This window comes from Sminthopsis crassicaudata, chromosome 3 (assembly GCF_048593235.1).
Source record: "Sminthopsis crassicaudata isolate SCR6 chromosome 3, ASM4859323v1, whole genome shotgun sequence".
In the NCBI taxonomy this organism is placed as follows: Eukaryota; Metazoa; Chordata; class Mammalia; order Dasyuromorphia; family Dasyuridae; genus Sminthopsis; species Sminthopsis crassicaudata.
The window spans coordinates 242314461-242432132 of record NC_133619.1 but is presented as its reverse complement, the minus strand read 5'-3'; the positions used below and the strand labels follow the sequence as shown (position 1 = coordinate 242432132).

Genomic DNA, 117672 nt, shown 5'->3' with positions numbered 1-117672 from the left:
AATTACAATTGTAATCATACTTACTCAAATAGAAAAAGAAGCTACTAATCCAAACATAAAGATCCTTTTAGAAAACAATAGTATCTATTTTTAATCCTATTTTTATTTCTTTTATTCAATATTTTTCAATCACATTTTAATCTGGTTCAGGGTAACACAGAGAAGAGTTGCCAGCTGCATCATCATGTACTTGTTTCTTCCAATGGTGGAATAGAATGTAAGCTCCCTGAAGACAGGAAATGTTTTCCATTTTGTCTTTGTATCTGTAACATTAGTAGCACCATACTTTGTATAGAAGTCAAGTTTAAGAAATGCTTGCTGAATTGTATTCAATTTCTCAGAGAAGATAAAGGATGATCAGAGGAACCAGAATAGAACAAATAGAAAATTAAAAGTCACCGACCATTGTTGGGGTATGCCAAAAAATGTTCCGTCCTGGGACATGTATCATGATGTTGCCTTTGAAAGAATTCAGACTCAAACTATTTCCAAATCAACCATTGCCATTTATTTGGGCATTTACTTGGGATAAGGGATGATGCTCACTGTGGGCCTTCTTTTTTTTTTTTTTTTTTAAATTTTATAATTATAAAAAATTTTTTCACAGTATATATGCATGAGTAATTTTTTTAATAACATTATCCCTTGTATTCATTTTTCCAAATTATCCCCTCCCTCCCTCTACTCCCTCCCCTAGATGACAGGCAATCCCATACATTTTACATGTGTTACAGTATAACCTAGATACAATATATGTGTGTAAATCCAATTTTCTTGTTGCACGTTAAGTATTAGATTCCGAAGGTATAAGTAACCTGGGTAGATAGACAGTAGTGCTAACAGTTTACATTCACTTCCCAGTGTGCCTTCTCTGGGTGTAGTTGTTTCTGTCCATCATTGATCAACTGGAAGTGAGTTGGATCTTCTTTATGTTGAAGATTTCCACTTCCATCAGAATACATCCTCATACAGTATTGTTGTTGAAGTGTATAGTGATCTTCTGGTTCTGCTCATTTCACTCAGCATCAGTGGATGTAAGTCTCTCCAAGCCTCTCTGTATTCGTCCTGCTGGTCATTTCTTACAGAGCAATAATATTCCATAACCTTCATATACCATAATTTACCCAAACATTCTCCAATTGATGGACATCCATTCATCTTCCAGTTTCTAGCCACTAGAAAAAGAGCTGCCACAAACATTTTGGCACATACAGGTCCCTTTCTCATCTTTTGTATTTCTTTGGGATATAAGCCCAATAATAGCAATGCTGGATCAAAGGGTATGCACAGTTTCATAACTTTTTGGGCATAGTTCCAAATTGCTCTCCAGAATGGTTGGATTCTTTCACAACTCCACCAACAATGCATCAGTGTCCCAGTTTTCCCACATCCCCTCCAACATTCATCATTATTTGTTCCTGTCATCTTAGCCAATCTGACAGGTGTGTAGTGGTATCTCAGAGTTGTCTTAATTTGCATTTCTCTGATCAGTAGTGATTTGGAACACTCATATTAGTGGATATAATTTCAATTTCATCATCTGAGAATTGTCTGTTCATATCCTTTGACCATTTATCAATTGAAGAATGGTTTGATTTCTTATAAATTAGGGTCAGTTCTCTATATATTTTGGAAATGAGACCTTTATCAGAACCTTTAATTATAAAAATATTTTCCCAATTTGTTACTTCCCTTCTAATCTTGTTTGCATTAGTATTGCTTGTGCAGAAACTTTTTAGTTTGATGTAATCAAAATCTTCTATTTTGTGATCAATAATGATCTCTAGTTCCTCTGGTCATAAATTCCTTCCTCCTCCACAGGTCTGAGAGGTAGACTATTCTCTGTTCCTCTACTCTATTTATGATCTCATTCTTTATGCCTAAATCATGGACCCATTTTGATCTTATCTTGGTATATGGTGTTAAGTGTGGATCCATATGTAATTTCTGGTGGGCCTTCTTAAAGGAGACAGGTAACCCAGAAGATTGAGGCTAGTGATTATAAAGAGAAGGGAAAGTAAGAAAAAAACAAAAAAAAAAAAAAGGAGAAATGTGAAAAATATTGAAACATATACTTCAAAGAAGCATTTTAGGAGAACCAAGCTTCCAAGTTAAAAAAAAAAAAAAGATAAATATTTAAAATAATTTATTCTCTCAAATCAAGATAAACTAGTTGTTAACAAAATGTGAAAACTATCAAGATATTACATTAGCTAAACCACTAAATGTTGTAGAAAGATGTAAAATGTACTGAAATATAATGCTATGGACTATAAACTCTCTAAATTTTTTTTTTTAAAAGGAGTTAATCATGGATTAAAAAAAAATAAAGGAAACAACTAAGGTCAGAGATAGGATAATCCTAAAGCTAAACTAAAGGTAGGAATCTTTCATAGATATAATCCAAGTTAAAGATTTCTACTTAATTACTAGTAAATAACAGAAGAATACTAGTAAAAGACAGAAGTAAGGAAACTTGTGTTCCTTGCCAATAAACCAAAAAAGAATTAAAGAATGACATAAAAAAAGACTAACCTAACAAATGCACTCTAAATAAATAGACTTAATTCTTAAAAAAAAAAAAAAAAGAAAGAAAAGAAAAAAGAAAAGAAAAGAAAAGAAAAAGAAAAAGAAAAAAGAAAGAAAAAGAAAAAAGAAAAGAAAAGCGATTAAACCATGGATTAAAAACATATACTCCAATAGTCTGAGTTTTTGTCTTTGCTTAATTTTTTTTGTTTTTTATAAGAGAAAATTTGCCATGCTATTGTTAAATCACAAAAAGTCAGAGTGGTACTGATAATACTTTACAATCTCTAATTCAAAGCAGAAAACATTACAAGAAATAATGAAGCATATTATGTTCAGCTGAAACATTTTATTCGCTGTGAGAATATAATCACTTAAAATAAATGTACGCTAAATAACTCTGAAGAGAATTTCTAAAAAGAAAAGCTTGTAATCTTTCAAGAAGGAATAGCTAAAGAAAATCAGTGATAGTGGGGAATGTTTATACCATGTTATCAGGAAATGAAAAATGCAAGCTAACATAAATAATAAAGAAATTAAAGAATCAAAGAAATCCCTAAATAAACTAAGTCTATTACATGTATAGAGAGAAGTCAATGGGAAAAGCAAAGAACACATATCCTTTCTGAACACACATGGAATATACATAGTAATACTTAGGTAAATATAGAAAATCAAATCATTATGTTATTATATTCATAAATCCCAATGCAAAAATATCTCGTAGTAAATAATGTTCAGGTAAGTAGAAAAAGTAGGTCTATGTAGTAAATAAAAAAATGATTTGTAAAATTATCCAAATGAAAGTAAAAATTATTTTTCAATTTTTTTTATTATAAACTTAATCCACAAATAGGAGCATTTCAATATATGTGAATAGAAACATTGTTATAATAAACCACAAACTTTTTAACTATATTAAATTTAACATTAACAAAATTGTTCAATTGTGTCTTCATCTGAATATCTTTTTTTCTGTGTATTTTATGTTTTATTGATGTTCCTTTCTTTCCTTTCTTTTTTCCATTTCTATCACTGACCACTAATTAACAATTCCCTTAATAGAAGACATTCTTTGCAACAAATAATAATAGTCATACAAAACATATCAACATACTAAATTATGTCTGAAAATGGATATTTTGTTCTGCACTTTTATTTTGTCATCTTTCTTCCAAGGGGTGAGAGTATGTTTTATCATTAGTCATCTTAAGTTATAACTGATCAAAGTATTGATAACTGTTACAGTCATTATGCAAATTGTTCTCTTGGTTCTACAAGTTTTACTTGCCAACAGTTCGAATGATTTTCTTAAGATTTCTCTGAATATATAATATTAATTCTTCCTTATAGCACAATAATATTCCATTTACATTTATATACCACAGTTTGTTTAAATCCTTCTGCAATAGGGTAGTACTCACCTTGTTTTCAATTCTTTCAAATTCTTAAAAATTTTTAATAGAAGATTTTGACAAAAATATGCAAAGATATGTACATATATCAAAATCTACAGAGAAATATAAATAAAAACAACCACAAGTTTCTACTTCATACCTAGGAGATTTGACAAAGATGATTATAGCTGAAAACTACAGTTTTTGGAAGGACTGTGATATATATATATATAGTTTCTTTTTTATTATTATAGGTTTTTATTTATAAAACATATGTACGGGTAATTTTTCAACATTGACCCTTGCAAAAACTTCTGTTCCAACTTTTCCCCTCCTTCCCTTCACCCCATCCCCTAGATGGTAGGCAATCCTATAGATGTTAAATATGTTAAAGTATATGTTAAATACAATATATGTATACATATTTTTATAGTTCTCTTGCTACATAAGAAAAATCAGATTTAGAAAGAAGGTAAAAATAACCTGGGGAGAAAAACAAAAATGCAAGCAAACAATAACAGAAAGAATGGAAATGCTAAGTTGTGGTCCACACTCATTTCCCAGAGTTCTTTTGCTGGGTGTAGCTGGTTCTGTTCATTACTGATCAATTGGAACTGATTTGGATCTTCTCATTGTGGAAGAGAGCTACTTCCATCAGAACTGATCTTCATATAGTATTGTTGTTGAAGTGTATAATGATCTCCTGGTTTTGCTCATTTCACTTAGCATCAGTTCATGTAACTCTCTCCAAGCCCCTCTATATTCATCTTGCTGGTCATTTCTTACAGAACAATAATATTCCATAACATTCATATACCACAGTTTATTCAGCCATTCTCCAATTGATGGGCATCCATTCAATTTCAGTTTTTAGCCACTATGAAAAGGGCTGACACAAACATTTTGGCACATACAGGTCCCTTTTCCTTCTTTAATATCTCTTTAGGATATAAGTCCAGTAGTAACACTGCTGGATCCAAGGGTATGCACAGTTTGACAACTTTTTGAGTATAGTTCCAAATTGCTCTCCAGAATAATTGGATCCATTCACAACTCCACCAACAATGCATCAGTAGGACTCTGGTATATTAATGTAGTGCTGTTGGAGCTGTGAATTCTTCCAAACACAATAGGACTTAATAAAATACCTATTAATTCTTTGGTTGATATTTATGATCTTAAGATTGCATTTCCTTTTAAACTCTTGCTGCTGTTTGACCTACTTAGATCTCACTTAACCTTTATGCTTCTCAGCATGGACATTGAATATCTCATTGAAAGATGCTGTACCTATTGGCTGAACTAGCATGAGGAGCCTAGAAAATCATTAATCTACTCTGCCTCTTCCTCTTTCCATTCTGCAGTTCCTATACCTGATGATAGAGTGCTAAAAATTCAACTGGATGGAGTACTTTGCCAGCATTCTAGTAAGACTTATTGGTTAAGAAGGGAACCTTAATAAGAATATACAAGAATTAAAGATTTTTATTATATCATTTTATCATAACTTTATTATAAAAGACAGCTTCAGGAGCAGGAATTCAATGGGAAATAGGTAGTATAATATTGATTAGATAGAATCTATTAAATCTTAGGTAATTTCAATTTACCTTTTATAAAACTAATGTATTAAAAAAGTCTGACATTATATGCAATAATTCATACTTTTTTCCCCTTCTCAGTCACACCCCAATGAGATTAATGACAAAAAGAAAGACACACTATACATCAAAATACTTACAGCAGCACTTTTTGTAGTAGCAAAGAACTGGAAACAAATTTTTGTTGTTTAGTTACTTTTCAGTTGTCTAAATCTCATGACCCCCATCTAGGCTTTTCTTGGCAAAGATACTACAGTGGCTTGCATTTCCTTCTCCAGATCATTTTACAGATGAGGAAACTAAAGCAAACAGGGTGAAGTTATTTGTTCAGGGTCACACAGCTAATAAATTTCTAAAGCCAGATTTGAACTCAAGAAGATGAGTCTTCTTGACTCCAGGCCTGCCACTCTACTGAGCAACCTAACAGTCCAGGAAACAAATTAGATACCCATTGATTGGGAATCAATAAACAAATTGTGTTACATGAGTATAATGGAATATCATTGTGCTAAAAAAACAGTGAATATGATGACTGTAGGGAATCACAAAAAAACATATGAACGGGTGCAAAGTGAAGTGAATTGAACCAGGAAAAACAATATACACAATTACTACAACAGATCAATGGAAAGATCAAAGATTACTGAATGTAATAGAATGATAATTGCCAAAGCTGACCCCAAAGCAAATATATGAGAAGGTACCTCCTGTAACTTCTTTGAGGATGAAAGGGAAAGAGAGTACAAATTATTGAATATAATGTCAAATTTTTTGATATGTTAGTTTTGTAAAACTTTTTTCTCTTTCATTCTTAAACTTTTATTATAAAGATAATTCCTTGAGAAGGGATAAAAAGAGGAATACAATGGGAAAATGGGTAATATAGAAACAAAAAAATATCAATAAAAATTTAACTAAAATGGTGCAATGGAAATAACAGTGGACTTAGGGTTAAAAGAACTAGATTAAAAACTTGATTCCTTCACTTACTAGATATGCGATTATATATAAAAGTGATGTTTTCTATTCTCACATCATTTAATGAATACTAGAAAGCCCAGATTCCTCAACTGAATCAGTCAATGAAAGGTACAAGTCCTTAATCTATTTGGGGGGGAGTGAAATATTAAAAAATAATTTGTTTAATATTTTTATTCTCCTGCAGTTATATTTAAAATGATTTTTAAATATTTTTTTAAAATTTGAGTTCTAGATTCTCTCTTTTATCCCCACTTCCTGGCCCCATTAAGAAAGCACATGTGAAGCTATGCAAAACATTTCCATGAAAGTCATGTTATAAAAAAAAAAACATAGATCTCTTTCCCTAAAAAAAAAAATTAATCAAATAAATAAATAAATAACCTTAAGAAAAATAAAGTAAAAAAACAAACAAGCAAACAAAGAGAGAGTATACTTCACTCTATATTCAGGCACAATCAGTTCTTTCTCTGGATATGGATAGGAATTTTCAACATGAGTCCTTCAGAGTAGTTGTGGATCATTGTATTGTTGAGAATTGCAGAGTGAAATCTTTCAGTTTTTAAACTAAAAACAGACAATAATATACAGAAAGCATCTGGTAATTGCCTTGAAAAAATTAGATTAATCTCTAGGCTTTTATAAGATGCAACAAGACAATTTGGAATCATATTCTAGCATCAGGCTAGACTACAATAAAGTATGAAGGATCCTGTAGTGAAGGACTCCTGAGAAGAAACAAAAGGAGGAAATAATTCAATTCTCTCTACCTCTTCTTCACTGACTAGCTGACAATTTCGAAAGGAAATGAATTAACTATATTTCTGTCAACTTACTCTCCTTTTTGGAAGACTGGAGGATGGAGTACCAAACTTTTCCAAAAACTGGACTTTCAGGTCACTCCACTTTGTATCTGCTGCCCTACCCAATTTCAATTCCACATGCCCCCAGGTACCTTTTTGGTGTCCTATTTCCCCTTCTCCTCCCTCTCCCGGCTTTCCTGACTAATTTTCTGTGTCATCTTTCCCTTCCTCTTCAGACTGTAAGTTCCTTGAGGTCAGGTACTGTCTTTCTTTTTATTAATCTCCAACACTTAACATATTGCTTGAGATATGGAAAGTGCTTAATAAATGTTTGTGAAATTAGATTGGAAAAAGTACTTATTAAACACCTACTTTGTATCAGTTACTGTTTTTACAAAGCACTTTTACAAATATGATTTCATGTAATTCTCACAACAACCTACCCTGTGAGGTAGGTGCTATTATTATCTATCTCCATTTTACAGCTGCGGCAGACAGAGGTTAAATGTGCAAGGTTACAGAACTAATAAGTGTCTAAGGATGGATTTGAAGTCTTCCTACCTCCCGGAATTTGTGCCCACCAATCACCTGGATATTGAGGCAACTGATGAAGTGTGAATACTAAGGTGGATGAAGTCTTACAGGATGATGAATACCCTGTTGATGAGCATTCTGAAGCCACGATGAAGTCCATTTATTTATTTATTTTAAATCTGTTAAAATGTGTGTTAAATCCAATATGTATAAACATATTCATATAATTCTCTTGCTACACAAGAAAAATCAGATCAAAAAAAAAAAAAAAAAGCAAATGAGTAAGAAAACCAAATGCAAATGAACAACAACCAAAAGAGTGGGAATGTTATGTTGTGATCCATGCTCACTTCCCACAGTTTCCTCTCTGGGTGTAGAGAGGTACAAGATCATTGTAACTGACATCAATCATCTCACTGTTGGAAAGAGCCATGTCCATCAGAATTGATCATTGTATAATATTGATGTTGTGTACAATGATTTCCTGGTTCTGCTTATTCACTTAGCATCAGTTCATGTAAGTCTCTCCAATCCTCTCTAAAATCATCCTCCTGATCATTTCTTACAGAACAATAATATTCTATAACATTCATATACCATAACTTATTCAGCCATTCTTCAATTGATGGGCATCCACTCAGTTTCCAGTTTCTTACCACTATGAAAAGGGCTACCACAAACATTTTTGCACATACAGGTCCCTTTCCCTCCTTTAAGATCTCTTTAGGATATAAGCCCATGTAGCCCAGTAGTAACACTGCTGGGTCAAAGGGTATGCACAGTTTGATAACTTTTTGATCATAGTTCCAAATTATTCTCCAGAATGGCTGGATCCGTTCACAATTCCACCAACAATGTATCAGTGTCCCAGTTTTCCCACATCTTCTCCAACATTTGTCCTTATCTTTTCCTCATCTCAGCCAATCTGAGAGATGTGTAGTAGTATCTCAGAATTGTCTTTATTTGCATATCTCTGATTAATAGTGATTTAGAGTACTTTTTCATATGATTAGAAATAGTTTTAATTTCTGATGAGGTTCATTGTAAAGGGACATGTGTAGCAGCAGCTCTTTGCAAATTCTCATTGCAAGTGAGAATTAGGGAAGCACTCTATTTATGCAAATGTCACTTAACCTCTTTGGCTTTCATTTTCTTTATTAATACTACAGTACTTTGAGGAACTATGATTTTAGTGGTATAGGTAGTTTCCTGTTTCAGTTGATTTATTTGATTGCCAACTCTTGGTAATTTTTTTTTTTTTTTTTTTTTTTTTTTTTTTTTTTTTTTGCATCATCTCTCAAATTGCCTCCTTTTCTCTCCTGCCGTTAGGGTTTACACTGTAATCACACTACTTCAGACCCTCCTCACTTCTCAATCGGATTGTCCCAGGCTTCTAAATGGTCTCTCTACTTCCTGTTCTCTGCCTTCTCCAAGACGATCACATCACACTTCCTCCCAACACCATCCAAAAATCTTCTGTGGTTTCTCTTTGTTCTTCAAACACAACATAAATTCCACAGCCTGGTATCTAAAGTCCTCCACAATCTAGATCCAACATAATGTTCTAATTTTACATATAATATCAATTTCCTTCTTTAGGCCTTCTATCTTATGGCCACATCAGATTGCTTGTCAATAATTTATTCATTTAATTTTATTTTTTATTATTATTTTATTCAGTTACATACATCTGTGTATGTAAATTAAAAACATTTTTTGCTATATATGTGCATTCACTTTTTACATATTTCCATATGTATCTTGTTGGGAGAGAAAAAATCACAACAAAAGGGGAAAACCATGAGAAAAAAAAAGGTGAAAATGTTTCGATCTGCATTTAGTTTCCATAGTTCTCCCTCTGGATGTAGATGGCATTTTCCATCCATAGTTTATTAGGATTGCCTAGCATCACTGAATTGCTGAGAAGAGCCATATCTATCATAGTTGATCATTATGCAATCTTGCTACTGCTGTGTACAATGTTTTCCTGGCTCTGCTTGCTTCATTCAGCATCAGTTCTTGTAAATCTTTCGAAGGCCCTTCTTAAATCAGCTTGTTCATCATTTTTTATAGAACAATAATATTCTATTACTTTCACATACCATAACTTACTCAGCCATTCCCCAATTGATGGGCATTCAGTCATTTTCCAACAAAAAAAGCTGCTATAAATATTTTTGCATATGTGAGCCCTTTTCCTTCTTTTATGATTTCTTTGGGATATAGACCCAGTAATGGCACTGCTAGATCAAAGTTTTATAGCCTTTTGAGCATAGTTCCAGTTACTCTCCCAAATGATTGGATCTGTTCACAGATTCTCAGTGCAATAGTGTCCCAGTTTTCCCACATCTCCTCCAATATTTATTCTTTTCCAGTCATCTTACCCAATCTGATACATGTGAGGTGGTATCTCAGAGTTCTTTTAATTTTCATTTCTCTAATCAAAAGTGACTTAGAGTCTATATGACTATAAATTTCTTAGGCAAACTACCTTATTTCACAGATGAGAAAACTGAAGAACCTATATATTAAGCAATTTGCCAAAGTCAAATTGGAAATATGAGATAGGAGTGAGATCCTCTTTTTCCAAATTTAGTACTTTTTCCTGACCCTGATTCATCCAGAAATGATTAAATAATGATCAAAATACTGAGAAGGCAGAGAAGTGTATTTTCTATTTTTAAAAAGATTTCCATATGATTCAAAGCAATTCCAATTGACTTGTGATGGAAAGAACCATCTGCATCCAGAGAGAGAACTATAGAGACTAAATGTAGATCAAATAGTATTTTCATTTTGTTGTTGTTTGCTTTTTTTTTTTTCTTTCACCTTTTGATCTGTTTTTTCTTGTGTAGCATGATGAACATGGAAATATGTTTAGAAGAACTGCACATGTTTAACTTAAATTGGGCCACTTGCTGTCTATGGGAGGGAGTGGGGGAGGAAGAGAGAAAAATTTGGAACACAAGATTTTGCAAAGGTGAATGTTGAAAACTATCTTTGCATGTGTTTGGAAAAATAAAAGGCTATTTAAAAAGAAAGATTTCCACGGTAAAATTATTGCATTAGAATAAAATTTTGGAACTTAAATAATGAGTTTTCATTATCCAGAAAATCTGATCACTACTTTATTTAAGTTACATTACATTCACTTAGGGCAGTTAGGTAGCACTGCAGTTGGAGCACCACACTGGAATCAGGTAGACTTCTCTTCCTGAGTTCAAATCAGACACTAGCTGGGTGAGCCTGGGCAAGTTATTTAACCCTGTTTACCTCACTTTCCTCATCTGTAAAATAAGCTAGAGAAGGAAATGGCAAAACACTCTAATATTTTTGCCAAGAAAACCTTAAATGGCACAAGAGTCAAGAGAATGAAACTGAATAACTTTTACTCATTTATGATATATCAATTAAGCACCATCCTATACAGGGTACTATGTTTCTGGGGAAAACACAAAGTATTCAATCTCTGTCTTCATGGAGCTTACAGTATTAATTCTATAATACAAATTTTAATAATAAATCCTTGTGGATTGAAGTAAAGGAGTGAGTTTGTGCCATTTAAAACCATGGCTGAGAATGAAAATGAGTAGGGAAAAACTAATGGATATGACCATACATCATACATCTGAGGCTATCAGGGGTGTCATTCTCACATGTAATGGCATGCTCTTTTATGCCTTAGCACTGGGGTGTAGGGTGGAGAAATGGAGAGGGTACTTCTCAAGCAATTTCACCAATATAGAAAGGAATTATGGAAAAAGGAAGAATGAACTTTTTGTAGTCACAGTTGAATTTGAGATAAAAAAGCACTACTTTGAGGAAGTGTGGAACCCTATCATCATCCATACTAATTATAGGAACTCTGTCACCTTCAGAGTGACCAACAACTCAGTCAATGCTAAATCCACTCAGCACTGGATTTTTTTTTTTTTTTTTTTAAGTAGGTTCATCTTCACGTGGCTATGGAAAATTTATGATTATAAAGCTTTACAGAGATGGGAGAGGCTGACCCCAGGAACCAGGGCTAAACTTATCTCTAGCAGATTACTGTGTATGATGAGCCAAATCTCTTTCTGTCTTTAGGGTTCCCCAGATTCTTTGAAGATAAGCAAGCACTATCTCATAGAGTTAAGTTCTGATAACAAAGTGGGCAGGCACATAACAAATATTTATTGAATGAATGAATGATCTAATCTCTAATCAGATATATTAGCCTTACAAATAAAGAATCTGTTTATAAAGCTTGCAGATTATCCTGAGTTAGGTTGGGTTGTTTAAGAACATAGGGATATAGGATTCTATCCTACATGACCTTTAACAAATTAGAACACAATCCCTTAAAAATATCATGAAGTTCATTTGGGATGAATGAAGGGGTCAATATATTTAAGGAGCAAAAATAAATCCTACATATACATAATAGAGAAAAAAAACTTTCAGGCTATAATGATGAATATGAATAATAAAGAGCTGCCTCTATGGAATCTTTCTATCCCAAATATGATAAACAAAGCTAAGAATCTGAACATGGTGGTGTGAGCCTAAATCCTAGCAGGGGCTCTTATTATCCCCTATTTACAGATAAGGAAATTGAGGCAAACAGAGTGTGATTTGCTCAGGGTCATCCACTAGTAATAAAGATGAATTGATCCAGGGAAGAAATGAAGTGGGTCAAAATTTCCATGGCAATCAGTAATGGGATTTGGGAACCATGAATGATCACTGAACTACTAACCTGGGCAAAATAGGGAGATCTAGCCCTGCTAAACGTAATCTAAGCCTCAAAACCCAATAGTATAGGACTTTCCCTCCTACTGTAGATATTTTATTCCTGGATATAATGTATTTCTCATCTAGGAAATCTCTCATTAGCATATAGCACTTCCTCTTCAACTTTGCTTTTTAGAATCCTCAGTTTCCCTCAAAGTTCAGAAGAGGTTATAAACAGACCATACAGGCGTGAGATTAGAACATGAGAGTCAGAGAAAATAAATCTGAATAAAATACTTAGAAACCACAGCAGTGCCACTAATGACTTCATAGGGAGTGTGAATTTGGCCAAAAGCTTGCACTGCAGCTCAATGGCACAATGTACGGTGCATTGTTAGCACTCAGGATGTAGGCAGCATCTGCTTTTATGTGGAACAGCCCTGAATTGCCTATAGATAAACAACATTTTCCACTGACATTCTAATTACATCAAGATGGGCTAAGATATGGCAGAGGATTTAGGGAGGAGGAGGAGGGGGAAGAACAGGGTTTCCACAATAGTAGTTTGAGGTGAGTTGCTACCATGATCCCTTGTATTTTGATTGCCTTTTGAAGAGGACTTGCCCCCATTGACCTTTTGGGGTTTGGTCAAAGACACAGTCAAATCATGGATCAAATCTGAGATCTCCTTCATTGGTGGATTACTGTGAATCATTCCTAAGACATTAACCTCAAAAAAGGAACATAAGGAGCCACGTAGTACATGTATTCTTCCTCTCAATTCTTATCCCCTGGGGTATCTTATATGTTGAAGCTATACTTAATACAACCCCATTGGCTGGGATTAGTCTTCCAGTATTAGGCAGAGCCAGTGATGATAGAGCCTTTCTGAGACAGCCAGAAGTGGCTTCTCTGCCAAGACATTGTTTTGAAACTCTGCCTGAGAAACCTTGGAAAAGGCTTGAGAGTTTGGAATGCAATGTACACCAGGGCAGGACTGTATTTGTTAGTGCTTCTTTCTATCCCCAGCACAGAATAAATCATTTGAGAGTGAGCTGTGATGAAAGGCGATAAAGTCAGATTTTACCCAATTCAACATATCTGCATCACCATGCCTTCTAAGCTTCCTCCTGGGGTTTGTTTCCATTGGAGATTGCCCAGCAAGAACAGACTATGACTTTGTGCCCTGGGCATCATGACATTGTATTTTTTTCCCCCTCAGATATGCTCATTTCTCAGAAATGAAATATCATTTTGATGAAGGTAGACGCCCCAAACAAGATGGCTTATTTTTCTTTGTTGTATCTCCCCCTGCTACTACAGAGATCTCTACTTATTCAACAAAGAAAACTTCCAGCTCTATCATTAATCAAGGAGCATTTATTAGAAATATTAAATGCCAGCTGCTATGCTAAGTATTAGGGATAAAAGAAAAGATAAAAACACAATCTCTGTTCTCAAGGAACTCATTAAAATGGGGGAAATATGCAAATAACTATATATTTACAAGACATATACTATTGTTGTTAATGATGATCCTTCATTTTCTTTTTTTTATCGAAGCTTTTAATTTTCAAAACATGCAAAGATAATTTTTCACCATTGACCCTTGCAAAAACTTGTGCTCCAATTTTCCCCTCCTTCCCCCTATTTCCTCCCCTAGATGGCAAGTAATCTAATATATGTTAAACATGGTAAAAATATATGTAAATACAATACAGGCATATATTTTAATACAATTATCTTGCTGCACTAGAAAATCAGATGATCCTTCATTTTCAAAGAGGACCAATGATATCATTGTGGGTGAATTGAATTAAAGTGAGGCAAAGTTGGGCAGTGAGGTGGCGCAGTGGATAGAGCACCAGCCCTGAATTCAGGAGGACCTGAGTTCAAATCTCATCTCAGACACTTAACACGTCCTAGCTGTGTGACCCTGGGCAAATCACTTAACCCCAGCCTCAGAAAAAAAATTAAAAATAAAGTGAGGCAAAGTTGCATAGAGTCAGCCTCATTCTCTCTTTCAGAGTCATCAAATTCCAGCAAGACAAAAGCCAAGATGCCTGATTATGACCCAGGGTACAATGGATGACCTTGGTGTCTTTTATCTCTAAGAGCTCTAAGCACTTGCTTCATCTTCCTTCGAGGTCATTAGAACAAATTGTTTTCATACACTCATTCTAACAGGAAAGTCTTCATATGCTTGGGGTAGACCCCTAACCTACCAAGGGATTTGAGGCCTGTTAGTTGTCCTCAACCTGGTCTAATCCATCTGTCCATATGCTATACATCCATATTCTATACAAGACATATATAGAGTATAAGGAAGGTACTCTCACATTATGCCCAATCTAGAAGTGGTTAGAAGACCCAGTAAATAGAATATTGGGCCTGAAGTCAGGAAGACTTGAGTTCAAACCAGTCTCAAAAACTTACTATAGGGTGATCTTGGGCAAGACATAATCTCTATATGTCTTACCTGTAAAATGGGGATAATAATAATACCTGCCTCTCAGGGTTGTTGTAAGTATCAAATGCAATAATATTTGTAAAGTGAATAGCACAGTTACAGGCATACAGTAAGTGTAATAAACACTTATTCACTTTGTTTCTTTCCATTTCTCACAATTCTGACTTCACTAGTCATTGATCACCAGACAAAAATTCATCTTATCACTGTGTATCTGATGAGTTCACAGTATAGAAAATGATTCCTCCAGCAATATTTTTGATGCATTGGTATCATTAGTATGGCCAAGGTTTCTTTTCAACACAAACTTTTGTTATAACTCAACACATTGATTCATCTTGAACATACCCAATTACATGAATTATGATTTTTACCATCAGTTTTCCCCCAGTATTCACTAAACATCTCGTAAACCCTGTAGTCATTGAGTATTTAGGGAACTTGAAGCCTGTCCAGGCTTATTTTCAGTGCACAAGAAGAGAATTCAAACAGTTCAAATGGAAGGCCAACTACTAGCATATCCTCAGGGATTCCATAGGCTAGAAGATCAGGGCTACTTATTCTTCTGAAACTTTGGTATAGAGGTGGTTAGAGCTGAGAAGATAGTGAAAGAAATATATCTTTATATCTCATTATTTCAATTGCCTTCCCCCTTTACCTGCAATTTCATAAAATGAGTTGCAATTGATCAGGGGTTCTCTAATCAACTCTTGGCTACACTTGTAATAGTAGATCCTCCAAATAAAGACCACCACATGTTTCTTGGTTTCCTACTCACATGTCATTCCCTTGGATGTGGTGTTCCTGAGAAATGCTGGTAGTTGATCCCATCCTGAACTTCGTTATGTACTTAAACTTTGCACTCTTTTCCCCAGAACAACATCACCCATCAGACTTAGCAACTGCCCAAATCACTGGAATATGTTGGCATCCCTATCCCACACTCCTAAGATTCTGCAAAGTTGATTCTAAGGTAGTCAAGTTACTATGAATTGACAGACACTAACAAGTGACCTTAACTTCATCCATAAACTTCAGTTTGAGAATGCATTTTTGAGGTTTCATCTAAGACTAGCAGTTAACAGAGTGACCTGGGAAGATACAGGAAACTCACAATTTAATGGATAGAGATGAAAATCTACAAGAAAATATTTAAGGAGTTGAGTTTGCTTTACTTGTAGAAGACAATATGTTCTAGTAAGACAGAATTGATTTAGCCTGGAGGTCAGTAGACATGGTAGAATCATGTCCACTCAGAGAAGGAAACAAGGAGAAATTCCTTTCTTCCTTCCTTCTTTCTCTCCTTCCTTCCTTCCTTCCTTCCTTCCTTCCTTCCTTCCTTCCTTCCTTCCTTCCTTCCTTCCTTCCTTCCTTCCTTCCTCCCTTCCCTTCTTCCTTCCTTCCTTCCTCCCTTCCCTTCTTCCTTCCTTCCTTCCTCCCTTCCCTTCTTCCTTCCTTCCTTCCTCCCTTCCCTTCTTCCTTCCTTCCTTCCTCCCTTCCCTTCTTCCTTCCTTCCTTCCTCCCTTCCCTTCTTCCTTCCTTCCTTCCTTCCTTCCTTCCTTCCTTCCTTCCTTCCTTCCTTCCTTCCTTCCTTCCTTCCTTCCTTCCTTCCTTCCTTCCTTCCTTCCTTCTTTCCTCCCTTCCCTTCTTCCTTCCTCCTTTCCTCCCTCCCTCCCTTTCTTCCTTCTTTCCTTTTTTAAAAAAACATTTTTATTTAAAGTTATGAATTCCAAACTCTATCCCTTTTTCTCTTCTCCCTCTCTGAAGCAGTAACCAATTGGATATAACAATTGAGTAAAACATTTCTATATTAGTCATTTTGTATAAGAAGTCTCAAATAAAAGAAAAAAAAAGAAGAAAGCAAAATATAATATGCTTCAATCTGTATTCAAACAATATCAGTTCTTTCCCTGAAGGTAGACAATGTACTTAATCATTAGTCCTTTGGGATTGTCTTGGATTATTGTATTGCTGAGAATACCTAAGTCATTCATGGTTCTTTATCAAACAATATTGCTGTTACTGTGTCAACATTCTCTTGGATCTATTCGCTTTATTATGCATCATTTCATGTGAGTTTGGATTTTTCTGAAATGATCCTGTTTGTCATTTCTTATAGCACAATAATATTCTATTATAATCATATGCCACAGCTTGTTTTACTACTCCCAAATTGATGGGTATCCCTTTGATTTCCAATTTTTAGCCACCACAAAAAGGAGCTGCTACAAATATTTTTGTACCAATAAGTTCCTTTCCCCTTTTTGGTATGTCTTTGGGATATAGATCTAACAATGGTTTTTCTGGTTTGAAAATTTTGTGCAGTTTTATAACCCTTTGGGCATAGTTTCAATTGCTCTTCAGAATAGTTGATCAATTCACAACTTTAGAGAGGAAAGAATCATCATCTTTCTCTATGGCACAAAATTATTTAAATGGTCTTGCCAGGCTTAATGTCATGGGTAACATTGTAGAGAACTTAGTTTTTCCTCCCTTCAAAATTAGAGCATTTGTAAAGAAAAATATCAAAGAAGTATATGGCTTTTAAAATTCAAATTGTCAGTTTTATTGCCTATTTACGCATATTGTTATTTAAAAAAATTATGACTAGATGAGATCACAGATTCATCAATAAACTGAAGTATTCAAGGAGCTCTAAAAGCTGGAAAAAGGCAAACCACTGAATTCTGAGCTCTTAAGGGATAGGTTGATTTGGCAATTTATGTCCCCTTTATGAGTTGGGAATGGAGTAAAGATTACTGATATCCCTCCTGAAAGAGTGGTTCTGGAAGAAGTCATCAAGTAGAGTCTCAGGATAGCAAGGTTGTTAGTGTAAAGGAGGAAGGGAAGTTCAGAGAATTTTATTGAGTAGAACTGTGTACTGTTGGACTCCTGAAATGACTTTACAGGTCCAGTCCAGCTCTACAGGTCCTATTTTGACCTTAGAACACTTAATAATAACTACTCCTATTTAAGTTTATATAACATTTTATATAACTTGCAGAGAAGTTGGCAATCTGTATTGGTCAAGGGAGTTTCCTCACCTGGAAGTTCTCTTTAAACAATGAAATCATAGACCCAATTCCTATCCCTCTGTAGTGCTTCAAGGCTTATAAAGTATAACCATCTATGAGATAAGTAGAAGAAAAAAAGGAAATAGGCTTAAATTTTGGCAGACCAATTCACTTAGACTAATGGAAGAATCTCAAAAAGATGACTAAACACAAGATTATATAACAAGTTGAAAAATTTTTTCTTTTTTATTATGAATTTCATCATCAACAAACATAAATATATAATATACACAATATGCAAAGAATACACAATATGCAATACAAAAACACAATATACAAAAAATAGAAAAGAGGATAATATATAAAACCATGGGCTTCTGTTAGTTTCTCTTAAAAGAGTAGATTAAAATGAACAAACTAGTAACAAAATTAGTGTTTGTATTCCCTTTTGAATTTCTTTTTTGTTTTCTTCTGTATTTTAAATATTTTAAATTTTCTTTTTGTTATGTTTAATGTTTTACTGTTGCTCTTTTCGGTCTTTAAAAAAATGTCTATGACTACTCACTCACTTTTCTCCCTCACAGAAACTCCTAAAAATATGATCAACAATCAACTGTTGTGAATGATTTAGGTCAGTGATTTTCAGTCTTTTTTTAAAATATAATAATCCTCAGGTGGACCCTAAAAAGAATTATGAAATTAGCAGTTTGTTTTTTTCTGCTGCCTCTCCCTTTTTCCCCCATCCCACCCACATGCCTTTTTGTCTATTTTCTTTTAGCTCTTCTTTCCCTTCATATTATTTAAATCTCTTGCTTCCCCACTATCAAAACCTATTTACAGGATAATCTACCTATTCAAAAACCAAATCAAACTAAACCAAAAAACCCCAAAATCTTCATTCTACCTTGCTACTAATTCTAGCTAATCTCTTTTATGTCATGAGCTATATGCTCTTGATCAATCTCTTCCTGAAATTATAAGAATGTGATCAGAAACGCCGTCCACACCCCCCCACACACAATTTATATATGTTCTATGAGAAAGAATCTGATTTTGTAGATTTTCATGATTATTGCCTCTGTGCGCTTCTCATAAGACTTGGAGCAGCACTAGGACATAGTTTTCAGTCCTCCTCTCATTTGTCTCCTAGACAAATCAATCAGTCTGCTGCTGGGACTTGCTAGCTATTTGTCTGGTAATGCATCTTCTCACTCAATCACTATTATTCTTCCACATGTATTCACTAAAATCATACTCACAATAGACTTCCTTTTTTACTTCCTCATTCATTGTAAAGGAGTGCAGAAATGCCTCAAATAGTTCCTTATTGGCCTTGTGTACATAAAGCAAGACCAGAATTGTGATTAGATAGGGAGGAAAGCCATGGCCTTGGCCCATGATCTTTTCCCTGCCTACTCCTCTACATGGGAGAATAGAAGATCCTTAGGACCTGAAAACTGGGTAACCATGCATTCCAAAGCTAGTAAGCAATTATTATATAAATATTCATACATGATTTGTGGCCTAGCCTCCAGAGATTAAAATTGGGAGATATATAACATTCATCACAAATCTCAGACAGAAGAAATCAGGATCCTGGATCAGGAAAGAGTCCAGAAAAAAAAAAAAAAAAAAAGGCTCAAGCTTGAGGGTATTAACTAGTTGAGAGAATTCTTCCTTTTCTTTGTTCTAAAGATCTTGTTACCCAGAACCAAGAATTTCCTGATGGGAAATAGCAGGCTTCTTTACAGAGACAATGGGAAAAGCATGATTTATCACTAAAAAATAACAATAGTCTTACAATGTCAGAGGTGTGACTTGATACTTGATGTATATGCCCTGGTTACATTCGTTTCCTTTGTATAAACAATTGCCTAAGTGTAAGTTCCCTGGCCACATGTGTACATTTTCCCCAGAAATGTAGCAATTTATGAGAGAATGTCCCTGATTTATGTTTTATTGTTCTGATATTTAAATTATAATGATATTATGGGATGCCTTTGTTTTGAATTAATTGTACTCTCTGACTGACTAGTAGAGATAAGCACATCATTTGGGGCTCACTGCTACAGTTTCAGGGAATGTAGAACCACAGAGTTTCAGGGAATGTAGAACCACAGAGTACCTTGAAATCATGGAGTACTTGGAGTAGTCTTTCCCTGGGGGCTCCCTCACCTTGTTGGGTAGTGCTCTCAGGTTCTAAGCCACATTCTTTTATTTACTTTCATATGTACTAAATTTCCATTGTTCTCTCTGTCTCCAAGACCTCCCATCACCAGTGCTTGCTCTCCTTCTAAGCTCCTCTGCATCCCATTACTAAACTTGACTTCTTTTTTTTTTCTTTTTAATATAGCTTTTTATTTACAAGATGTATGTATGCATGGGTAATTTTTTCAGCATTGACAATTGCAAAACCTTTTGTTCCAATTTTTCCCCTCCTTGCCTCACCCCCTCCCCGAAATGGCAGGTAGACCAATACTGTTAAATATGCTAAACTGACTTCTAACTACTCACTTGAACAACTCTAGCAACAAGGGCATCTTCTGGATGGTCTTAAATAGAGTTGCAGACACCTCTGTTCTTTTGAAGTGTCTGACACAGCAGCCTCTTCTTTCAGTCTAGAAGCACCTCCTGCTTTATCACCATTCACTCTTTAATCTTTTGGAATCTGTTTTCTAACCATATTATTTTACTGAAATTACCAAAAAAGTCATCAATAACCTAATCTCAAAAGCCTTTTCTTTTTTTTTTTTTTTTATTCATTTTTCCAAATTATCCCCTCCCTCCCTCCATTCCCTCCCCCTGATGGCAGGTAATCCCATACATTTTACATGTGTTACAATATAACCTGGATACAATATATGTGTGTAAATACCATTTTCTTGTTGCACGTTAAGTATTAGATTCCGAAGGTATAAGTAACCTGGGTAGATAGACAGTAGTGCTAACAATTTACATTCACTTCCCAGTGTCCCTTCTCTGGGTGTAGTTATTTCTGTTCATCATTGATCACCTGGAAGTGAGTTGGATCTTCTTTATGTTGAAGATTTCCACCTCCATCAGAATACATCCTCATACAGTATCATTGTTGAAGTGTATAATGATCTTCTGGTTCTGCTCATTTCACTCAGCAACAGTTGATTTAAGTCTCTCCAAGCCTCTCTGTATTCCTCCTGCTGGTCATTTCTTACAGAGCAATAATATTCCATAACCTTCATATACCACAATTTACCCAACCATTCTCCAATTGATGGACATCCATTCAACTTCCAGTTTCTAGCCACTACGAAAAGAGCTGCCACAAACATTTTGGCACATACAGGTCCCTTTCCCTTCTTTAGTATTTCTTTGCCATATAAGCCCAATAGCAGCAATGCTGGGTCAAAGGCCTTCTTCAAAAGCCTTTTCTTATTCCTACCATTTCTTGCATCACTCTAGAATTTAACATTATTATTGTTCAGCTGTTTTTCAAACCCTTCATGCCCTATTTGAGGTTTTCTTGGCAAATACCTCCTGCAGATGATTTTACAGATAAGGAATTGAGGCAAATGGGGTTAAGTGACTTGCTCTGAGGTCATATTTGAACTCAGATGAGTCTTCCTGACTCCAGGTCTAGTACTCTATTCACAGGACCATCTAGCTGCTCCATTTAACAGTGATCATATCTTGTTTTTCTTTTGTAGTAAAAGTATCATTTGTTTTATATTGACTGATACGTTTCCCTTTTTTCTTGTCACTTGAGATATAATCAACCTAACCTCCTATTAACCATCCTATTATTGGTTTAATAGAATTTCCACTTTTACCCAGGACATTTTCTGATCCAGAATTGCTGAAATAGAGAAAGTATATGCAGAGAAAAGCTTGTTTATAGCTATTCCATTCCTTTTAATCTTTTAGTATCAGTAAATTTATTTTGATAGCATTTTATGGTCTATAAGTCTTTTATGGTTGCTAATTTCCATCCCAAATCACTATTCTGGCCTGAGCTGAGCCTGGTTTACCACTCTAATTGTTTGACCTCCTTGTGACTCCTCTTACTCTTCCCTTTAAATGTAGGCAGACACCAAAGGTTTTACTCTCAGCACTTTCCCCTTCAATCACCCTTTAACAGTACCTTTAATAATCACTGTTATATAAGTAACTCTTATAAGGATGTAAAACCATTTTGTCATTGTCCAACTGTCCACTTCCAGGCCTCCACTTGCAGCTGCTTACAGGATATCACCTTCCAACAGCTCCCCAAACTCAGCATATCTAAAACCATCCCCTGTCATCTTCTAACAAAGCCAGTTTATTCTGATTTTCCTATTTCTGCTAATGGCATCAGTATTGTGATTTTTATAGGCAAGTTGCATTCATTTGTCTCCTAATCCAGTCAGTCACCAAGTCCTGTTGAGTCCAAAATTCAGATGATTCATCATGTCTTTTGAATATATTTCTTGCATTCATTCTTTCTTTCCATTCTCACTTCCATTAGGTACTTATCACCTAAACTACTATAATTATCTTCTAGCTCAGATGTATTTTGGGAAGATTAATCTGATAGTAATAATCAGGATGGATTGGGAGGCCAGCATTCTGGATAGTGGAGGTCATTGAATTGGGGATTAGGAAGTAGTTGGGAGGACCTGGATTAGAAAGTCTGTCTCTTCCTACCTGAGTGACCTGAGGCAAGTAATTAAAGTCCATAAGTCTCAATTGCCTAATCTATATAATAGAACTATTTGGCCTTTAAGGGTATACCAGCTCTAAATCAATAATCCTAAAGTGCTGATGATCTTTGAGAGAGCAGTTTCAGGAGGGTGGTGTGGTGGTAATCAGATTGTAATTTACACTGTTCAGTATGAGAAATTCTACTATGAAAGGTTGATTGGGTATAAAGACAATAGGGGGCATCAGAATTATTTAGATTGTACTAAATGGATGAATAAAAAATAATTTAAAACTTTGTGCCAGATACTAGCATTATAATCATAGAAAGAAATATTTCCTGACTTCAAGGGACTTGGTTTTTTTTTTTTTTAAGTTAATTTTGTTATTTTTTCAATTAACAATTTTCAATTTTCAATCTTTTTTTTTTTTAATAATTGGTTTCATATTGTCAACTTCATCCTTCTTGAGGATAGGGATTATTTTTGCCTTTCTTTGTATCCCCAGCAATTAGAATAGTGCCTGATACTTAATCAATGCTTGTTGGCTTGGCTAGGATAGGAGCTCACAAATGAGTAGATTAATTTCCTCATGGACTAAGAATATGGGATTTTGAAAGTTTAGGGTGCTTCTACTACCATTTGATAGTAGTTCAAATTCTTCTTTGATAAGTGCTAACTTCTTTTGACAACTTTTGGTGAACAAAAACTATCTTCTGTCTAAAAGTTTCCCATTTTTAAAAGAAGGTAAATTTTTAAACAAAGACAGCTCTAATAATAAAATTACAGGCAATGGCTAGCTATATGGGATAGGTATTTGGATAAGTGGTAATCTCAATTCCAAAAATTATATAGTATTCTACTGGTAAGACTCATTCTATTTTTTTTTTTTTCTTTTTCAGTAGTACTTACAAAATTCCAGGTGATCCTTCCATCAAAAACTATATGATAGGGATTAAAAGCAAATGAGAAGAACATAGGATAGTTTACCTCTCAGATCTATGGAGAAGGAAGGAATTTGTGACCAAAAAAGAACTGGAACTTATTATTGAAACCAAATAGATAATTTTGATCATATTAAGTTAAAAAAAAAAGATTTTGTACAAACAAAACTAATGCAGACAAGACTAGAAGGGAAGCAATAAATTGGGAAAACATTTTAAGGGGTCTGATAAAGGCCTCATTTCTAAAAAATATATAGAAAATTGATTAAAATTTATAAGAATTCAAGCCACTCTCCAGTGCATAAATGGTCAAAAGATATGAACAGACAATTTTAAGATAAAGAAATTGAAACCATTTCTAGTCATATAAAAAGCTGCTCTATTGATCAGAGAAATTCAAATTAAGATAATTCTGAGATACCATTACATACCTCTCATATTGGCTAAGATGACAGGAAAACATAATGATGAATATTGGAGGGGATGTGGGAAAACTGGGACACTGATTCATTGTGGGTGGAATTGTGAACTGCCCCCACTCCCTCCCCTAGGATGGCAAGTAATCCAATATATGTTAAATGTGGTAAAATATATATGTTAAATCCAATATAGGGGAGGGAGTGGGGGCAAGGGGAGAAAATTGGAACACAAGGTTTTGCAAAGGTCAATGATGAAAAATTATCCTTACATATGTTTTGAAAATAGAAAGCTTCAATTAAAAAAAAACAGATATATGATAGGGTTTTTCCTTCAAATCATGAGAATGTAGCATTACATTACCAAACCCAGAAGTTCTGACAAAGTCCCAAGGACCCAAGAGCCAAGATGAAAAGCTTTAGCAGATCCACAGCTGCTGGAAACAAAGAAGGTATTCTTGCATCGAAGCCCCTGACTTGTCCTGATATTTCCATGATTTTGGTAAAGCAGATGGGACTGAAAATAAAGTTGTTTTTTTGTTTTTTTTTAAACACAAAGATAACTGTGTCTCCTCCCTTATATTCTAGGGGATTAATGTTTAAATTATATTCTTTTGGGGTCTTTAAGTATTTAAACCTATTTATGTTTAGAAGCTAAGAATAATCTGACTGTTCTCCAGTTGTTACCTTGCTGTTCTGTTGCAATTAAATTCTTTTCCTATTTTATTTAAAGATTTTGTTTTTTCTGTAATACAGTATATAGTTATATATACAGTATGATGTACAGTATACATCATAATGGGAACTCAGGCTGTAGCTTTGCAAGTATGATTACTCAGCATATTCCATACAGAACCTGAAGATAAAGGGGAGTCCAGGGTTGAGAGTAAACTGCACAGTAATGAAATTAAACAAATATCCAATGAATTAATAGTGCCTTTTCTAGTTGTGTGGCATGTGGAACATAAATTCTTTGGGAAGGGAAATTTTTTGTTTCTTCTGGAACTGAGCTTTTTAAGTTATTGACCTTGTAAATTATTAATAATAATGAATATTAATTACACATTAATTAATTAATTATATTATTATTAATAATATCCTACTCATTTTCTAGCCTTGCATCATTGTGTCAAGCCTTGATATATAACATATAAGATAATTTATTCAATTAAAAATGAATGAAATCATAATTTTATTAAGAAAAGAAACAGGAAATAATTGATATTCATATTTTGATCATGTTCTCCCCTTAAATTACTATGAAGTTTGGTCATGTTATTTCCAGCTGAATACTTTTTCATTTGGGAAGAATTTTTAAATTTAAGAACATTATGAGTTCCATTTTTCTGTATTATAATGTAAGTGAATTAGCTTTTTTCAGGATTATATAGGACAAAGGCAGGATAAATTCATATCAATCAGTTTTGTTATTGTTTACTATATTTTAAGTCTGACACAAACAATAGGGACCTCAATTTTCATGCCATTTCAGATATTATAGAAGAGAACTATTCCAGCTTGAGTCTGTTGCCAGGAGTTATGAGTGGGACAAATTCAGAGTGGGGAAATAGAGGAAGATTTGAAAGAACAGTGAGTTGGGAGGAGAGCATTCTAATCAAACTCTGGAAGAAACTGTTTTTTGTAGAGTAGTGGAGAGTGCTTCAGCTTCTGTCTTGACATCCTCTTTTCCCTTAGCCAGAGGTTTGAAATGTCCACAGAATTTTGGACTTCTTATTTTTCCATCTGGATCCTAGCAGTGTCCTTAGGATAAGTAAGGGTAGTGTCTGCATTGGAAGCAAAAGATAGACTGAATGAATGGCAAAACAGATTCACATTTCTACAAAGAGTACAACAGAAAAACTACACTATACCTAATAACTCAAGCAAAAAGATTTCCAGGAATTATCTCTTTGGAGTTGCCCCTTTGCCACATGTCTTCTCTCATATTGATTGAATCTATTTTCCCCTAGATTATATATGCATTATTAAGAAAATACTAAAGATTTTGGTGGTGATGTTTTGTGTCAACTGTTCTCACTATACCTCCTTGGAAAATACCTCTTTCTAAAAGATAATTAGGTCTGATATTAACTGATAATCATAGAGAGAAAGATACCAATGAGGAGTTGAAAAGTATAGATTAGAAAGAACACTATCCTCTTTCCTGCAACCCTTTAAGACTACTCCTACTATGGAACCATACTTGTTCTATAGACCTAATGTCACAACATGTGAGAGTTGGGATAAAGACCTGCAGAGTCTATATGAACTATAATTACGATAAAAGAGTTGAAAAGAGTTGAACATAGTATTATAAACCAGACCTAAGGCTAATCCAATAGTTCAGGTTAGAGACTGGAATGAAAAGATATATATATATATATATATATATATATATATATATGTATAGATATAGATATAGATAACAATGAACAAAATTAGGCATAATAGAGAAAGTATATTCATTTTGATAGTATTTTATTTTTTATAGTTACATGTAAAGACAAACTTTAACATTCGTTAAAATTTTTTTTTGAATTACAGATTTTCTCCTTTCCTCCATTACTTCCCCCCCTCTCTAAAATGATAAGGAATTTGATATAGATTATATATGTGCAATCATGTAAAACACATTTCCATATTAGCCATGTTGTGAAAGAAGAAACAGAACAAAAGAAAAAAATGAAAAAAATAAAGTGAAAATAGTATGCTTTAATCTGCATTCAGATGCCCTATCAGTTCTTTCTCTAGATATAAATGGAATTTTTCCTTATGAGATTTTGAAGTCATCTTGGATCATTGCATTGCTGGGAATAGCTAAATCATTCATAGTCGATCATTGTATAGTGTTGCTATTACCATGTAATACAATGTTCTCCTGGTTCTTCTCACTTCACATAGCATCAGTTCACGTATGTCATTTCAGATTTTTCTGAGATCCACTTGTTTATCATTTTTTTAATAGAAAAATAGTATTTCATTACATTCATATGCCACAGCTTGTTCAACTATTCCCCAATTCATGTATCCCCTCAATATCCAATTTTTTGTCTTAACAAAAAGAGCTACTATATTTTCATGCAAGTAGATCCTATTTCCTTTTTTTAAAAAAATCCCTTTTGGATACAGACCCTAATAGTAATCAAAGAGCAAACACAGTTTGATTGCTCTTTGGGCATATTTCCAAACTGCTCTCCAGAATGATTAGATCAAATTTACAACTCTACCAACAATGCATCAGTATCCCAATTTTCCCACATCTTCTCCAACTAGCATTTATCATTCAGGAAAAGTATATTCATTAAAGATATGACACCGCTTCATTTTACTATAACTTCCTTGCCCTTATGATGGTTATTCTGGTCTAGCAATCAGAAGCTTGAGAGAGGAGCTGCTGACTCCTAGTGCACTGTTTTTTGTTGGTGTTGTTTGTTTGTTTGTTTGTTTACTTAGGCCACCAGGAAGCTACTCAATAGTCCAAACCTTAGACCAATTAAGTCTCAATGATGAGTTTAAGAGCAACATTAGTCTTGCCTGCATAGGTTAAGTTCTTAGAATATTATTCTTACCACACATGGTGAAAAATGAACAAAATCAGGAAAAAATGAAATCAAATATTATTTAATAGACAAAAATGATTCATTACCAATGTGGAGGTCATATCATAATCATAGTTCTTAGCTAGGAAATACTTGTTCTCTTTTCCAAGAGGAAAAAAAAGCAACCAAAAGCAACACTAATCCAGGATACAAATTAATTTGTAAATCACTACAGATAAAGATGACAGAAGATGTAGATAAATCATATCACCTCATAAAATTGTAAAAATGAAATGCCTATTAAAAGCTTGATATTAAAGACTACCGAGTAAATTATTTCAAGAGCATTTATTGGTGAAGCGGAAAAGAGGGCTACAAATAGACAAAAAAATATAGAACTATCAATATATTTATAATAATCTTATCAGTCCTAAGAACCACATATTTGAACCCTAACAGCTTAGTTTTCATTGTGCTACACATAGAAATTCTGTAGAAATGGTACATAGAAGCACAGTTAAGGAAGAGTGGTTCTACCAAACTGTCTACATATTAGGAATCTGTGTTGGAAGCACATAATCTTTAAAGTATTGAGCTATAATATTATGAACTCTCTCATAGAGGGGAAGATACCCAAAGTGGAAAAGAATATATAGATAATGCTCAAAAATGCAAATCATGAAAACCTCAGTGACTACTGCCTCATGTCTACTTTATTTGTAAAAATTGTTTATATATTTTTATATATCCCTACTTTATAAAATTTTCATGCAGATGATATATACAAGGAAAGCATCATTGACAAAAATATGAGAATGCTGAATTTTGAAAACAGTTCCCTACAGCACACTATATCTGTGCAGAAAATATGCACAGATTTATTACTTGATTATATAAAAATTGATTACATCATTCCAGTATATAAAACTTAAGCAATCTCTTCCAGAAAGTTTTCCATGCATACATTAAGATTATGCCAAATAATTGAAAATACAGAACTAAAACTGTTTGCAATCCTCTTCACATTTATTTCCCTCAAGGCATTTGAATCAAAAAGGAATTGCAAGTTTGCCAGACGCGGTATTAGCATCTAGTGACAGAGACCCAAAATAAGACATGCCCTGCCCTCAAGAAGTTTATGTTCTCTTTGGTTGTTTCAACATATACACATATTAAAGCACTAGGTAGGAGTGACAGCCACTCTTTGGAGCTCTCTATGGTTCCCACGGAGCCAGCAGCCCTTTAATGTTTCCATTCTGTCTCCCTCTACTAGGTAGCACTGACTAGTCAGTGGATACATGAATTTGTGGATTTGCCCAAATACAACTTAACCCTCTACTTACTGATGAACCTAGCTAGTCTCTCTCTCTTTCTCTTTCTCTTTCTCTCTCTCTCTCTCTCTCTCTCTCTCTCTCTCTCTCTCTCTCTCTCTCTCTCTCTCTCTCTCTCTCTCGCAACTGCTATTCATATGTCCTTGGCATAATGAAATCAACTATCTACAAAAGCAAAAAGGCACATTTGTTGTACTTTATACAATGGATTTTACTTTTCACTTCGAATCAACAAGCAAATGAAGTAAACAGTATACAAGAACCAGAACATGATATATAATAAAACATTTGCCATTCACTCAAACTCCAGAAGGCTCTCAGACTTAAAATCAATCTGAACCCAGAAGTTATAGTACACAAACAATTTGAGTTTGCTCATTTCCACTTGGTTGTCCCTGCTGTGATCAAAAGGTTGTAAACAACTAAATTTCCACAGGATGTGTGGTTCATGATTACAGTAGCACCAGTTATCAGGAGCAGAAGCAAAAAACAAACGCTGAAAGAACTCTGAGTGTTAAACTTCATAATCTGGTGCTCATTGGAACTCAGGAGGCTTGGTATGTCTCACAGTTTTTGCTATCTGGTAGATGTTAGTGACCTCTAATCATGTTCAGCATTGGCTAAACCAAGGAGGAAGATAGCCCTTAGCTTGTGCCCATCTGGTTGATCCCTTCCTACCAATCACTGTTTAAAACAAAAGTCAAAAAAGTTTTGTTTAAAGCAAAATGTTTAAAATATTTATGATGATAAATATAGAGCAAGTAAACCCATTTATCAAATAAAAAACAAATAAATAAGAAAAATGTACAGGTGAGATATTCCAGAAAATAAAGAGTGAATGAGCTCTCTTGCTAGCAGTTGAAATAGTTTGGTTTAGTAGAATGAGAGGCCCCATTTTCTTCAAAGGTAAAATTCCTCAAGTCTTTAGGAAAGCAAGCTGGAAATCAGTGATATATTGATAAGCCAACTTGCATGTCTGAAAAAGAGAGTCTTTTCCCCCTCATTGGAGTCAATCCCAAATCTCCATGTTTTTGGAACTGGTCCTGAAAAGAGTCTGGAAGGAACTCCTACTATCTTCCTTCCTCCAAAAAATGATAAATGAAGAATATGTCTTCTCTGTAAAGCTCTCACAGCAATTTCACCCCTTATACATCCTGTAGGAGAGCTTAAATATGTTCTGCACCCTTTAGGGGAGTCTCATACAAAATACTCTAGGTTTGTCTGGAATTTCAGATACCAAATATAAAGTAATTGTTAAAGGTAGGAATAGTGAAAGAAAAAAAACAACAATAACTTGAAGAACCAGGAAAGATTTTATCTGGGAAGTGTCACTTGAATTGAATGTTGAAAGGAGTTATAAGAAGATGAGATGGCAGGAAGAGTATTCCAGGCATTAAGAAGGCAAAAGGCATGAAAAATGGAAGATGAAGTATCATTTACAGTGTACAGTAGTAGGCCAATTTGGTAGAAAAATTAAGGAGGAAAAGAGTATTATATAAAAACCATGGAAAGATATATTGGAATGAGATTGTGAAAGACTTGAAATGCCAAAGAGAGATATCTATATTTGATTCTAAAACCATTAGAGAGTTGTTAAAGTTTCTTGAACAGGTGAAGAACATAATCAGACCTGTATTTTAAGAATATTTGTATTTGTAGCAGCTGTTTAAGGATGGCAAAGAATTGGAAACTGGAGGAATGCCCAACAATTAGAGAATGGCTGAACAAGTTGTTTTATATAATTGTAATGAGATGTGCTATAAGAAATGACAAGCAGGATGCTCTCAGAAGAAAACTAAGAAGACTTATGTGAACTAATACAAAGTGAAATGAGCTCATCAATTGAGGAATGGCGGAACAAATTGTGATATGTGATTTTGGTGAAATGATGAGCAGGATGCTCTCAGAAAAATTTGGCAAAACTTCCAGGAACGGATGCAAAGTGAAAAGTACTATGTACAAAGCAACTGCAATATTATAAGATAATCAGTTACAAATGACTTAGTTATTCTCTGCAATACAATGATTAAGACAATTATGAAGAACTTACAGTGTAAAATGCTATTCATCTCCAGAGAAAAGAACTGATGGAGTCAGAATGCAGATTTAAGGATCCTTTTTATTTGCTTTCCTTATCTTTCTTTTTTTTAGTCTTTGTTTTCTTTCATAACAGGACTAACATGGGAATTAAAAAAAAAGAATATTAATTTGACAGTTGTAAGAAGGAGAGTTTGATTAGGAAAGAAACTAGATGCAGGAAGAGCAAATAGGAGACTAGCCATCATTCAGGTTAAAAGTGTTGAGAACTTGAATTATCCTGTCAATATATGAGTGAAGAGAAGGGAAATGTTTTACAAGTTAATACAGATACTAAATCAACAGGATTTGGCAACTGAATGGATTTGGGGCATGATTAAGACCAAGCAAAAATGACCACTTAGTTGAAGATACGTTGCCTGGAGTGATGTTGGTGCATTTGATAGCAATAGAAAACTTAGGAGGAATAGACAGTAGAAAGAAAGATATTGAATACAATTTTAGACATGTTACATTTGAGATGCTTATGAAATATCTATATGGGGATATTCAGTTGATCTTTAGACATGTCAGACTAGAGCTCAGAAGAGAGATAAGAGCAAGATATGTACATGGAAGTTACAGAGATGAGATCATTAAAAGAGACATTTAGCTATTTGTCCTTCATTTTGAAGAGGATCAACAGTGTCATGGGGTGATATCTTGATTCCTATATGAATTGGATTTGCTAGGCAGAATTGTACAAAGTCATTAGCTTCTCTCTTCCAGAGCCATCAAAGTCCAGTGGTAGGATAAAAGTCAAGACAATTGTCAATAGCCCAGGATGCAATGCATGATCTCAATGCCTTCAATGTCTGACCAAGCTCTAAGTGCTCCACAGCTCCTGCTTCAGTAACTTCCTGGTCACTGGAACAAATTGTTCTCATCTACCCATTCCACTAGGGGAAGTTTTCACATATTTGGAATAGGACAACCCTCTAACTTACCAACAGGTCTGATGCTTCACCCTAGTTAGTCCATATGCTAAAGAAGTTTTATGGGCATGTGGCTGTTGAGCATACTGCGGCTTCTTGAAGCCACAGAGGATCTTTAGACACAGGTCTCCTCTAGGCCCATTCAATATTCATTACATTAATGTATGCTGCTAGGTCTCCAAAAAATGAACTTATCAAACTATGTCTTTTGAATATAAGCAAATTATAACAAAATCAAATCATCAAAATTCCTAAATTAATTTTGGAAGACTTAAAAAACTCTGATGAACAGTAACCAATCATGATTCCAGAGGATTTGTAATGAAACATACTATATACCTTTTCATGGAGAGGTAAGAGATTCAGGGTAAAGAGTGACATTTTTTTTATATGGCCAGGATGAAATTTGTTTTGCTCAACTATGCATATTTCTTATAGGAATTTCATTTTTCTTTGTAAGACCCACTGATAACACTAATACATCTATATCACTAAAGGGAGGAAAGGTTTAATTGAAAAAAATTAATTTAATTTTTAAAAAAAAATTTAAGGAGTTTTAAAAAGTTTAAATTAACAGCAAAATGCTGTTTGTGAATCTTACTAGTCTAGAACATATTCATTATATACCATAGTTTTAATTTCCTTTTGGCCAGCTGAATTGATGAACACATATTTTGTTGCAGTTCTTTGCCACAATGTAATACTATCAATATTTTTCTACATTCTTTGGGGACATAATTTTCATAGCAAATTATTGCTGGGCCAAAAAAGCATATATACTTTGGGGGTGTAGTTCCAGTTTTCTAGAATGACTGGATCATTTCATATAGTCGGCACAGTGGATTGGAATCAGGAAGAGCTGAGTTCAAATTCTATATCAGACATTAGCTTTGTGATGTTGAGCAAATGATTTAATTTTTATTGGCTTTAACTTCCTCATTTATAAAACTGAGATAATAATAACACCTATTTCACAGGGTTGTTGTAGAAATTAAATGGGATAACATGAAGTGTTTTGCAAAGCTTAAAATATTATATAAATGCTTTTTATATACTATATATGCATATACATAAAATTATATAAAAACTATTATTATCTTCTCCAATGAAGCTTTTTAAATAATAGAGGAACATGATCAGGCTTAATCTTTAGGAGCATCAGTTTGATATCTATGTAGGAGATGTTTTTGAGAGAAGAGAAGTTGTACAGAGACTATTTCTATTCTCTAAACAAGGGATCCCAAATTAGATAGTTTGTGCTATACAATGAAAAAGACAGAGATATAAGAAATGCTGGGAAGCTAGCATTGACAAGATTTGATAATTGATTCTCAAAAGAGAATAAGGAAATGAGGATTATTTCCTTATGACAAAGGAAATATGTGTGTGTGTTATATTAGGAGCGAGCAAGAGCTGAAAATGATTTCAAATTTGGTGAACAAAAGAAGATAGTATATTCTAAAGAGGTGGGTTTGGGGAAAAGATAATACACTTAGTTTTGGATATATGACCATAGAATCAAAGCTTTACAGACATAATGGCACTTTGAGCTTATCAAATACAACCTCCTCATTGAACAGATGAAGAAATTAAGACACTGAGAGTGTGAGGTAAAATTCAAACTCAAGTCCTTATAATTCAAACTCCAATGTCCTATGCATTAAGCCCCAGGTTGAATTTGAAATGCTTCTGAGACATTCAGGTAGAGATCAAAGTCCCAATCTTCTATATGCTACAATCCCTATCTCTCTAACTTTGATTAGATGATCACCTGCTTGAGATTCTTGTGACTGGGATCTTTTTTGAATGAGTTTCCCCCCAGGTAATGTTTAGCCAGTTTCTCTACCCCTTGGGTCCTTGGCTCTACAACTCCACCTGGTGGCTAATCTTCCCATAAATCATCAAGTCTTTCAGTTCAAGAAAAGATCCCTCTACAATTCTGAAAGTCAAAAGTTGGTCCTTACTGAAAGTAACTTTAGATAGGTAGAAACTTAATAAATCTTACTTGATTGATTTGTTCTAAAGGACCATTTAGTTTAATTTGATTTTTACAAAAATTCTGACATTTCTTACAAATCTCATAAAAATTCTTACACATTTACTAGCGAAAGGAGATAATAATAATAATAACATTTATACAAGATTTCAAGGTTTGCAGAGTGTTTTACAAATGTTATGTCATTTTATCCTTAAAACAACCTGAGAGGTAGGTGATATTATTATTTAACACACGAGGAAACTGAGGCAGAGGATAAGTGACTTTCCCAGATTCACAAATCAAGTGATGAAGTGATCAAGTGTGAAAGAGCACTTCTCTTGTAATTAGAAAACTTAAATACAATGCCTGGCGCCAGGACTTACTGTGTGACTAATCAACTGTTCTAAACTATTAGTTTCTTCATATGTGAAATGGGGATAATATTTGTATTGCCAATTCTGCGGGCCATTAGAAAGTGTTTTACAAAATTGAATGCATGAAAGAAATGAAACATATTATTACATATTTTATAACTAGTTATTATTTGCAATAAAAGTTAAAATAAGTTACTATGAAACATGGGGAAATTTGAATAAATTGATAAGGTAAACAAGCAGAACCAAGAGAACACTGTACAAAGTAACCCTAGCTGTATAAAGGAAAATATCACTAAAAGATTGATGAACTTTGAATAATGGAAAAATCAATGAAGGTCCCAGAGAAGAGATAGTGAAAGAGATCTTCTCCTTCAGGACAGAGAAGTGGGGAACTATTAGAAAAGAAAGAATATTGTAAAAATGATTAGACATGGTATCTGCAGTAGACTTTTCTCTTAATTCTTTTTCTTGTCATAAGAGAGAGTTGGCCTGGAAAAGATGGATGGGAAAATATTTTATTATTGCCTTTTTCTTGACATAATAGTCATTTTCCAGTTACCTTTTCAACAGCTGATCCTTTCTTAGGACAAAGGAAATATGTGTGTGTATTTTATATGTGTGTGTGTGTGTATGTACATATATATATGCTGTACTATATATACATATATTGTATTATGCTGCCTCATATATGTCTATATACATACATGTTAGCTGAATACTGGAATCAGAGGCCATGAATTCAGATTCTATCTCTGTTACTTGCAACCTATGTGAACTTGACCAATGTACTAAACTTATCCAGATCTTCATCTGGAAAATGAAAGGGAGAATTGGATCAGAAGGTCCATTGGATTTCCAATCCAAATAGGAAGAGGATATTTTTGTGCTTTGGTTCCTGTTGTAATCTTCAGTAAATATCCATTGTAAATCATAATTGATAGTAATTACTTAAATGACAATAGTGTGCTAATCATTGAGCCAATCAATAATATAGGATCAATATTATATGTAATTCCCATTGATATTGGAAAGAATGTACCAGTTTTCAAGTTCAAGCTGAAAAACCTCTAACCCCTCTGTGGGTACCTAGGTCTACAACCTTAAGAAAAGGGTAGCGGCTTTCTATTGACCCAACTTTCAGTTTGTTTGGAAATTGGGATAAAGAGCTTTAGTATATCTGATATGTAATAATATATTATACATTTAATATATGTATTATATAGTGTATTGCCTATAGTTTAAATTATGCAATGCCATATATCACACATATGAAATATATAGCATATGGTAGATAGATAGATAGATAGATAGATAGATAGATAGATAGATAGATAGATGTATACATATACACACAGAAAGAGTGGGAGAAAAAACTATTGAGACTGGTGGTACTATCCATCCATTACAGGTAATTATTTGTGAAGTCCGCATTAGCTCCCTAGAGGCCTCAGGGTCAGCCAGAGTCAGGATAAGCAAAAGTCCTTCGTTTTTAGGGGATAAAACTGCCAGGAGTTTTGCCAAGGATCTTTCTATTCATTCCAGCGATTTAACACCTTGTAAGAATCCTAACAGCATGTCTTTGAATTTTTTCTGGAGCTATGTGCAATTTATAATTCCTTAGTGTTTCTATGGTTTTTTGTAGACATGCTTCTCACATTTGTTCTTCAGGTGCACATCCCAATATATCTTGCATGTAATGTAACAACATAACTTTTGGAAATGCTTTTCTTATTGGAGTAAGAGCAGCAGCAACATACATTTGGCACATAGTAGGGCTGTTTTTCATTCCCTGTGGCAAAACTGTCCATTCATATCTTTTATAAGGCTCAGCTAAGTTAATGCTGGGCACTGAAAAGGCAAATCTTTTCATATCTTCCTTATCTAGAGGGATATAATGTCTATAACTCAAAGAGGCCAAAGAGGCAATTGAGTAGGAGATGGAAGTGCAGGTTGAAGAGATCCCAGTGTTTCCATTTGTTCATTTACTTTTCTTAAATCAGTCAACATCCTCCATTTTCCCTATTTCTTTCTTACAACAAATACTGGAGAATTCCAAGGACTTAGAGAAAGTTGTAAGTGTCTTGATCAAGTTGCTCCTCTACTATATCTAATAAGGCCTGAATTTTATCTCTTCCTAAGGGCCACTGTTCTATCCACACTGGTGTATCAGTTTTCCATTGGATAGGAACAGGTGAGAGTGTTGGTAGGCCTCCAACAGCAGCCCGGCCTAAAAAACCCGAAGTACTCATTTTTAACTCTAATTGTTGTAAAATGTCTCTTCCACACAGATTGATGGGGATTTTTTTCAACTATAAAAGGAGTAAAAACTCCTGTTTCACTTTCAGATATCCATCTCAAAGGGGTAGCACTAACTTCAGCTGCTATTGATCCTCCTACAATAGACATGCAGGTGTCTGCCTTAATCTTTGGCCAGTGACTGGGCCAGTTGTCACTAATGACTGTATGATCTGCAGCAGTGTCTACCAATCCTTCTAATGGTATGCCATTTATATAGATGGTGAGCATAGATTGGTCAGCTGTCATAGCTTCTATCCAGTATATTCCTGGGTTTTGCTGCTTGGAATCAGAATCTGGGTGACTATCACCAGATTGCTTATTAGGAGTACGTAACAATGAGCTTGATGCTACTACTTCTCCTGGTTGATAAGTCACACATTGTCTGCCTGTATTAGTGACTGGGATATTATCCACACATTCCCCAGTTTGCCACATCAATGTATGGATGAACATAGTTTTGTAAGCACTCTCAGGAGGTGAAATGGTCAAGCCTATGTGCCTGGAGGCAAGGGATTCCATAGGCTGGAAAGGAACAGATTTCACCTCTCCAGGAGGTATCTCAGTAGTCCCAGTTGCATACAACTCCTCCCCAATTGTAATCCCTTTCTCCTATCAGATTGCTTCCTGGCTGATTGGTCATGTCTGGGTACTGGACATCTAGGCACTCTTTGGGTGTAGCATTAATTGCCATCATTCCCCAAATATTTTTTGCCTGGGGCCCTGGAGCTGGGCCCCTCACCCTGTTTCCCTGAATCAGTCTACATTCTGATGATTAATGGAAGCCTCTGTTGCATTTTGGACATGGGGTATTGGGTCTTGTTTTCCCACCCCATTTTCTCATTCTGTCTCTATGCCAACATTGAGCTTTCAGATGCCCTATTTTACCACATTGAAAGCATTGACGAGTCTCTCTGGAAGTCCCTTGACAAAAGTGACCCTGTTTTCCCATGTTGGGATCTTGGAAAGTCTGAATCATAACCTGGCTATAAAAGGTATTTATGCCCACTGAGGCACAGCGTCCTCAAGGATGCTAAAGAAGCATCCTTGTGTAGACTTAGTATAATTCTACAAACCTCATTAGCATTTTCTTTAGCAAGTTGCCTTATCATAATTTCTATTACTGCATTTCCACCATTAGTTCATATGACAGCTGTCTGCAAACGTCCACAAAATCAGCAAAGGGCTTGTTTGGCCTTGTGATATTTTTGTGAAGACTTCTCCCTTGTCCTGTTTACCTGGGATAAAACCCCATGCTTTGATAGCAGCAGCAGCAATTTGGTAATATGCTGCTATGGGGTAATTAATTGAAGTGTCTCCATAAGAACTTACACCTGTTAGTCAGTCATAGGTGATTGGAGGATTAACTCCACTATGACTATTTTGTTGGGCTTGTATCCTACAGAGCTCACTATATTCAGAAAGCCACAACAAGTTTTGTCCAGGTTCTAAGCATGTCCTTGCTACAACTTTCTAGTCACTAGGGGTTAAGACTTCATAAGCCAAATTCTCTAATAACATCTTAACATAAGATGATGTAACCCCATAAAGAGTGCAAGCCTTTTTCAGGTCTTTGAGGATTTCTATATCAAAAGGAGTGTAACTTCTACTTCCTGACCTGAAGAGTTAAACTGTTGAATCACAGGATACCTTTCTATTCTCTAATCAGCTGTATTCTGTCCTTCCTCTTTGGCTTTAAGTAGTGCCTTTTGTAATTGAGTCATAGGAGGGAGTGATTGATGGGGGGGAGGTGCTGGTAATACCACTGCCCCTCCCAGTACTCCTTCTCCCTCCATCCTGAAAGGTGAAGTTGATGAGGAAGGATCAAGAAGGGTTGAAGCTGGGCTGTGAGAGTGAGAATCACTAGGCCCTTCAAGTTCACTTAACTCCTCAGGCCCTCTGGTGATATTGCCATTAATCTGTCCTTTGTCTTCCTCTTTTTCCTCACACTTCTTATCTGGCTGTCCTTAACACTTTTCTTTTTTCTAGAACTTGTGGGATTCTTTAAAGCCAATTGTATTATATTGTATATATAGAATGTTTCCTTGGAAATTGAATCAGGACCTTTATCATTGTAGTATTTGCACAGTTGATCTCTTACTAGTTTCCAATTATCTGCCTCTATTTCTTCTTCCTTGAAGAACCAAGGGGACATGCATTCTAATTTATCTACCAGTCCATCAATCTGCTCCCAAGTTACAAGCAAACCTTGTCTCTTGATCAACCTGCTTTCTATAGCACCCCCTTGGGGCAGGAGTGAGGTGGAGCTGATGGTGGGAGAGAATCTTTTCCTGATATCTGCCTCATTTCAGCTAGAAAAGGTTACTAGTTTAGCCCTTAAGAAAGTAAGTTCTCTGTTTGTCTATTAAAATACTCACCCTATTTCCTGGTCATCAGGGACTTCTTCAGTGTATTTAGGGTCCTTGGTTCACACACTGGGCACCAAAATGTGAAGTTCAGGCTAGTTCCCTGGAGGCCTCAGGATCTGCCAGAGTCAGGATAAGCAAAAGTCCTTGGTCTTTAGAGGGAGAAGTGAAGGAGATGGACAAAACTGCCAGGAGTTTTGCCAAGGATCCCTCCTTGATTCTAGAGAATAGAATCTCCACACTTTTCTCCTCTCCTTCCTGCAGTCAAGTTAAATTTTCTCACCTCTCTCACTCCTTACCTACAATTCTCTTAACCCCAAGCATTGAGCCAGCAATAACTGAGAAAAGGGAAATTCCAAACATGCTAATAGAGTTATTGTCCAATAAGTAATTAGCCTTACATGCTTGGTGTCTGATTCAAGCACACCTTTTAAGAGTTTCAGCCCTTTACAATTATTCCTTAATTAAATTATATTTGACACTTTAGGTATAGAAGTAGAGTACTATCATCACACCTTTATGAAGAACGCACTATGTGCAAAGCAATAGGCACTATAGATACAAAGTAGTAGTAGTTGTTTTAAAATCTAGTCCTTGCCCTCAGAGGATTTAAAAATCTAACTGAAGAAACAAATTACTTACAGAAAAAGATAATAATTCTTAGTAACATACAACCCAAGTGAGTCTTGAACACATAAGCCCCATAGAGCTATCCCTATATGTATATTTTTTAAAAGCACACTTCCATAGAATTTCAGAATTTGTTAATCAAGAATCACTTAAAACTCTTCTTTGGATGCTTTATTGTGACATGGATTTGATTCTGATTCTTGAAGTCTATGGCAAAGGATTATGAAGTCCAGAAAGCTGGAGGATCTTCAGTATAGATTATATGATAGATCAGGCATCAGCCATAAGAGCACCACCAGAGATGTTCATCACCAAATTACCCATATAGGAATTAAGTTTGTGACTCTGCAATGCCATCTATTATAATCATAGTTGATAGCTTACATAGAACTTTAAAGTCTGCAACGTATCTTCCATATATTGTTTCTTTTGATCCTCAAAACTATCCTGTGAAGTATATACTAAAATATTTTATTAGCACTATTTTAAAGATGAAAAATAGGCTTGGAATAGTTTGGAGATCAGATTCAAATTCAGAACTTTTCTGACTCTAAACCATTCTTGAGAATATATTCCAAGATCAGGAGTGGAAAGGAATGAAATAGACAAAGTAATATGTTCAAAGATGTTGATAGCAATCCTATTTGTGAAAGTAAAAAGTTGGCAAATAACCTACAATATGAATCAGAAAGACTTGAATTTGAATTCTACCTGAGAATTCAATATATCATGCTGGGCAAGTCATTTAGCCTTTCTCAACCTCGCTTTTCACATCTATAAAGTTTGGATAATAATAGCACATACTTCACAGAGTAATTGAGATAAATGAATAAAATATCTATGCAAAGTGCTTTGTTAATCTTAAGGCATTGCAAAACTGTTTGGGATTATTCCTATACTGCTACAAAGATATATCTCCACCCCACCTTCTTACTTTTGTGGAATGACATGCATCACAGACTCACATCTCAACCTTCCAAATTTAAGTGAGTGTTTTTAAAACCCTGTATATTTTCCTATTGGGAACAGCACCATAAGTTGTTGGGTGAGCTATAAGAAGGGAATAGGAATCAGAAGGACAAAAAAAAAAAAATTGTGTAAGTGTTTTCACAGCAATATTATTTATGACCCTGAAAATCTGGTTGATACCCAAGAATAACAGAATTGCTTAGTAAACTATGCATATTAAACTATGCAATACAGAATGTGAGAAATGAAATTTCTGTGGATTCTGTCCATCCATAGAAATTTCAGTATGAAATAATGTTAGAAAATCAAAATGGAACATAAGTTGAATGTTAGACTCAACAGCTGTGGAAGAGAATTTGGCATATTTGTGAAGTTTTATAGTGCAATGTTTATTTGGCTTTGTTTTCAATAAAAATTGCTTATGTTCCTAATTTTTCAATAAAAGGAACAAGGATGAAGTATGCCTGGAATTCTGTTTAGCATCATGCAACTCCTTGTGTAGTGCTCTTAAAGAAATAACTTAAGCTTCTTGAACTTCAGGTTTTTTCAAATTTCTATAATCACAGTATTGCTCACATTCAAAAGTTGAATTAAATGTGTTGGCCTTTCTCTATGAAAACAAAATATCAAATGTTCAACAATAAGGCATTTTTTCCATAGTAGTGATGGATTTGTCCATTGCATCCATACTCTTCCAGCTGTCCCATTCTCCAAAAGCAAGTCATTAAGAGTTGATTGTTCTAAATTCACTAAAGATATAGTCTGGGACCATGAAACAGGATTACCATCAGAGCTCCCTCTGACTAATCTTGCCCATGGGACATTGGCTTGTTTTTTTCTTTTACTATCTAAAATTTTTATTTGCCATTTTTAAAATGGCAAATCTTTTTATTTCCATATTAGTTATGTTGTGAAAGAAAACATAGACCTCCCTCAAACAACAACAACCAAAAAAAACCCAATCTCAAGGAAAAAATGTGTTTCAATCTGTATTCAGATACTATTAGTTTTTTCTCTGGAGATGGATACCAAATTTTTTTTTTTAATCATAAATCCTTCAGAATTGTCTCGGATAATTGTATTACTGAGAATAGTCACATCATTCACAGATGATCTTATTTTATACACAATACATTTCACTTTACATCAACTTCTGTAAGTCTTACCAGGCTTTTCTGAGAGCATTCTGCTCATCCTTTCTTATAATACAAGAGAATTTCATCATAACACATACCACAATTTGTTCAGTCATTCCCCAATTGCTGAGCAACCCCCCCATGAGGTTTTAAATGTAGAAATTTAACTTCCTACCATCATAGCTGTAATTTAAACAGTTCCAGAAAGAAAAATCAATATTCTGAAACATGGAAGTTGAAAAAAATTCAGGGCAAAGAAAATGTATTTTGAACTCACTGACCTTGCTTACTAATGCCAAGACAATATTGCTGCCATGTTCCCCCCTACTTATTTGGTAACTAAAAATGAATACAGTTATTTTACACTCAGGAAAGAGCCTCATTTTATTAGTTATATGGTTGATCCACCAAACATCATTCCTTCAAAAGATTAGAAAATACCTAAATCTTTTACAAGAATTCTGTTTACATTTTCACTCCCTTTCAACTCTTAAGTGACACAAGCTACTTTTATTTTAAAGAGTTTCCTTGTCTTTATCCTTCCTGATTTCTATGGAAGAGAAGCAGCACAGGCATGCAGATATATAGATTTTAAAATGGTACTGTCAGGATAAATGCACATAACTATGCTTACACATTCATAAAATGTCCCCATGAACCTACAAACTGCACAATGATTTATTCATAGAGATTAGGAAGTGTCTAGGCTTGTGGAATCTATATAAAGAAGTACTTCCCTTTAAGAATATAATTGCATAAATAACTCTTTGGACATGTATACATATATTGTATTTAATTTATACTTTAACTATGTAACATGTATTGGTCAACCTACCATCTGGGGGAGGGGGGTGGGGGGAAGGAGGGGAAAAATTGGAACAAAAGGCTTGGCAATTGTCAGTGCTATAAAATTACTCATGCATATATCTTGTAAATAAAAAGCTATTAAAAAAAAGAATATAATTGCATCAGTTTTATAATCAAGAGTTTGTACTGAATTTAGACCAGGGTTATAAATAATCTGTTGCATATTTGCCTTAAGAAGGACCTTTTCCCCCTAAAGAGGCTAAGAACAAAAATAATGAAAAAACAATGGCCTGGAGGAAAGTTGTCTTTGAATTAGCTGTCAGAGAGGTTTACACAATATTCAGGAACTAGGAGCTCCAGTTTGTCCACTTGATCTGGCAAGGGTATTTTCTTTTTTACTGGCTAATCTGTATGCAGATTGGGTCAGATATATTAGTTATAAAACATATCTAGCACTCTTAGTCAAATAGCTTTTAAAATCAGGAAATTTATTCTTGTCTAAGACCATTTTCTTCAATTGATCATACTACTTATTCAAGATAAATCACCAGACACTTAAAATTAAATTTGCAATATTTCCTCAGATAGGAGGTTTAGACAACTTTTCAAACTTGGGATCTTCAAGTTTGAAGACTGGAAATGTGTTCATAACCACTTTACCCATACATACTCTTCAGTTTGAAAAGTTCCCCTTCAGTGGGTTTGGGATTACACGTCTGTAGTCCCAGATATGAAGTCAACTTGGAATGGAAGATTGTTTTAGTTTAGGGGTTCTGAGCTACAATCGATTATGCCAGTTGGGTGTCTACATTAAAATCAGCATCAAAGCAGCTAGATGGCACAGTGGATAGAGTACCAGCCCTGAAGTCAGGAAGATCTGAGTTCAAATTTGACCTCAGACACTTAATACTCCCTAGGTGTGTGACAAGTCACGTAACCCCAAATGCCTCAGCAAAAAAATGAAAATAATAAAATAAAATAAAATAGCATCAATATGGTGAGATCCTGGGAGCCAGGGGCCACTATATTTTGTTTTGTTTTGTTTTGTTTTTTTAAAGAGATTTTATTTTTATTATTTTTAAATTTTTAAAAAATTTTTATAGTTTTTTATATACAAAACATATGCATGGGTAATTTTTCTTTTTTCTTTTTTTTTTTTTTTTTTTTAGGCTGGGGTTAAGTGACTTGCCCAGGGTCACATAGCTAGGAAGTGTTAAGTGAGACCAGATTTAAACTCGGGTCCTCCTGAATTCAGGGCTGGTGCTCTATTCACTGCGCCACCTAGCTGCCCCGCATGGGTAATTTTTCAACACTGACCCTTGCAAAACCTTCTGTTCCAACTTTTCCTCTCCTTCCCCCCACCCTCTCCCCTATAGGGCAGGTTGTCCCATACATGTTAAATATGTTAAAGTATATGTTAAATACAGTACTTGTATACATATTTATATAGTTATCCTGTTGCATATGAAAGATCGGATTTAAAAAAAAGGTAAAAGCAACCTGAGAAGAAAAAAACAAAAATGCAAGCAAGCAGTTAACAGAGAGAGTGGAAATGTCATATTGTGGTCCATACTCATTACCCAGTGTTCTTTCTCTGGGTGTAGCTGGTTCTGTTCATTATAGATCAATTGGAACTTATTTGGATCCTTTCATAGTTGAAGAGAGCTATGTCCATCAGAATTGATCATCATGTAGTATTGTTGTTGAAGTGTATAACTTCTGCTCCAGGTTCTGCTCCAGGGGCCACTATATTGCCTAAGAAAACACAGTGTAGTCCAGGTCAAAGTTCCCATACTAATTTCCCAGCATAGACAAGATAAGAGAGAGAGAGTAGAGGTGGAGGACATAGGCAAGATAAAAGAGAGAGAAGGAAAGGGGGAGAGAGAGCGAGGGAGAGGGAGAGATAAGGAGAAAGAGAAAAAGTGAGGGAGAGAGAAAAGATGAGGAAAAGAGAGGGGAAAAGTAAGGAGAGAGAGAGGGAGAAAGGGACAAAGAGAGGGAGGGAGAGAAGGAAAGAAAAGGAGAAGTTATCTGTTCAGATTTTGCTGATATTTTGGAAGAATAGCAGTAGGCCCTCCAGCTGTCTCTTAGAATTATATTCTCTGATCTTGTCTAGAGTTTCTGAACAGTATTGAATTCCTAGTTAAATGCAACAGCTGTTATACCAATGTTCATTTGTAATTGGAATGAAATAGCAAATTGAATTACTGAAGGAAACCTGAAAAATCTTTGAAGAATCATAATGATTATACAGATGTATTAACCAGACACAGGAAACATGACTTCATAGGATAACTTCCTTAAGATAACTTTTTATAACCAATTATCTACATGTGAGTAATGCCATGGATATTTGGTGAATCAATTTTATGACTAACAGGAGCATAGAAAAGTATATACATTCTTTTCTGAGTTTAGGATTCTGCTGTAATATCTCATTGCCAAAAAGCAGAAGATAATGATTGATCTCACTTTGTTTTCTTTAAAATTATTGTTCAGAAACCAACCATTCTGGAGAACAATCTGGAATTATGCTCAAAAAGTTATCAAACTGTGCATATCCTTTGATCCAGCAGTACTACTACTGGGCTTATATCCTAAAAAATACTAAAGAAGGGAAAGGGACCTGTATGTGCCAAAATGTTTGTGGCAGCCCTTTTTGTAGTGGCTAGAAACTGGAAAATGAATGGATGCCCATCGATTGGAGAATGGCTGAGTAAATTGTGGCATATGAATGTTATGGAATATTATTGTTGTGTAAGAAATGACCAACAGGATGAACACAGAGAGGTTTGGAGAGACTTACATCAACTGATGCTGAGTGAAACAAGCAGAACCAGAAGATCACTATACACTTCAACAATACTGTATGAGGATGTATTCTGATGGAAGTGGATATCTTCAACATAGAGAAGATCTAATTCAGATCCAGTTGATCAATGATGGACAGAATCAGCTATACCCAGAGAAAGAACACTGGGAAATGAGTGTAAACTGTTTGCATTTTTGTTTTTCTTCCCAGGTTATTTTTATTTCTGAATCCAATTCTTCCTGTGCAACAAGAAATTCGGTTCTGCACACATATATTGTATCTAGGATATACTATAACATATTTAGCATGTATGGGAGTGCCTGCCATCTAGGGGAGGGGGTGGAGGGAAGGAGGGGAAAATTTGGAACAGAAGTGAGTGCAAGGGATAATGTTGTAAAAAATTACCCATGCATATGTACCCCATGAAAAAATGACCATGATACAATTATATATATATGTATGAATGTATATATATATATATATAAATAATGTGTATGTGTTTATATAACATATATGTAATATAATAGATATTACATATATATATATATATATATATATATATAGAGAGAGAGAGAGAGAGAGAGAGAGAGAGAGAGAGAGAGATACTTATATATCTATATCATTATTTTAGTTCTGTAACATGGTAGAGGAGAAAAAGCAGTGGCTTTCAATTAAAATCCTCCTTGTGATGTTTCATAACTGTATGATTTTGTGACCTTAACTTCAGTCTCACTTGGGAGTATTGTTGGTGTGTCTGGGATCTCTGCATAGATTATAAACTACCTGAAAGTAAGATTTTGTCTTGTCTTTATATCCTCACTGCTAAGTATAGTGTCTGGATATATAGAAAGAAATTAATAAATCCTGGTTGACTAATGGCTCTGCTTCAATTTGTGTAAATCATCCCAGATGTCTTTGAATTTTTCAAATGTATTCATTCTTATAGCATAATGATATCTCATTATATTCGTATACCACAATTTTGCCAATCATTCTTTTTGCTAATTTAAGTTTGAATCAGAAATGAACAGAAGTATGGGAAGGAAGGAGACTTTGAGAAATCATCAGAGTAGATCACATTTAAACTTTTACAGTCAGATCAGAATCTGCACTAATCCCTTGACTTTTTGGAGAGCCAATAGAAAGTTTAATAAAAGGAGGGAGACTTTGGGAAAACTTTAACATTTTCTACTGCTCCCCAGAACAAGAAGTAGCTGAATGTCAAGTCTTTCTCCCAATTATCACTATTTTTGATAATGAAATTTCAATGAAAGAAAATAATTTGTTACTCCTAAAAATTTATTACAAGATAAAATCTTTATGTTATTTATGTTGTACATATGGGTCCTTAATATACAAGGTTCTAGGGAAAAATATGAATAATAGCAGCTGGTATTCTTATTATTTTACACAGTAGTTTTTTATTTGATCCTCATAGTTCTTTAATGTAGGTGGCTTAGATATTATCATTCCTAGTTCAGGAATCAACCGAGCCTTAATGAGACCACTGATTTGCCAATGGTCCCACATCTAATAAGCGTCTTCAGGAGAAAGTTTCTAAAGTATTCTCACCTGAAACCAAGTCTAGTGTTTTTCCCACTATATTATACATACTTTTAAGTAAGCAAAATTAGCAAAGTTTCAAATAAGCTAAATTTATGAAGGTTGGACTCTTCCAATCTTTTGAAGGTCCTCAGGACTCTTTTGCTGTCCCCTTAAAATCCAGAGTCCCTAGAACCCTAAATATACCGGATCTCATAAATACCATGAGACCTTGGGTAGTTTCTTTTAACTGTAAAATGATAGAGATGGATTAAATGGCCTTTGAGATCCCCTCTAGCTTTAAATCTAGATCCATAAAAGTGACTAATACTCTGAATGCCTGCTGAGAGCCTCTCTCTCATTAAAGTGTGCCTTTTCAGCATTTCTTTCTCTCCGTGTTTTACTATTTTCAAGCCAACCTAACTAATTCATGATAAGATGTTAATGTTGGAGAATGGCTTGGTACATTAATTTCATCGGGGGACCCACACATTCCCTCCTAGTCTTAGCTTCTACTTTTCTAGACTTTGTCACTTTATCTCAACTGTAGCCTCATCCTGGAACGTCCCTCCTCCATCCCTTTCTCTCATCGGTGGATTTCTTCCAAGGTCTCCATTTCTGGAAGAGGTCCAGGTCACTCAATACCCCTTTTGCTTCTGTTCCTGGCCTCTTCCATTTCCTTTTCAGCTCACTGTTGTGTGCAGTCTTTCCTCTATTAGAATGTGAGTTCCTTAAACTCTGTAGCTAAAGATCAACCTTGGTCAGGACCCATATTCCTAGGCTGGCTCCAATAAGTCTAGCATATCCATTATGGTACTGGAGAATGGATGTATCCAAAATGTCACTGTTTGATTTACTGGCTTAATTACTATATAATGATATTGCCACTTGCTTTTTTAATTTTTGTCCCTGGGGCATCAAGATTTCTAGTGTTGGGCAATTGTATTATCCAATTTTTATATAATATAAATAAAATTGATATCAAGAAAAACAAGATTACAAGTTCCTTGAGGACAGAGACTCTTTTTGCTTGTAATTGTGCTTATTACAGTTCCTGGAACATAGTAAGTGCTTAATAAATGCTTGCCTTGCCATAATGTATTACCTCTCTTTAGCTAACTAACACATGCTAGGATTTTAATGGAACTTTCTGGAAGGAATGGAACCTTAATGGAAGGACTAATGCTGGATATATGAAACATCATAAGATCAATTAAGGAAATATACTTGGGTTGATAGACCTTTTGATGCTTGTGAAGCATAGTCTTGCTGGTGAATATATAATTGCTAGCTCCCCAAGGGGGAATTGAAAACCACATGCTTGACACACTTTTAAGTTTAATCTGGCTTCTTAACATTTTTTCATCACTTTTTAAAGTCTGGACAATCAACAACACAATAAATCAATCAAGCCTTTATTTGATTTGCCTTTCTGAGATGTAAATGCTCAAAATGAAATTTTAACATGTCTCCCTTGAGTCTTTACTGCTGGCTCCAGAAAGTCACAATTATCAAAGATTGTACTCTATTCCATCTATGTATAACTCAAATGAAAGACAGCAGGTTATTGCCTCCACACCTGACATCCTCATCTATCTCCTTTCCCTATTAAGGACCACATACATATGGTATTTAAAGGGTTTACAAAATGCTTTACAAATATTATCTCATTTGATTCCTTGCAACAACAATGGGAGATAGGTACTGTTGTTACCCCAAATTTACAGAAGAGGAAACTGAGGCTGAGAGGAGTTAAGTGCCTTGCCAAGGATCATATAGATAGTGTCTTAGGCAGAATAAAAAAAAAAAAACAGGTCTCCCTTATTCCAAGTCCAATGTTCTAACTACTCAGCCATGTAGAATTTAACCATGAGTATCTTGCCTAGATAAAGAAGTTTTTTCATGGGGTGCTAAAAAGTTATCCAGCCCATCTATGATATAGCTTATATTATAAGGGTGATAGGATTTGGGATCTAATATAATTAAGTAGTACAATTAACTCTAAGAAATGTTGAACATTGTAATCTGTTAAATTTATAATCTAAATGCTACAAATTCTTCCATCTTGGCATGGGAAGGAAACTCTTTTTATTTGTATTAAATGTCTTATTTGTTTTTATTAAATAGGCTTTTGCTGCTCACAGTACACTTATTGGAAATTAATTGAGAAGAAATTCATTTGAAGGGAGAGCTGTGGGCTCAGAGCTAAAAAAAAAAATTAGATCAAATGACTGATTCTTTGATACAATTTCTTAGAGGATAAGGAAAATTTATATCAGGATAACCTATACAATGAATCAGTGGGAAGCAAATAAAAGAAGTTGGACAATCCTACTCACCACACTACAATATCTTTGCTTAAAATGTGGAGAATGGAAAAGAGGAAAGGCTAAAAAATAACCCAACCCATTAGGAGACTCTGGCTAATGTATGGAAAAGAAGTAATGAGTGTTTGAGATGTCATGATAAGAAAAATGCTATTTTAAAAGTAGAATTTCCAGGCCTAGGAGAGTATCCAGAATGAAAATACCACATGCAGAGTGAAGAACAGCTAGATGATGCACTGGGTCTGGAAAAAGGAAAACCTGAGTTCAAATCCTACCTCAGACACTAACTATATGACCATAGGCAAGTTATTTAATCCTGTTTGCCTCAGTTTCCTCATCTGCAAAATGAACTGAAGAAATAAATGGCAAACCACGCCATTATCTTTGCCAAGAAAACCTCAAATAGGGTTATAAAGAGTTGAATATGACTAATAATACTTAATAAAAACAACCAAAGAGTAAATATTCATAGTTCAATAATCAATAGAATTAACATGTAAATAGACTTTTATAGTTTGTAAAACCTTTTCACATATCATTTCATTTGTTTCTTGCAACATTCCTATTGGGGATAATATGGGAAGTGTTTTTGGATGAGGAAAGCAGTTTCCTCTATCATGAAAGTATGGGTCTAGATTTTTTTTAAAAAGCCTTAAAGCACTATATAAATCTGTTGTTATGATTTGTTAAGGGTTATATAGCAGAGAGTTCCTGCCAAACTGAGAGACTGGTGATACCATTAACAGAAATATGGAAATCAGGAAGAGTAACAGATTTTAAAAGAGAGTTTGTTTTTTTTAATCTGGAGTATTTAAATTTTGTGATGCTCATGAGATATCTGGGCAGTTTGGAGTTTAGGTCTGGAACTTGGCAGGAAGAACAGGGTTAGAATGAACAATCTGCATAGAGGCAGGTGCGGTATCGGATCAGATTGCCAGAGGAGAAGATATTAAAAGAAAAGAACAGTGAGCAAAGCTTTGGCAAACATCTACATTTAATTTGTACAAAATGTATCTAAGTAGATAAATTGGGGTTGTATTTGGTAAGGAGGAATCTCTAGAGTTTTCCTGATGAGGAATTACATTTTCCCTTTAGTTTTCCTCTTAAGGATCCTTTTTTATAGATTAAATGAAAAGTTTACTAATTTTTTTTTTTGAGAGATGTGTGTGTATATTTGCTTCTAGTAGGAACCTGGCCTTATAGCCAAGAAAATAATACAATTAACAGAATATGCTGAAATAAAAAATCCAATTTTGTCATATTAATTTTGTTGCATCATTGTCTTTCCATCTTCTTTACATATTGAGTCCCTTGCTACTTTGGTTATCAACTAGCTGCCTGCGTAATTTATCCCTCTGAGTCCTTCAAGAGGCCATAACAGTGCTTCTGAAAACAGTCAACAAAAGGAGGCAAGAAGGAGGGAGAAGACCATGAATATTTTAGTTAAATAGAGCCAGCTTTTGAAGTTCAAACAAGTGGTGGTTGGTGTCAATGTCAGTCTCACCCCAATTTGTACTCCAATCTGCAAGCTGAAAACAAAAAGACTGACTCTGGGATAGAGATCATGGATGTATAGTTTTCTTTTCAATCCTGAGAGAGTCCCTTGATGGCATAATGGAAAGAATCTTTGATTCCCTCTCAGACGGTCTGTGTTAGAACTTTAAGGATGCCTCTGCTGTTTCCTGGGGCAGAATTGCTCTCCCCAGAGCTGGTAGTTAGTTGTTTGCTGATGGCTTCCTCTATGTGGGATTTAGTGCTAGATCCTTAGAGATCATTTTAATCTCTTTTGTGTCATGGATCATTTTGTTATCCACCTTTTCTCAGAATTGTTTTTGAAATGAACAAAATAAAACAAATAGCATTACAATAGAAACCAATTATACAGGGTATCTCAAAAATAGTGCAATTTTAAGCTCTAGTGGCTTAAAACTGCACTAAGACTTTTGAAATAATCTCCATATTGAAATAGTTTATTTATCTATCCATTCATCTATTTATGTACTCAGGTTGAGAACCAAATGTCTCATTTTACAAATGGGAAAACAAGCTCAGAGAATTGAAATTACCTTCTTCAAGGTCACATGGAGAATTAGTAGCAAAGGACAACAATCAAACCTCAGACTCTAGATCCAATGCTGCTTCCCTGGACCACTTATGCTTCTCTCCCAAGAGGTATAGTCTGATTGGTTTTAGGAGATGCTCCTGAGATATCGGCTACTGCAAAGATGAATGTTCCAACCACACAGGTGAGTTTAGGTAACCTGAGAAATAGCTAGCACTTACATTTGCTTAAAGGTTTTAAAAAAACACTGCTGAGGCATCTAATTGGTACAATGGATAGAGCACTCGTCCTGAAATCAGGAGGACCTGAGTGCAAATCTAACCTCAAGACACTTAACACTTACTGGTTGTATAATCTTAGACAAGTTACTTAATTCTTTCTCACACAAAGACAAACACTGCACATCCTTTATTTTATTTAATGCTATTTTTGGTCTCCATTTTGGAAATGTGGAAATCAAGGCTCAGAGAGGTCAAATTACTTGCCCTGCTTGTAGCTATCTCTAGGAAGATCCAAACCCAGCTCTTCCTAATCCCAAGTACAGTATTAATACTGTTATTATACCAGAATGTTTTCTCATAGATAGAAATTAGGGACTTCAGGGGCCTTCAAGTTTTCCCCTTTTCTTTGTATACATTTTTATTTACTCTCTTAGAGAGCAGGGATTTGTGGTTTATTGGTTTGTTTTTTTTTTTTTTTTTAATTTTTTATACTCAGCGCCTGAAAGAGTTGACAGAAGCCTAACTTGGGAGTTAAGGAAATCCTGGCTTCAAACTCCTGGCTGTCCCTGACACATGTTGACTCTATAAACACAGGAGACTTCTCAATGTCCTCCAAATCTGCCAACTCTTTAAAACTAACTTGTAAAAGGATTGCTTATCTTTGTTGTCAAAGGGAGTTTCTGTAATGGTAATTCCTTGGCTAATGAAATCATTGGCCCCTTTAAAAGCCATTAAGCTCACATTGAAGAATATTACTGTGCTATAAGAAATGATGAATATAGAGAAATATGGAAAGATATACATGAACTGGTAAAGAATGAAATAAGCAGTCAAGAGAGCAATATGCACAATTGCTACAAAGTAAATGGAAAGAACAATCACAAAAAAGTCAAAAGTAAATATTGCAAAATTCTAAAGAAAAAGCATATCATGAAAGAAAAGGTTTGAGAAAACACTCCCATCACACCTTTTTGCAGAGGTAGGAGATACATAAATCTTGAACATTGTAAATATTTTCAGACTTTTTCAATGTATTGATTTGTTACACTGATTTTTTCTCTTTTTTTCCTAGTCTTTAAAAATAATATTTGTTACATGGGATGATTTTCTGGAAGGGGAAAGAATACTTGGAAAAATATGGCCCCAAACCCCAAATTTATTAAAAAATATATATTTTTTAAAAAGCACACAATATCTTAACAGATATTTGTTGAATTGAATAGCAAATCTGGAAATAGACACATTCACATGAAGACTGAAGCATATAAGATACTGCGCTTAAGATATAAGCACTACTTTTGGAAAATCAAACCCGTTAAAAAAAAAATAGGAGCACCTATCACAGTCTTTTTTCTTTTTTTCTTTCTTTTTTTTTTTTCCTGAGACAATTGGGGTTAAGTGACTTGCCTAGGGTCACACACCTAGGAAGTGTTAAGTGTCTGAAGTCATATTTGAACTCAGGTCCTCCTGACTTCAAGGCTGGTGCTCTATCTTCTGCCTCATCTAGCTGCTCCAATCTTCCTTATTCTTAATTTGCAAGAAGTTCCTTAATTTCTAACTGTGAGACTACATAGCAAACTAGAGAAAAGTCATATATACATAAACACACACACACACACACACACACACACACACACACACACACAAAACCTTTAGCTAAACAGTGACCAGAACAGTGAAGTAGTTGACAGGAAGCCAGAGTTCTATTTTAGGAGAAGTCACTAGCCCTATCTTTATCAGTTTCCTCATTTGCAGCATATAGTACAAAAGTGACTCCTATGCCTTCAGTTTATGCTAAAAAAAAAAAAACAAACAAACAAACCATGAATCTACAAAGTAAGTTTTAGTACAGATTCAAACTATTCATAAATCTAAGGCTGTCTAATTCTTCAGATGAAGATGACAATTAGATAAATTAAGGTACTTGCCCCTCACATTTCTAGCAAGGATCAGGGCCAGAATCCACATCTCCTGATCATAGGTCCAGGACTCTTTCTGACATATCACATTATTTCTTAGTTACTTTTAAATCACTTTTAAGCAACTAATATGTGTTATACTTAATGACTGCTTCACATAACGAAGGGATATTGAACTAAATGGTTATCTAGATCCCTTTTAACCTTTTTTTTTTTAACTTTTGAAGAATGTGCATAAGGATACTTGTAATACTTAGCTCATAGGACAATTGTGAAGAAAGGACTCTACAAAGTTTAAAATACCATGAAAATGTGAAATGATTTATTATTTTAAAACACAAACTAAACCAAGAGATATTACATGCAGGATTGAAAATTAGGTTATGGGTTATCCATATATCCACATGGTTTTGGCTTAATGAAGCTTACAAAATATTGTGGAAAGATAACTGTAGAATATTGTCCACCTCTCTTCTCTGACTTTGATTTCTGTGTAAAAAGGAGGTGGAAAAGGAGCCATAAGGGGCTCCTCAGAAAGGGGCGACTAGAATTTATCAGTCAACTCCCTAAATATTGCTAGTCTAGGGAAAGTGATTTTTAGGTTCAGGATGATTCCCTTATTAATATCCCTTAACAAAGAAAGGAATATAGCTTCTACATGAAAGCATATACCTCCTTAATATTATTCTCCATGATATTTTTTTTTCTTATAGCTTTTTTATTTATAAAGCATATGTATAGGTAATTTTTTCAACTTTGATCCTTGCAAAACCTTCTGTTCCAGCTTTTTCCTTCCTTCCCCCCACCCTCCCTCTAGATGGCAGATAGTCCAATATATGTTAAATATGTTAAAGTATATGTTACATACAATATATGTATACAGATTTATACAGTTATCTTGCTGCACTAAAAAGAAAAAAAATTGGATCTAGAAAGAAAGTTAAAAAAAAAAAAACCTGAGAGTGGAAACAAAAATGTAAGCAAACAACAGAAAGAGTAGAAATGAGTGGTCCACACTCATTTCCCATAGCTCTCTCTCTGGGTGTAGCTGATTTTCTTCATTACTGAACAGAAACTGGTTTGAGTCATCTCATTGTTGAAGAGAGCCACACCCATCAGAGTTGATCAGCATATATTATTGTTGTTAAGGTGTATAATGATCTCCTGGTTCTGCTCATTTCACTCAGCATCAGTTCATGTAAGTCTCTCCAAGCCTCTGTGAAATTATCCTGCTGGTCATTTCTTATAGAAAAATAATATTCCATAACATTCATGTACCACAATTTGTTCAGCAATTTTCCAACTGATGGGCATCCACTCAGTTTCAGTTTCTTGCTACTACAAAAAGGGCTGCTACAAACATTTTTGCACATGTGGGTCCCTTTTCCTTCTTTAACATTTCTTTGGGATTTATAAGCCCAGTAGCAACGCTGCTGGATCAAAGGGTATGTGAAGTTTGATAACTTTTTGAGCATAGTTCCAATTGCTCTGCAGAATTACTGGAATGATATTATTTTTCTATAATATTCCTCCCCTCCTGAAGTAAAAGCCCTCCATTGTAACAATAGAAATAAGCAAAACAAATCTACAAATTGGCCACATCTGAAAATACATGCCTCATTCTGTACCTCTAGGCTATTACCTCTCTGTTAGAGTAAGAAATAAGATTCATTGGGAATACTGCAAGAATTTGTATGTCATCCTTGCATAAAGGCCATCCTAATATTCTCTGTATTATTCTAACTGTGGTTAGAGCTGGAAGAGACGAGGTAATTTAGTCCAAATCTTCCTTTGATAGATGGGGAAATCAAGATCAAGATTGATGAAGTGCATTGTCCATGATCACAAAGATGTGTAGAAGAACCACTATTAAAAACTAAGTCTTCTGATTCAAGATCCAGAGCCCTTTCCCCTGCACCATGCTTTAAAAAAGGTTTTAAAATCATCAATCAGAAAGGAAAGATGGAAATTAAAGTTGAATCATTTTAGTTATGAACAATCAATCAAGAGACATTGAGTCTACTTTGTGTCAAGTATTATGGTTCTAGAAGTACAAAGACATAAAAAATAGCCCCTGTCTTCAAGGAGTTTACATTATATTAGAGGAGAGATAATGTGAGCAAAATCCTATATACTGTCCCCCATGTAAGTTAGGTTAGTTTCTCCTTTCCTTGAATAGTATTGAAATCAAAGAAATATGTTACACACTCTCTATTTAGTAAAACTGAAAATATTCAGAAATATTTCCTTCTAACCTTTCTCAGAAATCTAAGAAAAGCCCTGGGGAAGGTGAGAGAGGTTGAAGACAGAAAGATTTTTTTTAATGGAAATGGATTGAGAAATTAAAAACAAAAACAAAAACAAAAACAAAAAAACCCTAACTTTTTTTTTTAAACAAAGAATTCCTGTCTTCTTTACTTCACTGCCTTTCTCAACCAAAATGATTTGGTTATTGACCTAAGAGCAATTTCCTCTTTATCTGCTCTTCTAAGATGATTGGATGCACCTTTGAGAAAAAAATTGACTTTTAAATGAAAGTATGAAGTTTTTTATCTCTCCAGGAAAGAGGCAATGGATCAAGAGGAGATAGAATAGTGATTTGATTGCCCTTCAGTTCTGGAATATTAACCTAGGGTGTATTTCAACAACTTTCTCTCATTTAAGATTCATATGTAACATAAATTATTTGGGGGCAGAGTTGTGTTAGAGAGCATGAGGTCTATGCTAATTTGAACATTTCTTTCTCCAAGCCAGAAATGGCTTGGATAAATTTTATGTTAATTAAATAAAGTTGTTGTACCCTTTTTCTGCTGTGGTTTAAGTAAATCTACTTTTGTTAACCACTGAATGACTTATGAATGTTTTATTTCATTCCAGTATCAAACATAAACTACCAGGGGACTGTCCTGATCAAGGCCCAGCACAGAACAAGAGATGACATACAGGTGTATGAGTTTGTGTATAAACCTAGCTTTTCTGACTTGGAAGGAAATAATGCATTGTGTCACAGAGGAAAATCCACAGTATTTGCAGCTGGAGGGTCTGAGGCAGATTCCTGACTTTATCACTTATTATCTATTTGGTCTTGGGCATTTGACCTTATCCTTTTGAGCCCTATTTTCCTTTTCTATAAAATAAGAGTTGGATAGAGAACCTCTTGGGTCTCTTTCCACGTTAATCCTATATACACTCCATGGAAGCATGGTTAGGGGAATGAGGTAGTAAGGGAGCCACCTGCTTACTGGATTTTACAAAGTGGATTTTCCTGACAATCCAACAGACTTATCTGACTGCCCATTAAAGACACAATCTCAACTGTGCAGTGAACAACCAAAAGCACTTTTATGTGCAGAAAATTCATTCTCCAAAAAGCCGGCTCTGAGGGCAGGTAAACATCCATGGCTCCCAAAGGAACCTGTGTGGCCTGACAATCAATCAAGTCCTATGACTGCTCAGCTTTGCTCCTAAGAGATCAGAGAAATGTACTTTCTTCCTCTATGTTAACTGTATAAAGCTTCCTTCTGGTCTTGTAGCTGTCTATTCTCCACCTGTAGTCCTAAAATAAAGAGAAAGTGTTATTTTTTGGTGAAATTCAAAATAAATCTCTCAACACGGAAAACATTAATATCATTTTTAGATCTATGCTAGGAAAAAAACATGGTGCTTTACATTTTCTAGAGAGTGTTGTCATTACAATGAAATGATAACATCTTAATCTATGATTCTGCAAAATAAGCTTTAGAATAGGTTTAGATAATTAACCAATTCTACATTTTCTAGTCTGGGTTAATTTGCTGAGTTTTTTTCTTGTTACTAGTGCTCATGTAGTAATCATTTAAATGTTTTTTCATTCATTCATACTATAGAAATATTTAGAATTAATTTTTTCTTTTATTTATTTATTTATTGACAGTACATATACATGGTTAATTTTTTACAGCATTATCCCTTGCACTCCCTTTTGTGCTGAATTTTCCCCTCCTTCCCTCTACCCCCTCCCCTAGATGGCAGGTATTCTCATACACGTTAAATATGTTATAGTATATCCTAGATACAATATATGTGTGCAGAACCGAATTTTGCTGTTGTTGTTGCACAGGAAGAATTGGATTCAGAAGGTAAAAATAACCTTGGAAGAGAAACAAAAATGCAAACAGTTTACACTCATTTCCTTCTCTGGGTGTAGCTGATTCTGTCCATCATTGATCAATTGGATCTGAATTAGAGCTTCTCTTGAAGCTATCCACTTCCATCAGAATACACCCTCATACAGTATTGTTGTTGAAGTGTACAGTGATCTCCTGGTTCTGCTCATTTCACTCAGCATCAGTTGATGTTAGTCTCTCCAGGTCTCTCTGTATTCCTCCTGTTGGTCATTTCTTACAGAACAATAATATTCCATAACATTCATATACCATAATTTACCCAACCATTCTCCATCCATTCAACTTCCAGTTTCTAGCCACTACAAAAAGGGCTGCCACAAACATTTTGGCACATACAGGTCCCTTTCCCTTCTTTAGTATTTCTTTGAGATATAAGTCCAGCACTGCTGGATCAAAGATAACTTTTTGGGCATAATTCCAGATTGCTCTCCAGAATGGTTGGATTCTTTCACAACTCCACCAACAATGCATCAGTGTCTCAGTTTTCCCACAGCCCCTCCGACATTCATCATTATTTATTCTGTCATCTTAGCCAATCTGACAGGTGTGTAGTGGTATCTCAGAGTTGTCTTAATTTGCATTTCTCTGATCAATAGTGATTTGGAACACTCTTTCATATGAGTAGAAATAGTTTCAATTTCATCCTCTGAGATTTGTCTGTTCATATCCTTTGACCATTTATCAATTGAAGAATGGCTTGATTTCTTATAAATTAGAGTCAGTTCTCTATATATTTTGGAGATGAGGCCTTTATCAGAACCTTTAACAGTAAAAATCTTTTCCCAGTTTGTTACTTCCCTTCTAATCTTGTTTGCATTAGTTTTGTTTGTATAAAAGCTTTTTAATTTGATGTAATCAAAATTTCCTATTTTGTGATCAATAATGATCTCTAGTTCTCCTTTGGTCACAAATTCCTTCCTTCTCCACAAGTTGAAAGGTAAACTATCCTATGTAGAATTCATATTGTATTTCAGTAAATGAGCTACTTAGCCCCTTTGGGGGAAATTATTCATATTTAAGATTGAAGTTTCATTACACTTTTCAAAAGGACAAGGGTATACATTATGCTATGATAAACATATCTGATAACACTCATCATCATCTTTTGTTTACAGGTCTATGATGAGACTTAAGAGACATAGAATCTAGTCATAGTGTCTCCATCTGTGACCCACTAGGATAAGTCTTTTAATCACTCTATTATGCCTCAGTTTATCATTTTGTAGAATAAGGATTTAATGATGTCTGGCAAATAGAGAAGAATAAATAATTCTTTGTACACAATAGTACCTTATAATAATAATAAAGAACAAGGCTATTGTTTGTGATTTTTTTGTGTAGTGGAAAAATAGGCTCTTTTTAAAAAATCTGCCAGACAATTAAAGACTCCCTCTTTTTAGTCTATTCATGGAAGAATTTCCAATGAAATCACTGAGAGATGATAGGCAAAAAGGTCCACAGTTAGAGTCCATCTCAGTTAGAGATATTTTTTGAATTATTTTCAATTATATCTGAGTTTTCCTGACTCCATTTGGAGTTTTCTTGGCAAAGATACTGAAGTAATTTGCCATTTCCTTCTCCAGCTTATTTTAAAGACAAGAAAACTAAGGCAAATAGAGCTAAGTTGCCTTGCTCAAGGGTAGAGAGGTAGCAAATGTCTGGTACCAGAGTTGAGCATATATATGAACCAGTCATGGAATATTTCCAAGGGCCTCTAAATTTGCCAGAGTCCAATTTTATTGATAGGGACAACTAGGTGGCATAATGATGTCACGAGGCCTAGAGTCAGGAAGACTCATCTCAGTCAAATATAATTGAAAACAAATCAACAACTATTTCTAACTTTAATGAGTGTGCTACCTGTGGTCTCTTGCCTATCATCTCTCTCAGTGATTTCAATGGAAATTTTTCCCATGAATGGACTAAGAGGGAAACTTTATCTGATAGATTAAAAAAAAGAGTCTATTATTTCAACCATACAAAAGTCACAAACAATAGCCTTGTTTATTATTATTATTATTATTATTATTATTATTATTATTATTATTATTATTATAAGGTACTATTGTATAGAAAGAACTATTTGTTCTTCTCTATTTGCCAGAAATCATTAGATCCTTATTCTACAAAATGATAAACTGAGGCATAATAGAGTGATTAAAAGACTTAGCCCAATGGGTCACAGTTGGAGACACTATGACTAGATTCTATGTCTCAAGTCTCATCACAGACCTATAAACAAAAGATGATGAGTGTTATCATCTGTAACTTAAAAATAGATATTTTTATTATAGCATAATATATACCCTTGTCCTTTTGAAGAGTGTAATGAAACTTCAATCTTGAATATGAATAATTTGCCCAAGATAACAAAGGGTTAAGTAGCTCATTTACTGTAATACAATATGAATTCTAAACATTTCTGTAGTATGAATGAATGAATGAAAAAACATTTAAATGATTACTATGTGAATACTAGTAACAAGACAAAAAAAACTCACCAAATTAACCCAGATTAGAAAATCTGGGGTTGGTTAATAATTTGAACCTATTCTAAAGCTTGCTTTGCAGAAACATAGATTAAGATGTTATCATTTCATTGTAGTGAAAATACCATGTTTTTTCCTAGCATAGATCTGAAAACAGCATTAATGTTTTCAGTATTGAGAGATTTATTTTGAATTTTGTTATGGGCCAGAACTTGAAACAAAGTTTTAAGTCAGTGGAATTGATAGAGACAGTGGTTATTTAGCAAGGTGCTTAGCAGTTCTCTAGTTCAGTACATGTACTCAGTACTTAGTATAGTTCTACAAGATTCACACCTTTGGTTAGAGATGATATAAGCTCAACAAACTTAGCCAGAATGAGAACGAGGGAAGAACAGAGAAGTGATGGCTTCTTCGCTTCTCCACTGAAACCAAGATCCGGAAGGCTCTAAGAAAACTAGCTGAGCCCCAAGTGAAGAAGACAAGACTTGGAAAGAGACAATTAAGGATTTGGACTTTAATCCCTGGCTGTACTCGGTGGTGATTACTGAACTGAAACTAAGGCTGCCTCCAGAGACCCTAAGAAAACCCCAACAAGAGAATATTACATATTAAAGAGAATATTACAGAATTTCATAAAAAATAGCACTTTATCTTTGTTCTGGGACTACAGGTGGAGAATAGACAGCCACAAGATCAGAGGGAAGCTTTGCACAATTAACAAAAAGGGAGAAATTGTATTTCTCTGATCTCTTAGGAGTGAAGCTGAGCAGCCACAGAACTTGATTAAATGTGTGTGTGTATGTATGTATGCATATATATATATATATATATATATATATATATATATATATATATATATATATATATATATATATATATATATATATATATATATATATATATATGGAGAGAGAGAGAGAATCAGAAAGAGAGCAGAACCATATATATAATATATATCTATTCTAATATATATCTGAATACCAATTGTTGAATTTTCACCTTGGAAATGTAGATATATTAAAATACACACAGATACAGAAACATATGTGTGAACACAAGCTACAAAAATGGTCAAATGCTACCAATCATGGCTTGACTTATTATTTTGTTGCTTATCTAGACTTTAAGTGATGGAAAAATATTAATAATGCACACTAAACTTAAAAGCATGTTGTGCGTTTTTTCTTCTTCTGGAAAACTCAGTTGTTAAAACATTTTGCAATCAGATTTAGGGAGAATTTACTAACAACTGGAGTTATCAGGAGAGGCCTTATGAGGAGATGCACATGAATTGGGCACATTGAAGGAAGCTAGGGATTTTCTGATACAGAAGTGAGGAGGAACAACTTTGCAGAAATTAACATTATGAATTAGTTAAGCAGACTACTTTAACTGGAATGAAGAGGACACAAAGAGGAATAAAATTGCATAGGTGGGATCATGGGCTTATAGATTTATAGCAGGATGCCTTAGAGGTCATAGAATTCAACCTTCTGATTTAACATATAAGAAAACTGAATTTAAGGAAGCTAACATGATTTCTCCAGGATCACACAGTTAATGGGTCTCTAAAATGGGGTTCGAACTCAGATTTTCCTGTCTCTACCTCCAAGGTCTTGCACATTGCAACATCCTGCCTCTCAAGAGGCCCATTTGTGGAGACTTTTATATATCAGGTTGAGGATTTTGTGTTTTATTAAAGAATTAATGGGGAACTATTAAAGATTTTTGCATAGAGAAGTGACATGATAAGATTTGTGGTTTTGGCAACTATGTGGGAAGATGGTTGGATTCAATAGAATTGCCTAAAAAAGCTTTGAGTTACATGTTGATTATTGCTCTGAATAAGCTCTTACATTAGAAACTAGGGAAAAGATGGTCAAAACTCTCAGCTGAGTTGGCATTGAACTGATAAACACCTATAAAAATCATACTCATACACTAGTCTATGGGAGATAATACCTTTGAAAAAGCCAAGGCTTTTATTGTCAAAATATTGAGAGTGGAATTGTCTCATTCTTGGTATATGTATCCCAGTGGTATACCAGCTTAATAAAATTTTACCTATTGATTTATTGATTAAAAGTCATCAGTGTATTTGGAGAAATAGGCAGCTTAATAATTAGCAGGAAATGAGAAAAGTGAACCAAACAGGAAAGCATGTCTTTACTATTTTCAAAGATATGGATGAACAACAAAGAATAAGAATAATGTGAGATCAAAATCATTTGGGGACAAACAAATGGTCCTGAAGAATTTTGATTAAAAATCAGTTTTTTTTTTTTTCAGAGACAAAAGATACCTAATTTGCTGGAAATAGTAGCAAACAGACTAACCCTCTTTTGAAAAAAGATTATTAGTAGATTAAGGCAAAGAAGCTCAGATACAAACAATTTTAGGCTTTAGAAATAGTGACAGAAGCAAAAAAAAAAAAAAAACCCAACCAAAAACAAAACCACAAGCAGTATTAATGCATGTAAATGATATAGATCTATCTTCCCAGCTGTATTCACATATACTGATATTAATCCTAACTCAATTTATAAATTATAAATATTTAATCTGAGAACATTTAAAAATATGTATACCAGTGAAACCCCAAGGAAAATTTTAAGGGATATCTCTTCATTTATCACTCTGGTCTCTTCTCTACCTTTGGCTTCCCTGACTTCCTTCCAGTTTCGAGGACAATCTACTATCTTCAAGAAGAGTCTACTAGTCCTCTTTACTTCCACTGATTTCTCTAATTTATACTGCATATCTTGTTTGTAGGTAATAGTTTGCATGTTGTTTCCTAAAATTAGATTTTAAGTTCTTTGAGAAGAACAATATTTTTGCCTTTTATTACCATATTTAGCACAGTGTATAAAATAAGCATTTATATATGGCTTATATAATAATGAAGACAATGATGATGATGTATTTTATGGAGAACTCACACGGAACAATAACCTCACATGGTGGTCAGAAAAAGCAATACAAGGACACTCTTAAGGTCCCTTAAAATTTTTGGAATTGTGTAGCATGAGAGACACTGGTACAGGACTGCCCAGTGTCATGTGCTCTCCTCAGAGAAGGTGCTATGTTCTGTGAACAAAGCAGAATTGAAGTAACTCAAAAGAAATGTGAGATATGCACATTTAGAGAATTTACATGGACTGTTTGTACTTGACCTGTGGCAGAACATTCCAGGATCACATTGTTCTGATCACCAACAGCTGCACACACTGTAATGACGAATACAGTGATATCATTTTGGTCCTCTTTGAGAATGAATAATAATAATAATAATAATAGTAAGAGGAAATTACTATTAATAGCTAATGATTTTTTTGGAGGGAGATTTAGAGCTCTTGCCTTTTTCTAAAGTCCTTTAAAAAGTTCAGTCTTCTGAAGGATATTACTGATAAAAAGATGAAACTAACTCACCCAGATCTTGCTAGGAATTTAGTCAAAGATGAGGACTCATTTTATTCTACTATTTTATTTGGGTGGAGACTGATCCTTTTGTCTAGATAGCCCAAGATATGGGTCTGGTATAAAGATGTTTTCTCTGTCCACGGTCAGCTCTTCACTAAACACTTTGAAGAGTATATAAACTGAGGACTTTGCTATGATTGTCTTTGATCTAAGAGTGATGGATCCACTGATTATCCTTTTATTAATAACTTGCTGTCCTTATTAAAAATGATTAAATTACCAAGAAATCTTTTAAATTGTCACAATTTTAAGTAACATTTACATAGTGCTTACTCTATGGCAGGCACTATATAAAGTGCTTTACAATTTTTATCTCATTTGATCCTCACAACAATTCTGGAAAGTAGGTATTATTCCCATTTTACAGTTAAGGAAACTAAGTCAGAGAGAGATTAAGTGACTTACCCAAAGTTACACAGCTAGTAAGTGTCTGAAGCTGGATTTAAACTCTTGGTACACATTCTGTCCAAGTAAATGCTTCCTTATACTTTGACACTCTGAATTTGAGTCTGTTATTCAGAAATAATGCAACTGGAATTAAGAGGAATAGCTATCTTGGTAAAAATCTTTGTAGCAAATTCTCAGTTAAAAATGTCTTGAATCCAAGACATAAAAGGTATTGATGCAAATATGTAAGAACAAGAGTCATTACTCCAATAGACAAATGGTCAAAATCTAGAAACAAGTAGTTCTTAAAAGAAGAAAAGCAAGCCGTTAACAACCTTATTTTTAAAATGCTTCAAATCACTAATATGAAGAGAGATATGAATTTTTGAAATTCTGATGTTCTACTTTAGAATTTTTTGCCATCAGATAGGCAAAGACAATGCAAAAAGGAAAATGACAATTATTGGGGGAGCTAGGGGAAAATAGCACTCTTGAGTGAACTATGAACTAATGTAGCTATTCTGGAAAGCAGCTTGGAACTATATTTAAAAAGTCACTAAATTGTGTTTATGTCCTTGACCTAGTTATATAATTATATAATAATATCTGAAAGAGATCAAAGAAAGATGTAAAGAAACCATATTTGCAAAAATACTTCAAAGCAAATACTAGAGGAAAAAAAAACTAGATACCCATTAATTGGGGAATGGCTGAGCAAATTTAGGCAAATGAATGTAATAGAATATTATTTGGACCATAAGAAATGATGAAAAGGACAGATTCAGAGATACCTGGAAGGACTGAAGGGATATAGAATAAATAAGTAAATGAACTAGAATAGTTTATTTTATTATTAAAATATTGTCAAGGCAAAGTATTGTAAAAGACTTAAGAACTCTGATCAATTCAATGACTAATTGTTACTTGAGAAAAAGGCAGCTGCTTTTTGATAAAGAGATGCTAAACTGGAGGTACAGAAGGAGACACACATTCTTAGGCTCAGCTACTGTATAGATTTGTTTTGGTAATACTTATAATTAATATTATTATAAGGGAAAGTTTTTCTGTCTATAGTTGGGAAAGTTATTTTGGAGGTAGGTAAATAGGATAGTGATTGTAATATGAAAAAAAGAGAAGAAATGAAAGAAAAATGCTAATGAAACATTTTTTTAAAACTGTAGTAATCAGAAAGAAATTCCAAAAGAGTCCCAGTCAAGTACAGTGATATTGGAAATACATTGTTAAAATTAATATATATTTTAAAAACAAATTGAATCAATATTGGTTTGTGATATTACAGCAATTATGATATAAAAACTTTTTTCTATTTTGTAAGAAAATGTTCATTTATTGATGTTTGGCAAATTTATAATAATAAATAAAAATTTTAAAACTTCAATATGAAAATACCTAAAAAACCATGCAGAAGAAACGATTCCATAGTTTCATTGGGTATTGTTGAATCCAGCTGAATAAGGCATTCTAAATAAATATCTAATAAAAAGATGTATCGTGAAGAGGAAATTGTAATAGTAATTATAAGACCTGGAAATTGTAATAGTAATTATAATGGCCTTATCACGTGGTAGGACATTTGACAAATCACTTGTCCTCAATTTCCTTGTTTATAAGAGTTATATTTTCATACTTTACAGAGTTGCTGTGATTAAAGAATATAAATATATACAAATGTATATGTATATATGTATATGGTTCTAATTTTATAGATATTTTAATTTTGCTTTTCTATTACCACTTATCAATGCTACTTCTCTTCCTAAAATAAGAGTCTTAAATGAATCATTGATTTGGTTCCAATGTTCTGAGGAGGTTCTTCTTTTTAACTTCCTGGTTTTGGGTAATTTTTTTTCCAATGGGAGAAAAAGGCTTAAATTTAGATATTAGAAGGTATTTTCTTTATAAAATTAATAGGGAAAACTTTTTGAAAGAATAATTTTTTTCCCTGAGGCTGGGGTTAAGTGACTTGCCCAGGGTCACACAGATAGGAAGTGTTAAATGTCTGAGACCACATTTGAACTGGGGTCCTCTTGAATTCAGGGCTGATGCTCTATTCATTGTGCCACCTAACTGCCCCTTGAAAGAATAATTTAACTCCCCAACCACATTGCCATCATGATTCTCTCAGATTCTTGTGCCAACACGTGTTTATATATAATATAGACATTACATAGTGGGTGCTCAATAATTGTGGAAGAAAGGGAAAAAGGAAAGAGAGAAGGAGAGAAAGAGGGAAGAAAAGAAGAAAGGAAGGAAGCAATATCTGAAAGGATTAAAGGAAGGAAGTTGGAATCTAAAAAAACCCCAAATAACAGCTGATTTTAGAGAATCAATAAATGTGAATGCAAACTAAAAATAATGACTGGGGAGGAGGAATCCTTTAATAATCACTGCATTAAATCCATTAAAAATAAGCTCAAACTTGTATCTATAATAATAGCTGACATTTCCATAATACTTTATTTTTTTTATTATTTACCAGATATATGCATGGGCAATTTACCACATTGACCATTGCTAAACCTTTTGTTCCAACTTTTCTCCTCCTTCCCCCACCCCCTCCCCTAGATGGCAGGTTGACCAATACATGTTATATATGTTAAAGTATAAATTAAATACAATATTCCATAATACTTTAAAATTAACAAAGTACTTTCTCCATAACAGCACTGTTAGATAGGTAGTTTCATTATTATTGTCTTTTAATTTGAGAAGAGCCTCAGAAAGAGTAGCTTGTTTAGAGCCACATTGCTAGCTATAATCTGAGATGGAACTTGAGACCACTGCTTCTAATCAATGCTTTTTTGTTATCACACTCTCCTTCCCAAACTCTTTTAGGGGTTAACACACAAAAATTTGAGAGTTACGCTATCTCTCATCCCATGGAAGAAATAGTCTTTCTACTCTTGTTTCGGGTCCATTGTTCTTTCTACTGCTGCCAAAGCTGGTGATAGTCTATGTCCAAAGTGAAAATACAAATTCTTTGAGGACAGCGATAGCATAACAACTGGCACATAATTAGCAATCAATAAATATTTGTTGATTGATTGGGCAAAAATCCTAGTGTTATCTCTGCATTTGGAAGCTATGTTACCAAAAAAGCCACTTTGTTTTTCAGCTTCAGCTTACTCCTCTGAAACTCACGATACAACGTCTATCTCACACAAAGGGTTGTACTGAGAATCAAAGCTTTAATGGTTATCACTATTGTGAAAGCCTAGGAAAATGTTATCTATTGTTAAAATATAACATTATAAGGGACAGCTAGGTGGCCCTTGAAATGAAACATTTACCTTGAGTCCGAAGAACCTAAGTTCAAATTTAGGCTCAGATACTCACTAGCTATGTGATCATGGGTAAGTCACTTAACCCTGATTGTCTCCCTCATAAAATAAAACATCTTATTTAAGTAACATCTATAATAAAAATAGATAACATTCACTTAGCATTTTATACATGTTTCTCTCAAGTATTATTATTGCCATTTTTCAAGTGAGAAATTGAGACTGAGAGGTTAAAGGGCTTGCCCTAGTTCACAAATCTACTAAGTGGCAGCTGAGCGATAAAGGACTTGAATCTAAGTGAACTCACTTCTTTATTTTAAATTCTCTTCCAAAAGTTATTTCCTTATTTTAAAAAACTTCAATTATATATTTATTTTCAGTTCTGTATTCTTTCCCTCCCAACTTCTGAGAAAGAAAAAAAAAAAGATAGTTTCAAATAGTTAAATCTTGTATTGATATATCCAAAATATATATTTCAATTATTGGCGTCTATCAATATCTATCTGGAAGAAGACTGCAAATTTTGTCAAGTTGGTCATTGTGTTGGTCAGGGTTGCCTTTCTTGCTTGTCTTTATAATATTGTTATATTAATTGGCTCTGGTTCTGCTAATTTCAGTTTGCTTTAATTAACACAAATCTTCCCATGTTTTTGTGAAGCTGTCTCCATTTTTTAATAGCTCAGTAGTCTTCGGCAACATTCATAAACTACCATCAATTCTTCAATTAATGGGTACCTAGTCAATTTCCAATTGTTGGTGTAACCCATCATCATTACCACACACACACACAATTTACAAACATGTTTATACACGTGGTTCCTTTTCCTTTGATCTCATAAGGATACAAGCCTAATAGCGGTATCACTGGGGGAGAGATGGTATAGCGTGGGTAGTACACAGTGCCAGCCTTGGATTCAAGAGGACTCAACTTCCGGAGTTGAAATCGACTTCCGATATTTACTAGCTCTGTGACCCTGGGCAAGTCATTTACGTGTTTGCCTCAGTTTCTTCATGTGTAAAATGAACTGAAGAAGGAAACCGCAAAACCGCTCCAGTTTCTCCGCCAAAAAAATCCCACTGGGTCATGAGGATTAGGGTACGACTGAACAACAACGAAGTGGTATCACTGGATCAAAAGTTATGCACAATTTAATGGCTTTGGGGACATAGTTCCAAATTGGTAAAGTCGTCTTTTTTTTTTTTTTCTATTATAAAATGTCAACATGGTATAAGGGAAAAGGCATTGGATTTGGAGGGAATACCTAGAGATAAAGGAATGCCTTTTACTAACTTCCTCAATTTGTAAATGGGGGATGGGGAGAAGGGACGATGGCCGGATTGGATGGTCTCCAAGGTTTCTGCGAAGCTTCAAGTTTATGTTGTTGTTGTTGTTGTTTTTTCTTTTTTTTGAAAGGTATCTGAGATTTCATTAGTATTGGGAGATTTCAGGCAGGACTTCCTCTACCAACGCAGTGCAGCAGCTGTTCCGCAATACTGCACAGTGCAGGGAACTGGGGGTGGGGCATTAAGTACTCGGAGAATTAAGAGATGAGGGTCCCGCCGACAATAGGTGACAGAGGCAGAGTTTCTTAACTCCAAGGTCAGCTTCTCCTCCACCGCACACCGCTCCTTTTCCTAGAATTATTTTCAAAGATGAGCAAGAATGCGATTGCAAAGGCTCAGCGGAAAATAAAATAGGAAGTTGTGTTCTTGCGATGTCTCATTTCGTAATACTGAATTTAAAAGGATGAGGAGGGGCCTGCCACGTTGCCGCCCCACCTGACCGCACCCCTAGCTCTCAGTTAGGGGGCGGAGCAAGCTTCCCGCACCGAGCTCCCGGGAGTTTACCAGGGTCCGGGGACCGGGATGGGGTGGGGGTGGGGGCCGATCGAACGCCGGGCGGGGAAGTTCTGCGGCTCATTGGCTCTCCCGGGCACTCTGACGTCACCGGGGCGGAGCCGGGGCCGCTTTGAGGGACTCCGGTTGGTCCTCCGGGAGCAGGGCAGCCATTGGTGGCGGGTGGTAGTCAGGGAAACGGTGGGGCGAGAGAGTAAGAGAGAGCTAAGCGAGAGGGCTACGGGAGCCGTGAGCTAGCTAGGCAACCGCGGCGCGGCCCGGGAGCCCGGGGTGTGCGTGGTGTGGTGGGTGTGGGTCGGGGTGATCGGTGGGGGGAGGGTGGGGTGCGGAAGAAGTGTAGGGAGGGGCGTGGCGGCTGCGCCAAGGGGATTGACAACCTACTCCGAGGAGCTCCGGCTTAAGCGGCCGGGGGAACCCGGAGCCCGGGGGAAGGAAGGTGGTTTACTTCTCGCCCTGTCGGGGTTCCTCACGTGCTCGTGTTGCGCGCGGGAGGAGGGGGCGAGGGCGCTCGAGGCCTGCGGGGGTGGGGCGCGGCGGACGGCCAGTCCGCGGACCGGCACTATGGGCTGCTTATTCTCCAAGAAGCGGAAGACTGAGAAGGAGCGGCAGACCCCGCCGGCGTCTGGGGAAGCCGGGGAGCAGCAGCAGCCAAAGCTGTACAGCTGGGACAAGCGGGAAAAGGTAAACTCGCGCCTCCTTTTGCGCCCTGCACCCGGCTCCTGGTCACCGGGCCTCGGGCAGGGGCTTACATGCTCCCCCTGCCACCTCTTTTCTTCCCCTCAGCGTCCCTCCCTCCCCCAGTCCAGCGCGGAGGCGCCCCTCCCCTGCAGGAGTTTCTGCATTTGGGCTTTGGAGCTCGCTTTCTTTTTGCATGGTCTTTCGGAGAAGGCTGGACGCTTGCAGCAAGGATAAAAGGCTTTTTTGTTTGTTTGTTTGTTTGTTTGTTGTTTTTTTGACCAGGGCATGCAAATATTTAAAAAAAAAAAAAAAGGCATTATAAAATAGCGCCTGCCATGTATCAGGCACTGTACTAATCGCTGGAAATCTTAAAAGAAAAACAATCCTGTCTTGTTCTCGAGGGGCTCAGTCTCACGGGGGAAACAATAAGCAAATCACAAACAAGATAGATACGAGATGAATGGAAAGATGATCATTCTGGGGAAGGTGGGGAAAGGACATTGGAAGTAGCAGCTTGACTTTATACTACTGCTCGGGTGCATTTCCTGAAGAGCAGCACCCTTTCCTTCCCCATCCACCTGTCTGTTGTTAAAGGTGTCAGGTGCATCACATAGCCCCAGATAAACGAGAGATTATCAACCTAAGCATGGTATTAGTTTGGAAGGAAATTGAAAATAGCCGCCTGAATTTAGACTACTGCGTGGGTACCTTCCCTTGATGACTATCCATTGCCTTCCCGACCACCTGTCTGAGTATCTTTAAAGGTGTCAGGTGCATTGCATAGCTCCAGATAAATGGGAGATTGCCTACCAAGGAAAGGTATTATGAAAAAAAGGAAATTGAAAGTAGCCATTTGGTTGCCTGCCTTGTTGAGAATCCCTGCCTCTCTGTGTCATTATGATGTAGCCATGATAAATAATCAGTAGAAGGAAGGTGGTAGATATTAGCAGGAAGGGAGATTGATTGAAAAAGAAAATTGAAAGTAGCTACCTTATCTGTTGTATACACTACTGCACTTGTGCCTTCCCTGATGACTTGTCTGTATTGTTTAAAGATGTCAGATGAATTACATTATCTCCTACTGAAGCATCAGCTGGGAAATGGGTAACTGTCCTGACAACCAACTGGGCTCTCAAAAGTTTCTGAAAACTTATCTTCTATGGTTCTCATGTTATAGTTGAGGAAGTAGTGAATTTTCAGCTTCTCAGCTGTTGCTTCCTATTTGCTAACCCTACCCAATAAGTAGAGTTCCTTTGTGTATCTTAGCACATCTTATTAAACTAAAAACTTTTTTTCTATTAATTAATGAAGTAATTTAGGAAATTTGTTTCTCCCTCATACAAGAAACAATGAAGTGATGAAAAGTGTAAATCCCTTTCAGAATACATAAAAGTTAGGGTGAAATGTCTCTGATTAAAAAAAAAAACTGTTTAATAGCTCATTTCACTAAAGGAAAATGTTTCATTTAACATTTTTATATAAAAATAAATACGGTAACAAAAAGCTTATGTGGAATTATTTAGGGATGCATTATAGTAATGAGTTTCATAAGTCTCCTCTTTTCACATAGTAGTTTACTTATATTCAGTTCTTAATTTTAAGTATGACCAGGTAAACTGCTGGGTTATTAAATTGTACAAAATGATTAATGATAATTTTTAACATTTACATAGGGTTTTCTTATGATGTGCCAAGCACAGTGCTAAATGCATTACAATTGTTCTCTTCCTCTGGCAAGTAAATACTATTATTATCCCCATTTTGTGAGGGGAAAAAATGTAAATCCCTTTCAGAATACATAAAAGTTAGGGTGAAATGTCTCTGATTAAATGACTTGCCTAGGGTCACGTAGGAACTCATGTCATCCTGATTCCAGGCCCATTGCACCTAACCTGTTCCCTCTTACTGAATATTCAGTCTAGTTAATAGTAAGTAGTTTTATTGTAACTTGATATCACAGTCCTGCAAAAAGTATATTGTTGAATAGGTTTTTCCTATACTTTCCAGCTCATATAGGAATTTTATTAAGGCATATCCAGTTCTTGGTGATTGGAATTTGGAAATTGTAAGATAGTTTCTTTTCAGTATTGCTTTTTTCTGGTAGTTTTTTATTTTTATGTTTTATCCCTTTTTGACAGAAGCAGTGTTAAGATTATGAAAGCTATTGTCATCTCTTTTAAAGGAGGAGTACAGTTAAGTATTTTTAGAGCTAACTTAAATTTAAGGGAGGGAAAGAAATCCAGTTTCTGGAAATGATATTTAAATTTCTCAAGCTGATTAACATAAGCAAAATTTTGCTTGTCTTATAAAATATGTATTTAATATTTAACATTTTTATTTTCCCCAGTTACATATAAAACAATTTTTTACATTTTTTTTTAAACTTTGAGTTCCAGATTTTTCTCCCTTCCTCTCCATCCTAAGCCCCTTTAAGAAGACATCTATGAAGTCATGCAAAACATTTCCATAAAAGTCATGTTGTAAAAGAAAACAAAAACTTCCTCTGTTCACCTTGTAAAAAAAAAAAAACCCACTCAAGTAAAATAAGGTTAAAAAAAAAAAAAGGAGTATGCTTCAATCTATATTCAGGCACAATCCGTTCTTTCTCTAGATATGGATAGCATTTTTCATCATAAGTACTTCAGAATAATCTTGGATTATATAGTATTGCTGAGAATAGCAAAGCTATTCACAGCTAGTCATTCCACAACATTGCTATTACTTTTTACATAGTATATTTCACTTTGCTTGAATTTGTGGATGACTTTCCAAGTTTTTCTGACAGCATCCTGCTCATTATTTCCTATAGAACAATAATATTCCATCATAATTCACATACTACAGTTTATACAGCCATTCACCATTTGATGGACATCCTCATATTTTTGTACATATAGGTCTCTTTCCTTTTTTTTTTTCCATCTTTTTTGGGATTCATGCCTAGTAGTGATATTATTAGGTCAAAAGATAGGCATAATTTTACAGTCCTCTTTCAGTATAGTTCATGTCTTTGGATCATTCATGCATTGGAGAATGGTTCCTTTTTTTAAAAAATAAATTTGACTCAATTCCCTATATATTTGAGAAATGAGGCCTTCATCAGAGAAACTTGCTTCAAAATTCTTTCTGTAATTACTACTGCTAACTATATCCCCCTGTTTATTCTATTCTCTATCTCCTTTCAATCTGACCCTCCTCAAAAGTGTTTTGCTTCTGCCTATTCCTCCCTCAATATCCCTCTCTTCTATCACCTTTTTCTGCAAGGTATACACATATGTAATATGTATATTATTTCCTCTGAGCCAATTCTAATGAAAATAAGGTTCACTCATTCGCCCTCCATTATAAAAGCTTTCTTTTGCCACTTCTATAGTAGATAATTTACAGCATTACATTCGCTTCCTTTCACGTTCTCCCAGTACATTATTTCTCACCTCTTAATTTTATTTTTTAAAGATATTATCCCTTCATATTCAACTCACATTAGTTCCCTCTGTATATACTCCTAACTGCCATAATAATGAGAAAGTTCTAATGAGATACAAGTATCATCTTCCCATTTAGGAATGTAAACATTTAAGTCTTGTTAAGTCCCTTATAATTTTCCTGAGTTTTATATTTGAAAATAAGATATTTTATTCAGTGCTGGTCTTTTCATCTTGAATGCTTAAAAATCTTCTAATTCACTGAATACCGTCATTTTCCCCTGAAGGAATACTGAGTTTTGCTGGATAGGTGATTATTGGTTGTAATTCTAGCTTCAGTGCTCTCTGGAATATCATATTCTAAGCTCTTTCATCCTTTAATATAGAAGCAGCTAAATCTTATGTAGCCTGACTATGGCTCCATTATACTTAAATTGTGAATTGTTTCTTTCTGGATGCTTGCAATATTTCCTCCTTTATCTGGGGGTTCTGGAATTTGGCTATGATATTCCTGTGAGTTTTCATTTTGGGATTTCTTATTTTCCTTGCAGGCTTTGGATGTGAGAGCTTTGATTTTGCTATCTTCTTCTGAGTGTGCCTTTTGATCTTCCTTGTCACCATAGTAACTTTTTATGGTCAGAATCTTTTTCTGTTGTCTGCTCATTTTCCCAACCTATTACTCACCTTTTAACTTTTTGTTAAAGTAGGGCTCTCTTTCCAGGATGGAGGGTGCATTATCCTAAGCTTCAAAAGATTTGTACTGCTATTTTCAGAGAATCTGAGGGGAACTTGACCATACTCTTTTTTTTTTTTTTTTTTTTTGCCCTGAAGCTGTGAGGAATGTCCCTCCTCTACAGTGGTTGTAAGTGTGCTAAAGCAATAGAGTCCTTCCTCAATGCTAGTAAAGAGACTTCTTGTGAGCTGAGGCCTCCAGAGCTTTCAGAGGCCACCTACACCCATCCTTGGTTTGCTGGTTTCCCAGGGCTCTCTCACCCCATTAAACAAACCTTTCCTGCTGACCTTTTTAAGTAGTTCTTGCCTAGAAAATGTCCCACTCCATCTTTTTTGTGTTTTGACACTAAAATTTATTTAATCATTATTTAAAGGAATTTGGAGTAGTTTGGGAGAGAGTTTGGTAAGTGTCTGTCTTTACTCTCCTGTCTTGGCTCTGCCTTAGGTTGTCTTTTCTATTTTAGTGTTTATTTTTTATTTCCTTCAAATTGGAGTCCTAAACTTGATGACAAGGCTTTTACTTTGAATTTGTAACATTTAGTAGTTTCATCTATTGATATCTTAATAAGTTAAAAACAGTCTTATAGTATTTTATAAATACAGTTTTTAATGAGTTGAAGAGTCTTTATGTGGAGGTCATTTTTGTTTTCATCTTTTCACAACTTCTTAAAGAACATTGATTCAAAAATAAGGAAGTGCATTCTAGCAACTGTTGAATGTTTTACTTGCCTCCTTCCCAATAAATGGGAAGTTTGTATCTACCATTTTAGATTTCTTCAGGGCAAGAGCTATGTATTCTTGTTTTCTGTTTTTCCATGGTGCCTTTTGTGGTATTCTATGTCTAGTCCATATTCAAGAGAAGGTGACTTAATTTTAAAAATATAACAAATAGAAACGTGTTTTACTTACTCAATGCTTCAATTTATGGGAATACACACAACAACAATAAAAAAGGACTAAATCTCCAGAAAGATCACAGGCTCTAACGTCAAAAGATCTGGGTATAAATCCCATCTCTGATACTATGTGGCTTTGGGCAAATAATTTCCCTAGGCTCAGTTTTTTCATTTATGAATGAGTAGGTTAGAGGGCCTTTATAAGTCCCTTCAAGCTCTAGATTTCTCATCCTGTGATAAACAATAGGCCCAAGAAAAAATGTTTCAAAACTCTAGGAGTATAAGGAAGGGAATTAGAATTTGGGGCCATGAAAATCCTGACATTCTTCTTCTTTTTTAGGAATTAATTCAGCCATCATTTCGGACTTTATTATTTACAATAGTCAAAATCATATGTAAATTTAGAGATTTAAATCTGGTTCATAACCTTTCCAGTTTAAATTTTATATACAACACTATATAACAAAACTGGACCTAGAGTATAGATGTATAAAATGGTCAATGTATATAAAATGAAAGATTGAATTATTTGAAAATCTATAGGATTTTTAAAAGACCTAGCTTTTACATTGAGTAGGCTGTTGGCTTTAGAGCTAATGTCCTGCTATTCCTCTTCCACTTCACTTTGGGACAAGTGTAACAAGTTACAACTTGAGGTACTGAAAATATGAGAGTTGCTTAATAGAAATACTTAAACTGTAATTTAAAAGTTCTAAAGGCAGATATAGAAAACTATTAAGCTTTATAGGCCATTGTTTTCATAAATTGTGCTATCAGTATTTTACTGAGGAACATCTCCTGGGCTTTGATGAGCTGGAGAACTGAATTAATCTTAGGGGACTGGAAGCGAGGAGAAACTTTCTTAATTAAAAATAATGTTTGGACAATTGTTGTGATAGCAACATACTATGTGGTTAACATTGCAAGCCCATTTTCTTTTGCTTACTAAACATATAATTATTACAGTATGGAAAATGAGTATGAACAGCATTCCAAAAGATAATACTCTAAGTAAATAATTAAACTAATGCCCACTATGTAGATATGTAACACCATGCAAAGGAATTACAAGGGGGGGTGTGTGTTAAAAAGTAGAAAACAGTCCCATTCTTCAAGTTGGGGAAAGTCTTATTGGGAAAATAAACTGTCCACATTTTAAATATTTAAAATGATAAAACAGCATAGTATTTGAACAAGTTTCAAAAATATTGTAAATGTTTAAGAACTTAGACGGATAGACCTTTCAACTTGATTCAGAGAACTGATTTAGGTAAGTATATTATATTTTCTGCCCTATACTTATATATACTATATTTATAGACTCTCCAATTAATACTAAAATTATTTAAAGAAGGATCCTGCAGTTCCAATAGATTTATGATGGAAAGAGCCATCCTCATCCAGAGAGAGAACTATAGAGACTGAATGTGGATCAAAGTATAGTATTTTCACATTTTTTTTGATGGTGGTGGTGTTTGCTTGTTTGTTTGTTTTTTTCTTTCTGATATTTTTTTCCCCTTTTGATCTGATTTTTCTTGTCTAGCATGCTAAATATGGAAATACGTTTAGAAAAATTGCATGTTTGGCTTAGAGTGAATTGCTTACTGTATAGGGGAGGGAGGAGGGAAAACTATTTGGTAACACTAGGTTTTGCAAAGGTGAATGTTAAAAACCATATTCGCATGCATTTGGAAAAAATAAAAGGCTATTATTTAAAAAAAGAAAATAAAGAACCCTGAATTAGAAATTCAGGTAATTAGATTTTATTATATGAGCTGCTTTGTAGTTTAGGGTAAGCCAGTTAACTTGCATGTTTTAGTTTTGTTGGCTAAAATGGAAACAGTAATTCTCTTCTAGTATTTAATACATATATATTATCATATTCTGTTTTGCATTTTATCTTTTTTATATGTATCTACTTTCCTTTTGTTAGATTGTGAAATATTTGAGGGAAACACCTATCTTATTTCTATCTACCTATCAGAATAGGTACTCAATAGATGTTTCTTTAAATTAATTTTATATTAGAAAGGTCAGCTACTATGAATAAAAATACGTATAGTTTCTGAGGATACTTTGATAGAAAAACAAAAATGAAATTTCTCTTATGGAGCTCCTTGGAGTAGTGTGTGTGTGTGTGTGTGTGTGTGTGTGTGTGTGTGTGTGTGTGTGTGTATGTACACATATATAGTAAATATAAAGTAATTTGAAGAAGAGGAGAACATTAACATGGTGGGGGAGTGAGGGTAGGAGGTAGAAGGCTGAGTCCTAAATTGAGCCTTGAAGAAAGATAAAAATTCTCCTACATAGTGCATTCCAAGCATGTGAGATAATTTGTGATATTGCATGTTGGTGGAAAATGGGATGCAATTTTGGGTAATAGCTAGCAGACTAATTTGGATGGAACATAATTTGAGAAGAGGAATGGGAAATAAGAGTGGAAAGGTATATTTGAACGAGATTCTTGAGGACCATAAATGCCAAAGAAAATGGGGTCTTACTTAAAAGCTTTAAGGAGTAGATTTCAGTCAGTGGGTCACTAACCATACTTTATAAAGAATGAGATTCTTATCATTTGCACAGCTTTTTTTTTTTTTTTTCTTTTGAGACTTTTAAATAAGCTTGCGTCATGCTTTTAACTTTGAAAAGTCATGTAGTAGAATGATTAAAATTCCAAAGCAAATTGTATTTTTTCCTCAATTTTAAGTTATTAATTTTTTTCTTAAATATCTATCCAACTATCCCCCAAATCTAATAATTCCATTACCTTTTTTCTAATATATCAATTCCTTAGCATTATTATTATTTTTTTTTATTAAAGCTTTTTATTTTCAAAACACATGCATGGATAATTTTTCAACATTAACCCTTGTAAAAAACCTTGTGTTCGAGTCCCCCCCCACTCCTTCCTCTAGATGGTAACAAATCCAATATATGTTACATGTAAAAATATATGTTAAATCTAATATATGCATACATATTTATACAATTTTCTTGCTGCACAAGAAAAATCAAATCAAAAAGGGAAAAAAATGAGAAAAAATAAAATGCAAGCAAACAACAACAAAAAAAAATGAAAATACTATGTTGTGATTCACATTCAGTCTCCACAGGCCTCTCTCTGGGCATAGATGGCTCTCTCCATCTCTCACCATCGGAACTGGCCTGAATCACCTTATGGTTGAGAAGAACCTGGTCCATCAGAATTGATCATTGTATTGTCTTGTTTTTGCCATGTACATTGATCTCCTGGTTCTGCTCACTTTACTCAATATCAGTTCATGTAGGTCTCTGCAGGCCTCTCTGAAATCATTGGGGCAGCTTATTTTCAGTAAGGCAGCTAAGAGGCACAGCTTGGAATCAGGAAGGCATGATTTCAGATCTAGCCTCACATACATGTCAGGTGTGTAATTTTGGGCAAAATCAGTATAACCTTTATTTGCTCACTTCACTGTAGTTATGTAGGGGAAAATAATAAGCACCCATTATCTCCCCTGTTGTTGTGAGGACCCAATGAGGTAATAAATGTAAAATGCTTAGTATGTTTTCTGGAACATAGTAGGTACTCTAAAAAATGCTAATTATTATTGGTATTAGTAAAGGTATTCAATAATATATCATCTGAGGCATTAAAATGGAAGACCACATGAACTGTTTTTGAGGATGTTAATCCATCTAGCCTGGGTTTGGATGATTTCTAGGTTCCCTCACATCACTAGTAGTAGAGTTGAAAGAAACTAGAAATATGGGGAACCAAGGAAATGGTATAGAAAATTCACTTATGCAGCTCTCCAAGTCAACTGTAATGTATAGTCTTAAGCATTTACTGATTAGGCACTGAGAAGTTAAGTTTAACTTCTCCAAGATCATACAGGTAGTAAGTGTCAGAAACAAGACTTAAAGGGCAAATCTTCTTCACCTGAAGATCAGCTTTCTATCCCCTCCTTTGAGACCTTTCTGCCTCTCATTATTCTATTTTGTAATGTAATTTCCTGGTCTTTTTTTTAAAATGTAAGTTAATATGAACATAATATTTTAGCTTCTCTGAGCAGTAGCATGTGATAAATTCAAGGGAGTGATAGTATTTTGTGCGAAGTTTCAAAAAAATTTGCATCCATCCAAGAATTTGAAACACTTTCAGCCACTCAGATATTCAATATCTTTATGATCTAAAAAATTTAAACTCAAGAAATCATTTCATTTTGAACTATATGTTAAAAATTAAAATGCAAGTGTAAACACTTTTAATTAGCACGACTTAATGAGTTTTCCTACCTTATTTATCAGCTTGGTTAGAAAAAACAAAGCTTTTCTTGCTTATTCTATGTGGCATATATTTCATTTGATTTTTTTTTCCATAACTAGAATTTCTTTTTAATTACCTCTACTGGAGTTTTTTTCCTCCCTTCTCAACTTAGATGAACACCCTGTTTCAGTTTCTTAAAACAGAACTTTTTGCTAAAATTCATTCCAAGATTAAATATGTTTTCTTGGCAAATTTCACGACAGTTTTATGGAACTTTTAAGTATAGTATAGTGTTACCACATAGAAACTTCTTTTCATGGTAGTTTTCATAAACCATTCCATTTTTGATAGAAAGTGAAAAACAAATTTTTACCCTTTCCCAAATTTTTACATCATGTTATATAGAGAAAGAAAATTTGGGGTTCTGATGTTTATATGTTCTAAGATCAAGAATGTGTAACATGGCAAAGTAGGGATCAGCAAGGAGATATGAGTAAGCTGAGGAAATACTTTTAGGAGAAAGATAAGGTCATACAGCTATAGATAGGTAAAGCAAAAGTTTGAAATGTTTAGATAATACTAAAAGTGTTGGCCTTTGACACGGTATTGGGAAAGGGAAGCAAATTTAGGAGTACAAAATTTTGCCAAAGATCACTTTGATATTTAAATTTTAGAACTTGAGGTTCATGCTTACTTTTTTTGTTTAAATATTAGCAAAACCATTTCTATCACAAGTCTGTATAAAATAGAATATTCTCCAAGCAGTTGATATCAAAATGTAGCTTAACTAAAGCATTTAGCGTACACCTAAAAGAATTCAAGTAACCCTGACCATTTTGAGCGAGACCTAGTCCTAAAGTACAAAAAATCAAACTATTTTACTTAATTTTCAAAACATTAATTAATCCTAGTATAGAGGGGGAAAACCATAATGTTGGTATTTATGAGGAAAATTCTAGCCATGAAGAATAAGATGTTTTGAAACATTTTTTTAGGAAAAGACTATATTATTATTTTTTGTGATATACTTCAGAATCAAATTTTGAACTTTATGACTTAGACTGGATTTCCATAAGAATTAGCAAATTCCATAATTTCATCTTGGATCTCCTTTATTAAGGTTCAACTATAATGCTTAATGATGTTTTAAAATAGTAATCTTGCTTTAGCAGGAATTAATAGATTAATCACTTTTTCCCATTTTGATTGTTTGTAGGAGGAATTGCAATAAAAGGTCTCATAGTTAATGTAATATTACATTATTACAAAACGCTTAGATTTGACAGCATGGAAGACCTCATTGAGGAGATGATGAGAAAAGAAAGTGGTTGGGAAAACAGATGGACAGCCTGAGTCTTTCATGAGTACCTGTCAAATAAAAGTACAAAAGAAGACTGGAAGTACTTTGGATATCTCAATTTGGTACTAGGGTTATCAGAATTGAAAGAGATTTTAGTGATTAACAGAATGTCTCCATTTTTCAGATGAGGGAAGTCAGTTTTTATAGTAAAATGAACCCTGGCTCTGAAATTGGAGAACTTGGGTTCCAGTCTCAGTTCTGGTCCTTACTACTCATGTGACTTTGGATAATTGTCTGGGTCTCAGTTTCCTTATCTATAAAATGGAGTTGTATGAAGTAGCTTCCTTCCAGTTCAATATCTGTGATGCAAACTATCTTATTCCTTGCCTTCTTCATACAATACCTTAAACATAAATACTTAAAATGCTTCTTGCATTGTACTTGAAATAATGGGAGAGAAGATTGGAAAGAGATTGGGGACAAGTCACGGAGGACCTTGAATACCAATCTTTTGTACTTGAATTTGCAGGTACTGGTGAGTAAGCCATTAAAAGTTTTTGAGTTCAGGAATGACATAATTGTCATCTGCTTTAGAAGTCTAATTTGATTGGTAATGTCCAGAATATATCCATCAGGATAATAGGCTTTAGAGCTAGAAAGGATTTTAGAGATTCTCAAGTCTAACCGTTGGTTATAAAATTCCTTCTGCCAGTGCAAAGCAGCAACAATTTTGCAACTTAAATTTTTGTCTGGGGCATTAAGCAGTTAAATGACTTGTCCAAGGTTGCCTTCTTCTCTTTAATCAAAGGCAGGATTTGAGCCCACATTTTCCTGATTCTAAGGTCGAAATTCTGTCTTCTATAGCATGCTATATCTCTATACTTATATAATTTGTTGTTGTACAATCATTTCAATTCTTTGTGGCTCCAGTTTGTTGTTGTTGTTGTTGTTGTTGTTGTTGTTTTGGCAATGATACTAGAGTAGTTTGCCATTTCCTTCTCTAGCTCATTTTGCAGATGAAGAAACTGAGCTAAGCAGAGTTAAATGGCTTGTCCAGGGTCATACAATGTAGTAGCTGTCTGAAGCAAGTTTGAATTCAGGTCCTCTTGATTCCAGGCCCTGAAATACTAATCACATGAAAAATACCAACACCACTTATCTTCCCACTTATATAATACTAAATATAATAATATATTTAGAGGAATGAGAGTTTGTTCAGTTTGATGAAGTTATATATTAAACTTCTTGATACCAGGGGACAACTAGGTGGTGCAGTGGATAGAGCACCAGCCCTGAATTCAGGAAGACCCGAGTTCAAATTTGGTCTCAGACACTTAACACTTCCTAGCTGTGTGACCCTGGGCAAGTCACTTAACCCCAGTCTGCAAAACAAAACAAAACAAAAACAAACAAACAAACAAACAAAAAACCTTCTTGATATCTAAGGAAGAAGGGAAATGGGAAGAGAGGAAGAAAAATATGGAACACAAGGTTTTGCAAGGATCAATGTTGAAAACTATCTTTGAATGTTTTTGAAAAATAAAAAGCTATTATTTTAAAATTTTTGATGAGGTTACACAGAGGTGAGCCTCTCTTGGGGTCTATGTGGATGATCCTCATCATTCTAACCCTAACCTCCTCTTTTTTTAAGGTATTCTCTCTTTTCTGGGTTTTTGTGATACTACTTTCTCTTTGTTCAGTTAGTCATATTTTAACTCGGTTTCCTTTGCTGACTTATGTATGATCTGTCTCCAATCCACATGAGAGTTATACCGATTACAGCTAATTAACCATGTATTGATGGTTATAATAATTGCATTTGATTTATTAGATAAATCATGATTTATAAGTATTTTTGTACCCTCTTACCACTCTTAGATACACTATACTTCATATGCTTTGGCAATGTCCCTTTACCCCTATAAATCACTGTAGCTTAGTGACCTTGCTTTAAACCCATAATTTCTGTGCTCTGTAGGATACTGTTGACCGAACACTAATGTTTGATGGCTGGTAGCTGATGATCTGTGAAAGGCCTGGCAATATTTCCATCACTTAGCACAGTGCTTGGCACAAGTGGGTGTTTTATAAATGTCTATCGACTGGTTTGTATTGAACCATTCTTTTAAAAGTTGTTGACTTCCTTGAGCTATATTCCTGTCAGTGGAAGTTTTGAATCAGGGTATGGACATTTTAGTAAATTTGTGTAATTCCAGCTTGCTTTTCCAGGATACAGCTCCACCAACAATTCATTAATATGTCTGTTTCTACCTTTAAAATTAAATTTCCATCTTTTATCATTTTTTGCCAATTTTCTAGGTGTGAGGTAAAACTTCAGAATTGTTGTGATTTGCATTTTTTAAAGTAGTAATTTGAAGTATTTTTTGTGTAATTAATAGTTTGTAATTCTTTTGTTTTAGAAAAAATTATCACAAATATTTTCTCCTAAGACTACCACTTCCTTTTTTATATTAAATATATTAATTTTGTTTATGTAAAAGTTTTTTAAATTTCATGTAATCAAAATTATTTTATCTAATTGCCTCAATTCCTTATTTGGTTAAGAATGTGTTCTCTACTCATAACTGGGAAAGGTATATTATTTATTTATTTACTTTTTTTGGGGGGGGGAGGGTATGAGCTTTATATTTTATATTTGGTTAAGAATTTGTTCTCTACCCATAACTGGGAAAGGCAATTTATTTATTTATTTTTTGGTATGAGCTTTATATTCAGATCACATGTTCATTTTTAATTTTTTTTCTTTGCAGAATTGGTATAAGATGATGGTCTGATTTCTTCCAGCTTACTTTCTGTTTTCCCAACTGTTCTTCTAAAATAGAGTTTTTCTCAAGGTAATTTATATTTGCAGGTTTATAGAACATTAAATTTAACCCTAGTTATTTTTCCAAGCTCCAATTTTGGAACTGGAAATTTTGTAAGCATTTCAAATCAGCATTTCCAAAATAGAACCCATTTATAATTTTTTCATATAAATTATTTTAATTTTAAATTTAATTATAATTATAAATTTACATATGAAAATTTCCTCATAAAACCACCTCTCTTTTCAACTTTGGCATTTATATCAAAGGCACTAACTAGCATTCTTCAAGTCACATAAATTTGCAACCATGATGTTATTATTTTCAGCCTTCCTCATTACACATACTTAATCACTTGCAAATCTTTTCATTTAATCCTCTACAATACTTTTTGCATAGTTATCTCTTCAGTCATTACTGTGGACTCCAAATTGTTCTTTTTTCCCCAAGTCTTTTCTCTCCCAGATCTGTCCTTCATTCATATGGCTGCTACTGCTGAAGTGATTTTCTTAAATTACAAGTCAGACTATGTCATTCCTTACTTCATAAATTCTAATATCTGCTATTACCCTGTTACCAGTAGTTCTGTTACCTCTAAGATTGAATATAAACACTTCTGTTTGGCATTTAAGCACCTTAACAACTGAGCCCTGACCTGTCTTTCCAGTCTTATTATACAATTTTCCTCTTCTCACAATTTACAGTTGATCTAAACTGTTCTTTTTCCATTTTGTTATGCACAGCATTGTCTTGCATTTCTTTTCCTCTGCACTGGCTTTCTTTCACACCTGGAAAACACTCTTCTTAATTTCATCTTTCAGAACGACTATTTTATTTAAAGGCTCAGCTCTAGGAATACTTTCTGCATGAGACTCTTCTTGGTCCTTTTAGCTGCTTGCACTTTCCCTTGAAAATCACCTTGTATCTTTTTATGTAAATATTTTGTCTATATCTTATATACATATATTTGTCTCCCCTGGAGTATAAGCTCCTTGAGAACAAGGAGTTTTTTGGTTTGTTTTTCCTGAGGCAATTGGGGTTAAGTGACTTGCCCCGAGGAAGTGGTAAGTGTCTGAGGCCAGATTTGAAGTCAGGCCCTCCTGACTTCAGGGTTGGTGCTCTATCCATTTGGCCACCTACCTACCCCTAGGGGGTGTTCTTTTAATGTTTGTAACATGAAGGCAAATAAGCAATTAATAAATGCTTATTGATTGACTTTAACAACTCCTTGAAAAGAAGGTTAAGTATTTCTGCTCAGTCTGGGTAATTTAGATACCTTGTTGAGGATGAATAATAAAGTCTCAGTGTTTGGGGATGATTTGACTACTTCATTCACTTGATACTACTCAGAGATGAATTCCCCTGTGAATAGAATTGCTCTGTCTTCCCTCCAGAAGAACTTTTTTGTGGGAACACCTACTCCTTTGGGAGATTGGAACCCATAACTCTCCAGGATTTGAAACTTGGCCTTGTCCAGGAAATATTCTGATCCTTCTATTTAGAAAGTTGGGGCAGGATTATCCAGAAATCTGGCGCTATTCAGGAAATTGCTTTTCCTCTGGTGAAATTGTATCAAAGAAGCAATTTTAAAACAGCATTTCGTGATGCCCAGAACAAGTTAAGAAATCACTGCCTGAGGAAATTTTATCACTTTTTAATAGGAGGCAATATGTTTCTGGAGTTAGAAGACCCTCTGCTTCAAATCCTGTCTGATGAATGTAATGAAATGAATCTGATGAATGATGAAATCTTAATTTGCCTCATTTTCTTTATTTGCAAAATGTTATTAGACTAGTAATTTCTGAGATCCCTTCCTGTTTTACTTATATAATCCTATCTCTTATCTAAGAGATTGACTTACATGGGTCTTTTCCTGGGGTTACATGGGTATGATGCTGTAAGCCCTTGACAAGCATTGTTATTATGCTCTGTTGCCTTCCTCTCAAATTACGTTCCATCTGAACCTCTCTGACTGATTTTCCAGTGTAAAACAATGGCTTTAATCTACAATAGTCTGAAGTCAAGCAAATTATACTGCTATGCTGGGATTTAATCACTAATATTCATGGAAATATGAATGATTTGACAAATACGTGAGACCTAGAAAATACCCTGTACACTCTCAAGGATTTAATAGCATGTCCAGTCCATTTGCCCTGACAAATTCCAAGACTTGCCCAGATGTAAACCATGTTTCTTTCTTGCCTACCACCCAGCTTTCTAGACAAACACGCATCCTTTGATCCAGAACTCTAAAAACCTGATCTAGATTCTCTGAGGAAATCAATTTATGCAACTTTTGAATTCCTACTCTATGCCTGGACTTGAGTCATTTTGATGAGTATTTATGTGAATGCAAACTTACTTTGTTTGCTCTATTTAGCTGCCTGTCCCTAGGCCAAGTCTGATGCTTGCCTAAATAAGCTTTCTTGACTTTTGCCCTAACACTTCCTATGTGTTTTTACTCTTTCCTTACTTTCCCCCTTCCCCCATCCTCCTTCCCAACCCTGCCTTCTGAATAAATCAATTGTAGTACTGATTTTGGAAAGGGTATATCAGTTGATTGCCCTGGGAATCAATTTACTATCTTAGGCCTTGCAGACCAGAACTCCCTTTCCTAGATATTACTCTGTTGTATTTATTATTCTCTTTAGAAAATGCTCCTTATAGTCAGAGATCATCAATTAAGAATAGAAATGGATCTTGAGGATCATGGAATCCATCCTCATTCTATTGGGACAAATAACTTGCTTAGGGGTATATCTCATAAATGTCAGGTGGGATTTTAGCCCAGATCTTCTTAACTTCTAAATATAGTTAATCTACTTATTCAATGCCATATCAGTCAAGAAATTATTTTACAGAGCTAGAAAAAAATTATAACAAAATTTATCTGAGAGAACAAAAGGTCAAGAATTTCAAGGGAATTAATGGAAAATATGCAAATGAAGGAATACTAGCTGTACCAAACTTAAAACTATTATAAAACAGCAGTCATCATGGCAGAAATTAGATATGGATCCACACTTAATACCATATACCAAGATAAGATCAAAATGGGTCCATGATTAAGGCATAAAGAATGAGATCATAAATAGATTGGAGGAACAGAGAATAGTCTACCTCTCAGACCTGTGGAGGAGGAAGGAATTTATGACCAGAGGAACTAGAGATCATTATCGATCACAAAATAGAAGATTTTGATTACATCAAACTAAAAAGTTTCTGTACAAACAATACTAATGCAAACAAGATTAGAAGGGAAGTAAGAAATTGGGAAAATATTTTTACAGTTAAAGGTTCTGATAAAGGTCTCATTTCCAAAATATATAGAGAACTGACCCTAATTTATAAGAAATCAAACCATTCTCCAATTGATAAATGGTCAAAGGATATGAACAAACAATTCTCAGATGATGAAATTGAAATTATATCCACTCATATGAAAGTGTTCCAAATCACTACTGATCAGAGAAATGCAAATTAAGACAACTCTGAGATACCACTATACACCTGTCAGATTGGCTAAGATGACAGGAACAAATAATGATGAATGTTGGAGGGGATGTGGGAAAACTGGGACACTGATACATTGTTGGTGGAGTTGTGAGAGAATCCAGCCATTCTGGAGAGCAATGTGGAACTATGCCCAAAAAGTTATCAAACTGTGCATACCCTTTGATCCAGCATTGCTGCTATTGGGCTTATATGGCAAAGAAATACTAAAGAAGGGAAAGGGACCTGTATGTGCCAAAATGTTTGTGGTAGCTCTTTTCGTAGTGGCTAGAAACTGGAAGATGAATGGATGTCCATCAAATTGGAGAATGTTTGGGTAAATTATGGTATATGAAGGTTATGGAATATTATTGCTCTGTAAGAAATGACCAGCAGGATGAATTCAGAAAGGTTTGAAGAGACTTACATGAACTGATGCTGAGTGAAATGAGCAGAACCAGAAGATCATTATACACTTCAACAACAATGCTGTATGAAGATATATTCTGGTGGAAGTGGATATCTTCAACATAAAGAAGATCCAACTCACTTCCAGTTGATCAATGATGGACAGAAACAACTACACCCAGAGAAGGAACACTGGGAACTGAATGTAAACTGTTTGCACTACTGTCTATCTACCCAGATTACTTATACCTTCAGAATCTAATACTTAATGTGCAACAAGAAAATTGGATTTACACACATATATTGTATCTAGGTTATACTGTAACACATGTAAAATGTATGGGATTGCCTGTCATCTAGGGGAGGGAGGAGAGGAAGGGAGGGAAAAATTTGAAAAAATGAATACAAGGGATAATGTTATAAAAAAAATTACTCATGCATATATACTGTCAAAATTTTTTATAATTATAAAATTTAAAAATAATAATAAAAGAAAAAAAACTAGCAGACATCAAAACACTCAGCTACTGGCTGAGAAATAGAATAGTCAGTCAGTGGAATGTTAGGTTCATAGGAATAGTCAATGATTATAGGAATCTAATGTTTGATAAACTCAAAGAATTTTGGAATAAGAACTCACTATTTGACAAAAATTATTGGGAAAATTGAAAATTAGTATTGTAGAAACTAGACATTGATCCATAACTGAAACCCTATACCAAGATAAGATTGAAATGGGTTCATGATTTAGACATAAAAGTGATTCTGTAAGCCAATGGTCCTCAAACTTTTTAAATAGGGGGCCAGTTCACTGTCCCTCAGACTGTTGGAGGGCAGGTCTATAATAAAAACAAAAACTCACACTCTGTCTCCGCCCCTCAGCCCATTTGCCATAACCGGGCAGGCCGAATAAATGGCCTCTGCAGGCTACATACCATAGTTTGAGAACCCTTGCTATAAGCAAATAAGAATAAAGGATAATCTACCTTTCATATTGGTAGAGAAAGAAAGAATTTGTGGCCAAAGAAAAACTAGAAGAACATTATATGCAAAATGGATCATTTTGATTATATTAGGTTAAAAAGTTTTTATACAAACAAAACCAGTGCAGACAAGATTAGAAGGGAAGCAATGAACTGGGGAAATTTTTTATATCTAAGAGTTCTGATAAAGGCCTCATTTCTAAAACATAGAGAATTGACTCAAATTTATAAGAATTCATTCTCCAATAAATGGTCAAAGGATATGAATAAAGTTTTCAGGTGAAAACATTAAAACCATTTATAGTCATATGAAAAAATGCTCTAAATCATTATTGATCAGAGAAATGTACATCAAGACAACTCTGAGGTACTACTACACAGCTCTCAGATTGACTAAGATCACAAGAAAAGTAATGACACATGTCGGAAGAAATGTGGGAGAACTGGGACACTAATACATGTTGGAGTTGTGAACAGATCCAACCCTTCTGGAGAGCAGTTTGGAACTGTGCCTAAAGGGCTATCTATCTGGGCATATCCTTTGATCCAGCAATGTCTCTATGAGGCCTATATCCCCAAAAATTATAAAAAAGAGAAAAGGACCCACATGTACAAAAATGTTTGTGGCAGCCCTTTTTGTAGTGGCAAGGAACTGGAGACTGAATTGACACCCATCAGTTTGAAAATGGCTGAATAAGTGATGACATACGAATGTTAGGGAATATTATTGTTCTAAAGGAAATGATCAGCAGGATGATTTCAGAAAGGCTTGGAAAGACTTCTAAGTGAAGTGCGTAGAACTAAGAGAACATTATATACAGGAACAAAGATTATGTGATGATAACGCTGGATAGACGTGACTCTTTTTCAACAATGAGATGATTCAGGCCAGTTCCAATGATTTTGTGTTGAAGAGCACTATCTGCACCCAGAGAGAGGACTATGTGGACTGAGGGTGGATCAACATAGTATTTTCACCTTTTTTATTATTGTTTTCTTGCATTTTTTTTCTTATTTTTTTCCCATTTGATCTGATTTTTCTTATGCAGCCTGATAATTGTGGAAATATGTACAGAAGAATTGTACATGTTTAACATAGTGGATTACTTGCCCTCTAGGAGAGGGGGGCAGGGGGAAGGGAAGAAAAAAATTTGGAATACAAGATTTTGCAAAGGTGAATGTTGAAAATTATCTATGCATATGTTTTGGAAAAAAGCTTTAATAATAATAAACCCTTCTAAATATAGTACTTTGTTCTATATAGCTAGGGCAGCTAGGTGGCTGAATAGAGTGCCAGCCTCAAAGTGAAGAAGACTTGCCTTCCTGAGTTCAAATTTGCTTCAGACACTATCTCTGTGACTCTGGGCAAATCACTTAATCCTGTTTGCCTCAGTTTCCTCACCTCAAATGAGCTGGAGAAGGAAATGCCAAACCATTCCAAAATTTCTGCTAAGAAAACCACCAATGGTTTTCACCAGAGTCATTTCAAACACAAAAAATGACTGAACAACAAAACTTATTACACCATGTTGCTTCATTTTTAAAGTATATATTCTTTAATATCCTACCTGTCACATAGTACATGCTTAATAAATTTTTTTTATTCATTCATGTCAACCTCCTTGGGAGAACAATAGCAAAAAATTCCAAATGCACCATTCTAATCATGATATTGATTCCTTTAGAAGACAGAAACAAGGTAAAATTACAAAAATGAATATAAGAGCATGATAATATATTTTGATTGCTTAGAATGACCTTAGTTTTGTGAAGGAAGCTAAGAACAGTAAAAAAGATTATGGTTTTTCTTTTCTTTGTATTAGGGGAATGAATTATCAAAAAAAAGGGACTTTCTTTGCTTGAAGTTAATGGGATAAATGACAATAGAGAAAAGGCAGGAAGATAGCTAAACTTTTTATTTTGTTTCCATTTTATTGGAAAAGATTACCGACTTGTTCATTGTAAATGACAATAAAAATCATGAACAGAGTTGATATGCAAGGTAAGTAAGGAAATACTAAGAGAATAGTTAGTTCCCCATAAGTTCATCATCTGGCTTAGATTAATTATACCTTTGGGTACTGAAAGGACTGGAAAATATTTCTGAGCAACTGTCATATATTTGGAATTATGGGAAACAAAAGGTACTACAAAAATAGGGGGAAATGTCCTGATTTTCAAAAAAAAAGATAATATAAAGTATAAGCAGGTGAGTTAGACTTAGTAGTGGATAGACTCCTGGATTCAGTCATATAAACTTGGTTTCAAATCTTACCTCAGACACTTAATATTTATGATCACGAACAAACTATTTAGTTTCTTGAGACCTCAGTTTCTTGATCTGCAAAATGGGAGTGTTGCAGACTTTTTGCCAAGAAACCCCAAATGGGATCATGGAGATTTGGACACAATTGAATAACAACAAAAATCTTTACAATTAAATACAGAAAATCAACTTCACAAGTAAAATACAGTAAATATTTTATTTGAAAAAGATCTGGGAGTTTGTTGGACTTTAAACTTAATATGAGTCAGTTGTATGAAATGCCAGCCCCTAAAGCTTTTATGATGTTGACCTGCATTAAGATATTGCTTCCAGGAATAAGGAGGTGATAATCCCTCAGTACTGGCCCTCATCAAACCTCACCTGGAACATTGATTGGGTTCAGTTTTATGTGCCAGGTATAGGAAGGATATTGATAAACCTGAGAGTAGGTAGAAAGCAGTCAGGATCAGTTGAAGGAGTGGGCACACTTAGCCTAAAGGAAAGAAAATTCAGTGTAGACATAATAGCCTTTTTCAAGTAGTTTGATAGGAAAGGAGGCAGATTTAGAATTGAAAGTGACCTCAGAGTGATCAGGTCTAATCCCTTTGATTTACATTTGAGGAAACCTCCAGTGAGATCAAGTGATTTGCCCAAAGTCTTAAAGGAAAGAAAGGAAACCACATGTGCAAAAATGTTTGTGGCAGGTCTCTTTGTAGTGACAGGAAACTGGAAACTGAGTGGATGCCCATCAATGGGAGAGTGATTGAATAAGTTATGGCATATGAATGCTATGGAATATTACTGTTCTATAAGAAACAATAAGCAGGATTATTTCAGAGAGGCCTAGAGAGACTTACATGAACTGATGCTAAGTGAATTAACAGAACCAGCTCATTGTACACGGCAACAAGATTATACAAAGATTAATTCTGATGGATGTGGCTCTTTTCAACAATTGAGATGATTAAGACTAGTTCCAATGATCTTGTGATGATGAGAGCCATCTACACCCAGAGAAAGGACTGTGGAAACTGAGCATGGATCACAACATAGCATTTTCACTCTTTGTTGTTGTTTGCTTGGATTTTATTTTCTTTCTCATTTTTTTTCCTTTTTGATCTTACGTTTCTTGTGCAGCAAGATAAATATGTATGCTTATATTGGATTTAATATATATTTTTACAATGTTTAGCATATATTGAATTACTTGTCATCTAGGGGAGGGAGTGGGGAAACAACGGGGGAATTGAAACACAAGATTTTGCAAGGGTCAGTGTTGAAAAATTATCCTTGCATATGTTTTGAAAATAAAAAGCTTCAATTAAAAAAAAAAAGAGAGAATTTGCAAGATTAAAAAAAAGTAAATAAATTTTTTAAAGTTCCACTGTCTATTGGCCTAAATGTTTGTAAATTAGGGTTCCTTTTGACAACCCATTTGTATTAAATAAAAATTTTTCATGGCAATTTATTATAATTTTATCAAATGGATCATAGGATGATAGAGCCAGAAAGAAATTAGGAAGCCATTTATCTAGCCTTACCCATTCATTTTATAGATAACACTGGAGCCTTGACAGGTAAGTGGCTTGTCCATGGTCATGTAGATTATGTAGAATGTCAAAAGTTCAATTCAGACCTTGTCCTCTTATTCCAAATCTAGTGTTCTGTCCATTAAAAACACATTAGTTCCCAGAATATAACTTTTTGAATTATTTAAAGCCATTTTGGGGTGTCATGAAGTTCCACAGTTTGAATTTTTTTTAAATGTAACTTTGTATGCTGTTTTTAAAAAAATACCATTGCAATTTACAAATCTGTTGACAAACAAAAAAGAAAGGAAAGGTTTTCTTTTGAGTTTTTCTTTATATATTTCTGCTACCATTACCAATACTTAAATTCTTGAGCTAGAATGGGACAATGAAGATCTGATCTCTATTTTAAATCATTTCTAATCTAAAGTGGAAGTATTGGAAACAGACAACTTTTGCTGCTGTTCTTAGTGGTAGTTACTGGCGCCTTTGCAACAAACACTTTAAATACTTTGCTTTTTTTTTTTTTTTTTTTTTTTTTTTTTTTTTTTTGAAGCAAATGGGGTTAAGTGGCTTGCTCCAGGGTCACAGCTAGGAAGTGTTGTGTATGAGGTTAAATTTGAAGTTCTTTTGACTTCAGGGCTGGTGTTTTATCCACTGCACCACCTAGCTGCCCTTCTTCTTTTACAGAGTACATCTGTGCAGGAGGTGGAAATTTTCAAATTTTTAAAATTTTTATTTTACATTTTTTAGATTACCCATGTACATATTTCCATATGAATCATATTGGGAGAGAAAAATCGGAACAAAAGGGAAAAGCTTCAAGAATAAAAAAATAAGGAAAAAATAAAGTGAAAATAATATATTTTGATCTGCATTTATTTAGGCTCCATAGTTATCTCTCTGGATGTAGATGGAATTTTTCATCCAAAGTTAATTAGAATTGCTTTGGATCACTGAATTGCTGAGAAGAATCAGATCTATTATAGTTAATCATAAAGTTTTGTTCTTGCTATGGACAATGTTTTCTTGGTTCTGCTTGCTTCACTTGTAAGACTTACATGAAGTTATCATGAAGTTATATCAAGGCTTTTCTAAAATCAGCCTGTTCATCATTTCTTATAGAACAATAATATTCTATTACTTTCATATACTATAACTTATGCAGCCATTCCTCAATTGATGCGCTTCCACTCATTTTCTAGTTCTTTGCCACCACAAAAAACATATTTTGCACATGAGTCCTTTTCCCTCTTTCTGATTTCTTTGGGATACAGACCCAGTTGTGGCACTACTAGATCAAAGGGTTTGCACACTTTGATAGCCCTTTAGACATAATTCCAAATTGCTCTCCAGAATGGTTGGATCATTTCACAACTCCACCAATAATGAATGCATCCTCTCTAACATTTATCTTTATCTTTTCCTGTTATCTTAGCCAATCTGATAAATGTGAGGTAGTACTTCAGAGTTGTTTTAATTTGCATTTCTCTGAATAATAGTTAATCTTATTATTTCTTAAAATGTATTGTCTTACCAAAAGACATTATTATTATTTTTCATCTCCTTATTGGATTATTACTTCTGCTTGTAAAGTTTCTGAAAATAGTGTGTACTTTCTTTTTTTTTAAAACAGTGCACTTTCTCTGATCACATCATTTTCATTAATAGATATATTACTGAAAAATTATTAAAGAATGAAAGACATGAATAATATTTGCTGTACTGTAGTACAGATTGAGCATTTTTGAATACTGACTACTTATATCAGTAATTATGACCCATCTACTGGAATTTAGAAGTATGTGTATGCCCATACATACTACATAATTATGTGTGAATGTTATATGTTTATGTGTACATAGATATACACATACATGTATTTTTTTATTTGAAATATCTTAAAATAATGTCAATCTAATAAGGTTAGTTATAGATAATGTTTATAGTTATTCTTGAGAAATAGTACAATATCGTCTTCAGACAAAAATTGAAAATGTGGAACAATTGGTAACAGAGTGTAATGCATACCAAAGGTAAAAGTTAACTGTAAATTAAAACTCATGAAGATATTATTCATACACAGATACAACACATAACCTGCACATAAACAAAAACATGTATATGCCTGTCTGTGTACATATCTTTGTGTATACATATTCATATAAAGTAGAATTTAGCCGAGGTTGGCTTTGGACTCAAACTTAAAAACTTTTCAGTTAAAGTTGGAATCAGATCTCCCACAAGCTCTTGAGTTACTGTGTGGCTAAATCACTTAGCTTTTTAGTATCTTTCTTGTTTATTAATTAGATATGATACATTATATCTTATGATTAGTTTCATAAAATTTTGATTTGCAAACAGGGATAATGTTGGGATCTGGTTTTTGTACTTGATTCTATTTCTAGAGCTTAAGAAATATAGAACTTTTTGGTTTTTTTCAAAAAAATTTAAGAATATCTGAAAGAAATAAGAGGGGGAAAATTTTAAGTGTATGACTATTCTGAATGATAGATTTTAAAATATACATTGCCTCTAAAATTCCATTCTGATATTTTATGAAAGTATCCTGGGTTCTTAAATGTTTTAAATATTGAAAAAACAATCTCTTAGGTCCTATCAACCTATAGGCTTTGAGCAATGGTCTATAAAAGTTGGATTATAGATTCTATGTCTATGCTTGAGGTATCAAGTATAGAAAAGCCCATCATTAGGTTAGTCATAGGGTCTTTTTTAGCAGCTACTTGAAAATTAAAAAAAAAATTCTTCCCCAAATTTTCTCCTTCCTGCTGAAGGCATTGAGAAGGCAAGAAAAAACCTCTTTACAAATAGTAATGGAAAACAAATTTCTACATTAGCTATGTTCCACTTGTCCTACCAAAAAAAAAGCAGGAGAAAGGAAAAAAATATGCTTCCCTATGCATTTTTCCATCTAGAAGTAGATATTGCATTTTTCATCATGAGTACTTTGACATGACTCAAAAGAAGAAATATGAGAAGATATTCTCTTTGTGATGGTATGAGGTCCACAGGTGTTTGACATTGCACGTTTTTAGATTTTTCCCCAATGTATTTGATCAGTGATGCTGATTTTTTTCCTTTTCCTATTAAAAAAATTAAAAAACAAACTTTATTAATAGGCTAGTTCTCTAGAAGGGATAGGGGAAGGAATTCTGAACTAGCATAATATAAAATTTTAAAAGGCCACGACAAAAATTTATTCTAAAATTTTTTTAGCTTTTTATCCTATTACCTATGTGACTGTGGGGAACTAATTTAACCTTTTTTCTGCCTTACCTTATTCATGTGAAAAGGTGTTCATGTGTGAACTAAAATGATCTCTAAGGCCTTTAGATCTGATTGTCAAGGATAGATGCCCAAGACTGACTAAAATTTCTTTCCAAGTTAACATTGATCTATTAATAACCACACATTGTTGTTTCTTAATTTCATTCAAGACCATCCAAAACAATTATTTCTATCTTGCCTACAAGACAAAATCCATTTGAATCTTTGTACATTGTAGAATTAAGCAAAAACATAGTTAGCTACATACTATAGTAGTAATGTTGCAGATGTGAAGTCAGGAATAGTTGGGCTGAGGCATTTATTAATAATATGATTACAAGTTACTTAATATCTATTTGCCACAGTTTCAGAATCTTTAAAATGGGTATGATAAAAGCAGCTATCCTCACTATTGTGAGGATCAAGGATGATAAAGTATTTTAAAAACCTTAAAGCAGTACATCAGGAGTTCTTAACGTTTTTTTTTTTTTAAAGTCTTGGTCCTCTTTGGCAGTCTAATGAAGCTTATACTCTCCTTTTCCAAATGTTGTTTTAGACATAAAATAAAATACATAGTAGCAAGGTAACCAGTGAAATTAAAATACTATATTTATCAAAATATAATTTTTAAACATCCATATATCCATGATTAAGAACCTCTGCTGTATGTGTGTCATTCTTATTATTTGAGAATGAATGTGGACAATTTTTAATCTGCCATTTTAACAACTCTTTCAAAAAAGAAAGTGGAGTTAGCTTGGCTTGGCTTTTAATAAGGCTGTGCTAATTTGGAACTATGCCCAAAAGACTATCAAACTGTATATACCCTTTAATCCAGCAGTGTTTCTACTGGGCTTATATCCCAAAGAGATCTTAAAGGAGGGAAAGGGACCCACATGTGCAAAAAATGTTTGTAGCAGCCCTTTTTGTAGTGGCTAGAAACTGGAAACTGAATGGATGCCCATCAATTGGAGAATGGCTGAATAAGTTATGGTACATGAATGTTATGAAATATTATTGTTCTGTAAGAAACAATTAGCAGGATGATCTCAGAAAGTCCTGGAAAGACTTACATAAACTAAGTGAAATGAGCAGAACCAGGAGAGTACATGGCAACAAGATTATATGAAGATCATTTCTGATTGATGTGGCTCTTTTCCACATTGAGATGATAGAATCCAGTTCTAGTGATCTTGTGATGAAGAGAGCCATCTACATCCAGAGAGAGAACTGGGGAAACTGAGCATGGATCACAACATAGCGTTTTTACTCTTTTTGTTTCTTGTGCAGCAAAATAATTGTATAAATATGTATAAAAGAATTGCACATGTTTAACATATATTGGATTATTTGCCATCTAAGGGAGAGGGTAGGGGAAAGGGGGGAATTTTGTAACACAAGGTTTTGCGAGAGTCAGTGTTAAAGTTATCCATGCATATGTTTTGAAAATAAAAAGCTTTAATAAAAATAAGCCTGTGCTAGCTTCTAGTTATCAGCTCTTTATTTTCTAAGTATTCTTTAAAATAATATATTCTCTTAGTTTCTAAAAATCAATATTAAACTTATTGGCCTGTAGAAGATTTGCCTTCTCCTTGAAAATCAATAAGATATTTCTACCTCTGATCTTATAGAACATAGAGAAAGGCAGTAAACAACATCCAGATTTTTTTTTTTTTTTTGCTGAGGCAATTGGGGTTAAGTGACATGTCCAGGTTACACAGCTAGGAAGTATTAAGTGTCTGAATTTAGGTCCTCCTAACTTCAGGGCTGATGCTCTATCCACTGTGCCACCTAGCTATACCTCAAATTTCTTTTTGTATTCGGGAATGGAGTTTTTCCTGGGCTAGGTTACTTTAATTCATGAAAAATAGATAGTTCTCTGAATATCCTCTGATCCATTTGGGCTTTCAACCCCTCCTCCACCATTTTCTCTTCTCTTTAGCCAATTTAGAGATGATTATTCTTGGTTGAAGAAATGAACAGAATTATAGTAGTTCTATTGCTTTTTCATCTCTTATTGATCCATTCATCTCAAATAATATTCTTTTATTGTTCCTCTTCTTGCTACCAGCATAGCTTAAGAAAAAAAAAACACATTGAATTTTATGATGGTCATTGGTGATGGGGGAGAGCATGATTATGTTAGAATGGTAAAGATGTCTTATTTGAGTTGTGTGATAAAAGGAGGAAATGAGATAAATGCTAACTGGCTTGAAGAAAGTAGTTTTTGTTTTTTATAGGGGATTATGTTTGTAGACAGAAAAGACTTGGGGGAGAAAGGGGATGGGTCAAAGACCCAGGTGGAAGGTATAGTTTTATAGGAGGATATTTGTGAAAATAGGAAGAGGAATTTTGAAGGAGATCATGCAGAAAGGATTTACTTCTTAGTTAAATTAGGAGCCATAGTTATCTCATAAAAGTAAAAGGGTCTCAGTTGGGTTTTGAGGCAAGAAAAAATCTATCAGGTGGGAGGGGGAATGTCAACAAGTTGAAGTTGGTACTGCCTGATTAATCTTCCTTCTACAAAGATCTAATCATGCTACTCCTATTCATTTTCATTTTGCTCTGTGTTACTTATAGAACAAAGTCCAAACTTTTTTTTGACCCATTTTTCAAGGTCTCCATAATCTGGTACCATCGTACCTTTCAAAAGTCCTTACTCTACTTTCTCTATATTTTATGCCCCATCTACATTGAACTATCTGTTCCTTCTTTTCAACTTTCAAGCCTTGGCTTGTACCAGGAATATCCTTGTCCTCTTTCCCCATTTTCATTAAAATTCTTCTTGGCATTTCACATCTTGTTCACATGATATCTTCTCTGTGTTTTTCCCCTCTAAATTGCGTGTGGTCTCTCTTTTAGACTGTTTATAGGTCTTTGTTTATACTTAGAAACTTATGTTACATTTTGTGTTATAATTATTTTTATTGCATTTCTCTACAAGACTAAAAAGCTTTAAGAGAACAGAAACTCAAATTGACTTATTTCCACTTCATCACTTCATTGATGTTGAAGTATTTCTTCCCAGAACTTTGTATATATTTTTAAAAAATATACTGAAAGAAATGAGTTCAGGATCGTACAGTGCCTGGCACACACTAGGTACTTAAATTCTTTTTTGATTGAGTAGCAGAGAACTTGTATTGAATCCAATCATAATGATTTGTGTGACTTTCTTTAGCAACATCAAACACTCTCTTAAATTTAAAAATTATTAATTAAAGCAAAAGACAGCGGGAAGGGTATTGGGACTATAAAGACAAAAATAATAGTTCTTACCCTTAGGGATTTTATTTTTGAAAAAACAAGAAATAGAAAGTGAAATTTACTCAGGATTGCAGATTTGCAAAATACATACGGAGGATATCAATATAAAGGGATTCTAGGGTAAATCCTGTGACTGTGGGGTCCAGACTAGTTTGGGAGGTGAGTAAAATCAGAAGATGACTTAGTTTTTTGTAACCTTATACTTAAAAAATAAGGAAACAAAACACTAATTTTCCATTCCTTTTTTCAATAACATTTAGATTTGAAATTTTGTGTTTGTTTTGTTCCAGGTTGATCCAAAAGACTATATGTTTAATGGCTTGAAGAATGAAACAGTAGGTCGCTTACCTGGTAAAGTTGCAGGACAGCAGTTTGTCATTCAAGACTGTGAGAATTGCAACATCTACATCTTTGATCACTCTGCTACAATCACTATTGATGACTGTACAAGTTGCAGAATCTTTCTGGGACCTGTAAAAGGAAGTGTATTTTTCCGGAATTGCCGAGATTGCAAATGCATAGTAGCCTGCCAGCAGTTTCGTACTCGGGATTGTAGAAAGCTAGAAGTCTTCTTGTCTTGTGCCACACAACCCATTATTGAATCTTCAGCAAATATCAAATTTGGATGTTTTCAGTTTTATTATCCTGAGCTAGCTTTTCAGTTCAAAGATGCAGGACTAAGCATCTTCAATAACACATGGAGTAATGTCCACGACTTTACACCTGTGTCAGGAGAAAACAATTGGAGCCTCCTACCAGAGGATGCAGTGGTTCAGGACTGTGTTCCTCTACCTACTCTTGAAGAGCTCAAAGCTGTACGAATATCTACAGATGCCAGTAAGAGCATTGTTCCAATAACTCGGGGTCAGAGGCAGAAGATTAGTGAAGAATCCTGTTTGGTTGTGTTATTTGCTGGTGATTATACTACTGCAAATGCCCGGAAACTAATTGATGAGGTGAGAGTTTTTTTTTTCCTTTTTCTCAACCAACTTTATCACAAAATACAATTAAAAGTAAGTCACATTTTGATTCTCAAGTTAGTGGTATTTGATAGCCATTTTAAAATCTAAATATTTGTTTTCAATAGATGCTTAGCAGAAGTTTTTTGCTGGTTCAGACAAAAGAAGTATCAATGAAACCTGAAGATGCCCAGAGAATTTTCCGAGGAAAAGCACCTGATTTCATTCCTTTACTAGACAAAGGTAAAACTGGAGGGCTTAAAAGGTTGTTGGGAAATCTAATTATACATAAAGGTATTTTATGGTAATTTTAGCAGGAGCCAATCCACTTCCATTCTTGTATATACATATATTACCCATTGGACTCATTTCTGATTCTGTGGAATTGCCTTGAATATTTTTCCTTTCCTCAGTTCTCCCAAGTTATCTCCTTATAATTGTTCAAAACTTGTGAAATCCTTTGTTCTTCATAAAGCTTTTCTTAACCTGTGGTGAGGCAGTGATTTCCCCTTTTTCTATTATGTTAAGAAATGAAACACCTTATTACTGTTAAGTACCTTGCTGAAAAATCGACACATATTATATTGGGATGCTGTAGATAAAGTTCCTGCCCTGAAGGAGCCTAAACTTTGAAAGACATAAGAACACTAATATATATATATATATATATATATATATATATATATATATATATATATATATATATATATATATATATATATATATATATATGTATGTCAAACTTGATACATGTTTTATGTATATATTGTCTTGGCATATCTAAAATTGCCATTGTACACTTGTCTCACAAATTAATGTTTCTTAAGCACAGATCTTCCCGTGAAATTCTATATTGGAAAAATGTCTTTTGCGCACATTGAAATAAGACTTGGGATGTCTGTTTTGTAAGTGACATTTCCATGATAAAAGTTAGAGTTCATTTTAGTTAGTTGCTTATGAGGGAGAGAATGTTTAAAAATCTTTTTGATTCATTTAAATTTTATTAGTCATCTTTTGATATTACAGGGCAAATTTGTAATGTGCTTTAATTTGTTTGGAACACTGATAAGTCCCCAAATGAATAGTCATGTAGAGATTTAGTTGAATGACAATATGCCAATAACGATAATATAGTCAACTATCTGACAGTAATTTGAAAATAGGAACTGACTTGCTTTGATAGAGGAGCTGTGCCATTGGGAGTTCTGCATAGCAGTAATATCTCAAATTTAACTCTTAAGACAATTAAGAACAGACTAGCTGGCTATCTTTGAATATGTTTTATCCTCTCCTGAAAAGTAGATATGTTGGTACTTGATTTTTATTTTTATTTATTTTATATTTTTAGTGACAACTCATGAAGCTTTTGAAACTGTAAACATGTAGACCATATTATCTGTCTTTCAGGAACTTATCTGAATATATTCCAATCTTCTTTCAATTCCTAGAATTGTAAAAAGACTCTGAAAACTCTCTTTCCCACTCACATACTGTATTTAGCTCTATTATTGGAGGTAGTTAATAGGAATAATAAGCCTGAATTCAAGCTTTACATTTATTATTTTTAGATTTTGTAGCTTAAGAAATATATAATATTAAAGTAATTTACATATTCTTTAAAAGAAATAATCAAAATCCAAATAATATTTCAATTCATGTTGACCTCTTAGGAGTACTCGATCATTTATTGCGAACTACACCTACTTACCATAAATTTATCATAAACTACTTGCTCCTGTTTTTTTTCTTGTATTTATTTACTTTAGTTTGGTAAGTTGCCTCATTCCTATGTCAAATGGAATAGAGCTAAATGGGGAAATAGATAATTTTCTCTTTCAGGAGCTCTCAGTTGAACATTTACACTGGCAAATACTACTTTTATATTGTTATTCTTCTTTTATGCCAAATAGTGGAAAAAAAAGAACCACCTTGAGATTAAATTGTAAATTAAATACTGCTGAGAGAAACAGAATGGCCTTATTTTACCCTCTTTTAATGTTTTTACCATTTTAAGAATATTCACTCTGTGGAAAGTTCTGGAAAGGCATTTTTCTGTTTACAAGTCTGGATAGTAATTATCAGTTGAATTTGATCTATTACTAAGTTTAGCTATTCAAGAGGGATCTTGAATCTTCTTTGACCTGAAATTTTCATATAAATGTTCAATTTTTTTCTCTCAGTAGAATTTTAATATTTTACTAATTTTGTTAGCTCTTGAAAAGAATAGCATAGGAATAGGGACTACTGGACTTATTACTTGCTTAGTGGAGAAAGTTCTCCAATGAGAATCTAATGTCACTGGATTCTGTTGTGTCCTGATTTTTTTCTAGAGCCCATAAGTTGGGTTGATAAAACATACTGTGCTTTCTAGAGCCCCCACACCAGGTTGATTAAAATATCTCTTCCTAGTGGAGAAGTGATGAGGCAGGACTCCTGAGGATGATGGAAAAATTGAGTCTGTTTATTCCAAGGTCTTCTTTCCCCTTTTTATACCCTCGTATTCTTATGTAAGAAAAACACTGGACATGTGCTAAGTATATATACTGTGCACGTGGGACCACATAAGCAACTTGCTATTGTATGTAGTTTGCCACCTGGTATCACTCTTCCACCTGATATCATTTTGCTTCAATTACAACACAGGGTGTCACTGCCCCCTGACTTCGCAAGAAAGCTGAGAAACTTTAGGGGAGCCAAACCAGACATTGTTAGTAGGTTCCCACTGGGCTGAAGGTTCTTTTACCTCACCCAGAGTTCCTCCACTGTCTGTGATCCTTTACAGGATTCTGACATGTTCTCTATAGCTTGATTATCTAGAGGCTTTTAATAGCTTTTTATTTTGAAAATATACATGCAAAGATAGTTTTCAACATTCACCCTTGCAAAACCTTGTGTTCCAGATTTTTCTCCCTCTTTTCCCCCTCCCAGAAGCAAATATCCAATATATGTTAAAACATTTGAAATTTTTCTATATATATTTCCACATTTATCATGCTGCATAAAAAAAATCAAATCAAAAAAGGGGGAAAATGCAGGGAAAAAAGCATGCAAACAATAACAAAAAAAGATGAAAATACTATGTAGGGATCCATATTCCTGGATAGATACTAATTGACACTATCAATACAAATATCTAGAAGGTAATAAAGCCCAGGCTTATGATATGTTTTGGCATAGGCCCAGAGGTCTTAATTACTTTGAGCAATGAACAGAGATTTTCTAAAAAGAAGGAAAAAAGGAAAAGATAGAAGTTTGAACCTTTGTCAGAAATGAAAAAAGAATTTATAACCACAAAGTGAAAAAAGTGTTAGATAATATTTGTAAGATTTATATTTCTTTTTTTTTTTCCTGAGGCAATGGGGTTAAGTGACTTGCCCAGAGTCACACAGCTAGGAAGGATTTATATTTCTTAATATAAGAAGATAAATAATGAAGAAAGATCACATCAGATCCAGTTTCATTTAACATTAAGAAGGCATAGTCTGGTAATATTCTTTTATCCCAATCCCATTTCTTATTGGTCAAAATAATTTGGAATCTCAGCTAATTTAATATACTATGAGGAAAGTCTTATCTGGTTAGGTGACTCCTCACAATGAATGACCATGCTAGACCTAAATAATAAAAAACAAAACAAAACAAAAAAACCCACACACAGAAAACTCTTGCAACAATTTGAGCTAAACTTATTCTTCCTGCAATTGTTTCTCAGTTTTATTAAATGATACTACTTACAATCTATGACCATTTTTATTTATAAGATATATGTAAGATTTCATTTTCTGTAAGATTTCTACAGATAAGTTTCAATTCTTGATCGGTGTTGCACACTTGGGTGTTGTTTCTCTGCTTTGCAAAGGAGGTCATTGCTAATTGGAGTAGGTTGTAGTCTCTATTGTTCTTTTTAATAGATAATTAAATTACAATAGTCAAACTAATTAGGAAATGTTAGAATAACTTGGGTTTTTATCCAATTTTGTCATTTCTTTCCCATTTTTAGGCAATAGTTTAAACAGGTCAGGTTGGAGTTGTTTTAATTGTGTGCTACCTGTTTTAAGAACAACTAATATCAGTAAAGAATTATTTCTTGTCTGTAGAAATAAAAAGTAATGATTTTAATTCTTTTAGGGGAGCTAATGGTAAGTGCTTGAAATTAATTTCTACTATTCTAATATAAGTAAGCAAACATAAATAACAATCACTTTAAGGAATAAGGGTGATTTGATATTATCCTTTAAATATAATCTTTTTCTTTGCATTCATCAAACATTTAGTCATAGATACTTTTTGAGAAAATTTCATATCAAAAATGTGGTCAGTGATCCCTTTATTTCCTTGTTGAAATGATGTTCTTAAGAAATTAAGAGAAAACTGTTTGGACATGTATACATATATTGTATATAATTTATACTTTAACATATGTAACATATGTAAAATATGGTCAACCTGCCATCTGGGGGAAGAGGGTAGGAGGAAGGAGGGGAAAAATTGGAACAAAAGGCTTGGCAATTGTCAGTGTTGTAAAATTACCCATGCATATATCTTGTAAATGAAAAACTATAATAATTTTTTAAAATTAAGAGAAATAGACTTCAAAAACGAGCATTTGACAAATAGATAGTCTTGAAAAACAATATATTTCTCTCAAAGATTATAGGCCTCCTTAAAGCTTCCTCATTTGTTTATGAACAAAAAAAAAAAGGTCACTATTGAAATATATTTGCCTCCTTTTACTGAAAATTAAACATTGTCAGTAAATGTTATGAAAAGATTATTATAGTTTGTTCCAGAAGGTTTTATATTTATTATGAATTTTGAGGACCTAGGTAATGCTTAAAAAAAAAAAAAAAAAGGCTCTAGTACTGAAATCCTTTTCTCTCCCTCTTCCATAGTAAACAGGAAATTTTAGTGAGAAATTTCTGGCTTTCTTTGAAAGCATTTACTGTAGTGCCCTGTAGGAATGCTTATTAAAATCATACTCTATTTCTCATACTCTATTTCTCTATCAATTCAAGTTTTCCTCCTACTCTCAGTAACACTGAAAATGCTCAATTCACAACCAACCTCTTCGTTGGTTTATTTATTTTATGAGCATCAAAGCCCTGCTGTTATTTTCATTTGATGGGATAGTCAATTCTGAACCTCTTTCATGATACAGCTTTCTTTTAGAATGCCTTCACTTTCCCTAATCACTGTCTCTTTCCTCCTTTCCCTGAAAGATTATCTGCAATTCTCCCAACCTCTGAAATATTTTCTGACTAAAAATCTGCTTGGTTTTTTTCAACTATCTTTTCTTTTCTTTTTTGACTATGTATTTTATGACTTTTACTCTTTTATCATCTATCATGCTTAAAAAACTAAAAATTTTCTTGTATGATTAAGACCACATATATAAAATACTCTATATCAGTAAACTTATTTATAGAGTAGGATTGAGGAGGGTAACAGCAGTGATTTCATCATTATTGAGATCTCATAGGGAAACTCTCCTTCACCCATGGAGATCATCAACTTACAGAACTGAGAGAGTTGTGTAGGACATTTTGAAGTTATTTGATTTGTCTGGGATCTCTCAGCCAGTGTGTTAGAGATGGTAATTGAACCCAGTTCTGTCTTTTAAGTTGGCTCTCTATTCATCCAGTTATACTGTTTTTCCTTTTATGACCTAATGTAAATGATTCACTTATTATTAGTCTGTTTAGTTTCTCTGAGAAAAAAAAAGGAACCCTATTCATAGTTGTTTTAGTGGCTGGTATAATGCAATGAGCCCTTAAATATATCTAGATGATGAAAAGCTAACCATTGTAATGTGCAATCGTTGCTATATAGGTATGCTAAAATAGTGAGAAAGTACCTAATTTTAAGTTTTCCTTACTATTATGTTCTCTCTACAAAAAAATTTACAAAGAAATGTAGTGTTTTTTATATTTTAAAATTTTTATTTGATAAGTAATATTGTGTTACTCTTGAAATGTCATGTAGCACATCCACTTTATAAAATATTGAGGGATAAAGTTTACCTAGTTGATTAATGACAACTATGAGTATAACATTGTTTCAGATGGGTTTTTGTAGATTTTGGTAGTAGAATTTTAAGACCTTTAAGCATAGAAAAAAATCTTAATTTTTCATATTCTACTAAATATATAGTAGGGGCTGCCGTGGCTCACATCAGGATTATTTGGGTTTAAATTCAATATTAATATTACCATTAGTTATTCAACATTTTTTTAAAAAGGAGATTTACTTATCCCAAAATAAAAAGGATTCAATAGAGATTCTCTAGTATTTAACTTAGATCACAGGTGTGATCAGCAGAGGGAGGAAGGTATGATGATTTAGGAGGTCTTAGCAGTTTAGCAAAGTCATCTACTCTTCTTGGGGGTGGACTTTATTATGCTCTTTGATAGTTAAGAAGATAGATCTGTATGCCATTGGCTACCAGAAGTTTGTATCAAGGAAGGCTAAGCTTTTACCTTTGTTCCCTGAGTTAAAATAAAGATTATTGCCATACCTCTTTTGTCTTTCAGGACAAAACCAGGCTAATTGCTTTATGGAAAGGGATTAGGACATTGATTTATCATACTGTGCAAGGCTATACTCTGATGTAATATTTTAAAATTGTGACATAAGAAACTAAGTTCCTTGGAAAACCTTTGTCCTATGCTTTATAAAAAATATACTTTGTATTAAAATATATTTGATGAAATATATAAAAAATTTATTATACTTTATTCATATGTATTTATAGTCTTTTAGTCTTTTCTCTCTCTTCTCTTCTCTAGTGAAAGGTCCATTTCTAGCTTCCCTTCTAGGAAACCAAAACTGACAAATTTGCAGACCCTATTTTTATTCATATCATACATAGTTCTTATCTGTACTGTTTGTTTTGATACTTTATTATAGGTTAGTGGTTAATTACATCCGGTCTGAGATTGTTTCCTAATCATTTCATGGTACCACACTTGTCTTCCCAACAAGATTATGAACTCCTTGTGGGCAGAAATTGTCTTGTATATCATTTTTATGTCTCATAGTGCATATTGCAATGCTTGGCACATAGTGAGTACTCATAAAAATGCATGTTGAATTAAATTGAACATATTTTTTTTGGCCAACTCATGATTACACTCTGGCTAAAAATTTGACACCAGTCCTGACAAGTTCAGTTTGAAACCAAAATTAACTTACTGAAATCCGGAAATTGTAATAGAAAGTATAACTAGGCCTTTATAGTAGAATGTTAAGTATAGTCACCTTTTATTATTCATGGTAATAGAAGGAAAAGGAGGGGTAGATACTATCAAAGAGATGACTAAAGAAAATTTATATGGCTTTGGAAAGCTGTCTGAGACTAGGCTTGGAGGCTTACTTTCAGACAACCATTCCTTTTTGGTGCCTGGTGTTAATTTCCTCTTGGTTTGGCTTTGTTATTGGTAGAAGAGGGTATGGCTGGATATCCAGAGGATTGGAAACTTGAGGCTGACAGAAGTAATCTACTCATGGATAATTAAGGGCTGTTTATAATAGCTTTGATTTAAAATAAAAAAACAAAACAACTTTTTTTTTCTCCTTTCCTGAATGAACAAAATGTTATGGGTATATGAGTAAGGATAGAAATTAAAATGATTTAGTCAAGGAATCATAGACTCTTAAAATTGGAAGATCATTTAATCCAACTTTTCAGCTATTGCTTGATCATTTATAATCTCAAATGTCTAATAATGAAATAGACTGTCTCTTATACTTAGAGAGTTCTTCCTTATGGTGAGTCAAAATCTTTCTCACTCTGCCTTCTACTCATTGATTCCTGTTTTCTAATTTTTCTTCTAGATGACAACTATTCATTATGTGACAGTTCTAACCGTTATCATCTTGCTCACCTTTCTTTGGATAAGCTCTGATTTTTCAATAGCCATTTTAAAATATGGCACATACTACTGAAAAGAATGCTCCAGTTGTAGTCAGACTAGTGTAGAATAGATAGAGGGTTTTTTTGCTTGTTCCCTTTTTGATATCATGCTTCCATTAATGTTATATAAGATTGCATTAGGATTTGGAGTACAGAGAAGAGACTTAGATTGTCTATTAAAACTTACAAGTGATTTATATTAAATGCTGTTAAGTCAGGTTTTTCCCATCTTATACTTTTTTAGTGGATTAAAAAATTAAGCAGAAGAGAGAAGGTTAAGAACAAAGTCCCTCCTCTACTTCATTGCAGAGGTAGGGGGCTATAGATGTGGATTATTGGATACACTGTCAAACACAGTCCATATGTTTGTTAATTTTGCTGAACTGCTCTTTTTCTTTTAAAATCTTTGTTTTAAGAACTGTCTCTCCGGGTAGGAGAAAAGTATATTAAAAAATGAATGTGATGTAAAAAATAAGATAACTTTAAAAAAAACATAATCAGAACACTTTATATCTATTTATTATAATTCTAGTTCATCTTCTAATGTGTTAGCTTTTCTTCTTAGGTTTCTGTCATCTGTGAGTACAATAAGCATACTGTTTATCTTCATTCAGGTTATTGATAAAAATGCCAAACAGAAAAAGCTGAGCTTAGAATCCTGCCACACTTCTCTATATACTTGGATTAATATTGAACCATTAATCAGGATCTTTGGGAATACTCATTTACCCAGATTATTTATGTACATCTTATGTATGTACTTTGTACTTATCTGTACTGTTAACCATCCCCATATATCTCCATTTATCTGCAACAGTATAAAAACATTGCCACAAACTATAATGCATCTTATTTTGTTCCCTGACCTAAAGTATCCTTATCAAATTAATTTAGGTAATCATAAATTCTTAACAAACTAATAGAGGTTTCTAGTGATCACTGCTTTCCAATGTATTCAAAGACTAATCTGTTTAATGATTTTCTAGAGGTTGATGTCAGTCAAGCTAAAAGTTCTAGCTTCTGATATCTATCTTTTATCCTCGAAAATATAATTTGCTAATCCTTAGTTTTGTGGCACTACTAAATTTATTCATAATTCTTTTTAGATTATTCACAATAGCTTCATAATTACATCTGCTCTAATTTTCCTTAACAAGAATTGATTTTCTTTTAAACTTAATTATATTTGTCTGACCTTTCCATTTTAAGGATCAGTCTTGTTGGTAGAAAAGACAGAAGCAAAACAAAAATTCAGTAATTCTGACATCTGTTTATGTTTCCCACCTAAAGTAGGACAGACCTTCCTTCTTTCTCTGAATATACCTAAATAAAGTTGTTTTTAATGCCTTTAAAATTTTTTCAAAAACTTCAGCTTCCTATCACTTTAACTTACCTATACATAATTCTTATAGGTTTGCGCCATTCATATAGTAGTCATTCTCCAATTCAAAACATATTTATTCAGAATCTTTTTGTTTAAGTCACTGTGGTAACTGCTTGGTTTTTATGTCCTTTTAGCTTTTGTACTTGTCTTTTTTAAAACCTGAAGCTCTCCATCTATGCAGGTCACAGTGGAGATTTCAAGAGGGAAAGTGTTGGTTTTGGACATTGCCCTTTTTTCTTTTCTGTGGGATAACTTGTCACATTTTTAAAAGCATCTTTCATTTCACTTAAGCAGTCTTCCCTATTGAAGTTAGGAAAAATTGTTGCAAGAGATGAAATTTCAGTAAGGCCAGGTGAAGAATTTGTCAGATAGTGTATATTTCTAGCAGCATGAGACTTTGAGTAGCTATTTTAAGAATTGAAGTTTTCTATATTACTTCAGTGTTTCTCTTTTTGTACCAGCTTTGTGATCTGTTTTAGAAAAGTATCAGCCATTTAAGAAAAGCCTGGAAAGACTTACATGAACTGATGTTGAGTGAAGTGAACAGAACCAAGACAACATTGTACCCATTGTATACATTTTTTCAGCAATGCGGTAAACCAAAAATAATTCCAAAAGATTTGGGAGGGAAAATGCCAACCATATCCAGAAGACAGAATTATGGAGACTGAGGATTGAAGCATAGTATTTTTACCTTTTTTTTTTTTTTAATTTTTGTTTTTGTTTTTTTTCTTTCTCATGTTCATGACCCTTTTGGTCTGATTTTTCATGCACAAAATGACAGAAATGTAAATATGTTTAAAAGAATTGCACATGTTTAACATAACAGATTGCTTGCTGTCTTGTGGGGCGGCAGATAAGGAAATAAGGGAAAATTTTGGAAAACAAAAGTCTCACAAGGATGAGTGTTATAAACTATATATTTGGAAAAATAAAATACTGTTGATTGTTTAAAAAAAAAGCATCAACCATATCTTCTCTATTTAGACTGGTAAATATTCCTATGAAGATAAGTTTTCTACAAAATGACTATGTGTATAATAATGTATTAGGCAGTTAAAGTGATAAGAATATTAAATAAAGTAAGACACAAACCTGCCCTTCTGGAGCTTTATAATATAAAAAGAAAATTATTTTTCTCTCCTTTTATCCTCATCCACATGGTGTTTCTGCCCTCAGGATTTGTCTATTTGAAAGATTTCTTTTTTTTCCCCACTCCTTGGGGAAGAGGCAGGCAATTGGCTTAAGTAATTTAACCAAGATCTCATAGTAAGTGCCTAGGCTGGATTTAAACTCTAGTCTTCCTGATTACAGGAACTGGTGCTGTATTCACTGTGCTACCTACCTGCTTCTTCCTATTCCTTTTAAAGTCATATTTCATATCAAAGATTTAAAGATGAAAGGGACCTTAAAAGTTATCTAGTACAACCTCATTTCATTTAAAAAAAAAAAAAAAAAAAAAAAAAAAAAGGACCAGAATTGATCATGCAGATTTGTAAATAGATCTGGGATTTGAATCCAGAATAAAATCTTTATACATTAATATAGATCACTCATCATTATCTTCCTGCCAGTACTTCGAGGTTATATTTATTTTAAAAGTTTCAAATTTGTGGTTCTTGCTTGCATTCAGTACATTGATACATAGCAGACATGAAAACCTTAAATGTTATTTGTTTCTAATCATCATGTTTTTCTGTGAATTAAGGGTAACTCTCCCCACTATTTTTTTCTACATTGTCTTTTATAATATTTGATTTTACTAGAGTCATTTTTATATCTCTCAGAAATTCAAACTTAGGATTACTTAATTTTCTACCACATCATAGAAGTTGCTTGTCGTGTTTTAGTGCCTACCATAAAAGTAGTAGTAATAGTAGCTAATATTTGTAAAGGTTTTAATGTTTGTAAAACACTTTACATACATTTTTCATTAATTATTTGAAAGTAGAAATAAAAGAATCTTTAACCATGTAATATAATCATCCTTCATACCCTTTCAACCACTTTTTCCTTACCTTGCCTCCCCAAAAGTGCTTCTTATTTCCATTGGGGAAGAGAAGAAAAGCTAATTTTAGAATATATATTAATTACCTTTCATTAATAGTTCTTTGGTTTTCTTCTAGGTCCTGTTATTGCTTTGGAGTTTAATGGAGATGGTGCAGTAGAAGGATGCCAACTCATCATAAATGATGTATTCAATGGGACCAAGGTGAGAAATTATATTAAATTGTAGGAAGATAGTGATAAGGATTGTCTTTGAAAAATTTTGGCATAGGGACTGGTTAATATTTGGTCAACCAGTTTGACATTGGTTTAACATTTAATACTGGTTGAGTAAATTGTTTCACCAGGACAAGCCAGTACCTTCTCTGCATCCTCCAGTCTCAGAGTTTTGCCCAGAGCACTATGAAATTAAGTACTTTCCCCGACATAGCCATTGTGAATCAAAGGAAGGACTTGAACCCAAGCATACTCTTATCAGTTGCCTTACAATGTTTCTTGAAAATTGTATGAAATGATAATGGACCATGCTGATGGTTCAGTTAAAATTTTTCCTCACACTAGGTAACACCATTGTTACTTCAAGTAAACAAAACCTCAGAGTTAATTCAAAACTTTCCTAATTTGGAATTTTGATTATTGGAAAGCAAACTAAAGTTTGTCTTTGTATTATTTATAAATAAATGATTTAGAAAGTAAATTGTAAATGGATTCAGTTCTTCAAACACTTTTGCTGATTACTTTTCTTACAGGAGAAATGTAGGACTATGACATGGGGTATAGGACATTTGAAGGAGCTATTCTCCAGCAGGGCAACCATAAATGGCAATAAAATCCAAAGCTAAAATATATAGTACATTATAATAAGAAAAGGGTATTTGTTGTCCAGGGGAGTGGGAAGAATGGATGGCTATATATAGTTGTCCTGAAAGTTTTCATGGAAGAAATTTTAGCTGAACTTTGGAGGATAAGTAGGACTTTTCTAGGCAAAAAGAATATTTTCTAGTCCAAATTAGAAATGTTATGAGTAAGGGTAAAAATAATTATGATATGTTTCAGCAAAATAGGATGTCCAAATCTTGAATAGCATTGAAAGCCTGTGATGGAAAGTCTTGAATGTTAGTGTGAAGAATCAGAACATAAGGAAGAGCTCTTAATTTTTTTTGTGAGTTCTCTGCACTTCTCAGGCAGTTTGGCAAAGCTTTTATGACTCAGAATCATGGTTTTAAATATATAAAGTAAAATGTATCAGTATTTTTAAAAAGTGCATAAAGTAGGTTAACTCTTTGATTTAGAGAAAGATATCTTGTCCAGTTCATTCTCTTACACATGAGTTGAAACCTGAGGACCAGAGCATAGAAAGTGACCAGAAGGCAGTTTTGACTCCAACTCCATTATTCATTATCCTTTTGAATGTTGGATTTTAGATTTGGAACATTTTATTTTCTTGAAAGGTGGGGGAGGGGGACACAACTATTTCCAGTACTGTTGAGCACTTTGAAAACACCATTGCTAAAATTTAAAAATAGCTTCTACTTTTTGTCAAACAACTTAAAGCTGTCTGGGACCTCAGATCATTTTCACCAAGCTTTCAGTTTACAGATGAATAAACTGAGAGCTGAGAGCAGCAAAGTCAAATCAAAGGACTTGACCAACATCACATGAAAGTAGCACATCCCAGAGTTGAAGATAGGTCCCTTTGGCTCCAAATCCAAAACACTGTATGGCATTATGTTATCAACTTGATTTGCTAAATTTAAATCACTTAATCTGTTTAATAAAGCAAAAGCTCCAAACAGCTGCAAGGCCACATTTCCTTTGCCTAATTCTAATTATTGCTTACATCTTTTAAAATAATTTATACTTTTAATTTTTTTTACCAGTTTAGATATTCATGAAAATTAATGATATCATAGTTTGCTATTATCCTTTGAGATATTTTAATTCCCTGAAAAATGTGCATGTACATTTCATTTGTGAGTTTGTTTTGTTGAACTGTTTTTCTTTTCGTTATTATGAAAAAATGGAGAGATTTACTGGGAACTAGTATAAAAATATTTTTAAAGTATTGATAAAACATTAAAAGATAAATTTTAAAATCCTTTAATCTAACATTTATATTTATATTTTTTTGCACTTGGAGTCAAGATCTAGCATTGAATCTCAACTCATATGAGCTTTATGACCCATGGGTAAATTATTTAATAACTCAGATCCTCTAATATCTATTTAATAATCTAATAAAATGATTGTGATCAAAGTCTTTTGCAAATTTTAAAGTTTCTGTTATTGTTTTTGATTGCCAGTTCTCCCTGTTAAAAAGAACCATCAAATACTTTTAAAGTTTCTGCATTTCATGAAAATCTTAACATTGAGAACAATTAAGATATGCCATAGAGCATTTGAAACTCCTACCTACCAATAATAATTTTACTATGCTTGGAATAATGTTGTATTTTAATACCAGACAATATATATATATCATTACAATGTTTAGTTGTAACTAAACTTACAGAGGGACAAAGGCACACAAGATAGAAAAACATGGATTTCAATCAAAATTATTGGAAGGCATTCCAAATTGAAGAGATCACAAATTCATATAAGTGTATAAATTTAAAGGTTGCTCTGATTTTTGAGATTTCAGATTTCCCTAATAGAATCATTTTATTTTTTAAATAAAGCTTAAATCATTTAAATAAGTGCCTATACAGATTTTGGTAGGGAGAAATTTAAAAGTCAAGATGTCTGTGTATGGGTTAGGAAGGATTTTATCGTTTCCTAGCTACTTTTAATCTGTAAGACCTCATTTTTCTTAACAATCTGGGCACTAAGGAGGCAGTTGTTATAAGACACAGAATGGCTAAGCCACTACTTAACAAAGACATTTAGATTGAACCAGGATTAAAATCTAGGACTTGTCCAGTGCTTTTTGTATTACAGCATGAAACCTTTTTATGTAACCCAAAAGACATAGCAGCTTAGAAGAAATCATGAAATTTCAAGTGTACTTTTAGAAATGTTCTAATTTTATTTAATGAAGATTTTCATCATAGCACTATTAAAAACTTTAACATTTAATTTTCTGGAAATGCAACATATAAATTAAAAGAGACTTGAATGTTTGGATATTATCTAGGATGAACCTTATGATTGCTTATAGTTCGAGGGCAGCAGAATTTTTCTCTAAGTTCACTAGTGAAGTAGTATTTTGTGTTGATTTGTTATTTATATTTTTGTCTTTTAAATTTAAAATAGATGTTTGTATCAGAAAATAAGGTAACAGCTTCTGGAGATGTCGACAGCTTCTACAACTTTGCTGATCTGCAGATGGGGATGTGAAGTACATCGTGGAACCATTGCTCTGATATGAAGCCCAAATTTTCCACTTGTTTATGTAGATTTTGATAGTATAATTTTCTGCACTAGGATTATTTTTTTAACTAATGCTAAATGTTAAAAGATTATTTTTGAAAGAATCTGTTTAGTATGACATTTATTTGATGTATAACAGATAGTTCATCTTAAAATTTACATTTAATGGATTTTTAGCACTTAAATCCTTCTCCAGATTACTATCTCTTCTTCCCTAGGACTTGAAAGTTCATATTTCTGAAACTGTAATTTAAATGAACTGCCAATGAAACATCTATAGACAGTTTTAAGAAGTTAATAAAATGTAGCACAGGGTGCTGCATAGGATTTAGAACTTGGAAGGGACCTTAGAGATCTTTTCTGCAATCCATTTTATGGATGAGAAAGCTAAGAGCCCTTGTTAAGTTAAGTGAATTGTTAAAGGTCAATATCTGATGCTAAGTGGGCAAAACTGGGATTTGAAACCAGCTTTTCCTTCTCCAAAACAATCACTTTTTCCCCCACACCACACTAGATAAAACTTAACCAAAACATTTTAACATTAACATCTACAAAAAGCATCTTACTTATTTTTACATAGTGCTATTTAAAAAAGCCTAATTAATAATTCCTTAAACTTCTTTAACTAAACTACTTAAATTCTTGATAATTTTGGCTACCACATTGTGTTCCCAAGAAAGAACTTTTTGCACAGCCCATTATTTGTTTTGGTACCTCTTCTTTTTAGGGAGATTTGTTTCTGTGACTGTGTATCTGTTCAAACCGATCAAAGAATTTATCACTGACAAGGATTATAAAATGAAATGATGGTTTTGTAATTACAGAATAAAACACAAGTATGTTGGAGATAGACCTATTGCTATATAAAGTTGTCAAACTGAACATTTGATGAGTTATTTTGCTAAGTAATTACACCAGTCTATGCATAGCACAACTTTTCTAAATAAATATACATAATAGTGGTCAACTTTGGAACTAAATTTTTTACAACTCTTTTGGGGGGAGCAAGATATCAATAGAAATATAACTGTAATACAAAAAGTAAGGATGCTGCCCAGAAATAAGACTTTTCTTCTGATAACAACATAGCTTGGATATATTGATTACCAAAAAGCCAAATAAATTTGGTTTTCAAAAAAAATATTCTACATGTGTGAAAAATAACTTTTCAGACTATCTAGATTGTGTAATTGTTTAGGAGTGGGAGAGGATAGAGAGGAGTGTATTGTAACCTAAAATCATTCAGAGTTCAAAAATGTCTTAGAAAATTTAGGAAAATTTTAATTTGTTTTTTCCATTGTGCAAAAGATATACGAGAAGGTGCTCCATTTTCATAAATTTGAAAAGGGGGTATATTAGAAGCCTTAATAATGCCATTGTGATAGGCGTAAACACAGAAAATAACTTTCTTCTTTTTTTTTTAAATAGCTATTTTCAAAAATTCTTTTCAAGGTAGTTATAAAATATGTAAATTTAAATCATGACATGTATACTTTATTACTTTTAATAATGATTTGAAATGCCATTCTCAACTACTTTTCCATAAATTAAATGATTATAGTCAGAGGTAATGCAGTATAATAACCATACAGTTAAGAACTTAGAGAATCTTTGCTATATACTGAATATGTGCTGATTTTTTGCATTTCATTTCTTCAGCTTTGATGAGACCAGAAAATTCTTTAAGATAAAGAAAATGGTATCTTAAAGTAGAATTAAAAATCAGTAGCTGTTTATTGTTTTGGCTATAACTAAAGGAATACCCAGCAATCCAATTGGCAGTAAGAGGACTTTTATTTGCTTAGGTTAATTGATTTAAAAAAAAAAAACAGATTTGGAAAAAAGAATTATTTGAAATTCTAATCATAATTAAATTATAATAAATCCACTGTTAAACATATGCCTTTTAAAACCAGAGTTCTGCATCCTTAATTTTAAAAACTAAAATTCAATATTGTATAAAATCTGTCATTTGGGGTTTATCTTTACTAAGATATTCAGGTTTAGAAATATGCTATACGGTTGGGGTGCTAATTTTGAATTTTTATCACATGCCTTTAGCATTTTTATTAGCCAGAATCTAAAACTGTATATACTTCACTTATTTAACTTTAAATTGATTCTATTTAGGTTCTCTTGAACATAAAGACATGCTTTTATGAAAAAATACTTTGATTTCCTATTATTTGAAGAGATTAAAAAATAAGTGAAGTTATATCCCTAGCATAGTTTCATTACTATTAACTTTGATAATATCTGACTATATAGCATTTCTCTGGAATGGCTTTCCAATTCATGGATACTTATTGTAATGAATGTTAATTCATTTCCCTAATATTATTATATTTAAACTTCTGACTAGCTTTTGTCTTGTATAATGTTACTTGCTTTATACAGCTTTTGTATATTTAATATCTAGCTTTTGTATATAATTCATCTAGCATTTGTAAAATGGAATTCATAATAAGTACTGTTAAAAATAAAATGCTTTAATTCATTTTATAGATCACTAACATGTTTCAGACATACACCAAAACTGTGTATCATGATGTGACTCTGTTTTAGAAGTAAAATAAAACTGTATGAGCCATCTCCTGTTGTTTTTGTTTAATGCAAATTGAACCCTGTATTAGCAGACCGCAAGATTTGCACTATCTTTTTATTTTAACTGTATTATCCAAAATCACAGATACCAAATTTTAATGAACTTTTATTTTAGATTTCAGAACAAGGAAACAAATTTTCCAAAAGAAAAAAATGTCAGTGTAGGAATTTAAAGCACATACTCAGAAAATGTTAATTTAAATTAGTGTAAGAACACACTTTAAGAGCCTGTCAAGATATAGTTAATATTCATATACTGCATATCGATCAATAATAGTTCACTGTGAACCCAGCACTGGCTAAAAAGATATAAAATGTTTAACACAGATAAATAACGGTCTTCTTAGGAAGTTATGACAAAGTGTTTAAAGATGACTTGAGATAGTAGATTTAATTATTAAAATTTTTTTTATTTGTTCCTAATTTCAAACCAGTAATTTTATTTTTTTTTAATAGTAAGCAGTATTTATGATCAAAGGTCACAGAGTTCAAATGGGTCTTCAAGGCCTATTGTCCATTTTCCTATTTAAAGAAACATTTTATGGCTATCTTTTTTGTTTGTTTTTTTTAAATCACTTACATTTCCAAATATATCCCTTTCGTTTTCACTCTGCTCATCAGAGAATCATTCCTTATAACATTTTTTTTGGTTTGTTTTTTGATAGAGACAGAGTAGTTAAATAAAACCAATCTATCAACCAAGGGCAATTGTGCATTTGATATTCTATACTTGCAAAGAAGAAAGATTTTTAACTTTCTTAAATCTGCCCCAGGACTAAGCTTTGACATATATTATTCAAAGTTCAGTTTCTTTTTTTTTTTCCATTCTTTCCATTTACATTATTGTCTTTGTGTGTTATTTCCTGATTTTGATTATCACATACCAATTCATTTATTTTTCTGCATTCTTTGTAGCTTCTTATCGTGCTATATTTTATGGTGCTTATTTTAATCACATTCATGTACCACAGTTTGTTTAGCTATTCTTCAATTGATGAGGTAGTTAGGTGACATTGGACAGTGTGCTAAACCCCAGAGTCAAGAA

General features: G+C 33.9%; 1 protein-coding gene, 1 non-coding gene and 1 pseudogene across 4 annotated transcripts; 1 reads left to right on the top strand and 2 right to left on the bottom strand.

Annotated features, from left to right (window-relative positions):
* Positions 1-43067: 43067 nt before the first annotated feature.
* LOC141562001 (ATP synthase peripheral stalk subunit F6, mitochondrial-like) lies at positions 43068-44728 on the bottom strand (annotated as a pseudogene).
* A 10308-nt stretch (positions 44729-55036) lies between these two features.
* On the bottom strand, positions 55037-55140 carry LOC141565218 (U6 spliceosomal RNA). The gene has a single exon (XR_012488900.1). It is a non-coding gene; the product is annotated as a U6 spliceosomal RNA (small nuclear RNA).
* Positions 55141-55265: 125 nt separating this feature from the next.
* RP2 (RP2 activator of ARL3 GTPase) lies at positions 55266-116615 on the top strand. Of its 3 annotated transcripts, XM_074300283.1 has the most exons (6): positions 69646-69732; positions 83100-83183; positions 98680-99345; positions 99477-99591; positions 110771-110856; positions 113907-116615. In XM_074300283.1, exons 3-6 carry the CDS (start codon positions 98698-98700, stop codon positions 113988-113990), a joined length of 933 nt encoding a protein of 310 aa, XP_074156384.1. In that variant the 5' UTR covers positions 69646-69732; positions 83100-83183; positions 98680-98697; the 3' UTR covers positions 113991-116615. The 3 variants fall into 3 exon arrangements, with proteins under 3 accessions (XP_074156385.1, XP_074156383.1, XP_074156384.1); XM_074300284.1 differs by lacking the exons at positions 69646-69732; positions 83100-83183 and adding an exon at positions 55266-55291 and having other exon boundaries at positions 98605-99345; XM_074300282.1 differs by lacking the exon at positions 83100-83183 and having other exon boundaries at positions 69402-69732.
* Positions 116616-117672: the final 1057 nt, after the last annotated feature.

Excerpts from the sequence above, each read along its gene's own strand:
- RP2 (XM_074300282.1), top strand. The coding sequence starts at position 69,613 with ATGGGCTGCTTATTCTCCAAGAAGCGGAAGACTGAGAAGGAGCGGCAG. Across the intron at positions 69,733-98,679 it reads GCTGGGACAAGCGGGAAAAG|GTTGATCCAAAAGACTATAT; the intron begins GTAAACTCGCGC and ends GTTTTGTTCCAG. Across the intron at positions 110,857-113,906 it reads ATGTATTCAATGGGACCAAG|ATGTTTGTATCAGAAAATAA; the intron begins GTGAGAAATTAT and ends AATTTAAAATAG.